Source organism: Lycium barbarum, chromosome 2 (assembly GCF_019175385.1).
Source record: "Lycium barbarum isolate Lr01 chromosome 2, ASM1917538v2, whole genome shotgun sequence".
NCBI lineage: Eukaryota > Viridiplantae > Streptophyta > Magnoliopsida > Solanales > Solanaceae > Lycium > Lycium barbarum.
Window position 1 is genome coordinate 122,407,980 of NC_083338.1, and position 144,179 is coordinate 122,552,158.

Genomic DNA, 144,179 nt, shown 5'->3' on the forward strand with positions numbered 1-144,179 from the left:
TCTCTCCTCTTCACATGCCCAAACCATCTCAGCCTCGCTTCCCACATCTTGTTCTCCACCGATGCCACTCTCACCTTGTCCTGGATATCTTCATTCCTAATTCTATCCCTCCTAGTGTGCTCACACATCCTGTCACGACCCAGCCCCGTGGGCCGCGACTGGTGCCCTATTTGGACACCCAAACAGGCTTACGTGCTAGATCAACATATCAAAGACTTAGTCAAACTTAACATTCGTCATTTTAAGAAAATACTGAAAACAAATATCATCGTAAGCGGTCGCCCGTACGAAAACATCATACCAAATCCAGTAAGCTGGCGGAATAGACATCGCCCAGATATTCACACACATACCAACAGATTGGGCCGTTTTGGCCATAATAGTAAACGGGGCCGCATTAGGACGCAAATCATAATCACAAACGAACAAACGTGACCCATGACCCACATATATGACTACAGGCCTCTACAAAACATAACAGAACATATGACTGGACAGGGCCCCGCCGTACCCAAATAGTCATACACATATATACAGAATGGGTGTAACAGAAGATATGTACCAAAATATGAGCTCCGAATCAAAAGGAGTAATCCAAGTGGCAGAATATGTATCCTATACTGGAGGATCACCAAAACGAACGTCCGTAACTGCGGGCATGAAACGCAGCCCCCGAGGAAAGGGGGTCAGTACGAAATATGTACTGAGTATGCAAAGCATGAAATACAAAAATCCGAATCATAACCGAAGTGAGGAATACAGAGTGTGGATACAGAATGGTTATATCAAAATCCGTACAGAAAGTATGTGTATATATCATGCAAATAAAAGATCATGCATAAGGCTCAGGAACGTGGCCGCCACTCCGACGCTGGCGCCACAACACATCATACTCCAGAAAGTTTCAAATGTCTGTACAATCTCCGAACATATCATATCATCAGAACATATCATATCATCCGAACACATCGTATGCCATATCACATCATAACGCCGTATATAAGCGGAACCCGGCCCTATGGCGAGGCCTCGGGAACCGTAACACATCATACTCCCGAATATAACATAGTGCGCACGATCACAAAACCGGCCCGGGATCCGGCGAACGACATCATAGTAGTAGGCACGAGCGGAGTAGTGCGGAAACCATAGGCATATACACAATTAAATTCCAAGACTCGACAAATAAATACATATATTTATATTGATATCAGAAAGCTCAAAGTAAGTGTCGAGTCTATCGGAATTAGTATACAAAAGATGCGAGCCTTTAATTTACAAAACTTTCGAAAAACACTTCATAGGTCATTTCCTGAAAATTTAGTATCATTCACATTAAGGAACTTTCAAATAACGTTATGGAGCGAATCAAACGGAGCCTTAAAATCATATGCACATCTCTAGAATTTACATATCCAAACTTAGGCCATATCAAATATTTTTTTCAAACCATATCCGGAAACGTACCGACTAATATTTCAAACATCATAAGTATGTGACAAGTCATATGGAATAGTTCGTGGAAATCAAAGACATAGGCCATCCTAGTGGCTCTAAGAGTAGAATATTTCTTTGGAGCATACATATATGTCATTCATTTATTTCATAAGGGTCATGCCGAAAAGGGAGAACGATAAGCTTTACATACCTCGATCGCTCACTACCAAATCTCGATCACTTGCCAAACAAATCCCGACTCAAGTCTCGGGCTCTCCAATATCTACAATAATATTATCAATTTCCAAAAATTAGCTACTAGTACTTAGAATTTTTAATTCTATTTAGTAGTTGTCTACCGAAATTTCGGCAGCACCTCCCCTGTAAATTCAACATCCCCGAGAATTAAACTCGGCCAAATTCATCAACAACCATACCAACAATACCAACAACCAAACCAATAACATCAAAAACCATTTAAAATGCATTTCAACACTAGTAACCTTCCTTTCAACATAATTCATCGACATTCAATTCAACTACGAATTTTTCAAGCCAATATCGACACATACACATTCATTACCAATTCAAGATCATTCAAAAGCATTTCCAACGCATTTCATACCATTTTACAAATTATACAAAAATCCACCAAGACTAGAATTCCTCCGAAATCTCCAACCTTTGACACAACATTCACAACACATTTTTTTTCATCTTCCCATTTCATCAACAACAACCACAATTTACACCTTAACATTCCATTTCCATAATTACATAAATTTACAATAAAATCGCAAAATTACCCATAACAACTTAACAACAATTTTCATGCCAACTTAAACTAGAATTCTTCCAATTGCATAAAAAAAAGCCATTACAACACAATTAACATAATAAATAAATTTTAATCATTTCTCTCCATCCACCCATTTTCGGCCACACACCCACATACTCATAACACAAGATTTTCATACTCTACATGTATTCCCACATACTACAACATATATATAAAATTCTCCCAAGCTAAAAAGAGTAGAATCTTACCTTTTCCAAATTCTTCACTTTGTAAAAAAAAGTACTCTTTTGCTTCCAAATTCGTATCACATGGAAGAAGACCTTGAGCTTAGTATTAATTCAACAAGGGGTGAATTTTTGGGCTAAAGATTTAAGCTCCAATTTTTTTATTTATTTTTTTTTCTCTCTCAATTGATTTCTTGAATGGTCAATTGTGTAAAGTTTCTTGGCCTTTCCCTTTTTTATTTACTTAGACTAATTTCCATATGGGCTTGGGCCAATTGAGTTGGTCGGCCACCCCTATAACTTTTAGGCCTTTGCCCCCCCCCCCCCCCCCCCTTTTTTTTTTTTTTGATCTTTCTAGCTCATTTCATTTAGGGGCTTATCTCGTAATTCCCGAAACTAATTTCCGAAATTTCAATTTTTGCCCTTAGCCTTCCTCGATATTTCCACATCAACATTTCATGGTCAACACACATATATTAAATAGAAATCAATTTATGGCCTTATTTCTTACAAGTCAAAATTATTTCAGATTTTTTCGAATATGCGAAATGCGGGATATAACACATCCATCGCAGCATTTGCATTTCCGCGACTTTCATCTTCTGAATGTGAGAGTTCTTGACTGTCCAACACTCCGACTCGTACAATAAAGCCGGTCTAACCACCACTTTGTAGAACTTTCCTTTAATTTTTGAAGGCACTTTCTTGTCACACAACACTCCGGAAGCGAGCCTCCATTTCATTTTTAGTATAATGGACAAATAAAAGTGGATGGTGTATTTCATAATACATTTATGTTATAAATTATCATTTCAATTTTCTATGTTATGATTGTTATAAATACTCCTTCTATTTTAAAAATAAGTGGTGCTTTTAGCTTGGGTAAACCCTTTAATAAAACTATTCATTTCTAGAAAGTAACATGTATTTTTACTAAGTTACTCTTAATAAATACTTTGGAAAATATGAGTAGCTCTTTAGTAGTTTCTTGGTTATGTAAACCTCCCTTTATTTAAATAAGGGTAAAATTGGAAGAACGTCATTAATGCGTTCTTGATTATGTGGAACAACACTTATTTTGAAACAAATTAAAAAGGTAAAAGCACCATTTTGAAATGAAGGGAGTACACTGTATTGGGGATGTCCATTTAAGTAATCCTATAGCTTTCTGAAGACGCTTGCAACAAGTAGACAGCTTGGGCGCAGCTCAAGTGAGCACCTTGCAAGTAGTTTCAGATAAATATACATGGATTCACTCAGAGTAACACTTGGTGGCCATGCAAAGCAAACATATGGCGCACATGCCACGAGGCACATAGCGCGCATGCGAAGCAAATACATGACGCACATTCTAATATATATATATATATATATATATATATATATATATATATATATATATATATATATATATATATATATATATATATATGGTTCCCTCTTTCTTTTCTCTACCTCTATAGATAGCTCATATTTCATCATTGTACGAAGTATATCAATCTGAAAAACAATTAAATACCTCCCCCCCTCCCCCCCCCCCCCCTCCCTTCCAGGTTCATTGACTATATCTCTTATTAGCTTGTACTTTTATTATCAGTATTTCACAGCAATAATGTTATATTTCATATTTTTGTGAAAAATAGATTAACCTTATATTCACATAAACTCTCTTGGATCTAACAAGAGAGCATGTTAAACGGTCGGACGTGCATTGCACGTATACACCGAGCCATGTAGTACATGTTTGTGTAGAATAATATCAATCGCACTATATATAATTGAATAAATATCATACATGAAAGAATAATGTGCAAGTTTCTATCAATGTGGTTCATCATACAACTACTTGTTTTGTCGTATCAAAATGATTGAATATCGTGTGAACCTACAAAGATGAACAATTAAAATTTAATTAGTTACATATTTTCTTTTTATATTTATTTTATGAGGTACAAACATGTGATTGAACTTATTGTACCCAGTACTTCCGTATAGATGATATTCCTTGTGCATGTTCATTATTCCTTGTGCATGTTCATTTTAGTCCTTTTAGTTGCTCGATCCGCATAATACCTTTATAATAAGACTCTAATATCACAAAAGCCAAGGAATGACTTGTCATCTTTCTTTTTTTTTTCTCCAAAAATTCACCTTTATTTTGAGTAAAATCTCCCCATATAGTAACAATTGTGTGATCATATATCTATAATTTAAAATCATAAATTGCACATGTATGCCGAGTCACGTCGTGTAAGATTTTATAAAGTAATATTAATATATTTTTTAAAAAAAGTAATTATAAATAAAAGAGTAAAGTATAAGTTTCTCTGAATGATCGAATTAGATCAATATATGGTGATTTTTTAGTCAAGGGTCAATATGATAATATATCGTCTGAACCTATGAATATGAATGGTCAAAGTTTAATAAAATACATGTGATCCTTTGCTAATTTTGATTTTATGAAGTACAAATGTGCAATGAAGCATATGTGACATAATACTTCATTATAGGTGATAATTCTGGTGTTCTTTTTATCTGTTTTATTTTCTCTTTCATGATCAGAATTGTTGTTAACGACATTAATATGGGAAAGTGTAACATAAAGTTGGTCAGGTTAGACAACATGTTGTGGTAGATACAATCCATGTATTGGAGAAGATTTTACTTTGTTGTCATTTGACTGAACTTGAGATGGTTAAATGGACAAAATAAAATCACTATAATTGTATATATCCTAGAAGCAAGCTACCTTCTTTGCCAATTTCAAATCAATAATAACAATGTCATTATTAAAATTAACAGTCTTGTTTGAAGCAGAAAACAATTGAAAATAATTTTAAGAACTTTTAGCATCTTGCGATGTTAGTAGCTATTATTACTTTAGATAGTATATTGAAATAATTATAATTAGTAAAAAGCAAAAGGCGAGGATTTTAATTCTTTAAAAGAATAGTTTAAATTCTGTTGAATTCTATTGAAGAATAGATACGCATATATACAACCTTCTAGATTAATAAGTTGGAGAACGAAACTTTTAAGGCATTGATATTTAAATGAAGTTCGACTACTTAGACCGTTATATTATGCATAAAAACATGCCTGGAATGAAATCGGTGGTGTTCTAAATAGGGATAAGGCATCAATATAACAATATCCCTGAATTATACCCGAAGTTTCAAGAACACATCTTTTCTTTTTGGGGGTTTTATTTTCCCTGAACTTTTTTAAAACAGAATAAACACCACTCTAAGCACTGACATGGCAAGGAGAGTGTATTTCACTCTCTTTGAGAGAGTGAGAAGCATAAATTATTATTTTTTTATTTTGAGCATTTTATATTATTTTTATTTTACTTTTTACTTTTTTTTTCTCTTTCTTGTTATTATTTTGGGGTAAAACAGAGGAACGACCGGCAGCGGCGGCGCCTTCTGTCCACCATGTTTAACTTCGCACACCCCTTAAGAAGCAATAAATTAAAATGATAATTTTACCCCTAATTATTATAAGTCATCTAAATGTTGGAAAACTAATTGGAGTACTTAATAATAAGGATAAAATAAGTATAAAATGACAAATTATCTCTCGATTTTTCAAACTAGACAAGTAAAAGTGGACATCTATTTTTAATATAGTGGACAAATAAAAGTGGACAGAGTAATTCATAACACATTATTTTAGCATTTCAATTTTCTATGTTATGATTGTTATAAATACTCCTTCTATTTTAAAATAAGTGGTGTTTTTAGCATGGGTACACTTTTTAATAAAACTACTCATTTCTAGAAAGTAAGATGTATTTTTACTAAATTACTCTTAATAAATACCCTAGAAAAATGAGTAGCTCTTTAGTAGTTTCTTGGTTATGTAAGCCTCCCATTATTTAAATAAGGGTAAAATTGGAAGAACGTCATTAATGCGTTCTTGATTATGTGGAACATTACTTATTTTGAAAAAAAAAAAAGGTAAAAGCACCACTTATTTTAAAATGAAGGGAGTACACTGTATTGTGGGTGTCCATTTAAGTACTCCTATAGCTTTCTGAAGAAGCTTGCAATCAAGTACGCAACTTCCGAGTAGCTCAAGTGGGCACCTTGCAAGTAGTTTATGATGAAAACACATGGATTCACGCAGATTAACACTTGGTGTCCATGTGAAGCAAACACATAGTGCACACGTCATGAGGCACATAGCGCGCATGAGAAAGGACATTTGGCAAGCATGCGAACCCAATACATGGCGCACATGCCATGAGGCACATAGCATGCATGCGAAGCAAACACATGGCGTGCACGTGAAAGGACACTTGGCAACCATGCGAAGCAAATACATGGTGCACATGCCACGAGGCACATGGCGCGCATGCGAAAGGGTCACTTGGAAGGCATGCAAGGGAGACATGTGTCACGCAGGGGTGGATGTACTAAGAGCCCAGGGTGTTCACCCGAACACCCTGGACAAAAAATTACAATGTATATCTAGGGTAAATTTTATGTGTTTATGTACATATATTAACTTTTGAACACCCTGAACATATATTACAGTGTATATTTAGGTTCAATTATTTTTTCGAACACCCTGAGTGAAAATCCAAAATCCGCCACTGGTGTCACGTGTCGCGCCTGGTTCCCCCTTTCTTTTCTCTACCTCTATATATACCTTAATTTAATTTCATCATTTTCCAAGCTTCATTGGCCCTTAATATAATTTCATCATTTTCCCAGTTTCATTAACTATATCTCTTGTTAGCTTCTACATTTATTATTAGCATTTCAAAACAAAGATGTTATACGTCATATTTTTGTGAAAAATAGACTAATTTACATTCACACTAACTCTCTTTGATCTTACAAGAGAGCAGATTAAGGGGTCGCACGTCCATTGCACTTGTACACCAAGTCATGTAGTACATGTTTGTGTAGAATAATATCAATATCACTATGAAGAATTGAATAAATTATCATACATTAAAGAATAATGTGCAAGTTCCTATCAATGTGGATCATCATACAACTACTTGTTTTGTCGTATAAAAAATGATTAAATATTGTCTGAACCTATAAAGATGAACAATTATAATATAATTAGTTAAATGTTTTTTTTATATTCATTTTATGAGGCACAAACATGTGATTGAACTTATAGTACTCAATACTTTCGTATAGATGATATTCCTAGTTTGACATAATACCTTTACAAATTAAGACTCTAATATCACGTGTATGCCGAGTCACGTAGTGTATAAATGACAAACTATCTCTCAATTTTTCAAACTAGACAAGTAAAAGTGGACATCTATTTTTAGTATAGTGGACAAATAAAAGTGGACAGAATAATTCATAACACATTTATGTTTGCATTTCATTTTCTATGTTATGATTTTTATAAATACTCCTCCTATTTTAAAGTAAGTGATGTCTTTAGTCTAGGTACACCCTTTCATAAAACTATTCATTTCTAGAAAGTAAGATGTATTTTTACTAAGTTACTCTTAATAAATGCCCTGGAAAAGATGTAACTCTTTAGTAGTTTCTTGGTTATGTAAGTGTCCCTTTATTTAAATAAGGGTAAAATTGGAAGAACATCATTGATGCGTTCTTGATTATGTGGAACATCACTTGTTTTGAAAAAATAAAAAGGTAAAAGTATCACTTATTTTGAAATGAAGGGAGTACATTGTATTGTGGGTGTCCATTTAAGTACTTGACGAGACCAATGTGCATAGGTATTTTCTGCTCGTACTCTGTCAAATTATAGTAAAGCTTAAGATATCGTCCCACAGAGATTGGAACCACCTAGGCTACAGATTTGTATTATTTTTGTTACTATTTGAGAGGATCAAATTGATGAAAAGAGAGTTGTTCAAAAGTATTGAAAATTATAATAATAAAATTGGAAATATTTTTGGATTTTTCTAATAAAAGATAAGAGGTTGGGATATTTTGAATTGGCAAGATAAAATTATTATAATAAAATCAAAAGTTTATTACTTATTTCTCCGTTTAAAGACTGATTGTTTATTTCTAATACAATCACTCCACATAACGACAATATGTTAATAGCACCACTCTCGCTTATACTATTAATTTATTGACAATTAATTAGTGACATTAAACAATAATTAATTAATAACACCTCTTTCGATTAGTGTAGTTAACCAATTAAAGTAATGACTTCAAACAAGAATTATCTTAGTTGAGGGCACCAAGTGAACAAAAGTATCTTTCGATTAGCTTTTGCTAAATCGGTAAACTTATTTGAGTCAATCCCTCCGTGAGAATTAGGACTGAAAGAATAAGACGAAGATCCCTTAAATCAATAAACTTATTTGAGTCAATCCCTCCGTGAGAATTAGGACTGAAAGAAATAAGATAAAGATCATTTAAATCAATAAACTTGTTTAAGTCGTTCTCTTCTCCCGAATAAGAAATAAAATAACAAGATAATGATTTTTGTAAAGAGATATAATTATATCCAATAATAGATATAATTAATATCAAATACCTTGGTGTATAAAGATGATAAAGAGAAAATCTCAACATAAGAAGATAATAAAATAAAGATATTTATTATAATAGCTTCATCAAGCTTCATCTAGTATCCCAACCAAGGAAACTTACTCCATTATGGAGTAGAAAACTAAATACAAATAAAGACTAAGAGAATATTTTTTTTTTTACTACAAGAAAGATCCAAGAGAGACACCAAGACTAGTTCTTGTGTCCTCTTCGCTCTTGGATGCAAATAAGATGAAAATATGGGTTCTCTTTTCTTCTACAAAACATATGCCTATTTATAGAAAAATTCCTAGAAGTCTTGGAGAGACATTGCAAGAGAAATTCAATATAATAACATTTCCTTGATGAGAAATTGGCATGGAAAATTATCATGCAATCTTGAGAAATTGGCATGGCAAATTATCATGCAATCTTGAGAAATTGGCATGGCAATTTATCATGAAATTTTGGTGAGAATTTGTCATAACTTTGTTTCTCTTGACTTTGTGTAGTCTTTGGTGAAGTTGTCACGGATGCATCCTCCTTTCTTGGCTTTTAGTTCTTGCTTCTTCTCTTTTTCCATGTGTTCTTTTCCTGCAAAATTTGTTAGAAAAGTGCGAGAATATGATATAAATTATTCATGTTTTATTTTTAAAATATTATATTTTTATATTGAAATTACATGAATAATTTATACCCATCAGTACTCCTATAGCTTTCTAAAGAAGCTTGCAATCAAGTACGCAGCTTGCGAGTAGCTCAAATGGGCACCTTGCAAGTAGTTTCACATGAAAATACATGGATTCACGCAGAGTAACACTTGGCGTCCATGTGAAGCAAACACATAGCACACACACTATGAGGCATATAGCACGCATGCGAAAGGACACTTGACGTCCATGTGAAGCAAACACACGGCACACACGCTATGAGGCACTTAGCGCGCATGCGAAAGGACACTTGGCTAGCATGCGAAGCAAATACATGGCGCACATGCCACGAGGCACATAGCGCGCATGCGAAAGGACACTTGGCAAGAATGTGAAGCAAATACATGGTGCACATGCCACGAGGCACATAGCATGCATGCGAAGCAAACACATGGCGTAAATGCCACGAAGCACATAGGGCGCACGTGAAAGGACACTTGGCAGCCATGCAAAGCAAATACATGGTGAACATGCCACGAGGCACATGGCACGCATGTGAAAGGGTCACTTTGAAGGCATGCAAGGGCGACATGTGTCACGTGTCGCACTGATTTCCCCTTTATTTTCTATACCTCTATATATATCTCATTCCAATTTCATCATTTTCCCAGCTTCATTGATTATATCTCTGGTTAGCTTGTACGTTTATTATTCGTATTTCACAACAATGATGTTATACTTCATATTTTTTGTGAAAAATAGACTAACATTCGCACAAACTCTCTTTGATCTTACAAGAGAGCAAGTTAAAAGGTCGCACGTGCATTGCACGTGTACACCGAGCCATGTAGTACATGTTTTGTAGAATAATATCAATATCACTATGAAGAATTGAATAAGTTATCATACACTAACGAATAATGTGCAAGTTCCTATCATCATACAGCTACTTGTTTTGGCGTATCAAAATGATTGAATATTGTCTGGACCTATAAAGATGAACAATTATGATATAATTAGTTAAATATTATTTTATATTCATTTTATGTGGCACAAACATGTGATTGAACTTATTGTACCCAATACTTCGATATAGATGATATTCCTGGTGCATGTTCAATTTAGTCCTTTTAGTTGCTCGATTGACATAATACCTTTATAAATTAAGACTCTAATATCACAAAAGCAGAGGATTGATTTATCATCTTTATAAATTAAGACTCTAAAAAAGTTTTGATTTTTGATAATTGAATATTAAAAAGTCAGAATATTGAAGACATTATTTAATATGACCTTTGATTTGCTTTCTTACAATTGATTGGAAATATTGGAAAAATAAATAATAAGAAGAAAATGAAATAGATTCAATTTTTTTTTAAAATTATGAAATTACATGTGGGCGCGTGTATTCCACTGCCTCTAAAGAATTTGGTTCTCTTTGCCACGTCAGCACTTAGGGTGGTGATTATTCTGATTTTAAAAAGTTTAGGAAGGTAATAGTACCCCCGAAAAGAAAAGGTGTGTACCTGAAACTTCGGGTATAGTTCGGGGCTATTGATGCCTTCTCTTATAAATATTCACCAAGCATGTAAATATGTAATCATGTCAGATTAGCCCACCAATTATATATTTAAATAAGGTTATAAACGACTATTGTCATGCGTTGTAACATTTAGAAAGAACCTATTTTATTTTTCGCTCACACCACAAGTCGAATCTTTGCATATATTACTGTAACACGAATTGTGTAATTAATCACTCTGCACCTAAATTGCGTTTAAAGGGTTTTGATCTCACCAGGATTTAATTATACTTAAAGATGGTCCCATTTCAGAACTTTCTACTTAACTCTTATTAATTGAAATTTATTTTAGGAAAAATTAATTAAGTTCTACATGAAAAAGTTATTATAATGTAGATTTAATAAAATGGTTCGTTAGATTAAGAAAAAGGAAAATAATGTCATTTTTTAACATGCATTTAGAAGGAAAAAGAAAGCAGGAAAATAATGTCATTTTTTAACATGCATTTAGAAGAAAAAAGAAAGCTTAAAGTAAGAACAATTTAATTTCATGACTTTTAGTAACTTCTTTTTGTGTTGGTTTAATTTGAAAGAATACAAAAGTATCTTGTAATACCAAGGCTTTAATTATTTATAGTTATTTAAGTTAACTTTACTGATTTCATCGTGCATCAATACTTTCGCATTAAATATTTTTGACATTAATTGAATACAGTAATATCTTTTGTGAAAATGTAAGTTAGCCAATATGAGTTCAATTCGAAGAAACAAATGAAATTATTTTAATACTTAAAAAGCTCAATTTGGATCATCGGAGACTTTAATCTCAAAAAATTGTAGTAAAATAGAAATTAGAAGAGCTTTCATTTGTTTGATTTTTTGTAAAAGTCTAATATATAAACTAAGAAAAATGTTCTCCTTTAACTTTCAGATACACTTTTGTAAGTCTTTCGAAATTATTAAACTGATGTTACAAAAACAAAGATGCAAGAGCAAAAAAAAATATCTACAAATTTAATTTTTAGCATCGGCCCGGGCCAAATGACACTAGTTTTTTTATATATATAATAATAAGGAACAATCAAATGGGTTTTGTCATCCTCACTTTACATTACAACTAGCCTTGCCAACTAAAAGCTGCCTCTTTCAAATTCGCCCTTGTATTTGTCCTTTATTGCTTCATCGACTTGAGGGGTACTATACATAAATCAAGGCACTTTCACGCCCTTTTGGGTAACCTGGCCCCTTTTGAATAACTTTTTGTAGGAGGGGATATGTACTATAACTTCTTCATACACCTCATTTTTACCCTTGCTATATTTCTTTATTACTTAGACTGTCATATCTATTTTGGTAAATTTGAAAAACTTTGAGGTCCTTTTAAAATGCTTAAAAAGTTGTAAACAAAATGTCACCAACTAATAGAAACACGTAACGAAAAGTAAAAAAAACTCTTTGTTCAATCTTTTTAATACTCTTGTACAATTTAAATTTTTAGAAAGTCTTTTATACATTTCAAACTTTCTTTTTAATAATTAATAAGAATCACATAATAAAAGATAAGAGGAGACAATAAAATAATTAGGGTAATTTCAAAAGTTTCTACCATGTTTATCATTATAGCATTTAGCTTCCTTATGGTTTGAAATGTTAAATATATTTACCTCACATGCAAGGCCAATGCAAACAAGTAACGAATAATAATTATATACAATATATACAAGAGAGAAAATGTGGAAGCGCAATCCAACTAGGAAAAGAAAGGAAGAAATAAAGACATTGAGCTGTATTTTAAAGAAATAGAGAAGGAAAAAGAAACATTGAAGTAAAATAATGACAAAACATTTGCCTTGGACCTTGGTTATATATTACTAAAAAATTTACATGAAATAAATTCAAATGCAGAGCTTTAAATCTTTCGTTTATTTTTCTTATCGAATTGATGTCATAAATAATTAAATTTTTACAAAAATAATTGAAACATTAATCAAAATATTGCAACATAGCAGCCTCTTTTACTTTATAAAAAGAAAAGATTTATTGCAATTAGAAACTATAAGTAAGGTTGAGGAAGGTAATTACGAAATATTATAAATTTATCACTTACAAGAATAGGAACAAGTAGGTAATTGTAGTATTTCAAACTACGTGGAAGGTAATTAGTGTTATCAAAGCAAACCAAAAAACCTCTTCCTATGCTATGTAATACATGTGTATATGCTTTCTTCTTCAGTGTCCGGTTAGATTCTAGAATCTGATCTATTCTCTCTCGAGCTTCTCTTTCAATAAATTGGCTGCTTTGGTTCCAGTTTTCCTTTCTGAGATGCTGTTAATTTTTATTCTGAATCTGGCAAAGAAAGTAACTGTGAATGCTTAACTGTTTCACAACAGCTTGACAAAGTTCATGAAGTTGTACATGCATGTTGTGAATATGACATTATTGTTCCATGGATTGGTTGCGACACACAACAAATCATGAAGATCTTGCATTGGAGGCTCAGAAAGAAAGTAAGTCAATACTGCTCTATGGTCTCTCTGTCCACTATTCTATAAATCGGCTGCAAGTTAAAGCTAAAGTTATGCAGTTGATTTGAAGTATTTAGGGGTCGTTTGGTTGAGGTTAGGAAATGAATTGTTCATGTACCATTTTAGTTGCTATGTCAGCACACCAAGTACAGTATTACCCGTTTCACATCTATTTCAATTGTAGTTTGCTGCTATTAGTCTAACTCAGAGTTATCAAGAAAACATAGATATAATGCATATTTTTTAGCATTAAACCAAATTGTAAATATTACTTTTAACAAAATCAAGAACTGCTTGGAGTAAGAATGTCGACAATCAAAGACATTGCATTGCATAGACTTCAAAATATTAGGGACATCCACTCACTGATTGAAGTATCAAGTATGTGATCGTGTACTAGATATGCACAAGTATTGCTCAAGAGAAAACAATTAATTTTTGTTACAACTACAAGCTAAAAGCGACAGATTTCTACACCATTCAAGAAATGTAGCATCTTGATATCTTTTCGAAGGTTGACAACCAACCTGGAAAATGAAGTGCTCTACATTTATAGATCTTTCGTTAGCTTTTGAGAAAGGTTTGTGAAGTATAATGTTTACTTCGTTCTCAAAGACGTTTCTAATAAAAATACTTATTTGTGTGAACCATGTAAGTATCATAAGCTTTCTGAGAAAGATTATTTTACTCAAGTGATTAAAAAACATATGTTGTAATCTCTGTGTTATAAGCTTACTTATTTAACAAAATAGAAAATACACGTTACTTATAAGTATTGTTAAATAAGGCAGGTTATAACCACATGTATTAATAAGCTTATAACCAAAATACATGTGGTTCTCAACTCCAGAGAGTAATATAATCTCTCTGTCTTATATGTGGTGTACATTACATCGTCTCTGCTTTTTTAGCAGCAAAAAATTCATTTTTCCTGTTTTTGTGCTGTGACAGCAAAATTATAGCAGCGATTGAGCAAAGGCTCTTACTAAAGAAAGTCCGGTAATTTTGGGAATTTAATATCGTCATCCACACACTAGCATGCAACATACGATTATGAATTAAGTATTTGTTACTCATATTCTTTTTGCTTTGTTTTGGTCAACAACGAAATTTTGTGTATTGTTCATTAGTGCTGAATATTGTAACTTTTAGTGTTTGCAGAGCTATTCCATTATTCTTTTTAACCTAGGAGAAGCCAAACTGCAAGAATGATACAGTGCAACCTGATTTGGCGGTCCATTCTTTTAATCTTTTAATATATATATAATACCACGAATGATAAAAGGAGTCATCGGCCTTTCCATTCGATTGCTCCATTATGATATGCAGTTCTTTTTCCGTTCTATTCTTTCATTTGGGATGGAATGCTACAAGTGTGAACGCCTTCTGGTATCTGTTTTCTTTTTTGGTAAATAACTTGTATCATTACCAATAGTACTGTCAACCGGTTGGAACCGGAACCGGTTATGGAACCGGTTAGAAAACCGGCCGGTTCCGGTTCCAAAACCGGAACCGCCTAACCGGTTCCGGTTTAACCGGTTCCGGTTTACCGGTTTTAAACCTCAAACCGGAACCGGTCCGGTTTGGAGTGATTAAAATCTATTTTTTTTTTGTTTTTTGTATTATATATATATATTATAGTATTTATTTGTATATTGTAGCTATATTTTCATATGTTATACAACTTTATAATTAAAGTTTAAATATTTACTGACTAACAGCCTAACAGCAAGTCACCAATACAGAATAGTGCTTTTCGTATACATATATATGTATAACTTACATATACTTATATATAAATATGTACTATATACTATATATACTTATATATATGTATAACTTAATATATATACTATACATACTTATATATATGTACTATATACTATATATACTTATATATATATGTATAACTTATTATATATACTATATATATGTATAACTTAATATATATACTAAATATATGTATAACTTAATATATATACTATATATATGTATAACTTAATATATATACTACTTAATATATATGTACTATATACTCTATATACTTATATATATGTATAACTTAATATATATACTAAATATATGTATAACTTAATATATATACTATATATATGTACTATATACTATATATAGGTATAGCTTAATATATATATATATATAGATATAACTTAATATATATACTATATATATGTATATATATGTACTATATACTAAATATATGCATAACTTAATATATATACTATATATATGTATAACTTACATATACTTATATATAAATATGTACTATATACTATATATACTTATATATATGTATAACTTAATATATATACTATACATACTTATATATATGTACTATATACTATATATACTTATATATATATGTATAACTTATTATATATACTATATATATGTATAACTTAATATATATACTAAATATATGTATAACTTAATATATATACTAAATATATGTATAACTTAATATATATACTATATATATGTATAACTTAATATATATACTACTTAATATATATGTACTATATACTCTATATACTTATATATATGTATAACTTAATATATATACTAAATATATGTATAACTTAATATATATACTATATATATGTACTATATACTATATATAGGTATAGCTTAATATATATATATATATAGATATAACTTAATATATATACTATATATATGTATATATATGTACTATATACTAAATATATGCATAACTTAATATATATACTATATATATGTATATATATGTACTATATACTATATATACTAAATATATGCATAACTTAATATATATACTATATATATGTATATATATGTACTATATACTATATATAGGTATAGCTTAATATATATATATATATATAGGTATAACTTAATATATATACTATATATACATATCTACTATATATACAATATATACTTAATATATATACTATATATACAATATATACTTAATATATATACTATATATATATATATATATAACTTAATATATATACTATATATATGTATAACTTAATATATATACTATATATACATATCTACTATATATACAATATATACTTAATATATATACTATATATACAATATATACTTAATATATATACTATATATATGTATAACTTAATATATATACTAAATATATGCATAACTTAATATATATATATATATATATATATATATATATATATATATATATATATAAGTATAACTTAATATATATACTATGTATACATATCTACTATATATACAATATATACTTAATATATATACTATTTTTTTTTTAATTTTAACCGGTTTAACCGGTTTAACCGGTTCCGGTTCCGGTTTAACCGGTTTAACCGGTTCCGGTTAAAAAAAATTTGGAACCGGACCGGTAAATTAATATCCGGTTAACCGGAACCGGTTAACCGGTATAACCGGTTCCGGTTCGGTTCCGGTTTAACCGGTTCCGGTTACCGGTTAAACCGGTTACAGTTTAACCGGTTGACACCTTTAATTACCAACAGTGAGAAGTTTCGGTTTGGCTTACCTCCAGTACTTCATCCCTCCATTTCCCCAAGTACAGCCTTAAAATTTCGCCACATGTCTCTTAAATAATCTAACGGATCAGATCTATTTGATTAACCAAAGATGTTTTAACCATGATAAAATATTCTCTCTCCTAATCTCTCCAATTGTTGCTTTTATCATTTCTTTCTCAGAAAAGAAGAAGATGAGTACTAATTTATGAGTTCTACCTTGTTGCAATTAAATTTAGTTGTTGTTGTTGGTTGTTTGATAATGGAAGAAAATCAATGGCGAAACAGAGAGGGAAAACGAAAATTTCATAGTTTTTTGTGGGATTTTCACCTCCAAATTACATGCTTTGGTTCATTTTCACACGACCCCAATTTGAAGGATTGACTTCCTTCTTTTTTTTTGGTCAATCGTTGTTGTTGATTTAACAGAAGACTTTTACTCTGTTTCTTGCACAATTAAGAAATAACACATCTTTCCTTTAAATCATTCAAAAAAAGAGAAGAACAAGATCCATAGGGTGCAACTGAAATATCAAATTTCAGAGAATGGAGTCAGTGATATGCACCTTTGATTTTTTTTTTAACTCTAGTTAGACAATCAGTTAAGGAAATTAAATATGGACCATTGATTGAAAAAGTGGACAGATGTTGCTCATTTAAAGGTGTACTGGATGAAATGGAGGAGATCCCCACTGGAGGGGAGCCGAGTCCGAGTCCAGTTTCAGCACAACAGAACTATCGTGTCATCCTAGACCTTTTCGTGCGCTAAGTATTCCCGACGGACATCTAGAGTACTAGTGGGACCCATTGTGCAGGAAGGAATCAATCATCGAAATTCGAGTCAGGGACCCAGTTAGACCGCCCCAGCGCTGGGTTGAGGGTTACAGTGGCCACGCTCCAGCGGCCATGTCCCCGCTGAAGCGCTGGTGTTGTGGTGGTATCAGACCGTTACAGCGGCTATGCGAGCGCTGAAGCGCTGCCGGCAGGTCAACCGCTGAAGCAGTGATGCACAGTTAAATTCACTATTTAAGAAATCATTTCGGGAATTGGTCTCATTTTCTCGCAACCCTAAATTCCAGCCGCCCCAGGTCTTTTGGAAGCCTAAAATCAGATTTGTTGGTCATGGTAATCCTTCTAACACCTTCTAATTTCTTCCTTCACATAGTAAATTACTCCTAAAAAAGTCTTCACCTAGAGTACCATGTAATGGGTATTGCAAATCCCTAGAGTTGGAGGAATGTTGGGTTAGCATTATCTTTCACATGTATTCCTAGTTACACGAGAAATCTCAGTAAACACAAAACAACAAATACTCTGCTACACTGATCAGCTCAAGACTCATAACTACAATGGATAAAAAGCCTTTTGGTTTCTTGTGCATTGCATAATAGCAATATACTTTGACTGAGAAAAATATTTCTGTTTTTTTTTAAAAAAATTTGAAGTTGTCTATTGCAGGCAATAATGTTTTTTATGTTTCTACCGTTAATAAATTCTCCATCTAAAAGCTGTTGAAACCATTGTATGTTCTTTAGTTCTTGATATTCTTTTTTTACAGGATTCTGGACAGCAACAGTTGCTTACCTTATATTAGACTTGTGCTTGAAAGAGTAATAGACAATGCTTAAAAAACCAGCTTGGGTTTAGCTTAAGATCAGACATAGATGATTTAATGACTTAGGAAGCCATTTGGACTTCTACGATATGAGTAGTTAGATCAGGTAAAGAGACTCCTCTTTTTGTTCTTATAAATTGTTGTTACTAGAATGTATAATGCTGTCGCTGAGAATTTTTTTGAGCAGAATTATCAATGTAAGAATTTTGAGAAGTGTGGGATGTGAGGAATAAAGCTTCTTAATTGAGGACCAGATGTTTTTGTGTATTCAATATGCCCTCATCAAAAAGTGTGGGCCCCAACTAAATCAAGCAATATTAAAAAAATGAATTTCATATTAAAAAAATAAACAATGTAAAAAAAAAGTGCATCTCATATTAAAAAATAAACAATATTTATGTAATTTCCAAAGTATCTCATTAAATCAATAATGATGGATTCATTGTCACATGCGTATCAATCCATTAGTGGGAGCAAATGAAATTATTGTACAACAACATACTTAAAATACTTATATATTAAAATAAGATAGAATTTAATTACTTTTTCATTTTTATCCTTACTGTAATAAATGTGAAAAGAGATTAATATCAAATGGAGATCAAATAATGAATAAGGTAAATTAGTCAAATTATAATTCTAATTCACGTTTCCTTAAAAAACCATGCAAAACACAACATGACAAGTAAAATGAACTAAACCGAGAATATTTATCAAAAATTAAAAAATAGCATTTCTTCGTTTAAATAGAAATTCAATTTCTACTTTGTTTCGTTTCAAACATGTAAAATTAATTTAATAATTTGAATTAGAATTATTCAAATCAAAATTTGACAAAAAATAATAAGTATTTTATACCTTTAAATTAATCGAATTAAAATTGAAAGTATCATGCTTAAATATTGCTATTGTTTTATCTCAAAGAGAGGAAAATAGTTTTCTTTTAAACAAGTCTTTTCTTTTAAAAAATATTAATAAATTTTCGTAGCAAACACGAATGTAATAAAGTTTTAGATACGGAGCACAAAACCCATGCTTCGTGTATATATATATATATATATATATTATCACTATCCAAATACAACTACATATACATAGATACACTATAATCTAAAGTGATGGCGCACGGGCATAGACCACTCATGCTTCGTCGTCCGTCCACTGGAAAAAAAAAGTGTGGGCCCCACCTAAACATCAACCAATATTAAAAAAAATGTGGGCCCCAACTAAATACCAACCAATATTAAAAAAATAAAAATAAAGTGGAACCGCCATCTCCAAACTCACGGAAAAAAGTGGACCCCATATTAACAAAATCAAGCAATATTAAAAAAAAACAATGTAAAAAAAAAAGTGCATCCTATATTAAAAAAATCAAACAATATTTATGTAATTTCTAAAGTATCTCATTAAATCAATAATGATGGATTAAAAAAGTGGACCTCATATTAACAAAATCAAGCAATATTAAAAAAATGAATCCCATACTAAAAAAACAAACAAGTAATTTCTAAAGTATCTCATTAAATCAATAATGATGGATTAAAAAAGTGGACCCCATATTAACAAAATCAAGCAATATTAAAAAATTGAATTCCATATTAAAAAAACAAACAATGTAAAAAAAAAAGTGCATCTCATATTAAAAAATCAAACAATATTTATGTAATTTCCAAAGTATCTAATTAAATCAATAATGATGGATTCATTGCCACATGCGTATCAATCCATTAGTGGGAGCAAATGAAATTATTGTACAGCAACATACTTAAAATACTTATATATTAAAATAAGATAGAATTAATTACTTTCATAAATGTGAAAAGAAATTAATGTCATAAAAGAAAAAATAATATTAAATAGAGATCAAATAATTAATAAGGTAAATTAGTGAAATTCTAATTCTAATTGACGTTTCCTTAAAAAACCGTGCAAAAGAAACATGACAAGTAAAATGAGTTAAACCAAAAATATTTACCAAAAATTAAAAAATAGTAGTTCTTCATTTAAATAGAAAATCAAACTTCTACTTTGTTTCATTTTAAACATGTAAAATTAATATAATAATTTGAATTAGAATTATCCAAATCAAAATTTGATAAAAAATAATAGGTATTGTTTAGGCCCAATCTACATACATTAACAATAGAATATTTTACACTTTTAAATTAATCGAATTAAAATTCAAAGTATCAATGTTTCCTTTTGAATAAGTCTATTAGTAAATTTTTGCCAATTTTGTATTCGTAGCAAACACTAATATAATAAAGTTTTGGATACGAAGTACAAACTACAATGTTATATTAATCGTGTTTTTAACAATATATATATTACTTTACTACTATATAGAAGAACCAGTTTATAAGCAAGATCGTCGTTCGTCCTTTGGTCCCACTTTTTTATTTAAGGGCAAAAAAATCCTTTGTGGTCCCACCCACTTTTTTATTTAAGGCCAAAAAAATGACATTTTATACTTTATATTACCAACTCTTTTAAAAAGTAGATAGAACTAATTTATTATATTTCTATTTTTCTACTATATAGAAGCATCGGTTTACCCATGCTTTGTCGTCAGTCACTCTTAAAAAAAAAAATGTTTCTATAAAAAAAGTGCTTCTATATAGTTAAAAAAAAATGGAACCCCACCAAACTCATTAAAAAAAAGATTGATCCCGCCCTCTCCAAACTCATAAAAAAAGTTAATCCCATATTAAAAAAAAGCAATGTCAAAAAAAAAAAATGCGTGCACCCCATATATTAAAAAATCAAACAATATTCATGTAATTCCCAAAGCATCCCCATCAAGTCAATAATAGTGGATTCATTGCTACATGCGTATTAACCCATTAGTGAGAGCAAATGAAATTATTGCACAGCAAAAAACATGGACTCCATATTATTGTTTTTCTTCAAAAGGTTTAGTAGGCAAATACATACAATTTTTTTTTTCTTATATTAGCCTGAGATCTAATCTAGATATATAATTGTTGTATTTGTTATTCCGCCATGTCATTTATTTGTTATGATTACTAAAATAAATATACTTAAAATATTTATATTTTAAAATAAGATAGAATTTAATTACTTTTTCATTTTTATTCTTACTCTAATAAATGTGAAAAGAGATTAATATCAAATGGAGATCAAATAATGAATAAGGTAAATTAGTCAAACTATAATTCTAATTCACGTTTCCTTAAAAAACCATGCAAAAGACAACATGACAAATAAAATAAACTAAACCGAGAATATTTACCAAAAATTAAAAAATAGCATTTCTTCGTTTAAATAGAAAATCAATTTCTACTTTGTTTCGTTTCAAACATGTAAAATTAATTTAATAATTTGAATTAGAATTATCCAAATCAAAATTTGATAAAAAATAATAAGTATTTTACATTAATCAAATTAAAATTGAAAGTATCAATTGATGCTTAAATATTGCTATTGTTTTATTTCAAAGAGAAGAAAATAGTTTTCTTTTAAACAAGTCTTCTCTTTTAAAAAATATTAATAAATTTTCGTAACAAACAAGAATATAATAACGTTTTAGATACGGAGCACAAAACTCATGCTTCGTGTGTATATATATAGAATCACTATCCAAATACAACTACATATACATAGATATACTATAATCTAAAGTGTTGGGTCTGTGCGCAGGGTATACACCATCCAGTTCTATATTAGAAACAGCAGTTGGGATACGAACATGAACGAACACTGCAATTACTTATTGTAACAAAAGCAGAGTGAACAGTACTTTATAATTGGACCCATCTGTTTAATGGATAACACGTGTATTGGTCTGCTTCACGTCTTCATCTGCTTTAGTGCTTATTTTTATTTGGAGTGCACCAACGAGAGTAGAATATTTGTTGACTTTGAAATTCATCCTTACCGCGTGGACCATATTTTGGGGACCAATTTACAATATTGAGAAGTTCTGTACATGTCATGAATTTTTATTTTATTTTTATCAATTTTCTTATATTTTATTATATATTATAGTACTTGGTTTGCCACCTATTCTCCGTATACTTGTATTTCACTTTTACGTTATGATATTTCTTTACTCTACACTCATTTTATTACTCTATTATAGAAAGTACATGAAATTATACTCTAAGCAGGGACTAACATGTGTACATTTTAGAAGTTTAACATTAATGCTACCTCTTATGTGTTTATTTTTAGGTTCGCATGTGTGCGCAGTGTCTTAATTGTTCTTTTATTTCCTTCATTTGGCATATACTCCCTCTGTCTCAATTTAAGTGTCTAAATTTGACTAGACACAGAGTATAAAAATAAAGATAAACTTGTGAATTAACTTGTGAATTTTGTGGTTCTAAATTAAAAATGTGTATAATATAAATTAAAAAAAAATCTTTGAATCTTGTGATTATAAACTTGACATGTAGGATATTTGAATTGTCAACGTATTAAATATAAAAAGAGGCAGACATAACTAAAATAAAATAAATTTTAACAACAATTGAGAAATTAAGGGGAAAAATAAGAGGAAAAGAAACAAAATATGGAGATTCACTAAGGATAATCGCGGTATCCTTTGCAAAATATACGAACCATAGAGACTAACTAAAGTGAGTAATCAAATTAATCATGTTGGGCCCCGTGCGCATACGCAAATAGAGATAGACTTTTGAATCTTGTGGTTCTAAATTAAAAATGTGTATAATATAATGAAATATCCTTTGAATCTTGTGATTATAAACTTGACATGTAGGATATTTAAATTGTCAACTTACTAAATATAAAAAGAGGCGGACATAACCAAAATAAGATAAATTTTAATAATAAATTGAGAAATTAAGGGAAAAAATAAGAGGAAAAGAAACAAAATATGGAGACTCACTAAGGAGAATCGCGGTATCCTTTGCAAAATCTACAAACAATAAAAACTAACTAAAGTGAGTAACCAAATCAATCACAACATATGGAGACTCGCTAAGGAGAATCGCGGTATCTTTTGCAAAATATACAAACCATAAAGTCTAACTAAAGTGAGTAACCAAATTAATCATGTTAGGCTTCGTGCATCGCACGGGCAAATAAAGATAGACTTTTGAATCTTGTGGTTCTAAATTAAAAATGTGTATAATATAATAAAATATCCTTTGAATCTTGTGATTATAAACTTGACATGTAGGATATTTGAATTGTCAATTTACTAAATATAAATAGAGGCAGACATAACCAAAATAAGATAAGTTTTAACAACAATTGAGAAATTAAGGGGAAAAATAAGAGGAAAAGAAACAAAATATGGAGACTCACTAAGGAGAAACCATAAAGACTAACTAAAGTGAGTAACTAAATTAACTATGCATTGCACGGGCATAGTTTGCTAGTACATAAATAAGAGTATCTCGAGGCGATAATAATATCCTCAAAGTAGACAACACATGGGCCAAAGTCATAGATAGACCCTCAAACTTGTCCATATTTTCCACTTGGACCCCTCAACCGAGCCGCGTACCATATGAACCCTTCAAGACAGCCTTTATTGTGCCACTTTGACCCGTCGGTCCAGCTTGTCATTTAAAGAATTATGCGTGTTGGCACGCGCCGCCTACGTGTATAATCCTCCCAATTAAATGTTGCCATGTCAATTAGAACGCCACATTCGCACAGGCCAACCCGGTTAAAACCCATTGAACCCATTAAATTGTTATACCCAAACATATCAGTACCTGATCATTTTCCCTCCGTCAAAGTCCATTTCTCTTCCAAATATTTTCACTTCCTAAATTCATCCTAATTCAAACCCTAAATTCATCTATTTTGACTGTAGAATTCGACACAGTGTTTAAACTTCCGCCCAATTCTAACGCATACGTTGTTCGTTATCCCCAAAATAAACCCTAAGTTCATCGTTTTCAGCTAGTTGATTTTGTGTGTTAGAGTCATCGTTTTCAGCTGGTTGATTTTGTGTGTTGGAGTCATAGTTTTTCTGTGGGTTTTGAAGGTTTTTCTGTGCATTTTGTTCATTCCATTTCTTTAAGAAGGTAATTTTTGCTTTAGCCTTTTATTATTGTCAAAATATTTAGTGGATGGTATTGTTGTTATTCCGTGCAAAATTAGGGTTTTTTAAAACGATTGACATTATTAAATAGTAGATATGTCAGATATTATTGAGGTCCATTTTCACCATGGTGGTAACTTTACAATTGGCCCTAACCCCATATATGTTGATGAGAAGGATGTTGTAATTGTTGATATTGATAAAGACCATTTCTCTTTATTCGAGCTACCGTTTTATACAAAAAAAAATTGGTTATAATTTAGTGGGTGGTTTCCTTTACTTTGACTTAATAAGTATAACTTTCGTCCAAGTGATGACTGATGGAGAATTGTTAAATATTGTGAGTGGTTTGAAAGTTGGTGATGTGTTACATTTTTATATTTCACATGTGTGTGAAAACCCTGAGGCAGTTTTAGCCAAGTATTTTTATGTGTTTTATGTCCTTTGCATGAAACTGTTATTTTGCATGAAACTGTTATTTTGATGGCTAGCCGATTTTGATTAGTAACAATTTGGCAGTTGTAGCCAAGTACTTCTATTAAATGTAACTATTTTTTTGATTAGTTAAATGGTAGTTGGATGGGGGTTGAATGAATTAATTGAATGGTTGAATGAAGAGTAATTGAATCGTTGAATGAATTAGTTGGAGTAATTGAATGGTTGAATGAAGAGTAATTGAATGGTTGAATTTATTAAATAGATGTGAATGAATTAACTACAGTGTTTGGTTGGTTGTATTATCCCTATATAAATTACCTCCATAGTCTTCCATTTTACTATCCAACAAGCTCACAAACGAATTCACTCATAGTCTCTCAAACAAAATACCACATACCCAGCATTACACTATTGCTTGGTTTGAGAAAACATTGACCAAATCCTATATACAAAACGATGATTTCGTAAGTCCTATTTTTTAGTTTTTGTTTACCATTGTTTTGTTATTGCTTTTAACACTACTTGTTTGTGTAGATTCTTCCAACTATGGATGTTCTTCCACAAGTTGACAAAGAAGCCGTTGTTTTATACGACAAAGGCGCTTTCAAAATGAAATACAAGATCGGTCGAAAGGCGCGCCTCAACAATGGATGGAAAGAGTTTGTTGATGCAAAAGGCCTAAGGGAAGGGGATGAGTTGCGTTTTCAAGTTTGTGATCTAGAGGATCGCCTCTACTTCATTGTTACTAAAGTGGAGGAGCCGGAGATCATAGATGTTGATTAGGTCGTCTCTTTCTATTTATGAAAAATGAAGTTTGGTTTGGTTTGATTTGTTTTGTTTTGTTTTCGTTTACTTAATGACGTATGGTTTTGATTTATGTTAGTATCCAAATATATATTCATTCGATTCATAAAAGTGTGGCCATATACAATTACACAAAATCACAAAATTTGGCCAACTTTGTGAGATTAACCTATATCATAATATACTCCCCAAAATAGTCCCTAAAACAGTCCCTTAAACTGTCCATAAAACTATCCCTAAAACATCAAAATGCACTGCAATTTAACCTACTATAATTACTAAAACAAAACATCATCGAGTACAATTCCAAAACTAGAACCAAATTGCAAACAACAACACTACACCAAACACCAACTTCTTCCTAGTTCGTCTTGCACGAGCCTTTTCTTCCTCAAAAGCTTTAACCCTCTTCAACAACCCATAAATGACTTTATTTGCTTGCTTGGGATGCCTTGGTTCGTACCAATTGAAGTAATTACATCCACCTCTAGCCTTCAAAGAATAAAAAGAAAAAGCTTTATGAATCAATTACGAGGAAGAATTAAGTAATGAAATAACCCATAACAAGTATACGCTTACCTCATTAATTGGGCACGAAAAAAATCTCCTTCCGGAATTATTTGGACTCCATGAAATTTTCAATTCGCAAATACGCCCGACAAAACTCGATTCTTGAAGTGTTATCCATTGTTGAAGCAAGAGTAAAAGCAAACAAGAGAGATAGATTAGAAAAAATTAATGAAACAACAATTAGTTTGACTTAAAATTAAAAAAAATTGGAGCAGCAATGGTGTTGGAGTATTTAGGGTTTAATATTATGAATTGGGGAAGAAGAGGATATATTTAAAAGTGGGTGGAGCAAATATTACCGTCGCTGGGTCCATTTGGCCGTTACTTTTTGTCCAGCTCGGCGTGTTAAGAGCTTCACGCGTGAAAAATTCGTCAACTGCACGCGTTGTGACAAGCTGGACCGACGGGTCAAAGTGGCACAATAAAGGTTGTCTTGAAGGGTTCATATGGTACGCGGCTCGGTTGAGGGGTCCAAGTGGAAAATATGGACAAGTTTGAGGGTCTATCTATGACTTTGGCCACAACACATGCTTAACAATAATAGCACATACATATGAGTATTTAGAGACGGCAATAATGCCCTCAAAGTAGAAAAATTCGACATAATATCCTCACTTTTTGCTCAACTTAAATACATGTTCAAACACAACTTCAATTTATAAATATATTTTTTATAATTAATTTCAAATACTATTTGCTTAAAAAATATCACAGTTTTTATGTCCAAACACCTCATAGCGACATGACCAATGCATAAACCAAGCAACTCCAAAAACAATTTCATATTAAATGTGTCTTTTAGAAAATATATTAGTACTGCATAATTATAACGTTTTCTTTTAAGAACCGTTTGGAAATGAGAATTATTCATTTTTTTTTGAAATAATTTTTCCTTTATTTCAAAATCAATATTTGGCTATAGAATTTCAAAATCCAATTTGAAGATGGATTCCAAATTGAAAAAGTGCTCCAGAACTATTTTGCAACTATATCTTCATAAATTTTAAATAAAGTGCTCTCTCCTTTGGATAAAATATAACCAAACACAACTCTACCTTTAACGCCAACTTCATAAATTTCAAATAAAGTAAAAAATATTTGTATAACCAAACACAATTCTATCTTCAACGCCAACTTCATAAGTTTCAAATAAAGTAAAAAATATTTGAAATCTATTGCCAGACGCGTACTTAATTGTTAACAGGTTGTAGTTTAGGGGACGTTTGGTATGTTGGACAAGCATAAATAATTCTGAGATAAAAATTTGGTATTGTCTTATCCCTCGTTTGGTTACTAATATTGGAATAAGTTATACTAGGATTAAAAATAGTATCGGGGTAAGTTAACCCTACTAGATGGTGGAATAATAGTACCAGGATTTATAATCACAGGATAATACAATGAAAATAATAAAAGTACCCTAAGGTCCCTCAAACTCCTTTTATGGGGCTACTCCTCCCTTAACTAAAGGTCTCAGGTTCGAACACTTATGTGGAAAAATCTTTGGCAGGAAGCGTTTCTCCAAGAAATGGGCCCTATCACTCAACTGGACTTTTAGAGGAGATCTCATATCTGGCTACTGGGTATTATGGATGCTGGGAATCTATAATTTGATCCTCATACTTGATACTTTTAGATTTCATTCTAGTCCTCTTATATATAAGCCATCACCTTAGGTTGTGATCCTTTGGTGTGGGGGGATTAGGTTTGACTCCAAACATGTCTATTAATGTAAAAAATTACATATGCTAGAGGGGAACATGGACTAAAACCTCTAACCAAAGGATATCTGCACATATATTTCCAAAAAAACAGTGGAAGGATTAAGCCTATGCCATATCCTTCCCTAATTAGTAATTATTTACTTTCAACTTAAAAAGATACTCCCACCGTTTCAATCTATGTGAACTCATTTGACTGGACACGACATTTAAGAAAGAGGGAAGACTTTTGAAACTTGTGGTTCAATATAAGTCATGGAGATATTATTTTTTTAAAGTCACGGAGATATTTTTTTAAACTTACCAGACCCGACCCACCAGAAAAAAAAATTACCATGTGGCTTTGTGTCTACTAAAGAAAATATAGGTAGATTTTTTTTTAATTAAAAAATAAATTAAATGATTTTTTAAAAAAATTCCGTTAGTGAAAATGGTATATTTACACTATTTTGTAACTGCAGGGGTATATTTGCACCATTTTTATAACAACAGGAGTATATATACACTACTTTTATAACGAAGGGCATATCTGCTCTAAATCGCAAAATTGAGAATATATTTGCACCTTTTCCTAATTTCAATATAACTTAGTCTCCAAACCAAACGAGCCTGAAAGAGTTAAAAATCTTCCCCTCGTGCGCCCCTCCCATCTTAGCTCTCGCTTTCTTTCAAGCTCACCAAATCAAGAAAAGCATATACTTTATATAAAGGAAAATTCCCAAATCCCCCCGCTTGTAACAAAAAAGAGAACAATATAAGAAAGAAAAGCAAAGAATCTAAGAAAATACCCAAATACCTAACTTATATACTTCTCCTGCTAACCCAGCTCCCAATTCTGTTCTTTTCAGCTAATTTAATATTTTCCAAAAAACAAAATCTGGGTTTCTTAGATCAGTACATTCTTGAAAATACCCAGTAATTATTTTTGTATTTATTGTCTTAAAAATCCGTTCTTGTCGGTTCTTGATTTAGCTCTATACTCTTCAAACATTTCCAGTAAATTTATTTGGGAAAATCTTTCTTGGATTAGATTTGTGAGTTGCAATATGGATGAAGATTATTGAGTAGTGTGTGACGTTTAATGGCTGCACCAAGGAGTATAGTTGTGGATACGGGTCGGTTAGTGACCCGAGATGAAGAAGAGAAGAACATTGATAAGAGGTTTAAGGAAGGCAAGTTTCCATTAACAAAATGGGAATTTGTAGCAGCTTTTAGTGTTGTTTTGGTGTTTTCAACAGGGCTGTTTTGCTTGTACTTGTCAATGCCAGCTACTGAGTATGGTAAACTTAAGTTGCCTCATACCATCTCTGATCTTCGGATTCTCAAGTAAGGTCACCTTTGAGATTTTTTTAGTAGTTTTATTATCATCTAGTAAGGTTTGTTGTATTAAATAACATGCACTGCATAATTTCTAAAAAGTATTGAATAGGGTGTATTAGAATAGGAATAGTACTAGTATCGTTATTCCCATGGTTTATTATGTATAAGAATAGTACTAAATAGGGTGTGTAGGCCATGGTTTACTATTTATAAATAGTATTGGTATAGTTTTTTTCTTTTTTCTTTTTTCTTTGTGTGTGTGTGTTTATATTCCCTCATTTTTGGCGTTTTTGTGATCTTCAGGTATTGTATTTGGAAATTGTGTGTTAAAGTTCATAGCATTGATTTTGTTTACTTATCAAATCAAGTAAGGAAGTTACTGGGTAGCTATACTGCAGTTCTGGGATAGATAAGCTTCTGTTTTTTTCTTAGATAGTATTCCCTTCGTTTCAATTTGTTTATCTTAGTTTGACTTGGCATGAAGTTTAAGAAATTAAAAAGACTTTTGAATCTTGTGGCCTTAAACTAAAGATGTGTGAAATATACTAAAATGTCCTTTGAATCTTGTGGTCTTAAATATGTCATGTTGGATGTCGGGTGTAAAGAGTTGCTAAATATAGAAAATGACATTCTTTTTTAAATAGACTAAAAAAGAAAGTAAGACAAATAAATTGAAACACATGGAGTATGTTTTTTGTGTTCAGGAGAAATTCTTTTCATAGTCAGGTTATTTGTTGTGCATATGCCTAGTGTGCTAGTTAGTGGCTCTTTTCATCGACTTTATTTCTTCTTCAAGGAATGGTATAGTCATTTGAAGGTCACGACAAAATTCAGTTAGTCTAAGATATAGATATTCTAACTCTTACAGTTGCATGACGCGTCTATGCATTTTTAGGCCTCAAATGTTCCTGAGGTTTGTCGGTTGTTCCTATTTGTATTAGGAAGTGGTTCTTGTGGATGTCACAAAATTTTCTACTTGTTTCTAGTAACCCCTTAACCAATACTCGTACCCTCTCAGTGATTACTGGATAGATTGTGACTTTTTCGTTCACATTAGATTCACCTCCCTTAGTACTCTTGTGAGCTTAGTAGATGTGTAATGTCCCCTTAATAAGTGATGATAGTAATTAACAGAGAAGAAAGTAGGGGGAACCAACAGATTAACCCTTTTTTCTGTTGAAGATGTTTGGGGTAGCATGTTATTCATTTTCTATGTTTTTTTGTGTTTGTCATTTGGTTCAAAATGAGAAAAGCCCTTATCTTTTATTTTCAAAAGCTTCACTTATCAGATATATTTGGAGAAAACTAGATCACTCTTTAATTTTCTAATGGAAATATCTGACACGAGAAATATGAGCAAGTAACATTAAGAAAGATAGACAGGCTGGATACATATTGACCCTAAAACTTTTGGTCTGGGAACGCCGAAAGTAGTAATTAGAATATTTGCCAGGTGTTTGTGCCAAGTACAATAAGTAGGCATCGCCAGTGGCGGAGCCAGGATTTTCACTAAGGGGTATCAAAATATAAAGAAGTAAGTTCACGAAGAAGCCAAGGAGTGTCAATATGTAGTATATATACATAAAAATAAAAAATTTACCTAGCTACACAGTGTAATTTTCCGTCGAAGGGGTGACACCCCTCAACTATATGTGACTCCGCCACTGGGCATCGCCCCCAGGGTTTTTGGTTGTTTGTGCCAAGTACAATAAGTAGGCATCGCCCCCAGGGTTTTGTTTTAGTGGTAAGAGCGAAGTGTTTGATGTGTGGTTTAGGTGTACGTCACGGGTTCAAACTCTTCCCGAGACAAAAGCCTAATATTTAAGTGGAGAAGGATAGAGGGGCGGCCCATTATCCACTGAGTTTTGAACCTTGTCCTACTGACCCTCAGGGATTTCTCAGTTATCAAAAGGAAAGGAAAGTACAGTAAGTACGCATATACTATTAGCAGTCTTTCTTACTGGTGGTTATGCGGCATCACCACCTGCTTGTATTATTGCTCAATGGTTGAAAAACTTTCATGTAATTTCTGGTAATGATGTTTTCTTTTCTTAATTTTTGTAAAATAATTTTTATTTGACACTGGATTTCTTGCTTTATGAGGTGTGTCCTTATTTTCTCAGCTGGTTGTACTGTGTTGATAAGTCAATATGTAATTACTCATTAGGTTTTTTTGTTTCTTTCAGGGATAATCTCGGAATGTATGCGGAAGTCTACCCTGCAAAATTTATTCTTGGTTACTGCTCAACATACATATTCATGCAGACATTTATGATTCCTGGGACAATTTTCATGTCCTTACTTGCTGGAGCACTTTTCGGCGTTTTCAAAGGGCTCGTCTTGGTTATTTTTAATGCAACAGCTGGTGCATCATCCTGCTATTTTCTGTCTAAATTGATCGGCAGGCCTATAGTTAACTGGATGTGGCCTGAAAAGTTGAGATTTTTCCAGGCAGAGGTCTGTAATCTTCTGAAAGTGATTGCTAGTAATGTGCTGCCTCTATATCTATTTTATTCATCATAGTTTTCTTTCTGGTGCACACTAATGTGAAACTTTGTGGTTCCAGATAGCCAAGCGTCGGGATAAGTTGCTCAACTACATGCTATTTTTGAGAATAACTCCAACTTTGCCAAATCTTTTCATCAATTTGGCATCACCTATTGTGGATATACCATTCTATATTTTCTTTTTTGCCACTGTGATTGGTCTCATCCCAGCTGCTTATATTACAGTAAAGGTAAGTCTTTCTTCCTTTTGTTTTTATTTTTTGCTTCCCCTCTTTCTCTGCTGCTTGCTTGTCTGTATTTTCTTGAATTTATGTGTGGGCATATCATTGTACCACCTAATTCCTCTGAGGCAGTTCAAAACAATATTGTATAACTAGTGGAGTCTGAAATATTATTCTCAATGCAGATGGTAAAGAAGTTCTAGAATAACCCGCATGGTTCATATTCAACATCGCAATTGTTATTCGTATGGTATAAAATAAGCCATGATTAATCTGTTGCTGGCAGGAGTTTTAGCTGCCACAGATAAGTTGTGACTTTTTGTGGGAGTGAAGGGGTGGGGTTATCAAGAATGTTCTTTATTTAGTTCCCGTAAAAGAAAAATATGGCGGACAAATAAACTGAGAAATATTGGGCATAATAATATGTCCAAATACTCTTCAATTAATACTTTGGTGATTGGTCTGCCTTGTGAAGCATGTACCTAAACCGTCTAAGAGATTAGTGTTAGTGTCTCACAAGTCACACCCACACTGAAGATCCCAACAATTTGCAGCCAGCTTAGCCTTGGGCAGGACTTGAGGCTAAGCTGGCGCATTTTGGTTGAGATCTCAAATAAGCCAATACCGCCTGTGATATCCAACCGATCATTCTTTTGTATAACTGCAACCTCATAAGTGCTACTTTCATTCTTCATATTGTCAGGCTGGCCTAACCCTTGGGGAACTGAAGTCAGTCAAAGATCTATATGATTTCAAGACCTTGTCTATGCTTTTCCTCATTGGCGCTCTCATCATTTTACCAACCATCTTGAAGAGGAAGCGCATATATGAATAGACTTCTCGAAAGGACTTTAAGATAATAATTATTATGACGTTACAGCAAATTGGCGTGGCAGGACTGAGGTACAGCCCTTCATGTTCCAGTACCTGAATCACCATGGAGAAGGCATTTTCAAGTGACCGACAGATTTGCTTGCCGCAATCACAAGGGCTGATAGGTGTTATATTACCGTGTTCTTTGCCCTTTTCGTACATTAACGGGATTACTTCCAAGTCATTGGTTGAAACCAAAGGTGATAGGTTATAATGTTTAATAATGCGAAAAGTAACTGACAGTATAGATTCTGATTATAAGACGATAATATTGTCATTGCATTTACCTCCATAGATGAATGGAGTGTTGTGAGCTCTACTAATGAATTGTTTTTTCGTTAAGTACATGTACAGAGTTTGGTCAAAAGCGCGAAGCTGGGAAATATAGTGAATGGTCAAGGAACTCATTGTACTCCTTTTGTGCTCTAAAAACTTGTGAAAGAATTTTCATTACCATTCTCAAAAAAATTGTGAAAGAATTTACTCAAGTGCTCATTGTATCGCTGTTTCTTCTATTTTCTGCAGAAAACATGTAAAACAACTTTAGACCAATGCTTGTTTAAGGCCGGTGTAATTTGTTTTACACATGATTCACGTTATATTTTTAAAAATTGGACGGGTTGCAATTAGAGAAGTAAATATTACACCAATCAAGTGCATTTTTTCACGTATAGAATGTGCGTGCCGTTCATCATCATTACATAGAGGTACATGAAAAGGAATTCTAACTTTTCCAAATTGAAGGACAGGTCCTCTAATTGGATAGAGGAACAATCACTACAATTTAAAGTGTAGTAGTTAATTAAAGTTGTATACAATATCTATATAACAATTTCCTTTAGCAAATCACAAGAATAAAAATAAAAAATTAGATTGACGAATTGGATTTAACATTCATGAGGCTATACAAATGGAAAACAATGTCCTATTGACCTTTGTCATTGTCACTTGCTCCAAGAGCATCTGCCAAGTTGAAGGTCAAATTGCCTCTCATTGTCCTGGCTGCTAGTCCTCCTGTATTTCCCTTCTTCATCATAGTTGCAAATTCCCCGTAGTCTATGCGTCCATCCTGCCAAACCAAAAAAAATTGTCACTTGATATATTTTCACGTGTTTGGTGTTTGGCCTATGAAAGAAAAAAGAACGACGTTCACACATGAGGAGTATGTCGAGACAAAACCAGCTAACATATCTAAAATCGCCCAGAAATAGGCAAAAAAGAATGACGTTCACACGTGTTTAGAGTTATGAAGACTCACATTGTCTATATCAATCTCTCTGATAATATCATCCAATTTAACATCACCTAAGCCAAACTCTTGGCAAGCTTGTTGAAGCTCATCAATGGTGATATAGCCACTACCGTCCTTGTCGAAGTAGGAAAATGCAGCAAGCAAATTCTCCTCCCTCTCCATCTTGTTCAAATGCAATGTTGCAGCGATGAATTCACCATAGTCGATAGTGCCATTGTTGTCAAAGTCAGCCTACACAACATTCTGGCCATGTCAGTTTGCCACTTGTGAGATTGGACTATAACCCTACTACCAGGTGGCCGAAGAGGCTATAATCCAACTGATTTTTTTTTTTCAGGAATAGGCGATCATATATTTAAATAGAGATAGAATAAAGAACAAGTACCGCGCTCATCAAGGCCTTGATTTCAGTCTCTGTTAAGTCAGATCCTACTCTTTTCAAACCATGTTTTAGTTCTTCATATGTGATTGTTCCGCTGTTATCTGTATCAATCATCTTGAATAATTGCTTTAGGCCACCTATTTCTTCCTCCGAAAGTCGTTCTGCTATGACCTGTTTATATAGTAATCCAAGTACAAAATCAATGTAAGCATGGGAGGTCTGAGGTAAATGTCTTGTATTATAGAGTCATTGACGCACAAAAGATAGTTTTTAGTTCTGTTGGCCCAAGAATCAGCTTTTCTCAAGTAAATTTCTTGCTGAATTGTACAGAAATAGGCAAATATACTTGATGGCACCAATTATTTTTTTTTTTTTTTAAATGGAACTTGATAGCACCAAGTTATTAAGTATGCCTTTGTGTATATTTCAGATCTCATGACCTTTTCAACAATATCAATATACACATCAAGTCCAAAAGTTCTCATGATTCTCTTTGTTTTTTAAGGTTATACTAGCTCACTATTAAACAAACATTTTCCATCCATCATGATATACGCCTAAGTTCAGATTCCCAAATAGTAAAGCACTTGATATACCCCAAATAGCAAATGAAAAAACTGCTTTTAGGTACTCGGTGAATGGCATTGTGCAACGATTCATAACCAAATTTTCCAGTCATTTCGCGATTGATCAGATTATAAAGTAGGGTAAGATGCTGCTCCTTTTACGAGTGAAATAATTTTGACAAAAGACACTACTCACAAACAACTTGCATATCTAAACATGTTTCAAAATTCCCATAAGAGGCCAAATTGAAACTGCATCATATCTTCATACCACTTATGTGAGTCATCTCATATACCAAACATCATAACAAAGATACAGCTAAAAAGCTAATTAAAAGAAAAGCAGGAAATCTAATAAAAGAGTACTCACTCGTAAAGCCATCTTTTTAAGTTTGTTCATATCATAGAACTGCTTTAAGCGTGACAAAACTGCAGAACCCAAGGGTCTGTCTGGAGCGACATTGTCGTCCACAATCCAAGGATGACCTGAAAAATGAACAAATTAACAAACAAGCCGAGGATGAAAAAGTTGAGTTTGCTACTTCCTTAAAAATCTTAACACACATAGAACTTGATGCGCAGTTAATCGCGCTCTAGGATCCCTGGTGAGCATCTTCTTTACCAAATCTTTTGCACTATCAGAAATCTGAGGCCAAGGTTCTGATTCGAAGTCTATCTTTCCTTTCAATATCTGTTTGAAGATGCCATTGTCCGTCTCTGTAAGTCAAAAATTGAGAAGAGAAAACCAAGTAAGAGAGAGAGGAGTAGAATATTAGTCTTTGATCTTCCTGTTAAAAAAGAAAAATACTATAAAATAATTAGAAGTACAACGTTTACCAGCCCAGAAAGGAGGAACCCCACATAATAAGATATAAAGGATGACTCCAGCACTCCAGACATCTATTTCAGGCCCATAGTATTTGTGCAACACTTCAGGAGCAACATAATAAGGACTTCCTACAACATCTGAGAAATACTGCCCTGCGACGCAAAATAGGAAGGAGGAAGATAGTTGGTTACATTGTTAATGCACATTCAAGTTGTCCAATCAACTAAAAATTGTGATCATAGAGCAATTAGGAATTATCATGCTCAAGTCGCGACTATGCTTACAAAAAAGTGCATAAGGAAAATGTATATTTAGTTTTATCTTGTGTCTGGATGAGAACTTTTATGTCCCTTCCGTTAACCCACTAAAGGAGTCCTTGAATTGCTGAGAAGGCAAGCATATTATGATGAAACAAATTATGAAGAGTTGCAGGAAGAAGTTCTTCACTTGGAGTTCCATTACATCATACAAAAGGGCAATGGTAGATTTCAGTCCTTTTATGAGACCAACAAAGTAGTAAAAGTTTCTGCCACAGCCAAAGTGAATTTAACAAGACAGATCACAAAGGAGCTCATTAAATTAAACCTTTAAGAAAACCAAAAATAAATGTAAAATTTAAGGAGAAAAATCAAGAACAACATATAAAAAGGTAGAGATGCTAGTTAATAACATTTCATTAATGTAATACACATTTTCTTCAATGGAACATAAAAAAAGGAAATTAACCAATGCAGAAAAAAGGTATCTTCAAAGGAAACTAAGACAGAGAAAGCTAAGCAATAATAAAAAGGTATATATAGGGTGATTTCAGTATGGATCCAATTTTCCCATGTTTGGTTTGTCAAAATTATTGGAAATCTAGGAAATCAAGATCCTTAAAAATGAGGAAAATGACTTCCCTATTGGAAATAGGGAAAACAAGTTCCACAAGTGACACTCTACATTGATTATGTCCTCCCGACCCTCCAACACACCTCATCTTCACTCCCACCCCTGTAGGCCCCATCTCCACCATCCCGCACCCCTACCCCCACCCCTACCTACCATAGTATTTGTCTAGAGTATATACAAATGCTTTTAGGATAATATTTTTTGCTTAAACACAAGAAAATAAGTAAGAAACCAACTATTTTCTTAGAAAACATTTTCCAAGAAAACATTTTTCATGAAAAACATTTTCCTTCATACCGAACACACCCATAATCCCAACATTGGAACCAGTCATTCCACAGAAAATGGATGGTTTGAAGAATGCCTGTAATTCCATCAACAAGAAGCAATCAAAATAATTAAAATCTAATCCTTAATACCACTGGAAACTAACCAAATGATGAAATAATACCAACCCCACCAACAAGATTACCATGTAAATTCTATCAAAGGAAAAAAGGACAATGATCCAAGAAACCAACCTGGTTTATAGAAAATAGACAAGCCAAAATCAGTAGCCTTAAGCTTAGCATCTTCATCAGAGCTATCAAAAAGGAAATTCTCAGGTTTGAGATCTCTATGCATTACACCAAGAGAATGACAAGCCTCAACAACTTTCACAATAGTTTTCATCAATTGTGCAGCTTTTTTCTCACTAAAATGACCCTTTTGTACAATCCTATCAAAAAGCTCACCCCCTTTACACACCTCCATAACAATATGGACAAACAAATTATCCTCATAAGTCCCTTTAATCCTCACAACATAAGGGTGTTCTGATAAATGATGCATTATTTGAATCTCTCTCCAAACATCCTCATAATCTTCCCTACAAAAAAGTTTCCTTTTTGGGATTGTTTTGCATGCATATTCAAGGCCTGTTGCATTTTCTGTGCATAAATAAGTTGTCCCAAATTGTCCTTGGCCTAGTTTCTTGCCAAGAGTATAGTGCTCACCTATTCTAGGAGTTTGGTAAGGAAGAACATTGTTAAATGACTTTGTAGATGATGAAACTATTGGGGGTTTCTTTTGTGTTGTGTTATTATCAGATTTTGGGATCTCCATTTGCTTTTCTTGGAATGTTTTCTATTGTCTATCTTTCTTTCTTTCTTTTTGTGAAGGAAAGGGGTATTTTTTTTGTTTGTTTGTTTGTTGATTTTGGAGACTGTGAGGAAAATTGTGTCAATTTCTGTTTCTTCTTGATCTTCGTTCATGGTTATCTGGCGGGGAATATGGTGTCTTTTGAGTTGACTTTGACTTGGGTTAGGATAGCTTTATTTTATTAGGTGGCAGTTGAGGTGGGGAGATGGAGGGAGTCACGTTCCATTATTATGTTAAGAGAAACGGTCCAACATCATCCCTTTTAAGGGTGTATGTGGGATGACGGAAAAGAAAATAATTTTTTGAAAAATAAGTGATTTTTTTACTTTTTTTCGTTTATTTGGTGTGTAAAGTTGAAAAATGTTATTTTAATAGTATTTGCATATGTTCAAAGAAAGATAATATAAGCTTTCTAAATTTGGAGTGCAACTTTTGATGGTGCGGGTTAAAATGGTGTGGGGTTAGGTGGCGCGTAGGGGTAAGGGATTGGGTAGGCAAGTAGGTGGCATGTGTGCCGGGCATGAATTGGGGATGCATTGGTATGTTTCTATTGATCAATCTTAAATTTCAAAGTCTTCATTTTCTCCTATTTTGAGGAAAATATTTTTCAAGGTATTTATCTGTTTGGAAAGCCACCTAGTAATTAGAATTGGTGTAATTATGCAGTATAGTAATTACGAAGGCCTGTTTGTTTGTCATAACGTAATTACAGTGTAATTACAAGCGTACTGTTTGGTTGCACAAGTGTAACTAACGCGGTTTGATTAAATTTTAAAAATAAAAATAAAAATTTAATATTTGACAAATATATACCTTTATAAATTATATGAAATTAGGTATTTAAGATACATATTATTTCTTAAGAATATATTAATTAATATTCATACTTGTAGCTAATATTATAAAAATAATTGATATATATTTCTCAAATTAATAAATTTCAAATTTAATTAATTATAAAAACTAAAAGCATACATTTTGTAAGAATCATGGACGACATGTTTGAGAAAAATATTAATTTTATAAATATAGTGTTATAACATTATTCAAATGTTTAAAAAAAAATACAATATATCAATTCTAATGGAAAAAAGAACAGCATGCAATGTGAAATTAATAATAAGTCAATACTACTAACATAAATAAATTGGAGCTGAAAATGTATTATATGTTCAAAACCTTTTTTTTGTTGGAACATAATACTCTTATGTCAAATTCCAACATAACATAAAATAAGTTCTAACATAACTTAAGTAACTATAATTCAAACGAAAAGAAAAACATAAATCTACAACCTCATTTCAACAACGAAATTCTACTTTAATGTCATCAGTCATTATATGCCAAGTTGTTAATGACTCTTATTTTTAATATAAGAGATGTAGTTTCAAAAACTAGAATAATAATGAAGTTACGCTAAGTAAAGAAAAATAAATAAGAAATAAAAAAATACGAGCAATTACATGAAATCACAAGAAGTAAAGGCTGAAACATGAGAAGAAAGAAAATGAAAGATAAATAATGTAACAAAAATATTTTAAAAATGAATTAAAATTAAAACAAAAAAGAAAGAAATTAAGAAGCAACCTTGTAATTACACCCAATACTCAACCCCCACCCCTTGAGAATTGAAGAGTGTAATTATTACCTCTCAATTACACCTAATTACACATGGCCCGACAAACATGTTAAACTGTGTAATTACACCAAATTCCAATTACATGGGTATCTTTCCAAACAGGCCCTTAGTACAACCAAACAAGAAAATATTTTCTTCAAAAACATTTTCCGTCATACCAAACACACCCTACGTTTGGATTTTGGATCAAAGTTTTCCCTTAAATATTAAATGATGCATTAATAGTCCTTTACATAATTAAAAGTGGGCATTTTTAGTCTTTATTAACTTTTTCCGTTAAAATATAACGGAAAACTCATATGCAGCTGACGTATCATGCTCCCAAATCTTAAAGGAAGCAACCATCTTCTGGCACAGGAAATTTTTTCCAGCTAAAAAAGGTTAAAAAGAGCAAGTTTTTGGTAGTGTAAAAACGACGACAACGTATTCATGACATAAGTGGAAAGATTTTTTGCTTAAATCATAAGTGGAAAGATATTCTCTGAATTTTGCTTCTATTAATCAACAATAGCACTAAGGACTTTCCATGAGTGCAAGTTTTCCCTTAACTATTAAATGCTTAATACATTGACAACTCTTTAAACTTGCCTGCAAATTTCATTTAGATTCTCTAACTACGGCTTATTTCAACTGAGCACTGAATACGTGATAAAATGTTTCTATTAGACACTTTTGATTCAAATTTTAAAAAAAGTTACGCATGTTCTCAAGTTTTGCGCGTGTTCTCAAGTGTCCATTATACTTTCTGTTTGATGAGAGGTGTTACGTATTAGAATTAATACCTATGATTTTATCAATTTAGCAGTATCAGGAATAGGAAGACAATTCTAGCTAGCTTCCAAGCTAAAATGTTTTATTTTATCAAGAAAAAATGGTTTATTTTCATTGTTCGCTACATTTTGGAGAGAAACTAACTTGATGATGAAATGAAAAAGTTGTGAATAGATTTTTACACGTTGATAAATCAACCTGTAAATCTTTTTCTGCATTTCTCATCTTTGGGAGCACGCAATATGAGTCAGACATGGTCTCCCTTGAGTCTGACGGAAGGAGTTGGCAATGACTAAATTAAAGGTGCCTGATTTTAACATATCGAAAGAACGATTTTGGGTGTTTCCTCCTTTAAATAATGTAATAAAAGTAATTTACTTAAAAAACTATTTATACAGTGGTAGGTATGGCGACATGGTCATGATTTTATAATTACTTATTCCCGTTTATTCTTTATTAAGATTAAGATGTTGGAATTCGAATATATATCTAATTATTAAGTTGTCTTTAATACTGAACAATTAATATTGTTTTCTCAACATCTAAACATGTACTTATAATTTATCTACATTTAAAAGCTAATAAATTTTAAAACTGTAAAAGTTATTATTGAATATTCTAGCATATTAGAGAAAATATTAATCTATATAATAATGTAAAATTATTTGTTTGATGTGTCACATATATAAGTCCTTGCGAAAAGAACAATTATTGAGTCGTTGTAGGTTCTTAGTAGTGAAGAACTCATGCGGTGTCGGTATAAGTTCTTGTGGTTATTTCAAGTCAGTGTGACTTAAGGGGAGTGTGGCAGTCGAGTGACTATTGACGTCAAAGCTTACAATGAAGTCTTAGATTGCAAGAATTTTGTAATCTGATCTCACTTTGTGTTTAGTGGAGTTCGGAGTTAAATCCTATTGGAATGGGTTGTGGTTTTTACACCAATGATACAGGTGTTTTTCCACGTAAAAATCTCATGTTTTTATTATTCTGCACTTTACTGTTTCTGTTTGTTAAGCTAAACATATGATACGATTTGAATTGAGGAAAAACACCAATTCAACACTAAAACGCGGAATTAAAGGATAACAAGAAATTGGGATGAGAATTGAAGAAAGGGGATGAGAAAAGAGGATAAAAGCTAGACCCTAATGAAAATGAACCTATGGACAAACCTAAGTATATGAAACCTAGGCCCTTCCAATTGGATTCAATCAATAGAACCTAAGCTATTTGAAATCAAGGCAAAGGAATTCAATTGAATCCAGAAATGAACTACCTTTCATGAATTTCAATGGAAATAAAGGTTCAAAACCAAACAATGGAATCCACCATCATAATAGCTAATTTAGCCCTAATTCTACCTAACAACCTGTAAACTCCATCATTCAACAACCACTCCTTAATCAAATGAAATACAAGCTATATATACAAGATAAGTAAAGAAGACTAATAGGCAATTACAATGCTACCCTTAATGGTAAGAGCCTTGTTTGGCTAGTCTTTTTAGTGCAGTCTTCAATTCAAGAATTGACCTTTAATGGCCAAACACGTCCCTCCTTGCGTAGATAGCCCTCTAATCAACCTTGCATGCATGACCTTCTTGCAAGCATAAACCTCCTTGCACAAAGTAGCCACTTGCACAAATAGCCCTCCAAGCTATCTTCCAAGTCTTGCGGGCAATGACCTCGAGCTCTAAATCTCCCAACCAAGCAATCTCCCAAACCTTGTAGGCCCTTTGAAACGCTCCAAATGTGGTGAATAAACTCCAATGAAGATCATAGACTCTAAGTTGAGCTCCACCACGAATCATAGGCTCTATAAATGCACTCGAGCCAATATATCAACATACATTAGAATCAGGTTCAAAATAAGTTGGGTTGGAAATTTTTTAAGCGATAACGAAAATCTGGTACGAGTGTATGACCCAATTACCCCATCCCCCTCGAGTTATTAAGGTGTACCTAACATACATATTTAATTTAAGATCACAAGATTCAAAAGTCCCCTTATTTTCTTGAAAGTGCCCAGTCAAACAAGACACTTAAAAAATTGATACGGAAGGAGTAAATCTTAAAAGTAATATTTAATAGTACTATTATAGTGAATTCATTTTTTGTACTTTAAATAATGCCTCACTCTAACGTGTGTGATCACTTTCTTGTCATGTTTTGTTGAAATGATTCAATCTCTCTATTCGTCCATATTCACAAGTCAAGATCTATCAAACTTTTATATCTTTCGTAATTTTGAAATAGAGTTTTATTAGTAATTTCTAAAGTTAAATGGAACAAATCATTATTTAGATTTTATAGTGTTCATTGTGTTAAATTTCAAAATGATAAACTTGAAAGAACATATAAATGAAAGATTAGTCAGATTAAAAATAATAATTTTTGTCCCATTTAAGGGTCAAATTTGCTTAAGTCTTATTTAGCAGGGACAATAATTTGCTTTTCAAAGATAAAGAAAAATGATGAGTGTTCAAAATAATCAAAGAAAAATGAAGTTGCGAACAAGATAAAAAAAAAAAAAAAAAAAAAAAACAGCTCCATTCATCTTTCCCTTTGAAAGGAAAATCCAGGCATGAAATGCATTATTTTCTTATGTAAAATAGCACTTGGTAGGAAGTAGTTGTAAACAAGAATTATGTGACAAACCAATTTATTCTAAGGCACTCTGAGCTTTCTTGATTCTTTGCTAATAGATATACTTCGTCACATTCTTTTTATTGGAATTTCACTTGCATTTCCTATTTATACATACTTATCCTTGACATGTCATGAGACCAATTGTTGTCTTATATTTGGATGAAAATGGATCACAATGGTAAAACAGAGGACACTTCAGGACAAATGTTATCCCCGAAGAGGTTAGTTTTATTGATTTTGAATACAAACTTTGAACCTGCTCATTGGCTTTTCATTGAATTTAAGGTATATACACTGGTATAAGTGAATTTTAACTTGTGATAGCAAATACTATTAGTTATTATTTTTACCAGGCTACATAGTGATAATTATCATGAAAATTAGCAATCCAATCATATATTTTTTTTTTAACCGTCAGTGCATAGAACTTAAAGTCTTTCGTTAATCTTATTTTGTCAGGTTGAGAGGAAAAGTTGCAGTTATAACAGGTGGTGCCAGAGGAATAGGAGCCGCCACAGCAAGAGTTTTCGCTGAAAATGGAGCTCATGTTGTCATTGCGGATATACTAGATGAACTAGGTGAAAGTCTAGCTGAATCTATTGGAGGTCGTTACGTGCATTGTGATGTTTCCAAAGAAGAAGAAGTGGAATCAGCTGTGCAACTTGCAGTGGAATGGAAAGGTAGATTAGACATCATATTCAACAATGCTGGAATTGCAGGCTTTGGAGGGAGCATTACCAACATTAAAATGGATCAAATGATGGCACTGCTTGCTATAAATCTTAATGGGGTTGTGCATGGGATCAAGCATGCTGCACGGACAATGATAGCAGGTAAGAAAAGACGGATTTAGTGCGGGTTCGATGGATCTTGTTGAACCCCCAGACTTCAGCTCGATATATATAGTATACTACATATACAAAAGAAACTAGAGATGATGGTCAAAAACAGGTACACCTGAATTATTACTTTTTCGCGAGTTTCACACCCGGATTCATATTAAGGGGTGCCAAAAAATATAGACACGTTATGATCAGGTTAGAACACGACACCTTAGGGACTTTTTGCAACCCCTTAACTGCTGCGCTGAGCCTTCAACTTGTGTCAAGGAATGTCAACACTGGTATGTAGGAAAGAATAGGAAGATAATATTTTTCTTAGATAATGCTCAAGTTGTATTAGGCTACTTAAGACCACTTGAGATGATTATAATCATCAATTACATCTCTATTTATACTACTCAAAAAACCAATTCAAAAGTCTTGCACAAATAACTAGATACATGGATCGCAATTCACTAGATACATGTATCACAAACTTTAAAAGATTTCTTGAAAAACTAAGAGATAATATTGAAAGACTAAATGATATTCTTGAAACAATAAAGAACTCCTAGAAAACATAAAAGTCAAGGATAGTATCCTTGTGAATGCATTAATTCCAACACTCCCCCTTAATGCATTTGCTTGACAACTCCAATGCGTTCTCGAAGATAGCAAAAATTTTCTCTAGGAAGTGCTTTGGTGAAGATGTCAGCAAGTTGTTCTCCTGTCTGGCAATAATGCAACTGAATTTCACCTTTCTCTTGTGCTTCTCGGATAAAATGGTACTTGATGGAAATATGCTTCGATCTTTCATGGTTGACCGGATTCTTGGCAATGACAATCGCTGATTTGTTATCGCAATACAAAACAATCCCTTCTTTTTGTTTTTCACCAATATCTTCAAGAATTCTCCTAAGCCAAATAGCTTGAGAAGTAGCCTTAGCTGCTGAGACATATTCTGCTTCGGCAGTGGATTGAGCAACAACACTTTGCTTTTTTGACAACCAAGAACAAATGCTTGAACCAAATAAGAAAGCATAACCAGAAGTACTCTTCATGTCATCTATACTTCCAGCACAATCACTATCAGAATAGCCAATTAAGTTCAAATCTCCATCAAATTTGTACATTATCCCATAATCCATTGTTCCTTGCAAGTAGTATAGAACACGCTTTGCAGCTCCAAAATGCACTTGGCTTGGTTCTTGCATGAATCTGGATAATAAACTGGCAGCAAACATAATGTCAGGTCTTGTTGAAGTAAGATATAGCAGGCTTCCAATCAAGCTCCTATAAATTAAAGTGAGCTATTAGCTTTCTTTGCTCCATCATCTTTTCTGAATTTATCATTTGCTGCTAATGGTATGGCCACAGACCTGCAATCCATCATTTTAAATTTTTGAAGAATACTTTTAGTATACTTCTTTTGAGAAATAAAAATTCCTTCTTTCAATTGAGAAACTTCAATGCCCAAGAAATAATGTAGCAACCCAAGATCACTCATTTCATAGGTTTGCATCATATCTTGCTTGAATTTCTGCATTATCTTCAGATCATTTCCTGTAAAAATCAGATCATCCACATAGAGGCAAACAATGACAATGCTGCCATGTTCTTGCTTCACATACAAAGTGGCTTCGCTTTTACTTCTCTGAAAATTATTTTTCAGAAAGTATGCATCAATTTCATTGTACCAGGCTCTTGGCGCTTGCTTCAACCCATAAAGAGCCTTTTTTTAGCCTGTACACCTTCTCTTCTCCCCCTTGAACAAAAAATCCTTGAGGTTGCTCAACATAAATTTCTTCATCAAGTTTTCCATTTAGAAATGCAGACTTAACATCAAGTTGAAAAATCTTCCATTTCTTTTGTGCAGCAACAACAATCAAGGTTCTAATTGTCTCAAGACGTGCAACTGGAGAGAAAGTTTCGTAGAAATCAATACCTGGCTTTTGAGTGAAACCTCTAGCAACCAACCTTGCTTTGTGCTTTTGAATTTCTCCTTCTTGATTGAGTTTGACTTTGTAAATCCATTTTAGACTTACAACTTCTCTTTCTTTGGGTACATCCACAAGCTCCCAAGTATTATTTTTCTCAATCATCCGAATTTCTTCTACCATGGCTGTCTTCCAAACATCATGCTTTATTGCCTCCTCATAATTTTCTGGCTCAATACAGGCAAAGTTGCATCTTTGATAGATGTCACTCAACATTCTTGTTCCTCTTGGAGGTGGTTCTTCATCTTCTGGATCTGAGATTTCTCCCCCTTGAGGGACATCTTCCTCTTCCTCATCCTCTTCTTGACTTGGCACATTTAAAGAAATGATAGAAGTATTTTCCACCTTTTTATCTTTCCAATTCCATGCTATTTTTTCATTAAAAATGACATCTCTACTAACAACAAGTTTGTTAGTTTTGACATCGAGAAGCCTATAGCCTTTTGTCACATCACTATAACCAAGAAATATACATTTTTGACTCTTTTCATCCAATTTTGTTCTTTTTTCAGCAGGTATATGAGCATAACAAATACACCCGAAAATTTTAAAATGACTTACAGAAGGTTTCATTCCACTCCAAGCTTCAACTGGTGTCTTATCCTTCAATGCCTTTGTCGGGCACCTATTGAGGATGTACACTGCTATATGTACTGCTTCTGCCCAAAAATATTTTGGCAGCCCTTTCTCATTCATCATCGTTCTCGCCATTTCAACAATGGTTCTGTTTCTCCTTTCAGATACACCATTTTGTTGAGGAGTGTACCCTGCTGTAAGTTGCTTCTCAATGTCTTCATTTTTGTAATATTGTTCAAATTCTCGACTTGTGTATTCACCTCCTCTGTCACTTTGGCTTCCTAGAGATGGAGTCTTCATTGGTCCACAAATGTCTGTATGGATTAGTTCCAAAAGTACACTTTCTCTCCAAGACTTCCCTTTTGGAAAAGACTTTCTATGTTGCTTTCCCATAATACAACTTTCACATGGATCCACCTCAGTATGTATCTCAGGAAGGCCTTGCACCATGTCTTTTTTGCTTCAGAAGCTTCAAACCATGAAAATTCAAGTGACAAACCTTTTGTGCCAAAGCCACGAATCATCTACAACTTCATTTTTGAATGCATTGTAATGAAGTTGTAAAGGAAAGTTTCTTTTTATCATCTTTACTTCAACAATGACTTGATTTGGCTCAATTTTATCATAAATTCTACAACAATTATCTCTAAACACAAGAGAATAACCATTTTCCATGGGCTGACCAACACTAAGCAAATTTTCTTCCAAGTCAGGAACATAAAGGACATCATGAATTTGCTTACCGCTCCCTTTTCTGTTGATCGAAATGGTACCTCTACCTTTTGCATCAACTAAGGCTCCATTCCCCATTCTCACTTTAGAAGTGATGCTGCGATTAATTGAGAGGAAAGCCTTTTCATTTCCAGCCATATGATTGGTACAACCGCTATCAATATACCATTCATTGCTTTTTGCTGAAGCATCAGATTGAGAAGCGTAGAAAAGGTTTTCTTCATTTTCTTCCTCTTTTCCTTCATAGAAATTTACTTGCTCCTGTTGCTTGTGCCTGCAGTCCTTCTCAATATGGCCAAACTTTTTACAAAATTTACATTGGGGCTTGCCTTTGTGCCAACATTTTTCTGCATTATGATTAGTCTTTTTGCAAATTTTACAAAAAAGACTAGTACTTTTCTTCAACCTTCTTAGTAGAGTTATCACGATCCTGCTTCTTTTTTGGATTGTACTTCTTTTTTTGTTGATTCTTTGAGAAATTTTGAGAATTCTCATTGGTTCTGGACTAGAAAGCCGTCTCTTTGGGTTGATTCTCACGAAAAAATCTTCGCTTCTCGTGTGCACGGAACGATCCAACTAGCTCTTTGATGGAAAGCTTATAAAGATCTTTCGTCTCCTCAGTGATAGCAACAATATACTCATACTTTTCTGTGACACTGATTAGAATCTTTTCCATAACTTGTTGGTCAGAAATTTCATCACCATGATTTCTCATTTCATTAACAATATTCATGACTCTTGTGCAATATTCATCGATTTTTTCAGATTCTATCATCTTCAAATTTTGAAACTCTCTTCTAACAGTTTGAAGATTGATAGTACGTACCTTTTCGTCACCAGACACCTCAGCTTCCAGAGACTCCCAAGCTTGCTTTGCAGTCTCACAAGTAGCAATTTTTGCAAAAAATGCTCTTGAGACTCCCATTTGAATTTTGCTCAAAGCCTTTGCATCTTCACGATGCTTAGCCTCAAGATTTTTCATCTCTGCTACTGAAAGTTCACCATCATCTTCTGGCTCTTCATAGCCATTTGCAACAATAGTCCAGAAACCTTCAGCTTTCAGATAAGTTCTCATTCTTATCTTCCAGTATTCAAAGTCATTTCCATCAAAAAATAGAGTAAGAACAACTGAAGAATCAGCACCATCATTTGTTTTAGATGCCATAATTTTTGCTTCTTCACCTAACCCCAGATTAAGAACGAAAACTGCTCTTGATACCAATTTGTAGGAAAGAATAGGAAGAGAATATTTTTCTTAGAGAATGCTCAAGTTGTATTAGGCTACTTAAGGCCACTTGAGATGATTATAATCATTAATTACATCTCTATTTATACTACTCAAAAAACCAATTCAAAAGTCTTGCACAAATAACTAGATACATGTATCACAAACTTTTAAAAGATTTCTTGAAAAACTAAGAGATACTATTGAAAGACTAAATGATATTCTTGAAACAATAAAGAACTCCTAGAAAACATAAAAGTCAAGGATAGTATCCTTGTGAATGCATTAATTCCAACATGGTATACATAACTATAAAACCAAAAAATTTCACCTATCTATATCTATACAATGTAATTTTCAGGCGAAGGGGTGTTGCTTGACACCCCTCAGGCAAGGGTAGCTCTGCTCCTGAGAACATATAAACCTAGTTGATAGTTCATGTAGGAAAAAGGAACAATTGATAATTGACTTAATCAGCTACGAGATGTGTTTTAATACATATATGGGGATAGTTCAGCTAGAAAAAGGGAACAACCGATAGTTGAGGTATGAAACTCGCGAAGAAGTGCTAGTTCAAACGTGTTTTTGACCATTAACTCAAGAAATTATGCTTGTATATATAGAGACTTGCTCTAAAACAACTAAATGTAAATCCTAAATTGTCCACTGCAGGCAAGCATGGAGGGACTATCATATGCTCATCAAGTTCGGCTGCTATCATGGGAGGACTGGCATCTCATTCCTACACAATGTCGAAAGAGGCAATCCTAGGACTTGCCAGGAGCACAGCTTGTGAGTTGGGGGTTCACGGTATTCGAGTTAACTGTATTTCTCCTCATGGTGTCCCTTCCGAGATGCTTGTGAGTGAATTTCAGAAGTTTCTTGGTAACACGGAGCTGAAGCCTGATGAAGTGAGTTCCATTGTGGGGAAAAGAGGGAGTCTTCTACGCGGGAGAGGTGGCAGATTGGAAGATGTAGCACAAGCTGTGTTGTTTCTAGCCAGTGATGAATCTGGTTTTATAACTGGGCACAACTTGGTTATTGATGGGGGTTACACTTCTGCTTGTAGCCAAATGAGTTATATATACAAAGATTGATGGTCCAGTTATCGAAGAAAGAACAAGGTAGTTTGTCTGCTGCTAAATTATAAATGAGCATTTGGTCAGCATACTCGTTTCAAGAAATTATACTGTATCAAACAAATAGATTGTTTCGATACTTTTGTTATAGATCTATAGAATAACATTCTAATTGATAAGTTTAATACTCTGGGATGGTGGTCCCTACAGCCTTACCTTGTAGTTCCAAATCATAGACAAAAGGAAAAGGCAATAACAATTATGGATGGGAAGAATGAAACGGTAGTCGCCCTTGAAGATCAATTACCCAACTCTGGAAGGACATGAGAGTAAAGTTATCACATGTTAAAACACATTTTACTTCCATTTATTTAAGCACACATCGCATCACCAAGTTTGCATTTGTGGAACAAACTTCCCTATACCTATGCATAATACAATGCTACATAATTTAGTTCCCAACAGACTGTTAAAGTATGGATCATGAGCCTGTACACATATCAAGGTAAATTGGTTTGGTGATGGAGTCACAAGAGTTGGCTTTCACATACGCTCTGTTCCATGTAAATGGAGTTTTTCGCTTGGTACGATTTGCAAGACCCCAGGTTGCTCTGCCAAAAAAAAAAAAAAAAAAAAAAGGTGACAACTTAGTTAGCTATAAAGCTATAATATATGCTGCTGAAATGTGTGCAACAAAAAGTTAAAAGCACATGAAACATACAAATACTAAAATGCACTTTGTTTGCTCATGCTATGGTCAGATTTATGCGAGATAACAAGCTTTACATTAGGACACAATAACACATTGATGGAATATTAACCATCATAGTCCATAGCGCCATACTGGACGACAATTTCTACCAACGCAAAGACATTCAGGAACACACAAATGAGCAATTGAATGAAATCTATATATTCTTGGATCGGAATCGAAAAGAAGAGGGCTCCAGCCTTTTAACTTAACTAATTTCTCTACACGTGCGCTACACGTGTATATCAGTAATGTAAATATGATATATTTAAGAACAATCAAACATCACGTCAAAATGTTTCTTTATAATGCAAATAAATAAGTGAAAAACATTTGTAAATTAAGGTACTTGCGGAAAAATCAAAGTCTAATCCTGAACAAGCACAAACTCATATAATGATCATGTATCATCCATTTTATAAAAAAAGAAAAGTAGCAACGAAAAAATATTGATATATATATATACATTTATGTAAGAGAGAAATAAATTTATTCCTCATGGTACAATTAAATACAAAGGAAATTATTAAATAATGTGCAACAATTCTAAATTCGAGGGCAACAAATTTTGAAAGTCTTAGAGAGGCTTAACGCATAGCCAATCCCTTAAACTTGGCAGAATATACCATTTAGACACTCAAACTAAGTCATGTTTCAATTGAACACCTCAATCTCTTATATAGTGTTTCAATTAAACACTTACGATTCAAAATTTTAGAAATTTTTGTGCTTGTGTTTTCATTCGTCTATTATGTAATTAAGTTAATCACATAAAATATGTCATCCCCTTAATTATACGCCTTAATCTCAAGTAGAAAATGTTTGGGGTTTTACGGCTTATTGAGGCAAATGCGATAATTAAAAGAGATGACATATTTTATGTGGTTAACATAATTACCTAATAGACGAATGAAAATGTACGCGATTTTTTCCAAAATTTGAACCGAAATGTCAAATTAAAACATTTTACGGCAAAGGCTCAAATATGCCCCTGAACTATACGAAATTGCACACATTTGCTCGTCGTTAAAAGGTTGGCGCAAAGATGCCCCTAACATTTTTTTTGGCTATATATGCCCTTGAGTTAACGGAAAATTTTGGAGGGCATATTTGTTCAGTTCGCATAGTATAGGGGCATATTTGAGCCTTTGAAATTCCTGAATATTACGACACAAATAGTCTCAGTTTTTTTTGTAGTGCACTTTATGCTAGCCAATAATTTATTGCAACTGCATTTTGAAACTCCACACTTATCGTACAACCCCTCACTTTTTTCTCTTATTCTTTCACTTGTTTATGAAATGTCGGAAGCTTCGAGTTCTTCAAATAGCTATGGAAGGGTTTGTGGATGTGGAGTTGTGGAAGGGTTTGTGGATGTGGAGTTGTGGAAGGGTTTGTGGACGTGGAGTTACTGCACTCCATCTCATTTATGAGCTTCAAATAATTCTACTAAATTTCGGTTATGCGTGAAATTCACGAAAGAGCCAAACCACATTGAATGTTATGTAAGAAACTGTATAAATGCTTAAGATGTGATACTCTTTCTATTATTATTATCAAAATTTTGAGCACCGCGGGAGACATTTTTTCATATGTCATAAGTCTAATATAAGTTATCTCCTTTTTTATGTTTATGTTTTATTGCAGTAATTGTTGCATCCATTATTGTGTAGATATTGGGACTGAGAAGACAAAAAATATCCAGAAAGAACAACAAATTGAAAAATAACAATGGTATTATCATTAGTAAAAAAAATCTTTTGAAAAGGGAAAATGATGCTCTTGTTGTGAAAACAGTCTTTAAAAGATGTTGGTAATTGCATCTGCTCTTTTAGTTGTATGATTTTGATGTAATACAATGGTGGATGGATTGTAATTACAAATGTTTTTTTTTATGTTTTGGAATGCAATGATATTTTGTGCCATAATATTCAGGAATTTCAAAGGCTCAAATATGCCCCTATACTATGCGAACTGAACAAATATACCCTCCAATATTTTCCGTTAACTCAAGGGCATATATAGCCAAAAAAAAAAATGTTAGGGACATCTTTGCACCAACCTTTTAACGACGGGCAAATGTGTGCAATTTCGTATAGTTCAGGGGCATATTTGAGCCTTCACCGAACATTTTATTAGGAGTTGAGGTGTTCAATTGGAACATGCTAATGAATCAAATGCAGTAGAATATACTAAAACTATTTTTAGTGAAAATCTGATTAAGACACACCCATCAACTAATCATGTGTCATTTTAAGATTGTTTAGGTTGAAACTTTTTGACATCCATTCCCGCAAAAGTCAGTATGCTCAGAGAGTGAAACTATGACTTCAATTGGAAGAAATCATAAACCAAAGATGAAATTTTGTTGCCCTGCCTTAGCGACAAGTGCTCCTCCATTTTTTAAATTATCCTAACAGTCTGAATCAATATGCAGTGGAGCAAGAGACCACAAGGAAGTTTAAATTTAACTTTAACAACCCTGTACTGCCTTTCTTTAAAATTAATGAAAGAGAGATTAAACTATAGTTTCTTTAACATATCTAGCTATAATTTCATGCTTTACACCAACTATATTAATTCCCCATATTTTCACTTTTACCCGTGCTTCTTCTTTTTTTTTAGTCCACTAAATTATACTGCATACAATATTTGTTTGATCTTATGAAAAATAGAAGATACCAGACCTGCAAGTAATTAACAATGGAATATAGAAAGTTTTATGCGCTAACTCAGATCTTTTCGCTTAAAATTTTCACTTTATCGAGAACTTTAGGGCTTTTAAAAGAAACTCGAAAGTTTGTGCTTACGCATATAATTCATCGCATAAGAGATTTACTCTAACATTCATGAAAATAATTTTTAATTATAAAGGATAAAAACTCATAAATGCATAAAAGATAGTAGAGTTAAGAAAGTAAAACCCTATTTTATTACCACTTTCTCCTTAATTCTATCCTTTGCATTTTCGTGGATCCCTTGTTTTCCTTTCGAATGTTGAACTGCGATGTTTAAGGCGAGGCAACTATTTTGTGTTCGTCACTAAATGGTAAGCCATTTTCTTCTAATCTGATGATTGTAAGGCGTAGGAATTCAACAAACATAATTCTTCCATGCCTGGATTATTGCGATTGATATGCGGCTTGTCATTTAATTAGAAGAGACATACTCTCTCTAAAGAAGAGTAATTATGACCTCCATTTGAGAAAAATCCCGTACTGTTACTTTGCTTTGTGTGCGAGTGATAATTCCTCTGGATTTATCCACACAAAATTCAATTAACAAAGATTTGTGGATGGAATTATTGCCATGCCTATTTATGAATCTAAGAGAATATATCTTGGCATGGGATTTGTTTTAAGGGTCTTTTTTTTTTGTTTTTTTTTTTTTTTTGCTAAACGCTGGCAACTCTTCATCAAGAGGAACTTTAGAAACAGCGGGTAATGAAGCATTTTCTTTTTGTAAGCGTTACTTTTTTTTTTAATAAGTAGGGTATTATAAGGGTATTTAGGTAATTTAACTTTTAAGTTAGGGAATTCATGCTTTTAATATAATATAAATATAGATAGATATAGATAATGATATTCAGTAAGCATGACGGATGAAATTCTATATGTACATAATGAAGACATAAGATAGATGGTGAGTATGAGAATATAATAATCATCAATATGGTCTCTGTAACTGTATTACTATGACAGGCAGATGAATGTCCTCCAAGCCAACAGTGACTATAATTCGAACAAGTCCATAATCATAGTCGGGCAAAAAGAAAATCTGGATATACATACTGGTCTCGAAAACCAGTTATGAGGTTTCTCAAAACCAAGTAAAAGAATGGAAGACCCGTAAAATCCTTCGCAACTCTCATTATGTAATCTTAAGAAATGCACGACCCATGTTTGAGATTCACCATTGCACTGCACTAAAACAGTAAAACCTAGAAGCCCATCAGATGGAACCCCCCCAACCCCCTTCCCAAACCCCAAACCGGAAGCAAGACCACAATCCTCACCTAGGCAGACACGACTTCAACAAAGGCTAATGGGTAAGAGTCAAAATTTTGCTATCATCACTGGAGTCGAATCTTATTTTGAAAACGGCAGCGTGTGCACTGAAATAATAGCTTAAATAATTACTCAAATCTTTATTTGACAATGGATGTTGAATAAAATCAACTACATGTAATAATGATCATGAAGGAACTGGCTAACCTCAAGTTATCCAAATACGCAGGCATAAAGCCTTCGCGAGGACATATAAGGGCCGGTATAACTTTGATTTTTTTTTTTTTTTTTTTTTGTAAGATCTAAAAAGATACAGAGAAGAGGGGGTCTAGGGCCTATATGTGAAACTCGCAAGTTCCTGAACTCATATCACATCACATTCCTTACAAAACAAATCCTTCAATTAGCGATGCTTTCAATTTCTATATATAGAAGGAAAAACAAACAAACATGTATCTTGTCATGGGAAAAAAGGATTAGTCAAACAGTAAAACTTACTTGAAAGCTCAGAAACCTGCTCAGGAGTCAGCTTGGCAGAGAACCCACTAGCTGCATGTTTGTAACTATAAATCAAAGCCTCCTTTGCAGCATCCTCACTTTTCACACAAAGATCAATAAATACTTCAATCTTACGTATATTGAATAATATATATGCATCAGTACAGTTAAAAAAGGGGATCTGGGAAAGAAGGAAAGGGGAGTGACAGCTCCCATCTGGAAAGTCAAAAGCTAATCAGCTCATCAGAGTCCCTTAACTAAGCAAGCATGATTAGTATTTACTTATATCCTATTCTCACTTAAAGTTTTGGCAAAGTTGAGCATTGATTTTAGTCTCTACAGGAAAAAATACCTCTATCTAGATACAGGAATGTTGATGGTACTAATATATTAGTTATCAACTCTGTCTCATACTGTACACGCTGATTTTTTTTTTTTTTGGCAACCTCTACAGGAAAAAATACCTGTACCTAGATACCGAAATTTTATAGTACTAGTATATTAGTTTTCAACAGGTATGATACTGTACATGCCAACTTTGAAATGTACTGTACAGCCTAACTTATCAAATTCAAAAGTTTACATTAGAGGGTCATTACTATACAGCGGCGGATCCAAAATTCAAAATCCATGAGTTCAATTTTTAAGGATTTTAGTATTGTACCCATTGCATTTGTAAAATTATGGGTTTAGAGCTATTATTTGTTACTACTTTAGTGAAGTTTCAAATTTAAATTTACGCTCCTGCATGATGCATCCGCCCCTGATACTATAACAGACACAACTATATGTGATTCGCCACTAGAATTCCAAATCCGCAAGTTAAAGCAAATATACATGCAGAATAGCTTAGCATTTCCTTTATCAATGTGGATGAACAAATCCAACGCTGGTTCAATAGTCAATAGAATAAGTTTTGATAATCCTTATTCAAAAATCTCAAATAAATATCACCAAATTGGATGAGAATTCAATATTCCAATTGACTCATGCAAATGTGCTCATTGATCTGCTACACGTTTCTATGCTAGTCGTGCAGCTATAGGATTAAAAGGGCAGCCCGGTGCACAAAGCATCCTGAGTTAACAGGGTCCGGGGATGCACCTTAACTATAGCTTCGCATTGACAATCTTAATCGAATGTGTAGGATAGGTGGGAGGTGGTGACACACAACAACCAATCCTGAAAGACCACTCTTTTCGTCTAAGGATGCCTAACCGCCGCACCAATCATTCGGGGGGAGGCGGGACACTGCGAGGTGGGTAGTCCGGGGAAAGGCCGCGCCCCAAGGGGTGTGACGTAGACAACCTAACCTAAGGCAAGCATTAGTGGCTGCTTCCACAGCTCAAACCCATGACCTATAGGTCACATGGTGTTACACCTCATAGTCTTGTACGAGAAATCTATTAGGCGTTAGTGTTTAAGTCTAGACGTGGAGCATCTATCTTATGGTTACGAAGGTTTCAGTTCATATAATAAGCTATGGAAGACTCTGGGACCAAGCAAATCAAGAAAAAATAAGTTTGTCGAAAATTTGAAATAGGATTTTGAGTCAACTTTGGAGGGGTATATCTCCATGTATACTAGGAGTTTTAAGGCATTTCAAAATCCTAAAATGAAGTTCGTCGAGTCTAGTTTCTAATACAACAAACCGCTCATCGATAGGACATCGGAGAAGAGAATTATAGACGTTACAAACTGAGCTGACAAAGCAGAAACAGAGCTGCTACAGTACCGCTACAGTAGTGCTACAGTACGCCAACCTAGCCACTATAAAAGGGGTTAAAACCCCATTTTTCATCAAAAAATTTCCAAAACCTTCCAGAAATTTCAGCCAACAAAAGGGGCTCTTATACCACCTAGAAGTGAGGATTTTGAGTGAAGTTTAAGCTACAGAATATCAATCGAGGTCCGGACAACGTGTAGTCGCAATTATAATTTCGTTTTGTGTTGGAGTGAGCTTGGAAACAAGTGGATATTGAAGATCTTGGTACTTTATAATACATAAGGTATGAATCCTTGAATCTTTTTCTTTATCAATACTGATTAAGGAATAATTGCAAGAATAAACGTTATAGTTTGTTATGTTGGTGTTGTTGGCTTATGGATTGAGGTTTGAAGAGGATTTTGGATGAAAATACATATATTTATCTTGTAGAATGTTGAGGATGTTGTTGTTGATGTTGTTGGTATTGATTGGGAGTTGTTTTGGTATTTGGAGGAAGTCGATGATATAGGGGAGATGCTGCCCAAATTTTCGTAACCCAAATTAGACTTCTATAAATTAGTGCTTATAAGTTGATGGAAATGTGATGAAAGTGTGATTAAGGATGTGTTTCTCGATATATAGGTTCGGGTGAAGGGCAAGCTTCGGCGTAAGGAATTCTTTAAGTGGTGGCTTGACGGATAAGGTATATAAGGTGTTCGTTTCCCCTTTTTCTTTGGCACGAATCCAATGAGAACATAGACATGAGCGTTTCATAACAAATCCACTCTATTCCCATGTTTTGTATTTCAAATCTTAATATCTTGTATCTTAACGATTCTTAAAGTGTTAGTTTATTTATCATCATCGATTACTCCTTTGGACTTAATACGAATTCCATAAGCTATTCGGAGGCTACCGACCTTATGTCACTCCGAAAGGCCAAGATCAGATCATTGAATTCTCATTCAAAAATCAGCCTCAGAACATGGCGCTTTCCTTCCGCGTCACGAAAGGAAAGCGGAGTCCTGCGCAGAAGGCCTCAGGACATTGCGCTTTCCGTCCGCATCGCGGAAGGAAAACGAAAGGTCTCAGAACATTGTGCTTTCCTTCTGCATCGCGGAAGGAAAGCGGAGTCCTGCACAGGTTTTTTTTTGCGGTCCAGACCAATAATGGTATATACATATGAATAAATGTATTGCACTATTTTACTACACCGTGCCGGGCTATAGTAGGCCGGGCATGGCGCGTAGATGCGCACAACACTGTAGTGGGCATGTTATGATATTGCCGCTGACGCAGGAGGCCCGGACGCGGGCTAATGATGATAACATCGAGCCTTAATGGCCGAGCATGATTTTACATATATAACACCGAGCCTTACGGCCGGGCATGGATACTATCTGTTACATACATATATATATATATATATATATATATATATATATATATATATATAAGCATACAAATTATTTTATCATGCATTGCATTTTGTGCTACTTCCAGATGTTCGGTTTTCTTTTGCCTATATTAATGTCACATTTTTATCTTAATTATGTTGTTTCCCTCCTGCCTTACATACTCAGTACTTTTATCCGTACTGACGTCTCATTGCCCGGGACGCTGCATTTCGTGCTGCAGGCTCTGACAGAATTATCGAGGAGCAACCATAGTAGGATTTTCCAGCTTCAGCGGTGTTAGCAAGTACCACTACTTCGGGCTTGCTATCCTTTGGGTACTTTTCTGTTAGTATAATATATGTTCATATGTATACTCTTAGAGGCTCATGGACATTGTGGGATATGTAAATATTATATATGGCCTTGTCGACCTTATTTTGGTTTCTTGATATTCTTCTGAAAGCCTTGTCGGCTTTATGATATACTTTATGTTGTAGGGACCTTGCCGGTCCGCATAGGTACATATGTGTTGAATTATCGAATATTCCTATATTGGCCCTTTTCCGCGAGCAAATGTTCATTGAGTTATGTTATGTGATGTCCAAGTAATGGTTAAGTCAGGTGACTCTTGGCCTACGGGTCGAAGCCTGTCATACTCCTCGTTGGGGGTGTGACACATGGATCCAACATTACTATTGCTCCAAAGATCCCCTTCATATCATGTATAAGCTTTTAAAGAAGTATATCATTTAAGGATCAAAATTCTTCTCTTTTCAAGTATTTATATTAAGCAACCAGCCTTAATCCCCCTAAACATCACAAGGACCAAAATTCTTATTTCTTTTCAACTCTTTCAAAACTAAGGTAAGCATCAGAAAAAGAAAAAAACAAACTACAAGTTTGTAATGGAAAGACAAGAATCGGCTAACTTAGCATTTTCTTTATCACGCATTTATGAACAAATACAAGTTTGGCTCAAAAGTTCACTAGACTAAGTTCCAATAAATTCTTGTTCGAAACAAACATTACAAAACCGGAGAGACATGTATGTCTGGATTTGGTTGGTGCCCAATTTGAAGTTATATGTATGGATTTCTGTCCAACTTCTAGAACTAGTGGGTGGTAAAAGACATGTAACTTGGAATTTTTGTGGCAGAAATTTCTCTTGGAAAAATAATTTATTTCAAAAGATTGCTATTGGCCAAAGTAGAGGCCATTTACACGTCCCCCATATTACTATATGTGTCATCCCACTTTTTTATAATATTAGACCAAGTGTATTACTCTTTCCTAGTGTCATCGTCACATGTCCTCCATTTATTCTTCCCTGGGAGGACTTCACCACCTCAAGACTCTTATAAATGGGAGATTTGTGTTTTCATCAGACATTTTCAATCATTACCTTATAATAGTCCAATTCCACTAGCTGGTATTATGTTATTTTAATTTTGTTGTTACCACTCCTCTAATAGGAATGGGAGATTTGTGAAACGATCCGTTTGGTTGTTATAGTCTTCTCGGTACTTCTGACCCTTCCTCGATCTTGTTTAGCTCACATTTGACCCGAGGGGACAGTTGACATGCTTCCCGAGGTCTTTGGATATGATTTGGGTGACTTTGTGGGAAGTTTGGGCTTAAAGCGAAAAAGAGTTGACTCAAAGTTAACTTTTGGATAAACGGATCTTTTTCGGGAATCCGTCGATTCCGAGAGGTCCGGATGGTCATTTAGAACTTGTGTATATTCAGTTCGGTTCCCAATGCACTCAGGTGCATTTTGGGACTTGGGTTGGGAAGTTGGTTTTGAGGTATCGGGGGTTGACTCAGTCAACGAGACCTCCGTTGGGAATTTCGAGGCCACGAATGCGTTGGTAGCGTGTTTGTACGTATGTCTGCATATATGGTATGTGAGCAGATGGCCTCGGGTCTCGGGTGATAGTCGGATTTCGGGTTGAAATTGTGAAACTTGGATATTCTAGTGTTTGGTGCCCGCTATGGCGGCACAAGGACTGCGACAGCGGTGGCCCTGCCGCTGTAGCGGCCATGTGAAATTTGGGCAGGACCGTCAAAGCTGTCACGAGACCGCAGAAGTGGTAATGTGAGCTTAGAAGCGGGTGGCGGGCAGTTAGATTCATTAAATGAGTGTTAAAAGCCCTAAGTCCTTCATTCAATACCACTCCAAAAATAAAGCTATTGGGAGCATTTCAAGGCAATTTTTGGGGGAAAATCATTGCGGTAAGTCCTTCCATCTTCATTGCTATTCTATGTTACATTATTCACCTTTGGAATCCATTAATCATGCTAGTTTCATTAAGAGCTTGAGAATTAAAAGAGGGTTAAATGGGTTCTTTATTCTAGGCTATTCAATCTTGATTTATTGATTGGATTAGCTTCATTAAGAATGGATTTGATGAGTAGAATCTATTATTGCATGATTCCTTCCTCTAGGCTAATTTATGAAATTAGAAGTTAGGGTTCATACCCAAATTTAGGGGTTTTGCCTAGAATCCGAATTTAAGTGATTTGTTAGTTCTTCTAGCTTATAATTGAAGGGAATTGATCATCTAGAATATTAATTTCATGTTGAGACCTATAGATTCCTAATTTTATCTTTTTAGTTCATAAACCCCATTCCATAGGTTGGGATTTAGGTCTTAAATAGAAGTAAGGATTGAATTTTGTTTCTTCTTGATTCTAATTTCATGATTCGGATATGATTAGATTTCCATTATCTCGAGGCTCAAAGGAAGGGAAAGGCTAAGGTTTGACTATTGGAGACTTTGTTGTTCGATTCTCCAGGTAAGTTACAGTTTACTTTATGGTGAGACTTCAATTAGCGAAGCGTATGTTTAGATGATATTGTTGAAGAATGCATGTAAACCTTCGGGTATGAAGTTGTGTTGGATATTGTCTTAGGTTGGGCCTTGTTGTGTGATTTGGGGGCTAGCCACCCCGTTCCGTTGTTGACATATCTTGTTCTATTTACTTATTGGCTCGTTGCCATGTTGAGACATCAGACGTTGGTGATTAGTGATATATCATGGCTATGATATTGTGCTACTTTACTTGATTGATATTGTGATGAGAATTGTGATTCCATTGTGCCTTATTGTATAGCCTTATTATTGACATTATTGTGTGCCATGTGTGGTACTGTTTGGGATTGAATAGGTTATTGATATTATCTTGTATCGTATTCATACTCATTTCCATGATACATTGATATTGCATGGTTATGGTACTGATGATGATAAGTGAGAGAGTGTATTCTCCGAGGTCTTGGCTAGAGAGCATGAAAGAGAAATGAGAGTCTGTGATCCCAAGTCATTTACCGAAGAGGAATGAGTGTACGTTGCCCGAGGTCTCTTGCTGGGAATGACTGAGTGCTCGATGCCTGAGGTTTCTTGTTGGGATCGAGAGAGTGCTCGTGCTCCGAGGTCAGTTCCGGAGCGAGAGGTACATCGATTTTGCGGGTCCCCCATGGGTTGTGCTACCGAGATGTGATGTTCTATTGTCGGAGTACATTTGTACGGATCGTACATACTTTATTACATTACACTGTACCTTTGGTTTCATGTGATAAGTTGTGATACGATTGTGATATATTGGTTATACTGAGACTTGGCACAGTTGGACTTAGATGCTATAACATAGGTGGTGACTTGTTGTGATATGATTGTGATGTACTGGTTCGGAATGATTATATTGAGACTTGGCATAGTTGGGTTTAGATGCTATAACATAGGTGATGACTTGTACCGAGGATATGGATTTGTGTTGACTTATACCTTGTTGGTTACGTGTTTATCCTGCTTTGTTGTCTTTATATACGTTAGCTAGTCTTAATCAGCCTATGATACCTACCAGTTGTTTGTACTGACCTGCACTTGTTGCATTCTTTTATGAATGCAGAGTACCAGATTGGATCTACTTCTACCCTTCATGGCTGATATCGAAGATTGTTGATTCGAGTCTCTTCAGGGTGACCATGAAGACGTTCGCTGCCCGAAAACTTTTTCTATTACTAAGTCTTGCTTTACATTCTAAGACAGGATTTAGAGACTATTATGTATTATTATTCCGACTTGTAGTAATTAGTTTAGATGCCTTTGTATGACCAGACCAGATATTGGGGTGGATTTCTTTTACTTCTGCACTTATTTATATTATATTGTGAGACTTACGTTATTTCACACTCTTCCGCTATTTTCTATTATTGTGAATGTTGAGTTAAGAGTTTGCCTACCGAGGTGGAAAAGGTAGGTTCCCACACTTTCAACATGGTTCTTGATTCTCTTGATTATTGGGTGACGACCCTACTTGATTTAGGACTCCGGTCCTTCTTGTTATTCAATTATGCTTTGATGTGATTGCATGATGTATGTGTTGGGCGAAATTAACCAAATGGTGAACTTTTTTGGATTTGCTTTGGAAAGCTTCTTGATATTTAAGATTTTAAATATTGATACCTTGAACTATTTTAATATTTGATATTTTATTTTCTTGAAAGGATTGTACCTTCATTTAGTTCTTGATGGTGATTTTTTCAAGCTTATTCCTAGAATTTATTTTTGTACTCCTTACATATATATTTTTATATTAAATGTTAGTTAAGTTTATGCACCACTAAACTTTATGCTTAGCGATAGTTTGTTACTATCGTAGGTGATGTTTCGAAAGAGACTTGAGGATGACCATTTTGAAGTAGACTCTTTGGATGTTTAGATGAAGATCACATTTGCATGAGCATGTTCCTTTTGTATACTTTTGGGGACTTGTACATGATCCATGTGATACACTTAGACATGCACTTTTGAATGAAATTTGAGTCATGATGCCAATATTTTTTAACTTGGTTTTGATGAATGACTTGACTATTTTGGGAGTGTCCATGCCAAGTCTTGTGATATTTTAAATTTAGTACTTGTGTTGAACTTGGGAACTTAACTAGTTTGTATTTGAGATTGGGAGTTGAATTTCATGCTTGGTATGAGCCTTGGATGTTGTAGCATGAAAAATTTCTCTACTATGTGTGTGATAAATTCTAAAGTGTTGATTTAACTCAAAATAGGTGTTGTCCATTTTTTATGATTGGACATTTCTATTTTTTTTAGGAGATTTCTTTTAGATCCTACTATGTTGAGATGTCGTATTTGGAAACTTGTTCATATGGGCTTATTTCCGCTACCACAGGATAAAGTCATAGTTTTAAATTTGTTTCTTCTACATTTTGTGGTTCGCTCGATTACAAATATATTTATTATTTTATTCTACTCGTGAACATGTTGTCAAATAAATTTTATCCTTAAATTTAGTTATTAGTCTATTTTGCAAAAATTTTGGGACGAATATTTAAATTAGTTAGTATGGATAAATTTCGATTAGTAGCATCCTCCCCAGGGGGTTGCTACATTCAATTGGAAAAAAATAATGGTGACCCAGTTGCTCGGTCTAAATATGCTCAGATTATTAGGAGTCTGATGCATTTAATGAATTTTACAAGGCCTGATATAGCCTATGTTGTGTGTAGACTGAGTCGATATACTCATTTTCCCAATGAAGAGCATTCATCTGCATTAATTAGACTGATGAAATATTTGAGAGGAACCATGAATGTGGTATCCTATATAGTGGATTTCCTTCTACTTTAGAAGGGTATTCTGATGCAAAGTAGATATGTGATTCAGATGAGACAGATCCACTAGTGGCTATATATGTCCATCCTTGGTATAACAACAACATACCTAGTGAAATCTCACAAAACGGGGTCTAGAGAGAGTATGGTATATATGTCCACCCTTGATGGTGGTGCAATATCGTGAAAATCAGCTAAGCAGACGATCATTGCTAGATCGAATATAGAGTCGGAGTTGGCTGGTTCTGAGGCTGAGGGCCTAAGGAACTTCTTAGCTAATATTCCTACAACAAAGAATTTGTTGGCCTCTTGTGTCTATGCATTGTATTATCAAGTGGCAATTGCTATTGCAAAGAATAAATCTTACAATAGTAATAGTAGACATAATTGTAAGAGTAGACATATGAAATTGAGACATGATGTCGTTAAGCAACTGCTGGAAGACTACATAATTTTCATTGATAATGAATTTGGCCGATTCTTCAAACCACAAAAGAGACGCGTTTAAGGCTTATATGATTGTCAATAAAGATGGTAATCGAACCTATGTGATTAGAGATCCCATGAAGTATATTCATATGGGTAATACAATTCGACATCAACACTGTAGACTTAAAGAGATTGCTTGAACTGTTATGAATTATGATGAGCAATAATTAACTCTTAACGAATTCATATTCCTTAAGGATGGTGTATTTAAAGCAGTATACACTATGAATTCACCTATATGAGAAGTGGAGTGGAGCAGCTCAGGCACGCGTATGGCCTATTGACGCAAAACCGCGTTGAACAACAAAATATGGGGGTCAAAACGTGATTGGTAAAATCTCCGACTTACAATAAGAATTATTGGTTCATAAAAATATTATATTTCACCAATAATTCAGTAAGTTAAATTTATCGGTCTAAGTTTGGTTCATAGTCCAAAAGACACCATTACCCATTGCATTTTGGTCATACAAGTCTTACCTTTTTTTACCCTTTAATTCCAAAAATCTTTTTTAAAATGTGGGGGGTTGTTGGAAACATCATTTATTTCAAAAGATTGTTATTGGCCAAAGTAGAGGCCATTTACACATGCCCCTATTACTATATGTGTCATCCCTCTTTTTATAATATTAGACCAAGTGTGTTACTCTTTCCTAATGTCATTGACACATGTCCTCCATTTATTATTCCTTAGGAAGACTACACCGCCTCAAGACTATGAGGGGTCGTTCGGTGTGTTGGACAAGCCTAAATAGTCCTAAAATAAAAAATTAGTATTGCCTTATCCCTTGTTTGGTTACTAATCTTGGGATAAGTTATACCAGAGTTTTGAATTAGTTATCCCTGCCAGATAGTGAAATAATAGTACCAGGATTAGTTATCCCTGAAATAACGAAAATGAAAATACCCCTGAGGTTCCTCAAGCCCTTTTTCTACTAAATAAGGTGGAAGGTATTTTTGTAAACTAAATAACTTCTTAGAACTTATGCAATGCGTGTTATTGTTAATACAACAAACCAAACAGTCAACGAGAAATAATACCAGGATAACTAAGCCTAGCATAACTAATCCCAACATAACTTGTCTTCAAACCAAATGACCCCTTATAAATTGGATTTGTGTCTTCATAAGACATCATCAATGACCTTATAATAGTCCAATTCCACTTGCTGTTTTTCTGTTATTTTAATTTTGTTGTTCTTGCTCCTCTTATAGAGAAGGCTTATGTAATCTTGGGAAAACATTTCACTTAGCTGAAATAGCTTGTTAGGACATTGCCCAGCACGCCAAGCAATGTACTAGCTTACCAATAAATAATAGTAGTACATTCGTTGTTATAATTTCCTTTGTTTCTCCATCAGTTTCTGCCACAGTGGAATTTCAAGTAAGGTTCAAAATTCTTTCCTTTTCAACTCTCAGTTCTCCCCACCTTAAAAGATGCCAAGAATTGAAGCATCGGAACAACAAAAATGCAATATTTCAATACAAGGAACAATAATGAGGAATGGGTCTGTGTCCAACAAAGTTGAACCAAATGAAATTACAAGAACGAAATCTCAATTGATAAAACAGAAGTCCAAACATGAAATTAGTAAGAATCACAATCAATACAACCTAACCCAACAACAACAACATATCCAGTAAAATTTCACAAGTTAGGTCTGGAGAGGGTAGAATTTGTGCAGACCTTACCCCTACCTTGAGAGGTAGATAAAAAGGTTGTTTTTACCCGTACCTTGGGAGGTAGGTAAAGAGGTTGTTTCCGATAAACCATCGACACAAGACAAGCAAATTCAAAGCAGTACAAAAGAACTAACGAAAGCGAATAACCTAAGGCAAAACACTATAAAAGCAGGATAGAGCAGTCTCAAAATAAAATGAGCAGTAACTACCACAAAATAATACAACCTAACCCACAAACCCAGATATTCAATTGATGAAAAATTACACAAGAAGGAGAAAAGAAATGAACCTGCCAAGAACAGAAGCTAAGGTCTTGATATGGTACTCCTCAGGTTCTTGATCTTCAGGTTTCTCAGTATGAACAATATACACTTTTGCTTCTTCAGAACCTCCCATTGATTTGGTTGCTGCAACTAAGCACAAAACCAAGAATATTGAACAAATAACTTGGGTTTTCTGCATCACTTTAACTAGGTATTTATAGAGAGTTTTTGATTTTTTCTTGGATATTCAGATCAGATAATAAAGAGGTTCTGATTTTTGGGATGCCTTTTATAATTCAAGTAACAACAAGTTTCAGAATCTTAGCAAACTGAGCCACTTGAAACTTTGACAGAAAAGAAAAACAAAAAAGGGAAAGAAAATGTACAGTGTATTAAATAGTTATGCTGACTATTCCTTCTTGGAATTTCCGAACTATGAATGTGTCTCTGTTCCTACAGCTGGAGGACTTTGCCACGCGTGGCAATGGTCGTTTGCATGGCTAGCTTACATATCCAGTTTTGGCATTTTGGCAAATGAGACAAGTTCTAGGGGTGGAATAGGAATTAGGAAATGGTGGGCAAAAGTATTTGTCACTGTCTGTTGCTTAATCGATGCACTAATTTAAATTTGAACCTTTTTATTATTTAACCATTCGACAATCATATTTATTGACTCAACTAATTCATGATTCCTCTAACTTTGGAATATAAAATGATAAAAATTCATTCATCCAACCAAATAAGTACTCAATTAAGGTTATGTCTTCGTGTTATCTCAATTAAGGTATCTTATTAACCTTTTCATAAAGATCTTACTTTTAAAATTAATTCATTTTATTTTACCTTGGTGAGTGCCTCAATTAACGTATCTAATTTGATTTCCATAAACCTATTACTTAAGAATTAATTCATCTTATTTTACCTTGATGAGTGCATGAAATGTGTTCTTTATGTGAATTTTATCACTTAAACTTGGTCAGTCAATATTGTACCCCATTATTATTTCAATTTCACTTTATTTGGGACAATCAGTTAGTACATCTTTTTTGTTCACTCTATTTTGATCAGTTAACTGATGGAGCATTTGCTCAAAAAGATGCTTGAAACAAAAATGCCGCATATCAGAAATAAAAACATCACATATCAAAAAGCCTATAGTTTACAAATATTTATTGGAAAAAAAAAAAAAAAAAAACTCTGCTTTCACGTCTCTCCAAAAGAAAAGAAAAAAAAAAGGGGGGGGGGGGGGGGGGGGGTCTTGTTAACAAGAAAAGAGTTGCTCTCTCTGTATAATCAATCATGAAGAATATAACTGAGCTAGTTCATTTGAGAAGGCCTTCTTAATGGCATCCCTCTTCAGCTTCAAAGCTGCAGTAACAAGGCCAGATTCTGGAGTCCATGCTTCTGCTAGCAACTTGATCTTCCCCGGGATCTCAAATTTTTCTAAACGAGCAGCCTTCGCTGCCTGTACAAGACAATTTCAATGAATTAAAGAACAAAAAGATTCACAAAATAATCATCACACTGCAGTCTAGACGACAAAGGATTTAACTCCGGAAATATGGAGTAGAAATGTTAAAACATGCCAAAAGCAGTTAATCCACAAATGTGAAGGTTACACTCTTAAGTAGATGCAGACAAATGGTTAAGTAGGAAAAGACATCTTTACTTGTGATAATTGATAAACAATGTTGCATCAGTTCATAATACATTGTGAGGACCAACGATTTGATTATAAGAATGTGTTACGATTTCTGTTCTTGTGAAGACTGCGATATTGATTAGTAGGTGCAATAACATATTTCAACATTGAACCATCCTATAATTTCTAATAATTACCGTTGAGACTATTGAGTAGCTAAATCATCTATGCTTAAATAAAGGGATGTAAAAGGAAAAAGAAGAGAAGAAAACAGAAAGAAGCTCGATAACTTTGCATGTATGAAAATACCTTCACTAAGGAAGCGTACACCTCCTGGATAGTTTCTTCCTTCTGACACAACTCTGGAAAATTGCCAAAGTTAATTTCGTTCTTCCTAGCCCAGTCTTCCACAGCAGCCTGAGCGGCCACCACTATAGCTACACAATAACTATGGAAAGGATCGGCATGCACCATTATATTGTCAACATACGGACTGACACTGAGAACAGCCTCAACCTGCACATGACATATCAACTCCCACATGAGTAAATTAAACCAAAAAAAAAAAAATTGTGGACAGTTGGGAAACCAGGAGAATGCGCATATATTTCATATGCTAGTATAAAGATACCATATAAAATACTAGATCGCACCTTCCCCAAGGAAACATATTCCCCGTGCTGAAGTTTAACAATGTCTTTTTTACGGTCAACTATCTCAAGGCAACCGTCTGCATGAAATTGCCCTATGTCACCTGTGTAGAACCAACTCATTCCTCTCTCGTCAACCTTAGGACAGCAGAAAAAACCATTGCAATATATAAATCGACAAGTCACACTAGTAACATAAATACTCATCAGAGCATACAATTTAAAAGCAATAAGTACCTTGTACGCTTCTTTCGTCTTCTCCTCATTTTTGAAATATCCAACGGTAACATTTGGTCCACCAATAACAATTTCACCTCGAGGCATTGGGGAATCACTTGTTAGATACCCACCCTCAGCCCAATCTATCAACTACAGATCAAAGTACTACAATTAATTAAGCGTATTATCTGGTGAAAGCTAAAAAGATTTATTCATAAGCTATTATAGAGCTGTTAAGAGTTTCTCGTGACTTAAACAACGAAAAAGGTTTGGAAAGAAAGAAGATCAAAATGCAACATGGGGGAAAAAGAACGGAGATTTGATGATCTTGTACTCCATCAACTTACAATGGAACCGTCTGAAACTTAAACCATATAAAGATAGGCACAGGAACAAGAGCATTACATAAAAGATAAAAAGCAAACCACAGCATTTAAAAAATAAATGTGAGAGATGTAAGTAATAAGATTACTACAATGCTTTCTAAAATTTTGAAATGCATAATTCTTGACCTGAAAATGGGTAATTCTCTCCTATTTGGACAGACGAATGAAGTAATGACTATAGTATTATACACGGGCATAGAGGAATGTGAAGCTTTGACTCTGCTTATTCTACTTTACCTTGATGTACGAGCAAGGGAGTGGAGGACCAACACGTCCAACAGAAGTATCATCATAATCACTAAATGTTCCACCAGCACAGGTCTCAGTAAGACCATAACCTTGGCCTATTGGAGCACTAAGGAAAATAAACCAAGTAAGATGAGTAGTCCGCAGAAAAAAGAAGATGCTAGCAAGAAGAGAAAATTGCTTCTTATAATGTTTAGCTGCATATTATTTGCCACTGTTGTTGTTGACAATAGTTTAGTCAGTGTTATCAAAAGCGCAAAAAAGCTCTAAGGTCAGCTGGGGCTTTAAGCGTAAATAAAGCGTGGGCTTTAATGAAAAAAAAGCGCAATGGTACAATAATACAAATATATATATCTGTTTAGTCCAAGATTAATAATAATAAGCATGAATAACAAATATATGGACAAAGAAATAGTAAAAATATTACGATAAAGTGAAATATCAATCATCTAGTGTCACCTCATCAGAGGCTCATTGGCAAGGAAAAGTATGTCTTAGAGCCTTGATGACGACACTAAAGCGCACATAAAGCGAGGCGAAGCGCTCAACATGTTTTGAGCCTCGCTTCAGGGCTTATGCGCACTTAAAGCGCGCTTTTGATAACACTGAGTTTAGTAAAACATCAATTTAACGCACAACATAAAATGTCTGTTTTGATGGAAGTCGATTCCTTGATTAAAGCATCACGCTTTTTATTAATTGCCATAGAATTTCATCATTCAAGTAATTTGCGATGCTAGTTATTAATTAGAATGGAGGTGAACACAAGAAAAGAAATGGCCACTCTAAAAGCCTAAAGGTTAGGTTTTCTCAGGATTCTCTTCCTACCATCCAGCAGACAGGTAAGGCAGATATATATTTTCAAGTTATCAGCTACTACATTTACATAATTAGAAACAGAAGATAGACAAACATGAACAATTGTTACATCCTAGTTTCTTAAAATTGGACAATTATAATATAACAGTAAGCGGCAGACAAAACCAAAGGGGCAGAACAAACCTCCGAGGGATATCAACAAGTGTTCTTTGGACACTTTACATCGAACAGTTAGTGACAACTATAACCTAAGGAGAGGAATTAAACTTTCAACGGAAAGATAGCAACGAAAGTTCCTATTTCCGCCACAAAAACTAGTGCCCACTTTTTAGTACGTTGTTTATACAAAGTTAATAAAAAGGTTCAAAGTGGTGAGATTTCCTGTATGCATTAGAATGTTGAAAGAGATATTATATGCAGCCAGATCAACCTGGAGACTATAAGAAACAGGCGGTGTTGAAGTTGAGAAGGTAACTCTCGCTGCCAATCTAATTGCAAGAAGTGATAAACTCATCACACAATGCGTATATCAAGATAACACCTTAGGCCATCAACTCAATGGCCTATGGATCATGCTAAGAGGTCAATTAGAACTTTATATATTAGTTTCATTTGATATCAAACTAGTGAATCCCTTAGATCCTTTATGTGGGGGCATAGTTTTGGAGTTACTCACCCAAGGCATATGTTGATAAATCTCTGAGTATCTCCAGAGAGAGGAGCTCCTCCTGACAGGATAAAACGGATACGGCCGCCCAGAATTGCTTGAACCTTCTTAAACACTAAGAGGTTCCAGAAATGTCTTTCTAAGCCCCAAGCTCCAAGCCAATTACCATTAATTGCAGACAGTCTACGAGAATATGCCAAATCAAACAGCTTTTTGGATAGTCCGCCTGCAGCATCTACCTGAGTTTTACCAATGTTAGTTTCACGTACTCACGTACCAACAACACTAATATGTATGCAGAAGCAACCAAAAGGACTAAGAAAATATATATTTTAAGTCCTCAGCTATACCTTTTTACGTACACCATCTCGAACCCGATCAAGAATTGCTGGGACAGCTGCCATCACAGTTGGCCTTAACATAGAGGCATCTCCTTTAGTTCCTTTCTTTATCTTATTTGATGTATCAGTAAGGGTCAGAGGAGAACCATATCCTATAGAACCACCAATCCCAGGTACTATGGTCTGCAGAAAAAATCAGATTTTTAATTTTATACAGACAAAGTGAAGACATGAACAAATCATATACCCAACATATTTGGCCAAACATGGCTACATTACCTCTGCTGCAATCTCGAGAATATGAGCAAGCGGCAGGTATGCTAAGTAAACATCCTTGCTTCCAAGACCGGGTACAATTTTCAGAACAGCAGAAGCTGTAGCGAGAACATTCCTGTGTGTCATCATCACACCCTGTGCACCAGATAAAATCTTAGTGATTTTGTTATGACTCTAATTTTTTCTTCCAAGAGCATTTCTTGACTCATCCAGGTCCACAAGGAAGAAAAAATGGAATATATCTAGGAAAATCTCATTTTGCTAGTACAAGGTGGTGAACATTTTAGCATTTCCTACACCTTTACCATGAAGATGTTTAATTAAAACAAGAGTAAAGAAATGACAGCTAAGGCTCACAAGCACTTTTCTAACCAAGTCAAAACTCAGAGTATTTCAGACGAATGAGAGTGTCAGAATTAACCTTGGGCAGACCAGTACTTCCACTGGTATACATGATCACTGCAATATCAGCTGCAAGAGGTAAATCTGGGTCAACAGGGTTTTCTCGGCCAAGTGTTTCCACCTCGGAAAATGTCTTCAATTCCCAGTTGTTCCCTGCAGCAACGACGGCACTTGATGGAATCTCATTGTCCATGCATATCACACGTTTGACGGTATCAAGTTGTCCACTAATGTCTACAAGTTTCTTTAGTTCCTTTTGCCCACAAATGACGGTAGTAACCTCTGTCTGGAGAAGAGAACTAGTTGACAATAAGCAATATGTAGCAGATAAAACACTAAAAGAGCAGAAATGAACATTTGAAAAGAGTACATGAAAACACAGAAATATCTAATGAGGAACATATATATATCAGATTAAAGTTTCCATAGCTTGTTTTCCAGCACAGCAATAATATCTATGAGTACATGAAACACAGAAATATCTAATGAGGAACACATATATATCAGATTAAGGTTTCCATAGCTTGTTTTCCAGCACAGCAATACAATCTTAAAGAACGGAATTTAAAACAAAAGTATCAAAATGTCAATCTCATAACTGACTTCGAGGTTCAAGTGAAAATGATTATCATTCTACCATAACTGATCCCTTTTCCCGAAGTTGTGCAGTCGATAATCTTGAAATTTGCCTGTTATTTCACGAGAAGATCTTCAATTTCTATCATAACTAGGAAGGGATATTTTTAGCATCACCTGTAAAACAACAACTACTACATCTCAATCTCAAACAAGTCGGGTCCGCCCATATGAATCATTGCGGACCATGTTTCTCCATTTAAATTCATCTTAGGCCAACATTATAAAAGCATTTGTTTTTCTTTACTAATTGAGACAGTTTCAATTACTACATTTGATCCACAATTGGGCACATAATGGTGGTGTCACTAGTACAAGCCTCCAAGTATAATCTCTTTCTTATGCACGAAACACTAAACCTGTTTTGTGTGCATGTTCTGATTGGTGAGTGAAAGAAAAAGAGAGAGACAGGAAGAGATAGAGCAAGAGAGGATTGACCTGATTTAGTGAGTAACACAGGGCCTCTTCACCAAGCGATGCATAAATAGTAACCACTGTCACATTGCGTCTGAAGCAACTCTGGTGTAGACAAATCGGCTCCATGTTATGTCATTGTCATGAAATTTTTTTTATGAGCATGATTTGGATATTACTAGAATCTTAGTCGTCTATAAACTAGTAAAAAAGAATATATCTCTTGGAGTATTATCTCGAATCTACAAATGACATATATAATGTCATGGTCATCAGTGCAAACATAGACTGCATATTCAGTTATGTACCTGTAATGAAATTAACCATTCTTCACATGTATCAGCAAAAATAGCCACACGTTCTTCTCTTCTGTGCCCAAGTGCTGCCAAACCAGAGGAAAAGTTGCACACAATCTCAAATGTCTGACCATAACTCAACCACTCATAATCACCCAAGTGAAGTTTCTCAAATGACCTTCCATCTGAAGATATTTCCATCTCTCTGGAAAGCAGTTTCCGAGTTCCTAGTAACTTCTTGTGATGGTACTTCTTGCATGAATACTCAAAAAGCTCTGCCAGGGTTGTGATTCCTTCCCATGCTGTTTCTACCGGTGCACTAAACCGACGGTTTCTGATAGCATAGCCAGGTTCACCACCAACATCAACAGGCAAGCCTCGCTTTTTCCGACTTCTTCTATTCTGGAGGAGAATAGCTACTACCAGAGGAACAAGAACACCAGCAACATAAGGCCCCATCTAATTTACCCTGACAAAAGCAAACAATACACTGCCTCAGACTGGTTGCAGATATTGGTAAATGTTTTCGAGAGTGATAAAACCAAGAACATTGAACATTGAACATTAGATTAAAATGATTACAAAAATATGCAACATAACTTAAAAATATTTAGCCCCTAAAATTGTAAGTGAATTATATGTATCATCTAAAGAGACAGGAATGCAATAAAACGGTTATCAAGAGTAAATACACTTTTCCTCCTTTTCCATGCTTATCTTCTAAAGGGAAATCGTCAGAAGATGTGAATTTGGTAGCCCGCAAGAAAAAATTAAGAAAAAGAAAAAGAAAATCTTTTTAGACTCTTTAACAGATACTCCACAACATATAACCATCATATAAACAGATGTGCATAAATTGAGACAAAACCTACCTAATGGTTGAGATGTGGTAATTTGCTAAGCCTAATTTGTTTTTCTTTATTCCTAAAAATGGTTAACGACAATTTAGAAAAAGTTAAGCTACAGTTCCTAGAGGGTATCGAGTTCGAAACAGTCCAATTTTACAAGGAAAAAAAAAATTCATGAAAACTCAACAACTGAAACTGTGATAGCAAGCAAGCTCAAACAATGTAACCAATGACTTCATAGTTTCTGCTTCAAGAAAAATTGAATAAATGCATGTGGGGTTAATAAAAATCAAATATTTAGCCATGGAATTAGCAAAATATGTAACAGAACACTATCACATAACACCTTAATATTCACAACCAAAACAAATAACAGAAAAATGCCAACCATTAGTTCACATTGATAATAATTGAAAAGAAAGAGATGTGGGGTTGGGTGGGGGCAGCCACCATTACTCAATTTACTGCTGGATACATCCATCCTTAAAATCAACAGTCTAAGCTAGACTAAGCCTTAATTTCAAGATTAAGAAAGAAAGAAACAGCAAAACTGAGAACCCATTTTCAGAAAAATGACAAAAGTATGAGTGGAAAAAAGAAAAAAAGAGAACATACCTTGAAGAATCCCACAAATTCAGATGAACCCCACTAGATAGAAAATACTAAAAATGGAAAAATGGTGATGGTGGGGTCTTAATATAGTGTAGTAAAAAGAAGATAATTTGGTTTTAAGGTTTGGTTGGCGGAGGGATCGAGAGAGCGTTAGAAGTTGGAGTTTCAGCCTCGTTTAGTTCAGCTACTGTAAAGCTGCCATTTCATGTTTCTTTGTGTCAGAACTATTTCTGATTTGGATCATACACGTGGGGTAGGGGTTGTTTTGGGTGATGGAGATTGCACACACCCTTGCTCATCTTTCTTTAACCTTGTTTGGATGCTCTTTCTTTTTTCAGCCGATCGCTCGCATTCGTATTGGAGACCAATTAAATTTAAATTCGTGTCGAAATTTTTTACATTAAGGGTAAAGCACTCCCTAACATTATTTGGATGCTTGTTATGTGTAGTTTCATAAAAATTGTATAGTATTGTAAGTATTATTTTGATAAATACCACATTTGGATAGTAGTATATTTTTCATTGTCATATAAGTAACACATTAGCAATTTAAAGAAAAAACTACTAAAAAAAATTATTGTTACATAGTGATAAATTTAATGATACAATATAATTAAATTTAAGTAACAATAAAAACAAATATCGTATTTAAACTAACAACGCAAACACAATACAATAGATAACAACCATCCAAACAAGCTGTAATTAGAGATCTTGAAGTATTAAGGGGTTTTGACGTCACATTTACAAATTAAAGATTTTGTTCAAAATTGAACCGATTTATATCAGGGTATACTATGTTCTAAAACTAATTTTACATTCTTTGTAAGTTGAAGTTTGTCAGATACAATACCTATTAGTGGGAAGATGAAACTGCGAGTGATGATAAGTGGGTCCACTGTAATGCCGTGTACGATCTCTTACTAGTTTGTAATTCGTTTGAGGTTGATGGAATGATTAGATTGTGTTAACGGATGTATAATGTGATATGGAACTAAGTGGAAGTGTAAAAATTGTTTCTGTTACTGCTAATTTACTAGAATAATAAGTAGACGAGTTGTAGCATGAGTCTACTTTATTTGAAATTTAAATTTTAAATAAAGATTAAGTCGTTAAGTTTTTTTAGGCTTCTGAAATTTATTTTGCAGATTTTATATAGATTTTTTGTTGTTAAATTGGCTATTTAAAGCCTTTCATGCTTAATAACAACATTGAGAGATAATTTTCAATCAATACGTTTAATCTTTATGTTGCACCATCTTTTTAAAAATCCAACAACGGTAACAAGAGCCCCATTAGTGTTACAGGATCTGTGAGTTCATGTACTACAACAACAACAACAACAACATACCCAGTGTATCCCACGGCGTGGGGTCTGGGGAGAGTAGAGTGTGCGCAGACCTTACTCCCACCTTAGGTAGGGAGGCTATTTCCGGAAGACTCTCGGCTCAAGAAAAATCATAAGAAAGGTTAGATACGGACAAACAAATCAAAGCAATTATGAAAATGAAAACAATGAAAGTAAATAAGCCATTATAAACCAACAGATACTCGCAGAAATCAAGAGACAAGAAACTATAGAGCAATATAACTACTCGTAAGAAAGGATAAACACGACTACCTACTAGCCTTCTACCCTAATATGAGTCCTCCATACCCTCCTATCTAAGGTCATGTCCTCGATAAGCAGGAAATGTGTCATGTCCTGTCTAATCACTTCCCCCCAATACTTCTTCGACCTACCTCTACCTCTTCTGAAACCGTCGCTAGCCAGCCTCTCGCACCTCCGCACTGGGGCATTTGCATCTCTCCGCATCACATGTCCAAACCATCTCAGTCTCGCTTCCCGCATCTTGTCTTCCACTAAGGCTACTCCAACCTTGTCTCGGATGACTTCATTCCTAATCCTATCGCTCCTATTGTGCCCACACATCCATCGTAGCATTCTCATTTCCGCCACTTTCATCTTCTGAACATGAGATGTAAAGAACTATTTTTAATCTATGAGTTCATGTAAAGAACTATTTTTAATCAATGCCTATTTTCAATCAATTTTTAACCTATGCTTATTTTCAACACGCAGGGCTATATTCAACCAATATCAATTTTTAACCTATTTTCAAGCATGGCAAGCAACAGTCTCTCTTTAAATGCCCTAAAAACTTTCACTAATGAAAACTACTAGAATTAGTCAGTGAAATGAAATGGTATTTTGCAACTTGTGTTTTTATGGGATGTTCTGATGGAAGGAAACTCCTTACCACAACATTTTACAAATCATATAATTGTCCAAATTAAAGCACTTTCAAAAGAGCTTTTAAACAAAACAAGGTCATTGAGGACTCTTTTTGTGCACAAAACCAGTAGAAGTAGTGGAGAAGGAGCCACATTAAAAAATTGTGCAAGTTCAAAAGCAGTCAAAAGAATTCAACATCAACCGCCAAGAAGAAGAATATCAATCGCCAAAGCAAAAATTGAGGAGGAGCAATTTTTTAAAATTGCAGCAACTGAGGCAAAGGATGAGTGTTGAAAATTGCTTCTGTTGGTGATGATTTACTAGAATAATGAGTAAACTAGTTATAGGATGAGTCTACGTTATTTGAATTTAAATTTTAAGCAAAAATTAGGTTGTTGAGTTTTTTTAGGCTTTTGAAATTATTCTGCAAATTTTCTATTGTTAAATTGGCTATTCGCCCCTATACGCTTAATAAAAACATTGAGACAATTTTCTATCAATACTTTTAACCTTTTTGTTGCACCACCTTTTAAAAAACCAACAAAAATACTCAAAACCAACAAAACAAAATGCACCAGGGTCGACTTGGACTTGTGCGTAGCACAACCATATTTCGCCTGTTTCAAAATACCTGTTTCGAACAAGTTCAGGGGTCTAGATGAAACTCCACGGAGTAAAAATTCCGGGATGACAAATCAGGACAAGTACAAGGGTCTCCCAAGCTATTCCACCTTCTTATTTAGAAAAGTTATTTCCTTTAAAAAAAAACTTGATTTTTCAGCTCCAGTTTAAATTATCAGTTTCAAATCTGCTATCTTCTTATGGTTTCAATTATCTACTTACAACCTCAATTATCAGCTTATATCAGTTTTTTTTCTTTATGTGATTTTCATGTTTACTTGTGAAATGTATTTCCTTATTATTACGTTCATACTCTAAAAAGTCTAGCTTTGCCTTTTTAGGAGATAATTTATGTGACTTATTGGCACGTGTTTTATCGGTGATACTTAGCTCGAGATGCCCTGCTTCCATTTTCTCGAATGTAAATACTGGTCACTACGGTACAGGTGCGACCATGTAGGTTTAGACTCCAATTCAATTTATATATCTTGTTCGGTGGGAGTTTTTTTTTTTTTTTTTTTTGTGAATTATCTGTTAGGCATTGCCTAATAGTTTTTATTAATAAAACAAGAAATAAATGAGTCGATAACTTAGCATTCAATCAAGTGCATTATTTAACTTCTTCTTTTAAAAAAAAATGAGAGGCACATGGAGTTCATGCTTTATTATGTTACTTTGGAGAATTCAATATCTGAGACTTTATGTAGTCAATACTTTTAGAGGCTCATGATTTAGCGCAGTGAGGGTTAAGTTAATTTTAAAAATGTTATGAGTTTGTTTGTCCATTAAGTTACTTAGCCATGTTATCTTAGATGGCTTAGCCATTAAGCATATATTTTCCTCTATAAATAGTGGCCATATGTAGAGAATTGGATGAGCAATAAAATCATATATCTCTCTATATATTTCTTCCGTGTATTTACTTTATAGTTTTTATTTTATAACACGTTATCAGCACGAGACTCTGTTATCTCGAGCAAATACTTTAAAAGCCTCGAAGGTATTGATTTTTTTTCCCTTTACTAATGGCAAATCTTTCTAAACGTGAATTTGTAGCCTTAGATATATCCGGCAATAGCTATATGTCTTGGATTCTTGATGCCAAGATTCACCTTAATGCGATGGGTCTGGCAGACACCATCAAAGATAAAAATGAGGCATCAAACCAAGACCGTGCCAAGGCAATGATATTCCTCCGCCATCATCTTGATGAGAATTTGAAAATGGAATATCTCACGGTTAAAGATCCTCTTACGCTGTGGAATGATCTGAGAGATAGATATGATCACCTGAAGATGGTCATACTTCCACAAGCACGTTTTGATTGGCTTCATTTAAGGCTACAAGATTTTAAATCTGTTAAGGCATATAATTCTGCAATGTTTAAAATTATTTCTCAGTTGAAGTTATGTGGTGAAAATATCACTGATCATGATATGCTGGAGAAAACATTCTCCACTTTTCCTGCCTCTAGTATGCTCCTGCAGCAGTAATACCGAGAGATAAAGTTCAAGAAATATTCTGATCTAGTCTCACATCTTCTAGTGGCTAAACAACATAATGAATTATTAATTAAAAATCATGAAAGCCGACCCACTGGTACTGCCCCATTCCCTTAAGTGAATGAGGCAAATTTTCGCCATTCTAGGCGTGGAAGAGGTCGTGGCCTCAGTCGTGGTCATGGTCGTGGTCGAGGAAGGAATTTTAATCATGATTCTTGTCTTGCACCAAATAATACCCTTCACCACCAGCAGTGTAAAAGGAAGGATGAAAATCATAAAGCTGTGCAAAAGAAAAATTCAGAAAATAAATGCTTCCGATGTGGAGGAAAAGGGCACTGGTCACGTACCTGTCGTACGCCAAAGCACCTAGTTGAGCTGTATCAAGCCTCCCTCAAAAAGGCAGAAAAGGATGCCGAAGCAAATTTTATTTCTGAAGATAATGTTGAGCCCATGCATTTAGATGTGGCAGATTTCTTTGAACTCCCTGAAGGGAAAATAGATCATTTGGTCGGTGATGGATCTGTAATAACTTAGATATTTCATACATGTCGTTTGTATTAGCTAATGTGGTTATGTTTCCATAGTTATGTAAATAAAGTGTGTGTAATGCTTTGTTTAATAGTAATATATGTAATAAAGTGTGTGTAATACTTTGTCTAATCATAATATCTACTTCGATGTTTATTTTGTCTATTCTTTCGTTTTGAAAAATATATGGAAAATCCTCAAATATTATTTGGATCAATGACCAATCATGAAGATATTTGTGTGATTGATAGTGGAACAACGCATGCCATATTCAAAGATGAGAAATATTTTTCTCACTTGCGTAGAAAAAGGGGGAATATTAATACAATTTCTGGCAATTCGAAATTAATTGAAGGCTCCGGAAGAGCTACTATATTTCTACCTAAGGGGACGGAACTTGTTATAGAAGATGCATTATTCTCTTCTAGATCCCCAAGAAACTTGTTGAGTTTCAAAGATATCCGTCGTAATGGGTATCACGTCGAGACATTAAATGAAACAAATGATGAATATCTTATTATTACAAAGAATGTCTCCGGCCAGAAATATGTTTTGGAGAAATTACCAACTTTGTCTTCTGGCCTGTACTATGCAGAAATTAGTACAATTGAAGCGCACTCAATCGTAAACCAGAAGTTTAATGATTCAGGAACTTTTGTGCTTTGGCATGACCGAATGGGTCATCCTGGATCAATAATGATCAGACGAATTATTGAAAATTCAAAAGGCCATCCACTTAAGGACCTGAAGATTCTTGAAAGTAGTGAATTTTCATGTGTCGCTTGTCATCAGGGCAAATTGATAACCAGGCCACATCACCAATGAAAGTTGACGTTGAATCCCCTATTTTTCTAGAGCGTATACATGGGGATATATGTGGACCTATTCACCCATCTTGTGGGTCATTCAGATATTTTATGGTTCTAATAGATGCGTCTTCGAGATGGTCTCATGTGTGCCCCATAACGTCTCGCAACCTGGCGTTTGCGAAATGATTGGCACAAGTAATACGCTTAAGGGCACAGTTCCCAGATTATCCTATAAAGGCTATACGTCTTGATAATGCTGGAGAATTTACATCCCAAGCTTTTGATGATTATTGTTTATCAGTTGGGATAAAGGTTGAACATCCTGTAGCACATGTTCATACCCAAAATGGCCTTGCTGAATCATTTATTAAGCATTTGCAATTGATAGCAAGACCATTACTTATGAAAACACGGTTGCCTACAACCGTCTGGGGTCATGCTATCTTACATGCAGCATCTCTTATTCGTCTCAGACCGACTCATTATAATAAATACTCCTCGTCACAATTAGTTTTGGTCATGAACCAAATATTGCTCATCTCTGAATCTTTGGTTGTGATGTATATGTGCCTGTAGCACCACCACAGCACACTAAGATGGACCCCCAAAGAAGGTTAGGAATATATATTGGGTTTGAATCACCCTCCATTATTCGCTATCTTGAGCCATTGACGAGAGATTTATTCACTGCCCGATTTGCAGATTGTCGATTTGATGAAACAAATTTTCTACAATTAGGGGGAGAGAGAAAAGAAATCAAAAGAGAAATTGCGTGGAGAGTTCCATCACCATCTCATTTTGATCCACATGCCCCTATATGTGAGCAGGAGATCCAGAAGATCATCCACTTGCAGAAAATAGCAAATCAAATGTCAGACGGATTTACTGATTTGAAAAGAATAACTAAGTCGCATATCCCTGCAGAGAATGTGCCTATTCGAATTGATGTTCCAAAGGGACAAACTACTAGTGTCATAGCCTCTGAATCTCATCCACGCCTAAAGCGTGGTAGGCCATTGGGCTCCAAGGATAAAAATCCTAGAAAAAGAAATACAAACAATGATCAGAATGACACTATGAAAGGATCTCATGAAGAGATTCAAGATATGATTAATCCTAATATTCCTGAAGAAATCAGCAAACCCGAGACTCCAGTGAGTAAAGAACTATCATTAAGTTTTACTGGTGATGAGGGCAACTTGAATCGTTCGAAAATTGTGGTGAATAGTGTTTTTGCATATAATGTTGCACTAAATATTATGAAAGGCAGTGAGGATCAGGAACCTCAATCTGTCGAAGAATGTCGACGAAGATATGATTGGCCAAAATGGCAAGAAGCAATTCAATCAGAATTGAATTCACTTGCTAAACGTGAGGTTTTTGGACCTGTAGTCCAAACGCCTAATGGTGTAAAACCAGATGGCCACAAATGGGTCTTTGTACGGAAAAGAAATGAGAGAAATGAAATTGTGCGATACAAAGCACGCCTTGTTGCACAAGGATTCTCTCAAAGACCCGGCGTCGACTATAAAGAAACGTATTCACCAGTTATGAATGCTATAACATTTCGATACCTCATCGGTTTAACTGTCTATGAAACCCTTGAAATACATCTGATTGATGTGGTTACAGCTTACCTTTATGGCTCACTTGATAATGAAATTTATATGAAAATTCCTGAAGGATATAAAATGTCTGAAGCATTTGGTTTAAAGTCTCGGGAAATGTATTCAATCAGATTACAAAGATCATTATATGGTTTAAAACAATCAGGGCGCATGTGGCATAATCGCCTAAGTGAGTACTTGATAAATGAAGGATATATAAATGATGCCATTTGTCCATGTGTTTTTATTAAGAAAACAAAATCAGGGTTCATTATACTTGTTGTTTATGTTGATGACATAAATCTCATTGGAACTCCAGAAGATCTCCAAAAGGAGATTGAATATTTGAAGGAAGAATTTGAGATGAAAGATCTCGGAAAGACAAAACTCTGTCTTGGTCTGCAAATTGAACATTTCGCAAAAGGGGTCTTTATCTATCAATCTGCCTATACTGAGAAAGTTTTAAAACGGTTTTACATGGACAATGTGCATCCTTTAAGTACTCCTATGGTTGTTCACTCACTTGAAGTAAGCAAAGATCCGTTTCGACCTCAGGAAGAAAACGAAGAGCTACTTGGTCCTGAAGTACCATATCTTAGTGCAATAGATGCACTTATGTATCTTGTTAATGCTACAAGACCTGACATAGCATTTTCTGTTAATTTGCTAGCAAGATATAGCTTTTCTCCTACACAGAGGCATTGGAACGGGATTAAGCATATATTGCGATATCTGAAAGGAACTAGCGATATGGGTCTGTTTTATGCTAACAATAGTAGTACAGATCTAGTTGGTTATGCCGATGCAAGTTATTTATCTGATCCACATAAAGCTCGATCTCAAACGGGCTATCTGTTTACATGCGGAGGTACTGCTATATCATGGAGATCGACAAAGCAGTCCATTGTTGCTACTTCTTCAAATCATACTGAGATAATCGCTATTCATGAAGCAAGTAGAGAATATGTGTGGTTGAGATCAGTGATACATTTCATCGGAGAAAGATGTGGCTTGAAGTGTGATACAAAAATACCCACAGTATTATATGAAGATAATGCTGCATGCATAGCTCAATTAAAAGGAGGTTTCATAAAAGGAGATAGAACGAAGCACATTTCACCAAAGTTATTTTTCACACATGATCTCCAGAAGAATGGTGATATTGATGTGCAACAAATCCGTTCAAGTGACAATCCTGCACCAAATATTTGCCAACTTCAACTCTTGAGAAGATGATATTCAAGATTGGAATGCGAAGGCTCCGACATCTGAATCTTGGTCTTCGTCAGGGGGAGTGAAATACGCGTTGTACTCTTTTTTCCTTAACCAAGTTTTGTCCCATTGGGTTTTCTTGGTAAGGTTTTTAATGAGGCAGCTCCCAAAGCGTATTACTAGATATGTGTACTCTTTTTTCTTCATTGAGGCTTTTTCCCACAGGGTTTTTCCTAATAAGGTTTTAACGTGGCACATCATCTAATTAATGGACATCCAAGGGGCAGTGTTATGAGTTTGTTTGTCCATTAAGATTACTTAGCCATGTTATCTTAAATAGCTTAGCCATTCCATTAAGTTACTTAGCCATGTTATCTTAGATGACTTAGCCATTAAGCATATATTTTCCTCTATAAATAGTGGTCATATGTAGAGAATTGGATGAGCAATAAAATCATATATCTCTCTATATATTTCTTCCGTGTATTTACTTTATAGTTTTTATTTTATAACAAAAAATATAATTTTATCATTCTATTATAATTGAGATGTTTCAATTGAGTTGATTATGTTTCCCCTGTTAGAAATCTTACGGAAAATACTCGATCACGAACATTGTTAACAATCTCATATCTTAGGCGTGCTAATTAAGACACTATCCTTAAGGATGTTTCACCTGGTATAGGTGTATCCCCAGTATTCAACAAGCTCTTCTAGTGCAAAATTGGGAACCAGAATCTAACAAAGATTTATTTTATTATAAAACCCAGCACACTATAATATGATAGAAAGATTTGTATTGATCTCTCTCACTCAAAGGAAGAACAACTTGTGTTCATTTATAGATGAGAAAAATAAACAACTTATAAGGTGGATTCATGCTCCAACAGTCCAGAAATTGATGACCAAAATGAGGAATAATGAAGAGAATAAAGGGTAGTTATATTTAGCCAAAATATTGGAAGAATTGAATTAGAAATAATGGTTAATAAATGGCTATTCAAGGAGTAAATGTCCGGCAACTAATTCATTTAACAATAAGAACATTAAAGAAGAATCAATTACAATTGTAATCGCAAGACATAGTATTCTTTTTGAGAAATTAATAATTAATTTTTCAACAGGCCCTTCCAAATTTAGATCGCTTAATTAGATTATCTATTTGTCAGCTAGATACATACAAGGTTTTTGCTTGAGATAATTAGTATTGATTGCATTCACGTCCTGTCCAAATTTTAGTGCGTGATAAGAGACCAATGAAGTCCTAAAATTGAAAGTTTTGGCATTATTTCCTTATTTTTTTGCCAAAGGCTAGACGGTTAATTACAAGTGAGCTTTCAAGAACTTATTGATCATTAGACAACTCTCCCAGTTGATTGTTGGTTTGACCTTCAAATCCCTTATCCAATCTGTATAATTTGCTTTCTTGGACACTTAAAACATCATCTTGCCCTGTAAATTAAAAATGTTGCTTCAGTTAGTGCATGAAAACTGAAGTTAGCATTTTCAATATCAATAAACTAGCCATCAATTAAAATTTTAGAAATAAGCAAGGCTTGTGCAGTAACATGCTTTTATCAAAGGCACTGGCATATAGTTGGTCATTCTGTTATTAAGTTTTGTCATGATGTTTTTGCTTCCCATAGAATTCCTTCACCTCTTAATAATACTTTGCTCTGCCTAATTCCTAAATTTAAGAATGCTAACCTTCTTAAAAACTTTAGGCCGATAGGGTTGTGTAATACTCTTTATAAGGTTATCACCAAAATTATTGCAAATCGCCTCAAACCTTTTCTGGATAATCTAATTGGACCCCACCAAACCAGCTTTTTAAAAGGACGTCGTGCCAGCGACAACGGCATTACTGTACAGGAGCTCTTACAACACACTAATAGAAGCAAGCATAGTATAGGCAACTTACTTCTAAAAATAGACCTCGAAAAGGCCTTTGATAGGCTTGAATGGTCCTTTGTTTATCGTACATTAAATTTTTTAACTTCCCTCCTAACATCACTAAACTTATCATGCATTGCATCAGCTCTAGTAATATTGCAATCCTCGTTAATGGTACTAGAACCAACTATTTTTCTCCATCAAGAGGGATTCGTCAAGGAGACCCTATGTCTCCATATATTTTTATTCTTTGCATGGAATTATTAGCTAAGTATATCTCATACCAGGTAGACATCCTTAATTGAGAACCTATTTGTAACGGACCCCGATTCTCCCATTTATTCTTCGCCGATGATCTCACCCTAGTAGCTAAGGCTAACACAAAATCCATTCATACTATTTATCATGTTTTACAATCTTTCTGCCAGCTTTCAGGACAAAAGATAAATCCCACTAAATTCAAGGCACTGTTCTCACCTACTTGTAACAACAATGTGCGCCGCCTTGTGCATCAATTATTTCGCATAACTAGCACGGATACTTTTGGTCGATATCTGGGCTTTCCCATACTTGGCACCCCCCTAAGCCCTCTGATTTTCAGTTCATACTGGATAATATGAGAATCAAACTCTCAAGCTGGAAACTTCATCATCTCACCCCTACTGGACGCCTAACCCTAGTAAAATCTACTCTTAATGCGATCCCAGCTTATGCGATGCAATATTTTTCCCTCCCAAAATCAGTTTGTAAACATATGGACAGAATTCAACGCGATTTTTTGTGGGGCACTACTTATCTTAAAAAAAAAAATGCATTACATCAAATGGAACACGGTTACTCTTCCCAAAACTCAAGGAGGCCTTAGCCTTTGTAAAGCTTCTCAGAAGAATTTATCGTTATTAGCTAGCTTGGGTTGGAGGCTTTACACCAAAAAAAAATGACCTCTGGCCAGAACACTTATTGCTAAGTATGGCATGCACTCTACAAATTCCCCTTCCTCCTTTATTTGGCGTAACATCTTAAAAGGCAGTAAAATTTGCTCTTTAGCTGTGGCTTGGTCTCCAGGTAATGGCAATACTCTTAGCGTTTGGGATCATAGTTGGATTCCATCCTTCCCTCCTCTTCGTTCTATTGTTTCAGGCCCATTAACGCAAAATGAGCAACATCTTACTCTAGCCAATTTCTGGGATGGGTCCAACTGGAACTGGAATGCACTTTCCTTTAATATTCCTTCACACATACAACATATCGCGTCGACCATTAAATTACGCATAGGGAGCCCAGATACTCCCTATTGGTCTGGTGAAGCAAATGGATTGTTTTTAACCAAATCAGTCTTGAAATTAATTACCCAGCCCACTCTGCCACCCTATCCCTATAATTGTATCTGGTTTCTCCCAACCTTACCAAAAATAAAATTCTTTCTATGGATCATATCCCATAATAGACTACCCACTAAATCGTATCTCCACCACATAGGTGTGACTACTTCAGCTTTCTGCCCTTCCTGTCCTTCAGTCAATGAAACCATTACTCATACTTTAATTGACTGCAGAATTGCTAGAAAGATTTGGTTAGACTTAGGTCCTAATTTGAGCAACATCCAGACTGACCCTTCTAACTGGTTGCAAACTCTTCACAATCTTAATATACCCTTGCACCATCACGATCTAACCTGGACTGAGTTTTATCCCTTTGTCCTTTGGCACATTTGGCTTAATAGAAACCACACTGCCTTCTCCCACACCTCCTCTAAACTCCATATCCATCAAATTATTATGCGAGTTACTGAGTATAAATACTCCACCGCTACAGCTAATCCTCACCCTGAAACAACAATGGTGAATATCAAATGGCATCCACCGCCCCATGACTACTTGAAACTCAATATTGATGGTGCTTATTCATCAAAAACTCATAATTAAGGGGAGCATTGGTGGTATTTTTCGTGATCACGATGGCAAGTGGGTCCTGGGGTACTATCAAGCCATTTATTGCTTCAACCATACGATGGCTGAACTCATTGCACTATTACAGGGTTTACAATTAGCTTGTGACAAGAACTATACTCCTGTGGAAGTGGAAACAGACTCAGTGGAAGTACTCCATTTACTACATAAACCGCAAACTATCTTTGCTGACATCTTAACTGCTTGCAGGTTGCTTTTGAGGAGGTTGGGGACTCCAATAGTGCGACATAGTTTCAGGCAAGGTAACAAAGTAGCAGATGGACTGTCCAAGCAGGGTTTAAAGTATGGAAAGTATGATCAACCATCTATTTTGCTAACATCTCCTACAAGCGTCACCAACTTTTTGGAAGCTGACAAGCAAGGAGTGACGACTACCAAAGTAGTATCTATATCAGCGTGTCATAATCTAGCTAGTTTAGGCAATCTAAGTGTATTAGCTATCAACGATAGCACGTCTGTTGCTCATCCACCTTATGTAATTACTTAGTATTAATAAAATATCCTTTCAACCAATATATATATATTGAACGAGTTCATTAATTTGGTCATAGCATATTTTATCCTGTACTTTCACAAATATGTTCAGAAGAAAAAGTAAAACTATAAATTTCAAAATCTAAAAAAAAAAAAAAAAAAAAAAAAAAAAAAAAAAACCCCACTAGGATTTTTATTTTATTTTAAAAAAAAAAGACTTTTGAAGATATAAAATAGTATAGTGGGCGAAAGTGTAAGATTTCATATATTTAACTGAAAATTTACATACAAAGGACAACCCATAAACTAAACCGACAAATTTAATAACTTACCTCTTGTTGATCAGATATTTTATGTATATATCTTTTTAGAAATTGTCTAATATTATCTAATGGTACCCATGCTATAAAAAAGTTTAATGGTGCATTTGGTTAAAAACTTAATTTTTTAGTAGTGCACCCATATTAGAAATTCTGAATTCCTCTTTTCTACAAATTTCAGCAGCAGACTAAATGACGCAAAATATTAAAATACAAATTTACCTGACAAACGAGAAGCCTGTTCGGGAGTCAATGAAGCTGAAAATCCTTCTACTGCATATCGATAAGTATACACTATTGCCTCTGTTGCTGCCTCCTCACTAAAAGTTTGAGGGGAAGAGAGAATTAAAAAAAATTAATAGATAAGACAATTTATACCCTAAAAAGATTGGGAGATACACATTAAAACAAAGATCGGGGTTGATTGGTACGATGAACAAGCGTATATAGTCCTGGGATAAAAATTTAATACTGTCTTATCCCCTGTTTGGTTACTAATCTTAATATAAGTTGTACAAGTAATAGGATTAGAAAGATGGAGGAATAGTACCAAGATTACTTATCCCCGAATAAAACAATGAAAATGACAAAAATACCCTTGAGGTCCCTCAAACTCTTTTTCTACTAAATAAGGTGGAAGGATTTGTGTAAACAAACAACTTTTTCGTAGAAACTATGCAATGTATATTATTTTAAATATAACAAACTAAACAGTCAATAAAAAAGAATATCAGAATAACTAATCTCTGTATAACTAACTCCAGCATAACTTGTCTTCGAACCAAACCACCCCTTAAAGTATAAACATTTGAGTGCTAAAGATGACATTAAAATAAGGAAAATAGGGATATGAACCTTCCTAATACTGAGGCTAAGATTTTGACATAATCAGAATTCTTAGTATACACAATGTAAATCTTTTTGTCTTTTGGAGCTAGTTCGTCAATGCTTGCTATAATAACCGAAAAATGAGAAATTAAAACTAGAAATAAGAAAGTTGTTGATGACAAGTGTTTGCCTCGAGCCATTTCTTTATTTAAATGGATGAGGAAAAGATGGAGGGATGGAGTGATATAATGTTTGTTGGGAGTTTAAGAACTTTGGTTTATTCAGTGATGAAGATGGTGCTAAAAGCAAATGCAGCTTGTGTATAAATTTTGTCGAAAGAAGTTTAAAATACTAATTTAGCACTATGAGCATTAATTGAGTAGGAGTAACTTAAAAGAAGTTTTAGCACTATGAGCATTAATTGAATAGGAGTAACTTAAAAGAAGTTTCATTTTGACTTGAATTTGTAGGTTAAATGTAATTAGTATACAACGGAAATTAAAGAAGTGTGGGTAACTGATTTAATTTAATTTTTGCAGTTTCAGTTTGATCACTTTGTAGGTTAAAAGTAATTACCAAGAGAAAATAGTTTTAAAGGATTTTCCTTTCTCTTTTTGGCAATTCCATATTACTAAGAGTAATTTTTTGTTTCAACCTTTTGTTATTTTCGCATGGTATAGATAACTCTTGTGGTGTAAAGCACTTAGAACTATGGTTCAAAGTGGAAATTAATTTGTGTTATGCAATTACTTCCAGTTGCAATATGATATCCTACATATTTCTTGAAAATTTGAAAGCAAATTATGTTTGCTAATTTTTGTACAAGCATTTAAAACTGCAGAGGCAATAAGATAACGAGTAAAGCACACTTTACACTTTTAACATTTTGGGTTTGAGAAATAATGCCCCGCCATATTTTGAATAGGACAATAAACCCTCTTAGTCTTAAATTAATAGCTATAAATAAGTTGGATTTTTTGCATATATTTTTAAATTTATTTATATGTGACAATAAACCCACTTTATCTTTTTTCGGGGTTAAACTGTTTTTTCTTTGACAAAATATTCCCTAAACATCTTGTTATAATTATAACTATAAAACATTGCGAATTATCAATCTACAAAATGTTTTGGGGAAAGGGTAGAAAAAAACTTGTGTGTCTACAATTATCCACTTGTTATAAAATAATAAAGCTACAAGAAGAATATTGCAGGGAAAGAGAGAAGAGAGGAGAATACTTTATTTCTCTTATTAGGGATTCTATACAATGAAGAGAACATCTCTATTTATTGGAGAAAGTTAACTTTGTGCCAAAGTCACAAACCCTAAAGTTTCTCCTAAAGATAGACATCCATAATTAAATAATATTTATAACACTCCCCCTTGGATGTCTATTTGGTAGATAATGTGCCTCGTTAAAACCTTACTAGAAAAAACTCAATGGGAAAAAATCTAGTGAAGGAAAAAGAGTACACATTTCTAGTAATACGCTATTTGGTTGCCTCATTAAAAACCTTATCAGGAAAACCCAATTGGGACAAAACCTTGGCTAAGGGAAAAAGATTACAACGCGTATTAACTCCCCCTGATGAGTACATCACTCCAAAACTTGAATCTTCGCATTCCAATCTTGTGCACCATCTTCTTGAAAGTTGTAATTTGTAGAGACTTGGTGAATAAATCAGTCATATTATCGCTAGAACAAATCTCTTGCACGTTGATATCACCATTCTTCTGGAGGTTGTGTGTGAAGAACAACTTTTGTGAAACAAGCTTTGTGCTTTTATGAATCCTCTCTTTAGTTGGGCTATGTATGTTGCTGCATCTTCAGTGTTTGAATAGAGTTGTATTGTTGAAATCACTCCAAGTGCATTCCTGACTTGCTTTATGAACAGATGTTATCTTTATATGATTTGACTATCATGTAGAACGACATTGTATGACTATAATCCCTCACAGTCATAGCAAAATATATAAATGCATCAATTGCATAAAGATATGGCACTTCAGGACCCAAAAATTCTACAAGTTTCTCATTTCAACTTCTTTCAGCAGATAATCTATTTCTTTTGAAAACTCTTCAAGGGTTTCAATAATTCTCAAGTAATCAACTTGCACCAACAATATGACAGATTTTGATTTCCACAATGACGTAAGGATAAATAGAGTCATTTGTGCCCTTAGTCAGTAAATATTCATTAAGCTGATAAAATCGTGTTCACCTTGCTTAATTTAATTTATATAAGAATTATGAACAAATTTCTGCAACTTGTATATGCTTCAGGCATTTAAAATTCTTCAGGAATTTTCATATAATTTTGTCAAGTAATTCATATAGGATGTGAAAACATCTATTTCTATTTAAATGATATGACATTTTCTGGTGTCTAGATAACAGGTCAAATAAGCTTTATGCTTACCAAGATGCGTCATTTCATTTAATAATAATTTCTACGTCAGCATGCTTTAATAGACGTAGAATTTAGACCCTCACAATCTTTTACAATATTGCGCTATATTGTACCAAAGATATCTTCGACGATATATCATTTGTATCGGTTCTCAATGTGACATAACTTATTGAGATCTCATCACTTCCATTATTTTTAGGTACCTAAACCTCTCATGAGGTTTCATGAAGTATTATGTCGTAGGCTCTTCAAGAGCACATTGCCTCTTTATAATGATCATTGACCATTTGCTCCTCTTTCTTTTCAATGATTATTGCGTTTGGAACCGATTAGTCTATCACGCTTCATGCATGCTGTAGACTATGTCATTCAGGGACATGAATTTAATAGGAGCATTTTGCAGCTGAAATTAGAAATTAATTTTGGGTCAGCAAATGCTTCTAGCATTTGAGTTGAATTATCCTTTTAATGAGGATCACAATGATAATTCATAACATATTCTTCAGCTGCTTATTCTCTCCCCCCTTATGTTAGAAAAACTAACATATATCCCATATTCTTTGAGGGAATCCATCTTCGCACATCATGGTAGATTAATTAATCATATACCATACATAAAAACTATTAGATGGTTGTTGACACCCAATTTTGTCTCGCCTCTTCTCCAAAATATCTATTTGCGCTTCTAGTATTTTGTCAACTTTAAAAATAATTATTTATACTTTATTATAATTATTAGCTTTTATTAATACCTTCATTATTCTATTGCAGTCACTAGCTGTTATTATTTTGGTTACTTATCCTTATCATTATTATTACTATTATTTTTATTATTATTATTACCAGTATTATTATACTTCGCAGTGTAACCATTTCAGCATTTTTACCGCATTATGCACACGCATCACATTTATTTTCGCACAACTAAATAATAGAATTTATTTATTGTTGACTTTCAAAAAATATTATTGCACGGTTATTACGACGTCATATAATTTTATTGTCTGAGCACTAATAATTACATGTTTTATATTAGGTAATATTTTAGCACACGTTAGTATATAGTTAATTAAAATAGGTCTTGTATTTAAATTTAGCAGCGCAAATCATTTCTTTCATTCAGCTAAATTTTTAGCCCAAACTCGAATCCAATCAACCCAGATGTTTTTCGGACCAGTCCATTGGCGCCTAAATAATGAGCAACCCAAAATATTAATTCAGTCCATATTTAAGCCCTAAAACCATTTGGGCTACAAGCCCAATTCGTTGAAAACCAGCCCAATTCAATACCCAGCCTACCCACTACGACCCGCCCCGGCCCATCTCGTTTTCTTAATGAAACGAGTAAGGTTCTTTCCCTCACTCCGCCGCACCTCCCCCCCACTCCTCTCTCTCTCTCTCTCTCTTCTTCTTCTTCAACAAAAATCGCAAAATCACAGTTGCCTTTCACCCTTCACAGGCAATGTGTGGCCAAATATGGGAAAGAATTTAATGTTCGTACCCCCCCGTCAGTCGTCAACCTTTGAAGGTTCATCTTCTTCCTCCCTTTTCTGTGTCGATCTGAAACATTTTTTAATGGACTTCGTCCATTTGTGAAGTAAAAACCTTTATTTATCAGTTCTTTTTTTTATTTTCGGGTACCGACTTTAATGAATATTGTCTTCTTCCTCTGGGTGTTCTGATCGAAGACAGTATTCTAACGGGTTGATTTGAAAAGATCCCGCCCAAATTTTTCGTTTTAGAACCCAAAGCAAACCCTAGAAACCCCCTATAAGTAATCGTCTCTGGGTTCATTTTTGGGCAAGTTTTTCGGATCGGAAAATCCCCCTAAAAAATTAAGAAGTCTTTTTTTGGGAGCCGAGAAACCCCCTTAAAAATTGAAAACAAGTTTTTTTTCTTTTCAGCCGCAAAATCCCCTCTAAACAAAGCATAAGTTTAAGCCACCTGAAAATTCCCTAGAAAGATTAGTTTATTTTAGCAGTGGTAGCATTGTTTGATATCAAGAAAAATCTAAATCATTTCTTTGTTTTCGCACTTGATTCTGTTTGGGTTCGAGGAAATACTAACTCGGTGAGTTCGAAGTGTTTCGAGGTATATCGGAGGTTCGAGCCCCATTTCGCTCGCTGCACCCGAAGAAGGTCAGTGAACTCTCCCCATTTTATTTATTTTCAGTATTTTACGTGTTTAGTCTAATTTGTATTTGCGTGTTAGCTAACATCTGTGTTGGTGTTCATTTAGTTGAGTTTAGTCTTAGTTCGTGTAGCATCGCATCAATTGATCATATAGTTAGTTTAAGAATCATACCTGTTAGACTCGTTCATTCATTAATTTGTCCTATGTGTTAGAAGATAGCCATGTTAATCGCTAGTTCAGGATATATTACGTGTGTTAATTGCTATCTTTATTCAGTCGTGCTTAGTAGTTTTTAAGCATGTTCACATATGTTACTTGGTAGGTTTTAAGCTCTGTTTAAGTTCCTTTGTATGGTTTAGTTGGTAGTTTAGCATCTAATAATTTTAGGGCAGTCCCTAGCATGCTTTGGTTCGGATTTCATCCCTGTTTAGGTAGTACTGTTCTGTTAGGCTGAGATTCATGCTTTAAGGATTCATGTGATCTAGATATGTGACAGTTGTATGTATTACTACATTAGTTGCTTCATACATGGTTAGCTTGGGGCAAATGTTCGGTTAAATGGATAATAAGCTTACTAAAGGTTAACATAAGGTTCTGTTCCTTATTTGAATCTGATGTATTATAAAAGAGGCTGGTAAGAATTTGTTTTTATTTTGGACCTATATTAGCATCATGTTAGGGGGCTGCCATGTGCTTGATAGTTTAAAGTATATGAATTGAGTTTGCCTTTACTAGCTTTGTTTCAAATTTCTTGTTGTCTGAATATCATTCATCTTGCATATTACCTTTGATTTAAGGTCTAGTATGCTCACTGTTTGGATTAAGTAAACAACATTTTCCCATTGGTTGGATCTGTGCATTAGCCGAGTGAAATCATAATCATATCTCGTACACTGTTTAAGATTGATCTGAAGCATGTTCCTCTAGTCCATGGTTGACCAATATACTAGTACGAGTATCTCCAAACCTGTGATATGTGATATTTCTCCACTTTAAAAATGGTAATTCTTGTTGAAGTTGGTTCTTAAGATAAAAGAATGGTCCAGGATTAGTCTTTGAGCTTGTTGTCATGTCTGTTGTCAAATGTACTCATATTTTCGTGTTAATGCCATATTTTTATATTGTTTGAAACTTAGTAGTACCTATACTGGTTTCTAGTTGTCTTTACTGTGTATTGGTGGTATAGTATGGCTACTTAGGTTCAAAACGGGACTTATATGTGTATATAAGAGTTGAGTTAAAAGGCACTGGTTTGGGTGTTCGTAAGGGTCAATTCTTTTCATATAAAGTTTTTTGCCTATTCACTATCATTCTAGACAGTTAGTTCAACTATTAAATATTGATAAATTTGGAAAACTGATCTAAACTGAAATCTGTTTCATTCCGTTAGTATGCTATAGGAAATTTCACGAGTTGTTTGTGGTGATTCTGTGCCTACTTTAAAATCTGATGTGTTGGATGTCGTTGATTCGAGTATGAGAAAATGTTTGGATGTAGATGTACTATACGCATATCTGTATTACACCTGTAGGTTGATATTAGGAGAACATGTCGTGTCCTGTCTCCCTTGATGATCAGTTTTCTCTTATCAGCATTTGTTCATTTTTAGTGTGCATGAACTGCTCTATGGCTGTACCTGAACCTCCCTTCTTATACTCTGTCTCTCTAACTCTTATATGTCGGAAACTACTTTTGAAAACTAAGAAATAAGTGATATTGACCTTCTATACATCCTTATGAGTGTGTATATACAAGGTATACTTAAAATATACATAGAATATACACAATCTGCTAGCTTGTTTGAGTTTACATTTCACGTGTTTAATATAATTCATTGATCGCATACTAATCCTTTTCTTTCATTTTTTGCATGAACCTCGCATACGAGTCCAAGGGACTCGTCTCCCTCCGCATTCGGTGTTGGGCCAACATAATATTCTCTCTGCCCAGCCCTCTGTCCACAGCAAAATAGCAAAACAGAAACTTTCTGGGCCAAAGCCCATATAGCAGCAACAGATTGCAGTGGCCTTAAAATGGGCCGATCCATTTGATCTTCTTTCCCCTCTACTTTAATTTGTTATATATTTTGATTAGCTTTGTATGACTAACACTTTATTTTATTTTCTCTTAGCTTAGATGAATTATAAGAGAATTTAGTGGGGTTTAGTTTTAGTAATGGGTAGTTAATTTAAGGAAAACTAATAATTAGTTCCATAAGTTTCATTTTCTTCTTTTTATATTAAAGTTATTTATAGTATCTATAATATTTACTTTTAGAATAATTGATTTTCAATAGCGTAAATTCATATTTTTGAGTTAAAGGAATCATATTTTATTGTTATTATCTTGGGAATTTTAAAACGCCACTAACACGCAAATAGGAACTAAAGAATATTTTGTAAACATTTTTTAAGGGTTATCCAAATTATGCCTATTTTTTAGCCGAATGTAGTTAATAAAACATAATCTTGTTTATACTTGTGAAACGCAAAGTCAATTAATACCTCGTCGTTTAGTTTGTTTCAAATATTTAAAACACTGTACAAACCCGCATTTTCTTCTACTTATATGCAAATTATCATATTTCGTAAATCTTATTTTGAATAGCATTATTCTACTTCCATTTAAAGCATTAGCAACATTTATAACTTTATTTCAAATAGCACTCTAAAATCTCCTTTTATGCAAATTATTAGTCTCATTTTAAATAGCATTATTATTTGAAGCCTTTTATAAGTCTTATTATAAATAGCATTTAAAATCTTCTTTTATACAAATTATTATATTTTTTACAAGTCTTATTTTAAAATAGCATTACTATTCTCATTCAAAGTTTTAACAACATTTATAAGTCTCATTTTTAAAAGCGTCTCCTTTATGCAAATTACTATATTTTTTCTACAAGTTAGTTCAAATAGCATTATTATATTTCCTTTGAAACCTTAGTAATAGGTACAAGCTATTTTCTTAAAATTTAAATACTATATTTAACCTTAATTAATTAACTTAAGTTTGGTCGGTAAATCGTAGTTAACGGATCCTAGAGGATGCCTAACCCCTTCCCTTTAGAATAATTAGAACCCTTATCTAGAATTAAAATTAAGCAGACCATTAACGGGGTTTAGTTAGCTTTACCTTAGTTAAATAATTAGGTGCCCTAATTCACCTTAAAATCAATTAGGTGTCGACTCCTTAAAATAAAGCAAAAAATAGGAATCACTAATATGTTGTACTCTATTTAACCCGATTAAAATGGGGTATAACAATGGTAATATTTGGTTCCTAATCCTGACCCAATTGTGAGGGGATAATTTAATATTATTCATTGGTCTGAAGCATACAAGTAGTGTTGTATACCATATATCATATCTCAGACCAGCACATAAAGCTTTGTTCTCATAAATAATGGTTTAGCTATTTATCGGAGGTATTCAACGCCAAACCAGCTTGAATATAAACCAACATTAACAAGATGAATTATCTTGATTACATACTCTGAAAATTGTGCTCTCAACTCAATTATTTTGAGCAAGTAACTTTGCATATGTCAAACTGCAGGGTGACAATAAACACACATGTGACTGTCTTATCGATGCATCTATTTGAGACATCATATAATAGGTGAACGGGCCCATATTCACCTTTTATAAATTTTCAGAATTTAGGGAACTCAATCCCAACTTTAGCCAGTATAATCAACTTATCATGAGAACAAGCAACAACAATAAATTATTGAAGAATCTTCTAGTTCTTCAATATATGTCAAATACTCAATATGCACATCATATTTGAATCGGGATGATCAAATCGCTCATGCCGACTAATAAAATTATTTATACTAGTAAACTTCAAGTTTACCATGTCATGTGTTATTTGTTTTAGTAAACTTCTGGTTTACTATGACATGAATTTTATATCAATATAAACTTCTGGTTTATTGTTCATGTGATTCATCATGCTTATATTTGTAGTACAAATCGGGCAACCTTTCATAAATATATTTCTTACCCGTAGTAACTTGAAGATATTCAATCTTCCAATCCTTTGTAGTATTGATCATTTTTATCAGTAAACTTCGGGTTTACTACAACTTGTATTTCGATCATAACAACTTTTTTTATATTGCGATACAAGAAGAATGACATACTAATAGATAAACTCTTCAGGAGCTTTCAATATGCTTTCCATAATCATATATTGTTTGGACACTGCTGGGTCATGATTCTTGTGCACAAATAATTAAGCTCTTCTGGAGACCTTGGTCACTAATTTTGCACTACCAAATATTGCTTAGACACTGCTAGTGTCACGAAAGAGAATTGGATGATCTTTCTGATGTCATGTAAGAATACAGTAAACAAATTTACTTTTAAAGATAATAAATTCATAAATAACTAACAATAAACATTATGCTCTAAACTTCAGTATTTCAAACATTTCCTTCAGGGAAATTCGCTATTAACATCTAAATATTTTATATCTTAGCGGTGACCACATAAATTACATCCTTGATCAAGAAAAATATATGAATTTATTATTTCCTTCAGGAAAATCAATAACAACTAACCAATGCTATATCAATGTGGTTATAATATAAAATATTCTACAAAATCCCTTGGAATGATACGTTATAAAGGTATCCAAGATAATTTGACGTACGACAGGTACGTGCAGCAATAACCTTCATACCACAAAATAATATTTATATCCTTTATTATTTTATTTCTTTAGGAGGTGTGTTGTGATATTTCTTCATTCACTTTGGGAAATGAAATCTAGTCATTTAGATGAGCCTTATACCTAATTTTCAATAGCTACAAACTGAAACTTTGATAAATTTGAACAATGAAGAGTTACCAAAGAAAATATTCAAGTTAAAAAATATTAGGATAATAGCGTAAAGAAACAAGACTGACATAGTTTCAATACAATGATCTATATACACTTTATTAATTGATCATAATCCCATAATATAGATATAACAATATCGATTGATCACTATCTATCAATAAGTTACTGGAATATTTGCAAAAACTTTACAGCACACATAATTTTAGTAACCAGCCATACAGAAGGAGAATTGGCAAACAATCAAGCCTTATAACTAGTTGGCATGCTTGGATTTTGTCCTTTTTTTTTGTCTTGGACAGAGAGCCAAGTATTAAAAGAACATGACAAGTAAATAACATATTAGCCAAGTAACTATGTAAAGTTTGTGATTTATCTATGATTGGTAAAGTCATCAGGTAAAATATTTTAAAGAAGTCATCCGGTAACTAGTACAATAATATATTAATCATAAAATTGTCATCCTTATTTGAACGTGAGAAAATAATGAGCATAACATAAAGCAGATCTCACATACGAAAATGTGTAGCTGCGTTACGCGAATAACTGTAGAGGAAACTTACCTTGTCCTGGATAAAAAAATAAATTAATTAACTCTTAAAGAAGATATATTTGGCTAAAATAGATAATCTCAATTGACAGAAGAAGAATCTCAGAGTTCTACTAATTCGAAAGTAAATTTCAGTCTTACTACTTCGGGAGTAAATTTCAGATTTACTACTTCAAGAGTAAATTTCGAATTTTACTACTTTAAGATTCGTTTAAAGTTTTACTACTTCAGGAGTAAAATATAGAATATTCAGAATATTATTTTGTCTCTTCAAGAGGTGAGTCGTGATATTTTCATAGCAAAAAACACGTATGTATTTACAATCTTTACCAAATATCATCACATTCACTTCAGGGAATGGATCTGTGTTTATAACATTTATCAAAAGATCTCATTCTTCAAGAATGGAACATAATCATCTGAATGTGCCTTAACCATATAAAATTATGATCGCTTATAACCTCTTTTAAAATATTGCTACTTCAGAAGCAAACCGAAGTATAAATACAGAGAATTTTTTTTTAACATATCTTCCTTTATAATCACGATAAGCTTATGAAAGCACCTATGAAAGTATTTACCACTGCGAGTGGTCAAATATTTCTTGCATATTCTACAAGAGTACTTCCGGTACTTCTTTTAATATAATATACAAAGTATGATATACATGTATTTAGATGATACCAGGTAATGGATTAATAACGAAAGAAATTTATCCAATCAAATAGTCCAAAAGGGTATTAATCCAAGGCATTACTTACCTTAACTCATCTGGAGCAATATGATAATAGGATTTGATTGATAACAAATCTCGTTGATGGCCGCATATATGTTGTTGCTATAACCCTTGTACTTGTCACGTCCCAAAATACCCGCTAGACGTGATTGACACCCAGCAAACACCACCCGCCAGGCGAACCATATATCATATTCTTAATCATTTACAAAAGCACTAAAAGAAAATAAGTGCAGGTCCAGCAACGTTATTAATGATAAAAATGCGAAATAGTTGTCAACCAAATCCATAATCGATTTATGAAAACCAACCAACGCTAAGATAAAAAGAATCTCTAGCCCACATCCCACGCTTAGACCATGGAGCATCTAACAGAGTTACATGAGTTTGAGTGTAGGGCATGTAAACTCAAAATAAAAGAAATAACTAGAAATTAACTAGATAAAGCTGAAATGGCTGCCTCCACGAACAATGCAGCGGCTCACCTCAGTAACAGAATCCACTCACGAAGTCTTCAATTATCAACCTCGTTCTCAACGACAGTATCTGCATGGACATGCAGGTAAGGAGTGAGTTATACATAAATATAACCCAATAAGATCCTCGACCCGCCACTTCAAATACCCCTGGAACAAGTGTTAGAAAATACAAACACACAACAAGCACAAAAATATTATGCATATGAATATATCATTATATAATAGCAACCAAGGTCCAAACCACTGTTTATCAAATATATTATATATCTCAACACAATTTACACTACGAACCGTCATAAGTGGCAGTTAAAGAATTAGTCAACACTATGAATCCACGACAACATACACAATGTGCCAAATATGTCAAGAAGCATACACAATGCTAAGGGAAGCTTACACAATGCCCCAATATCATCAAGAAGCATACACAATGCTAAGGGAAGCATACACAATGCCCCAATATAATCAAGAAGCATACACAATGCTAAGGGAAGCATACATAATGCCCCAATATAATCAAGAAGCATACACAATGCTAAGGGAAGCATACACAATGCCCCACTATCATGGCTCACAGCTATATCACATCACAAAATAATTTATAAAGAGAGTTTTGGATTATTTGAAAATAAAGTATATGCGGTTGGCCTTAAGGATCACCGATTCTGCCAAGCACACGCTCTCCCCAACACATGGACCAGGCAGACAAAACATATTTTTAAAACGGGTTTTGAAAAGCACTTACCCAAAGCTTGAAGTCTCACTTACCTCAAATTCACAATTCAAGCACACTTCCCAATAAATCGAAATTGCGTTCTCGAGTCTCCATATTGCCTCAAACTACATAAAATCGGATTTAGAATGGTCAAAACCCTTAGGGTAAACCACTTCTATATTTTTAGAGGCTTAAACGGTTAAAGTCAAATTTTAAAGGACGAAAACGTCTTCTGGTCAATGTGTTCAAAACCCGACAAGACTTATGTTTTCGGAAAAGCCTTAACGAGAGGATTCCAACGGTATATAGGAGTCTAAAATCCGACGCTATTTGCAGCATAGCAAGTCTCTTAGCTACCACCACAACCTATTGCCATAATCTTATCGGTAATACGCTTGCACCCCACAACTTATCCTTCTTTCAATATCTCACACAACACTGCTAACGGTAAAAGAAACCTCTAAAAGCAGTCACTCACTATAAATTTAAGTCATGAATTTTTCTTGTTCGAAGAGAAAAGGAAACTTTACCTGCTCCAAGCTATATTTTGGTCCAACCCAACCTTATCAGGGCTTATCACACTTGTTTTCTTAATAAAATAGCATTGTCTTCTCGAGCTCAAACAACTCAACTAGAGACGATATCGATATCCTAATAAAGCCTTAAAAAACATGATTTGCAAACCATACTTCCACTTAAGAAACCTTGTTCGAGCTTAATTATCGCACTTGTCTTTACAATAGATATTGAACCTTCTTCGCAAGTCAAATTTTAATCTAGCTCCATTTTTTTTTTGGACTGAATCATGGCTATCATTACGAACATATGATCTAAGCATGGACACGTGAAACACGAGATATGAACAACAGACAATCACAGAGGTAAAGCAAGTTCACATGCACCAACCTGATTCGATCCGAATCCCACAAGAAACAATATACCTAAGATTTTTCCTGCCGTTCAACTGAATCTCATGACTTATTTCGTATTGAGAACTTTCAAATTACTCCTTTTCATAAGCTTCAAATCACAATCTTGCTCATCACTATAAGACTTTTGTCTACTCTATGCTCTCCGAAATCGTTCCCGCATTCAATGCAACCTTCTTCAAGGCTTGCTAATCAAAGTCTAGACCCAACTGCTCTGATTTAGACTATTCAATCAACCAGATAGAGTAAGACTCCAGCATTCGTATAAAACCTAAAGCGACAAGATTTGCATAATGAGTTAGTAAACTAATATCATACACGAACTCGGTCAAAAGCAACTGATCATTAATCACTTATTAGGTAATATCCATCTGACTAGTGTTAAGACTGGCACCCAAGGATGGCACAATCCAAGTGCCACAACCACGATCCTATGGCGAAACATATCCGCCAATCTTACATACGGTAGAGCTGAAACACCTCCCAGCACTCCTACATAATGCTCTCACGTACAACAATGTTAGAAATACATCCTTATGCTTCTACATATCTCTCACATGTACAGTGGTGTTGGAACACATCCATACACTCCTACATAACACTTTCACATATAGCGATGCTGGAACACATCCACATACTCCTACATAAACGTCCCATGCACTGTTACTCTTGTCACACATGACAATATTGACATCTCATGCCATTGCACTATCTCTGACACATAACACCATATAAGCTAGTATGATATATAAAAAAATAGTTCAGCTTAAATCAGGTACACAATCTCGCTAAGTCAATCAATATCACCCAAGCTACGATCACGATTTTCTGAATGAACATATAGACCAGCTACAAAGTCTACATTGATATATTTTTACCTTCTATCAGAGACAACCATGCATTGGAAATTTCGAGTCTCTAACACTCGTATTTAATATATTAACGATTTAAACATAAGAACAACATTTATGTACCCCAAATAACTTTTGTCAATTTTAACTCTCTTCCTGCGGCCCCAATGCATATTTGTGAATCTAAAAAGTAATAAATATAATAAACGTTGTATCTTTTAGAGTACAAATCTCTTTAAGTCAACCACCCTAGGTGTACACACATTCAACTCTTTAATTAGAATGTTCCTTTTGTTTTCCACTATCAAGTAGCCTCGTCTTTAGAGACTATCACTAATCCCCAATAAGGTCAAGACTCTCGTATCAATCAACTGTGCATGTTCAAACAAAAACAACTGTAGCATAACACATGATAGAGCCTTAGTGTGTGTATTAAACTCAACCTTCCATCCTTTTACTAGACACCACAAGGATCATAACGCCATGATGTAAAAATTAAACTTCACACTTTTAACCTCAGTTGTTTAATCAATATTATCCCGACATCTTTTTCAACCACAGCATATGCTTCTATCGACTGAGAAGATATTCGTATATGTTATTAATGAACATAACAAATAGAGAGCTAAGGAACGTTTTTGAATACCCCAATCCTCTAGTGCATGACAATCACTAATGCATTCTCTATCCAAAAGATGTCACCAGAAATTTACACTAACCAAAATAAGTCTTGGTACATGTCTTCAGATTATCCAACACTTTCTCCTACTACTCAGCGTATCCTGATCACAAGTCTATCTTAGAATAGCATATAACACCCTGTAACTGAAGCCACGTATCACGTAATTTAGGAACAAACAAAAAGATACTTGCCCATCATATGATAAAAATTAAGTCATTTTTCTCTTAGTGATAAAAATCTGCATAGATTCAATGTTCTCCACAACAGATAGAAATTAAGCACCTCCGGGCTCTATACTTGGTATAGTGACCTCTCAATGACGAAATCTTGTAACTTATAATTTACTTCCTTTGACTTTGCAGTCATTCTATAATTAAAAATAAAAATATACCAGATTAATGACAGCATATCAATACCCAAGTTTTAGTCGACCTCCACATTATTTGGTATAATTAGTAGGTTCACTGACAGAATAGTCACAAACTTATTACCAACTCATATTCAAAAACTTATTAACTACTCACACTAACCCACTAGTTAGTTATTCAACTCAGGTGCCTCGAGTTAAAGTTAAATACGACCTATATTATCGACGAGGTTGCTTTGTCTATGGACATACCAATTGAATCCTTTAAACTCATTACAAACTCAATATTAGGCTCTATCGAAATGGAAAATGGAACGGTCTTTTTATGGCAATCAAGCTTAAGGCAAGATGAAGTTATTCAATCTGAATCAAAGATAACATCAAGGTCAATAACGCCATGTTTTTTTTCCCAGCACATAAACGTATCATAACTCTGAACTGTGTCCACACATGTTCGATAGACCGGCCAATAATAGTATACTCCACCGCGAAATCACAAATGGTACATCTAAGTATCAACTTCTCTCTTTATCCTCATCTATACTATCATCTCATTAACGTGTTTCTCATCTTCCTCAAGCTTGTGCTTTATAGAAAACAATGTATATTAACAAAACTGTGTGAACCGGTTATCTGTGGCAATCATGTCATTTCTTATTTACTCCAACTTATTTTATGGTTCATTTATTTTCTTGGTGCGTGATAGTCTTTAATATTCCACGTCTTTCCCTTCAACAACTAATCAAGCCACTATACACTGAGTTTCATGCTAAACATCTTACTATCTTGTTTCAATAATTCTTATCTTAAGTCTTATTCTCGCTCACAATCTGGAATTCACCCAGGGACCTACTCCACGAACAAGTTGTGCATCTCATAGGGCCATTATCATGCTCATACTTAATACACTTAAGATATGTAATATTACGCCACAGTCACACTTATGACATCACCATCACGACGTTACTAATAATAGTGAATCGCTTTAAGAGGCATTAAGCTTAGAGCCATTTAAGCACTTTCCTCAAAATATCTTTCACCATAAAGCCCAACAACTTAGGCATGGGTATGCAATTACACTTCTTACTTTCCCGCTACCCTCTTTCTCTTTACCGATAAGACTCATAATATAAAGTTATACCAACAACCCCAGATTTGGATGGTCGCTCTTACACAATTTTTTTTTATATCATTTGACCACTTTTTTTTTTTTGATGACTAGGGAACCGGCAGTCGCTACCCTTTCATTCAACGATTTCTTAACGTTCAAAATTTTCACTAACTCCCGAACATTCAAAAAAATATTTGGCAGAATTTTCTTTGTAAATAAAACTATCCCAAAGTGTACATCGGTCCAATCTCAACTACAATCAACACACACGACATTCCATGTACTCAGTATTACTCTCAGTTGCACATATGACGTTAAAAAAAAACTTTTGAATCAACTGTGACATCTAGCAGGGGAGGATATGCATGTCCTAGCCGTTTGCGGAATAAATATTACAACAATTAGACTAGATTCAACTCAACGCACGAATAAGGAATGAAAGAAGAGGAACCATCCTAGATGTTCAGTAGCCTCAAGGTCATAAGTATGGGCGCCTACATACCCATGAACAAGACTCTACTAAACACTGCTCCATGGACCCGGGACTTAAATCCTAAGCTCTGATACCAACTTTGTCACATCCCAAAATACCCGCTAGACATGATTGGCACCCAGCAAACACCACCCGCCAGACGAATCATATATCATACTCTTAATCATTTACAAAAGCACTAAATGAAAATAAATGCAGGTCCAACAACGTTATTAATGATAAAAATGCGAAATAGTCGCCAACCAAATTCATAATCGATTTATGAAAACCAACCAACGCTAAGATAAAAAGAATCTCTAGCCCACATCCCACGCTTAGATCATGGAGCATCTAACAGAGTTACATGAGTTTGAGTGTCGGGCATGTAAACCCAAAATAAAAGAAATAGCTAGAAATAAACTAGATAAAGCTGAAATGGCTGCCTCCACGAACAATGCAGTGGCTCACCTCAGCAACAGAATCGACTCACGAAGTCTTCAATTACCAACCTCGTTCTCAACGGCAGTATCTGCATGGACATGCAGGTAATGAGTGAGCTATACATAAATATAACCCAATAAGATCCTCGACCCGCCACTTCAAATACCCATGGAACAAGTGTTAGAAAATACAAACACACAACAAGCACAAAAATATTATGCACATGAATATATCATTATATAATAGCAATCAAGGTCCAAACCACTGTTTATCAAATATATTATATATCTGAACACAATTTACACTACGAACCATCATAAGTGGCAGGTAAAGAATTAGTCAACACTATGAATCCACGTCAACATACACAATGTGCCAAATATGTCAGGAAGCATACACAATGCTAAGGGAAGCATACACAATGCCCCTATATCATCAAGAAGCATACACAATGCTAAGGGAAGCATACACAATGCCCCAATATCATGGCTCACAGCTATATCACATAACAAAATAATTTATAAAGAGAGTTTTGGATTATTTGAAAATAAAGTATATGCGGTTGGCCTTAAGGATCACCGATTCTGCCAAGCACACGCTCTCCCCAACACATGGACCAGGCAGACAAAACATATTTTTAAAACGGGTTTTGAAAAGCACTTACCCAAAGCTTGAAGTCTCACTTACCTCAAATTCACAATTCAAGCACACTTCCCAATAAATCGAAACTGCGTTCTCGAGTCTCCAGATTGCCTCAAACTACACAAAAACGGATTTAGAATGGTCAAAACCCTTAGGGTAAACCACTTCTATATTTTTAGAGGCTCAAACGGTTAAAGTCAAATTTTAAAGGACGAAAACGCCCTCTGGTCAATGTGTTCAAAACTCGACAAGACTTATGTTTTCGGAAAGGCTTTAACGAGAGGATTCCAACGGTATATAGGAGTCTAAAATCCGACGCTATTTGCCCTTTCAAATCAATGATTTTGGTTGAAGAACCCTAGAGCTAAACTTTCTCAATTCCTCAAAATATCCCCATGTTTTCTCCACAAAAATTCACCCATAATTACTTAATAAACTTAAATAAAAGATTAGAAGCATTACCTTGATGATTAGGGTTGAAAATCCCTATTTTTCTCTTTTCTTTTGCTCTCTTTTTCTCCCTCCCTTTTCTTTTCTTTCTCTGCGTATTTTTCGGCTGCTTCTGCCTTTTCTGCTTCTGTTACATAGGCTTCCTTTTCTTTTTAAATCATTCTTCTCTTTTCTTTCAAATTTGGGCAGCCCTTCCTTTTTAATTTTTTTTCCTTTTCCTTTTTGAGCTTGGCCCACTAAATTCCTTCTTTTCTATTTTCTTTTTAATTCCTTTTTAAAAATTACCAAACAAACCCTTATTTTAAAAAAATGAGTTATTACAGTACTGGGTCATCCTTATGGGAAACACTCGGCAACTTTATAACATTATTAAATTTCTCAATTGATTAGAGTCTCGTGCTGATAACGTGTTATAAAATAATAAAGCTACAAGAAGAATATTGCAGGGAAAGAGAGAAGAGAGGAGAATACTTTATTTCTCTTATTAGGGATTCTATACAATGAAGAGAACATCTCTATTTATAAGAGAAAGTTAACTTGGTGTCAAAGTCACAAACCCTAAAGTTTCTCCTAAAGATAGACATTCATAATTAAATAATATTTATAACACCACTTTTTTTTCCTCCCAAGTATCCACTTTACAGACAAAGAAGTAGACGTGGAAAATAATTACTGAACCGATTATAGAACTGATTTTCGTCTATCTTCTAATGCTATGAACAGATTTTCTTTGGATTAGACTAGAGAGGCTGTTGAACCCCAAAATATTTTGCTTATTTTAATTTAATTTGTTTGGTGCCGTATAAGTCCTTATAATGGAAATCGATTTTCTCTTTTAATGTAATGTTCAGTATTACTTTTTGATAGTTAATGTCTTCATATGCTCTATATATAGCTGAAATTTTGATAAAAGCAACATATTTATTAATTCAAAAAAGGGCCAAATGTCCTTAACGTCTATGACTTGTCTTATATGCCCTTTGTTAACATATTAGCTGACAAAAGCTTTCAATGTTATCTAATGTCTTAAAAATACTCCTAAACGATTTACGAATTCAAATATTCTTCCCACACTAATTGTGGAAGCCATGTCGAGTTTGCATTTGTTTCCCCCTTTTCTAGTATTAATTTTCCCTTTTCTAGTATTACTAGATGTTGATGCCCATGCGAATAGGTCTAATATGAGCTAACGACAAACATAATATTAGTATGACAACATTTTCGTTCGAAGAAGTATGTACAGGAAATTATTTGGTTTCATTTCATCTCAAAGTTTTTATTCCGTTGAAATCTTTACATTCTACTGGTCCTAACCAAACCTTTAGTATAATTTAATAAAGTAACATAACTTATTATTTTTTTAATTATGAGAACATTCATTTCTTAAGTTGTAAAGCACTAAGAATCTAACATTCTATCTGCTTTTTACTATCGCTTAATGCTATAAATTTATTAGGTTTGCAAAGATATATATATTTGCTTCTTAGATTGAATTGTATTTTATACAACAACCGTGAGTCATTATACATTATTCTCCTAAAGATCAATCATTTCTTATTTACTATTCACAAATAAAAATTAGAAAGTTCAGCGTATAATTCAAATGCGTAATTTATCTCGACATATAGCAGAAAAGTTGTTAGCATGATACAATATTTGCTTATGTTCTTCTTTCATAATTACAATGATATATTGTTAATAAGTACTTTTATCATTTATATCAATTTAGTGAAAATATTATCGTGTAGTCTCACATCATAAATGTATTTTCTTTAAAATTTAATTTAAATTCTACTAAAGTTTATGTTATATAGTTACACATCAAATTAATTTTTTAACCCATATATTTTTATTTTATTTCAAAATTTGTTCTTATTAATGTTAATTGGTTATATAATTTCTCAAATTGCAATTATTTTATTCATTATTTTGTCAGCTTTTTAAATAAAAATTCGCTTGAATCTTTTTACTTATATTACTAATAAGTTTTATATTCAAAACACGATTAATATAACATTGTAGTTTGTACTCCGTATCCAAAAATTTATTATATTAATGTTTGCTACGAATATAAGTTTGCAAAAATTTATTAATAATTTTTAAAAGAGAAGACTTGTTTAAAAGGAAACTATCTTCCCCTCTTTGAGACAAAACAATAGCAATATTTAAACATCAGTTGATAACTTGAATTTTAATTCGATTAATTTATAGGTGTAAAATATTCTATTGTTAATGTATGTAGATTGGACCTAAACAATACTTATTATTTTTTATCAAATTTTGATTTGGATAATTCTAAAATTAAATCAAACTTACATTAGTTCAAATTATTAAATTAATTTTACATGTTTAAAATGAAACAAAGTAGAAATTTGATTTTATATTTAAACGAAGAACTACTATTTTTTAATTTTTGGTGAATACTCTTGGTTTACTCTAATTTCAAGTACTCTATCCAGCTCATTTTACTTGTTGTGTTGTCTTTTGCACGTTTTTTTAAAGAAACGTCAATTAGAATTATAATTTGATTAATTTATCTTATTTATTATTTGATCTCCATTTAATATTATTTTTTATTTTACGACATTAATCTCTTTTCACATTTATTAGAGTAAGAATAAAAATGAAAAACTAATTAAATTCTATCTTATTTTAAAATATAAATATTTTAAGTATATTTATTTTAGTAAACATAACAAATAAATGACATAGCGGAATAGCAAATACAACAGTTAAATATCTAAATTAGATCTCAAGCTAATATAAGAAAAGAAAGGAAATTGTATAGTTTGACTACTTAACCTTTTGAAGAAAAGCAATAATATGGGGGTCCACGTTTTTTGTTGTACAGTGATTTCATTTGTTCCCACTAATGGGTTGATACGCATGTGGCAATAAATCTATCATTATTGACTTAATGGGGATATTTGGGAATTACAAGGATATTGTCTGATTTTTTAATATGGAGTCCACGTTTTTTGCTGCACAATTGTGGATCCCCACCTTAATTTTTTTTTTTTTTTTTACATGAGTAGGAGGTTAACGACGATCCCATGCCCAAATCCACTCTTCTATAATAGTTGAAATTTTCAAGTGTAATTAACTTCTATTGACATATATGTTCTCTTTGTCAAATTTTGTAGTGCAACGCATAATTGAAGTGAAATAATAGAAGTTAAATACCAATCAGATAGATGTTTGTTTCTCTTATACTACCTTTTGTTTCACATATTTGAAAAAGAAAACAAATCGCGTAGAATCATACTCTTCTGTGTGTATTACTATGTGTTGCTTTATTTATTTTATATTTAGCTATTTTGTTGTCTTATTTTTCTTGAAATCTTGCATCGATTACATTTCTTTTGAGCTGAGGGTCTATCGGAAACAACCGCTCTACCCAAAAAGGTAGAGATAAGGTCTGCGTACATCCTACCCTCCCCAGAACCCACTTGTGAGATTACACTAGGTATGTTGTTGTTGGTGGTGGATTTGAAAATGAAGACAAACTTGTCATTTAACCAACTTTCCTTGTTTAAATGAGTTTGAGGTTGTTACTAAAAAGAGCCAAAATCCGGGTCACATAATACAAATGATCATCGTATTGTTAGGTTGTTATAGTTCACAGAATGCGGTTTGTGTCAAATCGTTGTACTTATAAAATCTAAATCAAGTTCTAGAAGATAAGTGTCCTAGAAACCCTACTTTAACATCAAGAGCTAAGCAAAAGAAAAAGTAGACTAGAAAAAATAAGTGGACACCTCAATTTTGGGAAAATAAAAATGGAGGGGAAAGAAGTGAAAGTATTTGTGGTAATATCATTATTAATGCTTATCATTTTTGTAGAAGGATCCATGGCAGTTGAAGATTATGGTAGCTGCCTCGTTGACTGCATCAAAGACAAAGTTCTTGATTGTATTTTCAACCCTGCGACTTGTATTCCTACTTGTGCTGCAAAATGTGCCATACAAGTTCCTTCTCCAACATCAGCTGCTGCAAATTATGCTTGTAACACTGGATGCACCTTGAGCCAATGCAAGAACTTCATGATCCTTAACGGTTTGTACCTCTCTATACGTATTCAGTCAAACCTCTCTATAACAACGTTATTTGTCTGAATATATTTTGGTTGCTATAGCGAAATGTTATTATAGAGAACATTTAATATAGCATAACATGAAAAATCGGTTCCAGAAAAGAACTTGGGAAGTTATAGTGAAATGTCAGTGAGTGGATGTAAAGAAGTCTTGACTTTATATACAAGATGATAATGTCCTTAATTAACTTACTATCCATTACTTAATTTTTAATATTTCAGATGGAAAGAAGCTTGGAGGATGCATGGCTAGTTGCAGCGACGAGAATTGTGCCAAGCACAAGACAGTAGCTGATTGAAGAACTTGTAACTATGTAATATAGCTTAATAATAAATGTTCGCCTCTATTTGTTCTAAGTGGTGTGATCAAATGTTGAATATATGAAAAATTTATATTTCAGTTTATTAATTTCTAGCAGTGTCGCTTCAACGTTAATTTGTAGTTGTGTTATTATAGAAGTAATTCTTTTACTGAACTTGTTGCTTCTTATTCTTCAGAATTTTGGATATGAAGTCGGGACCAAAGTCTAATTTCATAATCAAAGTTTGAAAAACTGAAGTTCTAATTCAAGTCTGCATTTGAACTTCATTCAAACTAGAGTCTAAAGTTAGGCTCTGCAAAACTCAACTTTAAGCCTATCTGAATTTGGAAACTCCGCATCCACATGTCTGAAGTTGATTTTAAGGCGGTTAAACTTTAAAAACTTTATAAATTTTGGTTATTCTTTAAATAAAGGTCCTAAAAACGGTATATGTGCACTTCACCCATTACAATATGTGAGACTTATCTGCCAAATTTGAAGGATAGAACTATTTGTCCACTTTTACCAATGAAAGGTTCTTGCACCTAACATCTTTGCAAACTGTCACCAAAAAATATTTAAAAAGATTATAAGTAGAAGAAAAAGAATAGGACAGCACATTGATAAGATGTTCTGCAAATGCGCAGAAAACGTCGTCATGACTTGACATTACACAGCCCAGTAGAGCAAAAATTATTGGGGCATTAGCAATTTGATATACAATTCAGTTACTGATTCCAAAACTGAGATACTAGTCAACTACTCAACCTATTTTAACTTAGCACAAATGAACAAGATCATGCGGTAAATTACATCAGCTACCAAATGCCAATGTCCCAAACTGTGGAATCCTTCTTTTCATAATAAGCATGATGAAATTTCAGACAAGTGCTTCAGTAAAAATCATTTAGATTTCTTTTGATCCGAAACTCTTGCTCCTGCAATCTTGACAACAGGATGATCCTTTGGTTGGATAAGTTTCAAAGCTGGATGAACCCTCAGATCACCCATTAACAACTTTTGGTTAACATCCAACTCACTCAAGTCGACCTCAATGTAGGGAGGGATGACATCCGCTGGGCATAGAAACTTTACCGTTCTCTTGATGATGTTCAAATATGACCCTACCAAATTGGTTAACCGATGATTACTAAAAAATAAAATTAAATAAAGAATAGCGAAATTGCAAGCAAATAGGGAATGGATATGGCTCAGATGTTATCCGTGATTCCTTTCATCATTTTATCATTCAGCAAGGATACTCTCTGAAATTGACCATCAATTCTAAGAGAAACCCTAATTATGTAGCTCACCATCTCATTATAATCAGATTGCATATATTAGCTTGAAAGATCAGACGCCCTAGGTCCCATAAACAAATATGGACTCATGTTCTAAAGCAATATTGAGAGAGAGAGAGAGAGAGTGTGTGTGTGTGTGTGTGAGAGAGAGAGAGAGAAGAGAGAGAAACAAAGGTATAATTTGGGCTATCACTATTTGAAATTAAAAAGATGCCTAGTTAAGATTAAGTATAGTCTATACGCTTTAGCCCTCTTTTACTTCCTCCAATCTCTGTAATTATTATTTTTTTTGGCTTCAGATGGGAGAAAAGCAAGTTACAAGTCTTTAGGATTTAGTCGTATATCTGAAGTTCTAATGACTTAAGCATGTTATTACAGCTGATCTACACAGTATACTCTCCAATACAACCTCCACTAAGTGACTGTAAACGTTCTTTTGAGAAAAGTATTGAGTTGTATGCCCATCTAACAAATTTATGTTCCATCAATTCCATTAAGAGAATATTGCTATTTACATGCAAACTCTATTTGATTTTTTTTTTTTTTTTTTGGGAGAAGGTAAGGTATTTTATAAATGATCAGCAGTAAGAAAGTGCTGTCAAAATCTGTACATGTGCAGCAAAAAAGAAACTCAGGAAAACTTCTAAACCTGTAGTGATTCTACCACATCTAGAATAGATTCAGCCGCATCGTTTGTTCCAATTTACACCAAAAACAAAATAAAGCTATACATTTAGATTTTATCTTCTGAATTTTGTTTTGCATGTCTTGGAAACATCTTTTATTTCTCTTAATCCAACCAGTTCACCAAATAGCAGCTGGTAAAGTGTTCCATTTTGATTGTCTTGTAAGTACTAACAGTTAAGATTCTAGAACACTTTAACCCAAACTCTTCCTCTTAAGAATTGATTGTGTTTCTTCTCAACCATCATGGAAATTACAGTCGATGACTAGAGGATAACATAAAATATGTTACCATTCTCAAAAAAAGAAGATGACAGAAAATGGCTGCAAGGCCTTTTTCAGAGAGGAAGAGGTGACTGAACCATAAATGATAATGTAATGGGATGCTCTAACTTTTATCAATTCTATCCGGGAGGAAGATTTGAGAAAGAGCTTCACCACTCCAATTACCTTAATCCTTAACGAAATGTACAACTGAATGAAGAGATTACAAGCCGATCAGTTTGGTAGGATGTTACTATAAAGGATTTCAAAATCACTCGCTGAAAGACTAAAGAGGGAAATCATCAAATTGATTTTAGGGACAACAGATAAATGCCTGGATCATCAACTACGGCATGGAGAACCTGGAGGGGTCTAAGCAAACTTGACATGGTGAAAGCCTAAGACATAAGATCGTGCTAACTGGACTTCCTCCTGAATAGTAAAATGATAGGACCTGATCAAAAATGGTTTCAACAGATGACACATCCCGTCTCTATAGCCAGGCTGTCAGTGCTTGTTAATGGCACACCAGTGGGGTTTTCTTGCCTCCTCTCACCAAGGCTCAGACAAATAGCAGGAAATCCCCTAACATGTTTTACCTATGTTGGGATTTGAACCCTGGTCTCCCATGGTTCATTCCAATTTCATCGACCTCTAGACCACACCCTTGGGTGCTCTACCTTCTAGACCACACCCTTGGGTGCTCTACCTTTAGAAACTTCTAAATGTCAATCATAACCATAAAATATTTGCATTGACGAATTCAAGAAAACTAGTCGTTATGCCTCTGAATAAAGAACTGATGCAAGTGTAACATATGATAAGCTAGTTTCAATACATCCCCGCATAAACCAGCATAGTAAAGAAATTAAAGACTTCACAAATATAAACATCTTAGCAAGTACAAAGAGGAAAAAGCAGATGTATCTACTACTCACCTTTCTTCAAACCGGGGGACACATCCTCTCCTATAAATACAAGAGGAACTTCAACCTTTAATAATGCACTTGGTGGAGCTCTTATAAAGGTAACATTAAGAGGTGCATCTGAACCAGATTCCAGATGAACCTGAAACATTGAAATAGATAAATCAGCACATTGTACTGCTAAAACCCATCTAAAGCTCTGTTTGTCTCTAACAGCTTCATAAAAGGTCTTTCTTTTGAAACCGAGTTAGCAGTTAAGGGTCTTTCTTTTGAACCGAGTTAAGCAGTTCCCTGAGTTTCAACCCCAGCTAAACACACATACCTCAGCAGGCTGATCAATATATCTCACTGTGGACTTTTTTCCATCATTCAGTTTAGAATGTCACAAAACTAGTGTCAAGAATGTCCACTAATTATCATCGAACCCTAAATGTGAATATTATACTTCCAAATAGGAAGTTTTGGAAGCTATTTCACAAGAACTTTGATGCTTTCACACTTGTGTCTGCTTACTTATGGGACAATACAACAGCACTACAAAAGCTAACATCAAGTCCTATATTTACGTTTTAACCATCAAATCCACCAAATCTTCTTAGCACCTAGCTTTTTCCAAGCATACATCTACTCAAAAAGCTCCACTTTTCCCCCTTTAAGTGTGTGAAACTATGTTTAAATCCAAGGGTGCAGCCTAGCAGTCAATGAAATGAGTGAAAATCCAAGAAAGCCAGGTCCAAATCTAGAGACAAAAAATACACTAAGTGATTCTTCTTATATGATGCCTAAACCTTAGTGGTCAGAGTTACTAGGTACCTGGCCATCTAACTCAGATTCTACAAATATCAGACAGAAATGTGTGAATTCATAACCAATGACCTAAAACTAGTATAGTATAACATTGCAGCCAACTCCAAAGCTAAACTTAATCAGATAAGAAGCATTATTGACGAATCCAAAGGTTAGGGGACTGATAAACTGTCACTTGCTGCTTACTCGCAATTAAAGTAAAAGGCAAGAAGCTACAATCAAAAAAGAAAGCATACAGGAAGGAGAATTTTGATGAATCTTTTCCCCGAGTTGGGAAAACTTTATCTTCCTGACCCACATATATTTTTCATTCAATTCACATACTAACAAAGACAGCCAATACCTTGGTAGGCAACAAACTTGTCTGTATTCATAACAGTAGGGGAGGATCCGTGAGACCACGCTCTACCACCTAATAGCCCTCTACCCTAATTCGTGTCCTCCACAACATCCTATCTATTGAATTTTGCGATGACCTCTTTACTTCTGTTAATTCTTGTCCGAATTTATTTGAAATGCCTTTCCGTGAGTAGAGAGTCTATCAAAAACAACCTCTCTTCCCAAGGTACGGGTAAGGTCTGCGTACACTCTAACCTCCCCAGACCCCACTCGTGGGATTATACTGGGTATGCTGTTGTTGTTAATATAAAAAATGTTCCAAGACATAAGCTTTTCTAACAGCATGGAAGCATTAATACCCACACCTATACCTAAGCATAGGGGTCGTTCGGTCGGAGGTATTAGAGAAAATAATACTGGTATTAGCTTTTGGTATTATTTAATCACTTGTTTGGTAGTGTATTCAACCTACGTATAACAAATATAGGTATTAGTTATATACACCCTATTTAGAGGTATTTAGAAATTACGCAATGCATGTTATTTAATACAACAAACCAAACCGTCAATAGAAGATAATGCTAGCATAACTAATCCCAGCATTACTAATACACCCTATTCAGTCCTCCCTCCGTTTCAATTTGTTTGTGTTACTTTCCTTTTTAGTCCTTTTGAAAGAAAAATGTTTCTTTACTTTTTTGCCAACTATTTAATTCCAGCTTTCCACATGACACGTTTAAGACCACAAGATTAAAGGTCATTTTGGTACATTCTACACATCTTTAGTTTAAGAACACAAGATTCAAATGTCTACTTCACTTTCTTAAACTTCGTGCCAACTTCGTGCCAAGTCAAAACCAGACAAACAAATTGAAAATGAGGGAGTACTATTCTTATACACCCTACTAAACGGCCCGTAATAGATAAAAGCTTTCAACAAACTACAAACTGCTTACTCCTATATCTAGATCAATTCAAAGTAACAAAATCTAACAGAGGCAAAAAATTACCTTTCTTGGGAGAACCCGAACTTTCTCAATAACGTCATTAGATTCAAAATCGGGTCTAACTTCAAGATCAAACAACCTAGACAAGAAATGAGACCTGCCAAGATGAGTAACAAGTTTCCTAATCTGATTAGTCTTTACAGATATCAGCCTTTTATTACCACCATGTTGTCCATCCTCTTGTTCAAACACAATACTAGGTACCCTTCCAGCTTTCCTCTCTTTAGCAGAGATGTTCTTGCCCGAAGCGACACGAACAACTGCGTGAATAGTTTCATCGTATTTGGGGTCGGGTTTAGGGTAGTGTTGTTGTTGTTGTTCTAGGTCTGGTGGAAGAATGGCGGCGGCGGCGGTGTTGCTGAAGAAACGGAAATGGTGGAGGTATTGAATGCGTCGGATCAACATTTTTGAGTTGGAGAGAGTGGGCAGAGGGGGGCTTAACGAGGGTTTTGATTTTGAGTTGCTCTTAGTTAGTTAGGGTGTGTTTGGTAAGGATGAAATATTATGTTTTCCAATTTTTCCTTTTTGGGCAGGTCAAATTGTTTTGGAAGAGATTAAAAATCCCTTACAAATGAGGAAAAGAAGATATTCACCCCTCAACTCCCACTACCCCGCCCCATAAAGTTTTTGCTAAGGACCCGATTGGCCATGAGAATTAGTCGCTTTTTTTCGGAATTTTTTTCACTTTTTTTGAAAATTAGTGCTTAGCATCGAAAATTTTAAATACAACTTTGAAGTTGTATTTCAAGAAAATATTTTCCTTCGTACCAAACACACCCTTAATGTTGGCACTGTGGGCTGTACAATTTTTACACAGGTAAAGAAAACGTAGGGAAAGGGAAAATTTCCCTTATTTATTCTTTCTAATTTTCTGTTTCTATTTGTTTTCTTTTGATTGATTCACCGATCTGGGGTTCTATTAGTAAATATCCTCTCTGATTAGTCTAAGGTTAGGGACTAGGAGCGTTAATGGTTTCCTGAAAATCGTTGAATCAACTAAACCAAATATTTATATAACGGATTATTTTATTTTTGTTATAAAACTTTAGGTTTCCAAGTAAATTTGGTACTGAATAATTATGAGACTTTTATTTCCTTAAAACAAACTTAAAAAAATATTACAACGCAATCGAATAAATTTATATAGATACAATATATTATATATTATTAAGTTAACAACAACGAAATTAAATTGATCCGGTAATTTTCAGTAGCGAGCTATTATGGTATTACTTTTTTCCTCATTTTTTTCAATTCTTTTATATTTTTTTGTGATTTTTCTCTAAAAATTTTAGTGATGGTACCCATTATTTTTAGAATTTTATGTCTTTTGAACTACAAATTTTCAGTTAGCAACTTGGTAATCGTTCTAAATTAGAATAGTATTATTTTGATTTGGAACAACGCAATTTGCATTGTTGGTGGCATGTAAATCAAATACTCTCTTGAGCATCGCATATATAACCTCTCGTAGAAATACCTAACGAATATATAATAATCTTAATCTATACTTTATTTGTACTATATTAAAACTCGGTATGAATTTCGAGGGGCTAGCATGGATTGGCTATCTATGCATTAGAGAGAGGGCCTTAAAATGCTAGCCTGAGTCGCTGGCTAAGATGGATTAACTTTAAAAATTTCTTTTTTAATCTAGAATCCACAGAGCATACCCAAATTACAATATAATCAACCAAGTCATCTGATGAAAAAAGATCAAGTCATCTCAAAGAACCCCACCTATAGAAAGGTATTGATCCACACCAGATATACAATAGGGATAACAAAATCGAGTGTCTTTCATTCACAGTACGTTGCTTAGATTAGTTCATACAAAGTGCATAAACCTAGTGTTTCACACTAGTGTTGTTCTGTTTTGTCTGCTTTTTGGAGAATACGCTCTCCAGTGCTTCTTGATCCAGTTGATTGGTTACTGTTGCTACACAAGTCTTGCTAAATCTGACATATAATGTCTGGCCAAGACACGTTTGGTAATCCAACCAAATGCTTGAGAAAACGCTTTAAAACTCTTTTCTTGTTTTTCTGTCTTTTCCATGTCTGTTCAATGGATGGTTGAAAATGAAGGAAAATAGTTTATTCACTTTTTTCACGTTGTTCGCAGCTTTCCACTTCTATCCATAGATTTTCTTTCTGCTTTTGTGAGTTGATGAGCTAATTCTAACAGTGGACAAACAGAGGAAAGGACCGATTTCATGGTGTTGAATTATGATAAGCACATCAATCTATCTAGAACGGTAGAAAAGAGTATCACAGTGGACTTCTTATTTTCAGATATACAGGACTGGGACATTTTTTCTAGCTTTGGCTTCGCCAATTTCCAGCACCTACTACCACTCCATGATTAAGAGAGCAAGTTGACCTCTGATACTCTGGAAAGAAAATGAAGGGAATGGAATGGGACGAAATGAAAGTGGAGAATTTCCCATTTCTTTGTTTAGTTCAACAAAAGAAAAGTAGGAAGGAAACCAAAGAGAGACAACCTCATCTTGGTCCACTGCTTTCACACCTTTTGCGATTACTTCAAAATAAAGTCACGTGCCCAGCTTAAACACTTCTTGGACTTCACAAATTAGCACATCCACAATTTGAGCACAGAAGTGTAAAAGGATGACAGCTCAGTGCCTGAAACATCTCACGTTCATGCAAGGTCCAGGAAAAGGCCGCACCAAGGGGGTGTGATGTATGCAACTTACCCTGATGCAAGCATCTGGTCCAAACCTGTGACCAATAGATCACAGAGACAACTTTACCGTTGCTCCAAGACTATGCTTCATTTGAGAACAAAAGTGTAGACGAAAAAAACTTACAAACAGGTTAGCAATTTATAGGACGAATAATTATCAAGTGCCATTTTCCCAAAAGAGTTCTGTCGGAAAAGGGGAGATCTAAGTGGACTTTTACCCAGCATACGTAAAGATGTCAATATGATCGTTAACAATATCAGACGATAATAGGAAAACTGTAGACTAGAATGTTCACATAAATCCTATATTGACACAAATTCACTGAACCACGCCAGTGCTTAAGGTTGAATGGCAGCAGCTTCTCCCGTTGATTTGAGAGTGAATTGCAAGGCACAAAGCAGTGTGAAAAATTGATAGAAAACCACAAAGTAATCAAATTTTGCATAAATGACTGGCAAAATTTTCATTCTCAATAATGCCGATATGAAGCACTCAAAATATCTACAAGATCAAACTAAAACCATCTAGTTTCCAAACAAATATGTCAAAACTGCCAAAACACCAATCACAATTATGATATTGAGAAAATAGTTCGTTGGGAGAGGCTTATCTGCGCTTCCTCCCAAACCTTCATATTCTGCTCGAATCTTTTGTTTCATAGCATCCGAGAGCTCTCTCTGCAATTCAAATAGGCAAGACAGGTTGAATTTATTTCTCTCCTTTCATTAGACTACCAAATTTTACGTTTGAGTGCAAAAATTTGGTAATAGCTTGATCTTGGATTATTAAAAGAAACGGCAGAACTAAAGACGATAAGTTGTATTTAATCCTGCAGCAACCAGAACAAGTAAAATTTAAACATGTATGCATCTCCCCAGGAATTAAAATGCAAGTGTGATAGTTTGACTAATTAACGGACAGAAAAAGTAATAAGCAATTTAAAATTTACCTTTCCGCTTGAGTATTTTGCTGCCACAAATTTCTCTGGCTGACCTTCTGTAGAATTATTGTCTATTGAGAAACCCTGTCCAAGAAGTTCGATACATATTATTGTCTGTCTCCATAAATTTGCTAAAATTAGTCAAAGAGGAGACAAATTATCTATTCCCTGAAACAGGAGTTAGATAGTAGCCTTGTCCCCTTATCAGCGTGGAGGGAAAAACAGACTATTTGAGGGAGGTGGAGTGAAGCAAACATTTATTCATCATGGAATTGATCAACAAAAAGCTAAAGCTCAGGGGGCATATCTGAATTTCATGGAGTGGGTGAATGTACACAGGAAAGAAACGAATTTTACATGGAAATGGAAGTGGCTTGAGTGATTAATGAAAAAAATAGTACAGAATCAAAAGTTGCCATACTTTACAGTCATATGAATGAATGTTCACAGAGACATATTAGATTGCTTTGACTACCTTAATTATCGCGGAGATACTATCCTATCAGTATAAATGCTTGAAAATAGAACTAGAGTACAAGTGCAAGCGCTGAAGGTACTAATGCAAGCCAGACAGATAATAGAGTATTTTTTTTTTACATACAATCAGGTAATTGTAACTTAGATTTGTTAAGCTTCAGGGCATTTCATAGGTTTCTCCGACCAAGTTCATATTTTGCAGAGGAAGAAAAGAACTCTTGGGTGTTAAGCATGCTATAATCAAGCTGCATTTTGACTCAATTTTAAGAATTTACTAAAATATATCTTGAGAGTTACTTAGCCATATTGTAAAGCTCAAAACCTAGATTTTAATGTTTCATATGGTTTGTCAGTTGGAAACCCCTACAGATACATGTGTTAAAAATATTGAAGGTGTACAATGTTACCAGAAGGCTAGCAGCTAGTGCTGCACAACCATCAAAATGATATCTCTGAAAATCAGTGCCCAGGCGTTTAGGCAGAAATGAGTGGTAGTCAAAAATTAGTCTAAGAAGTTTTAGGCAAAATTAGGTGCTCCATCAGTAGCGTCAGGTGCTGTTCCGCATTTCTAAATTTCTAAGTTGCTGTTTCGTTACTTACACAAAGCGAAATTCAAGCAGAGCTTACAGACATAACTTTTTGGCAAGGAAATGAAGTGCAAAGAAAGGAGTTCTTGAACAGAAGTCAGCTTTGAAGTTTTTCTTGCTTCTCCCCATTTTCTAGGTGCTTAGGTATAATTACGGAAATATACTTGGTTTTTTGAGTTTTATTATAATCTAATTTCATTATTCTAAAATTATAATGGAATCTGACATTCTTCTTTCTTATCTTTAATGGATACCAAGTTAGTTATTCAATCTTGTACTTGATTCAGCTAATTGATTGGCGACCAACTGGATTTATTTCAAAACTTTAGATTGAGCTGAGAAAAAGGAATCTAGGTCTGACTAGGATTGAATACCATAAGGACAAAGCGCCTAATAGGTGAATTGATTTGTGAAGGAGCATACCTACTCTGCCTTATGCAATCACAAACTGGGCTTGTTATAATGGATTCTCTTTATTATTTTTCTACTGTCCTAGGTTAGTAACTCAACCCTCTAAAGTAAGCTTTAAAGGAAGCATTTGATTGACTGAAGCATTAGGAGATATCTAGTCCTAGGCCTATATACTCGAGGAAATCCCATACTTTTTACGTCAGTTGTTAGATTAATCCTTGGTAAGTTAGTATTTTAGTCAAAGCAAGATTGCTGATTCCAATCGTGGTATTTGACAAGTGATTGGTGCAAATTCTTTGTGGAACGGTAATTACATTCATTCTATATTACTAGTCAGGACATTGTACTTACAAGTATGCTGGAGAGCAAAAGTAGACGGGTAGAAGGCAACAAGGAGCTCATAAAATCACAAGAACGTCTATATTTAGATTTCACACAATTAGTGATCAGCTAAAGAAATGGTGAAAATTGTGCATCGAGCTACTTCATAAAATTTTTAGATGAGTGCAACAAGACTCCATTAGAAAATCACAGTGAGAGTTGGCTTACTGCTTATATTACTACTATATAGAAACGTGCAGCAGTAAAAACTGGATCGTCGTCCGTTCCCAAAAAAAAAAAAAAAAAGTGGAACCCATTATCTCCACCCATATTAATAAAATAAAGCAATATAAAATAAAATAAAAGTGGGCCCTATATTAAAAAACAAATAATGTCAAAAAAAAAAATGTGCACCCCATATTAAAAAATCAAACAATATTCATGTAATTTCCAAAGTATCCCATTAAGTCAATAATGATGGATTCATTGCCACATGCGTATCAACCCATTAATCGGAGCAAATAAAATTATTGTACAGCAAAAAACATGGACCCCATATTATTGCTTTTAAAATATTTATATTTTAAAATAAAATAGAATTTAATTACTTTTTCATTTTTATTCTTACTCTAATAAATGTGAAAAGAGATTAATGTCGTAAAAGAAAAAATAATATCAAATGGAGATCAAATAATGAATAAGGTAAATTAGTCAAATTATAATTCTAATTGACGTTTCCTTAAAAAACCATGCAAAAGACAACATGATAAGTAAAATGAGCTAAACCGAGAATATTTACCAAAAATTAAAAAATAGTAGTTCTTCGTTTAAATAGAAAATCAAATTTTTACTTTGTTTCGTTTTAAACATGTAAAATTAATTTAACAATTTGAATTAGAATTATCGAAATCAAAATTTGATAAAAAATAATCAGTATTTTACACCTTTAAATTAATCGAGTTAAAATTGAAAGTATCAACTGATGCTTAAATATTACTATTGTTTTATCTTAAAGAGAGGAAAATAGTTTCCTTTTAAACAAGTCTTCTCATTTAAAAAGTATTAATAAATTTTTGCAGACTTTGTATTCGTAGCAAACACTAATATAATAAATTTTTGGATACGGAGCACAAACTGCAATGTTATATTAATCGTGTTTATCAAATTTCTACTTTGTTTCGTTTTAAATATGTAAAATTAATTTAACAGTTTGAATTAGAATTAGCCAAATCAAATTTGATAAAAAATAATAAGTATTTTACACCTTTAAATTAATCAAATTAAAATTGAAAGTATCAACTGATGCTTAAATATTGCTATTGTTTTATCTCAAAGAGAGAAAAATAATTTCCTTTTGAACAAGTCTTCTCTTTTAAAAAGTATTAATAAATTTTTGCAGACTTTGTATTCGTAGCAAAAAAACAAACAATGTCAAAAAAAAAGTGCATCCCATATTAAAAAATCAAACAATATTCATGTAATTTCCAAAGTATCACATTAAATCAATAATGATGGATTCATTGCCACATGCGTATCAACCCATTAGTGGGAGCAAATGAAATTATTGTACAGCAAAAAACATGGACCTCATATTATTGCTTTTCTTCAAAATTTTAAGTAGCTAAACCATACGATTTTCTTTTTTTTTATATTAGCCTGAGATGTAATCTAGATATTGAACTGTTGTATTTGCTATTCCTCCATGTCATTTATTTGTTACGTTTACTAAAATAAATATACTTAAAATATTTATATTTTAAAATAAGAAAGAATTTAATTATTTTTTCATTTTTATTCTTACTCTAATAAATGTGAAAAGAGATTAATGTCGTAAAAGAAAAAATAATATCAAATGAAGATCAAATAATCAAATAATGAATAAGGTAAATTAGTCAACTTTTAATTTTAATTGACGTTTCCTTAAAAAACCATGCAAAAGACAACATGACAAGCAAAATGAGCTAAACTGAGAATATTTACCAAAAATCAAAAAATAGTATTTCTTCGGTTAAATAGAAAATCAAATTTCTACTTTATTTCGTTTTAAACATGTAAAATTAATTTAATAATTTGAATTAGAATTATCCAAATCAAAATTTGATAAAAAATAATAAGTATTTTACACCTTCAAATTAATCGAATTAAAATTTAAAGTATCAATTGATGCTTAAATATTGCTATTGTTTTATCTCAATGAGGGGAAAATAGTTTCCTTTTAAACAAGTCTTATCTTTTAAAAAGTATTAATAAATTTTTGCCGACTTTGTATTCACAGCAAACACTAATGTAATAAAGTTTTAGATACGGAGCACAAACTAAAATGTTATATTAATCGTGTTTTGAGCATAGTATATATATATATATATATTATCACTATCCAAACACAACTACATACACATAGATACACTATAATACAAAGTGTTGGGCCCGTGCGCAGCACGGGCATATGCCGTCTAGTAGAAATAGAGATGCAAAAAGTATAATCTATTAACAGATGAAATAATTCTGCTGACAAACCTCAGGAGGATCAAATTTAGCTCCAAGGTTGCTCAGTTTGGCATGGGCTTCCGCGTAATCTTTGAAAAATACATCTTGATTTACAGCATACTTCTCTGCATATTCCTGCAAGCTTGTAAGTTGTTAGAGAAGCAAAATTAGTTTGTACTGACAGAATTCTTGAAGTAAGTGCTTTCTTTTCCACCTTAAATGAAGAATCTTCAAAAAGAACCGCATCTGTTGGCAAAACTAGCAGATCTTCATCTCGTCTCTCTTTAATGTCCTAACATCATTTCAAATTGAGAATAATAAGCAACAATTCATCTTGTTTCATCAGACTTCAGTGCCTATGAGTCTATCAATTTTCATCATATGGCACCTTAAAGTAGGAATTGTCAAATTTCAACCACTGGACAGTCCATGATTGTCCTCCGGGGTTTCCTGGTCCATCTTTCTGCAATGCAGACAAATCAGCTCAAAAAATCGGATTTGTTAATATGCAAGAAACATAAGTGGATCATTGCACAGAGGCTAGCAGCAGATATCTGGTTTTTATAAAGATTTGTATAAGAAATAAAAGCACCATTGTACAGACCGTAGAGGAAAATCAGGACATGAGAACTAATATTAATTGACTGAACAATAGAGATGTGAAATGCAAAAGACTAACCTTATTGTATTAAAAAATATCTCTCCAATTACCCAGCCCTCAGTAGATCCTATTTCCATATGAAGGGCTAAGTGAGAATATTATTCAAACTAACAGTGTTCTGATAACAATCCAAATGTTTCATTTAGTTTTATGAGGAAGGTGTACATATAATGATTCATAGACAACCACAACTTAATTATGTCCATGTCTGCACACATTAATAAGAAGACCCTTTTTTTTTGTCAGAATGGTATCATACAAAGAAGCATTTTGAGTTTGCAGCATGCTTTTTAATGTACATGATCCTCAATCGGTCAGTCTTCAATCTACATTACCATTATAGCTGGAAAAAAGGAGAAAAAAAAAAAAGTCGGAACGGAAATTTGAAAAACGCCTCAAAAGCACAACAATTTACATCAATGATAATATCAATTAGTGTGAGGAAATGGATACCGTGTATTTCGTTTCTGGCTTGCCCCAACCACTACGCTCTGGTCTGGATCTCCCGAACGTGTGTGCCCCAGAAAGTGCGACAATTTCCTAGAAAGCAAAAGCTCATTAGTGAAAAGCAAATTTCCACGAAAGCAAAAGCTCACTAGTGAGAAGCATACATCAAGCAAAGAAATAGATCATTGATGAGATGAATTAGAACTTTGACAAGTGTTACCTTATCGTTTAGTCCCATTCTGTAGAAGACATCTCGCAAATGAGAAGAAGGGGAAGGGGGACCAGCATCTAATCAATAAAATTAAGTCAGTCATATATAATAAAGCAATGAGGATAATTTTTGCAAATAGGAGACTGTCAGATAAAATGCAGAAGGCTAGACTCTTCGATAAGAAGGATTAGAAAAAGGGAGTCATACTAGACCATCTAAGACATACAACATACTACAAATGAGTATACAGGAATCTGCTTCAAGCGGAAGCTGAATAATCAGACCACAGCAATTCTAGAACACCGTATAGGCCTTTATTTCTTTCTAAAAAAAGAGATGGTTAGGTAAATGGCTATATAAGATACTAAAGAAAAACAACACGATAAAAGATAAAGATGCCTGTTTGACACAAAAGAAACAGAAGAGGATCAATACCGAGTGGAATCTGGTCCTTAAGTAAACATCGTCTAAATACCTATATTTAACAATTTCAAAATGAAAAGTATAAGTTCTTTTCAACAGACAGAATAATTTCCCAATGTGACAGACTATGTTATACCCTAAGGGGTCGTTTGGTTGGGAAACAAGTTATCCCAAGATTAGTTATTCCACCCTCCCACAGGGATAAAATAACACTACAATCCCAGGATTAGTTATACCACGATTTTATCCCAACCAAACGTAGGATAAACTCATCTCAAATTTAATGTCGGGATTATTTATCCCTTATCCCTTGTACCAAACAATCCCTAAGGGAAGAATGCCATTTTAGATGGACAACTAAATGTTATTGTTAAGAGACTCGGGTCTAACTCAGCCCGAAAGCTAACTCATGAGGTGAGGCCAAGACCATATAAGGAGGAAAACAACCCCCACACTAATGTGAGACTCTAACCATCTCCCCTCCCCCGCCGACCGAACATCTGGAGCGTAGACAATATAGCATGGATTCCAACACTCAATACACCAAGAATAGGAACGGGTCTGGCTCTGATATCATGTAAAGAAATGGACCTTAGGTCTTACTCAACCCTAAAAGCTACCTCACGAGGTGAGGATTGCCAAAAACAATATATGGAGGCAAACAACTCCATCCCACCCCAATGTGGAATTCTAACCACTTTTGTCCCATGTTAGGATGCTAATCCAAGATCATAAGAATTGGATGACATAAAATTTCTTGGACCGCAAGATTGGAGGCAGAGCAGCCATATAGTATGATGATTAACGGTATTGTAAATTTATGTTACTTCTCTAATTATACGATAAAGATTATCTTCTTCATCCAACATGGTGATCTCTCTTATTTTCCATTATATAACAGATGTACAATCTTCTTTTAATATCCAGGATTGGATGAACTTCAGATAAAAGAAAAAGTTCTATGCGGTCTCTTACCAAACTTTACACCTAGTGCAAACCAATTGAACTTCACTAATCACCATGTTTCAAAGAGGATAAGGTAAAGATAGCTCTAAATGAAGTTGTTGGCTCTGCAGGAGTCTATTAAATACTAAACACTGGGACAAATTTCCTGACTAAAACACTGGGATAAAATTCATTCAAGATAATATTGATCAGTAGTTTCCATGCATCATAAGCTAAGCTGCTGGGAAAAAATAATGATATACCAAAGAAAAATAGATGACAGCTAAGAATCTCTCACCAGGAAGCCTTCCCTCTTCAGGGCATCCCTCGGGTGCAGGAACATCTACTCTCCCATATTTCATGGGAATTTTTGGGCCTCCAGCCTCCTATAAGTTCGAAAAAGTAGAAAAAGTAAGCGAGTGAATTAACTTTCAGGCTAACACAAAAACCAGAAGTAATGACCTCAATGGCAGTTGCACTGGCCAACTGAAATAAGTCTGCATATGTCACACCAGCATACTTGTCCTTGATTGGCTGGAGAAGTTTCAGTGCATTTACAAGTCCTGAATTGCAAGCTTGTCAGCCAAAATTAGATAGTGAGCAAACAAAAAGTAACAACAAAATGAATATTTACCAGCATTTGCTCCATGTTTTAGTTCAACGTCAAATCTTAAGCTTGCATTAGCTCCACCTCTTTGTGGCCAGTCCTCGATATTCTTGTTATAAGTTCCAGCATCATGCCAGCCCAAGCGAACCTGGAATCATTTTAAAGCATAAAAAACATGCACCTAAAATAGGTGAGAGGGAAGAGCATATAGGTTCAATCCTCGTTACTCCTCGCCTCAGCTAGCAAAAAAGTGATGAGAGCATGTAAGAAAAACTAGAGTTAATGATCAAAAACACAGCTAAACTATTACTTTTTCGCGAGTTGCACACTCTAACTATTAGTTGTTACCTTTTACTACCTGAACTATCACCATCTATATATTAAAACAAACCTCGAAATTGATTAGGCTAACTATCAGTTGTTCTTTTTTACTACCTGAACTATCACCATGTATGTATTAAAACACACCTCAAAGCTGATTAGGCGAACTATCAGTTGTTCCCTTTTCCTAATGGAAAACACACCTAGGTGCACTTTAATACATAGATGGTGGGAGTTCAAGTAGCAAAAAGTCGCTAAAAAAATGATACTTGAGGTGTGTTTTTAACCATTATCTCAAAAAAATTACCAAAATGGGATGACAGAAGGTGGTGTTCAAGAGCTCTTTGATGTCCTCTCTTGCACTTTTCAACTGAGCAGGATCAGAAGCGGCGGCGCATTTCAATGTAGTGAATCTTCTTCTTGCACTAGATGATGATGTTTCAACCAACGATCGCTTCTACAACAAGTAAAACAAATTGCTTTCATCAAAACGAGAATCTAGTAAAATAGGATTGATCAAATTCTAGTGAGTGATCATTTATCAAAGAATAATTGTGGTGAACAACGGAGAGCAATTTACTTACATACTTATTACTGCCTCCGTCCCATTTTATACGAGCGTGTTTGATCGGGCATGAAGTTAAATAAAGAAACATTTTAAAAGTTATGGTTTAAAACCAATTATAGAAAATTTGTGTGGCTAGATTTTCTTGTTTCATTAAGGGTAAAAAGATAAATTTAACGTTGACAAATGTGGCATGGACTGACTAAAAAGTAAGTATAGTTGACATTCATATTGAAGAAATTAATGAAAGGATAAGAGCATACGAACCCGGTAGTGAAATATGTGGGGAAGGAGAGGAGATGATCGGAGGCATTTAGGGGAGAATGAAAGGGAAAGTCTGGCCGTAGTGGAGGCTGACGTGGCGGAGGGAAGGAGAGGAGAGGCTCCGGCGCCGGTGAGGGAAAGAGAATTAGTTGCCATATTTGGGTGAGACTTCCTTTCTGCCTCCTTGTGTTTTGGATATAGTGAATCAGAGTGTGTGTGGGGAAAGAGAGAGATAGAGAGTGTGGTTTCTATCAGTTCTCATTTAAATGGTGCCACTTATAAGAAGTTGATGAAAAGGACAAATTTACCTAAAATAAATATTTGGAACCACTGATTAATTTAGATTCGTATTATATAAAATTATTTTCTTCATTACCAAAATTCGAATTTTAAAGCTCTGGTTATATAAGTGAAAAGGTTCGTTTCATCTTACCGCATCTCGCGATAGTAATAGTTAGCGTTACTTACATATGTTCACCCATATATGTTTGTCTCTCTATTTCATAAAGATAACGGTAAGATCTGTGTACATGCAATTCTCCTCAGATTTGCGTATAGAATTATGATGGGTATGTTGTTCTTCTTGTAATTCGTGCTAAAATAATTTTCAGGAATTTATCACGTTTGGCACATTATTATTCATGTGCAATATTTTAGTCATATCATAGATAAGACAAATAAAAAACTTATCCACATGTTCTCCTAGAGATGGTTGTTGATTGTGTACTTTTTCTGTTTGGGTGTCTACATGCTTGAGTTGTTGAATTTGCATAGGGTGGCTCAAGTTTTAGTCAAGGAGTCAAAAGAAGATTTGAGGAGTTCAAAGATAAAATAATTTTGTTGTCTTGATTCGGTTGTTGATTGTGTAGTGTGTGTTAGTTCTCTGTTTTTATGTGTCTCTTTGCTTTCTCAAGGGTCACAGAATGGGTATGAAAAATTTACATCCGAAGAAATTCTCTCGAAGGCCGGCATGTACTGAGATTGCGTATAAATATAACTTTCATTTTTTTCGAATTAGAATATTATTCAACTATCACTATTTTTCTCAGAATATACTTATCACTATAAATATTTTCTTATTAAGTGCCTGTGAATTATTGAAATATCATATTGTCTAACTTTTTACAGTCAAAGATGAATATTCATTAATTTGTGCAATTAATTTTTGTGGCAACTCGTTTGCTAGTCTGACGTTCTGTTGTGCACTTTGATGGATTTTTCAACAAATAGAATGGAGCAGTTGGTAGTACTTGATTGGAAGATTTGCTTAAAACTTAAAAGTTTGCAAGTGAAACAAGCAGGAAAAAATGTGTAATATGTTATTACACCATTTTGATTATGTCGGAATATTTTAAACTATAAATAAAATTTTGTAGTCATTTAAATTTTATTGGATTTAAATCAGTATATTAATTTGGACTATATTAAATTTAAGAAAATAGTTCAAATAACATTTTTTTGCACGGATTGCCCTTCTTTTGGGGTGGTCTTTAAATTTTGCCCCTCATATTTGTGATCTTTAAATTTTGCCCTTCGCTTGGATACCTGAGGTTCTGGTTTCGAACCCCCGCTCAGACATAAAATAAAAAAATAATTTCGCAAGACAGGGCTGGGGGGAGTGTATGCCGGATCCAGCATAAAGTCCTTAAGGAAAAACTAAAGTTATGCCGGAGGGGGCATAACTTTTCCTCAAGGCATAGTTTAGTTATGTCTTATGGCGCAAAACTTTTCCTTAAGGAACTATGCCTTATGGGGCAAACTTTTAATTAAGGCATAACCAAAAGTATGCCCCATAAGACAGAACTTTTTCTTAAGGTATAGACTTTGCCTTATAAGGCAAACTTTTAGTTATGCCTTAAGGAAAAATTCCGTCTTATGTGGCATACTATAAAAGTTTGCCCATTAAAAGTATGCCCCCACCGGCATAAACTTGTGAAGGAATTACCAAAGTTATGCCGGACCCGGCATACTTATGCCAAGTCTGCCCATAAGGCATAAGTATGTCGGGTCCGACATAAGTTTGGTAATTCCTTAACAAGTTTATGCCGGTGGGGGCATACTTTTAATGGGCAAACTTTTATGCCGGACCCAGCATAAACTTGTGAAGGAATTACCAAAGTTATGCCAGACCCGGCATACTTATGCCAAGTCTGCCCATAAGGCATAAGTATGCCGGGTCCGGCATAACTTTGGTAATTCCTTCACAAGTGTATGCCGGTGGGGGCATAGCGAAATTTAAACTCTGTCTTGCGCATTTTTTTTTTAATTTTGACTGTGTGGGGGTTCGAACCTGGAACCCATGGGGTTTAGCCGAAGGGCAAAATTTAAAGATTTCAAATATGAGGGGCAAAATTTAAATACTACCCCAAAAGAAAGGCAATTCTGCGAATTGCCATTCAAATAATGTGGCTAATATGATTGGATTAATCATCTAATCTTAACGATATTGGGCTAGTCCATTTGATTGGGCTCCAAATGATGAGTCCACTTTAATAACCCAAGGTCCAAGCCCATCTTGAAATGCAAGCCCGCGCCACGTGTCAAATGAGGTGGCAATCCAAGTCAAATTAATGGGCCAATGAAATCATGCCAAGTATATGGATGATATGCTCTAATCAATCAAATGACAAGGCTACACCTTCCCTAAAAACTATAAATAGGGGTCCTCATAACTCATAAAAAGGGGAGGAATTAAGAACAAGAAGCAAGAATAGAGCTCGTGGATCAAAGTCTACATATTTCTCTACAAGCTACAAGTTCAAGCATCCAAGCAATCAAGTTCAAGCTCAAGTTCAAGTTCAAGATTAAGAACGAAGACAAATATCAAGGCGTTCAAGATCAAGTTACTTGTTTGTGGCAAATACCAAATCCAAATTCAAATACGAAGATTCAAGATCAAGCTGCTGAAGCTCTTGAATCTAAATCAAATTCAAGTTTCAACATAGTTTGCATTATTGTTGGAGAATAAGAGGATTATATAGAGATTGTAACACTCAACATACTTGAAATCAAACACTACATTTTGTTACTCAATTTTCCTGTCTTAATTATTTATTTTTCTAAAGACTCGGAAATTTGTTGGTTACAAATTTTGGCACGCCCAGTGGGACCTCCTCTACCTCTCATCTCTTCACATTAATCATCAAATCGCAAGAACACTGAAATGGCATCCAAGAAGATCAACTCCAAGTCTACTACTGTTAAGGGTACTGATTCCAAGTTTTCCTCTGAGGTGGAAAACATATTGGAAACTACAATGGGAAGTTTGGGACCTGTCACTAGGAACAAAGCAAACTTACTAGGACAACAAGCATCTCAAGTGTCGTCTGCATCAGTTCCTGTCTTTGAACTTCAATCCTCAAAGGGGGCAAGAGTCTTTCCAGATGGATTGGAAGAAGGAGAGAATATCGCTGAGATCGTTGAAAAGACGTTGGTTCATCTTAGCCCACTCCAAACTAAGAATCTCATCATCCAAGATGAAGATGATGCCTTGATCACCAGATATGCCCCAATCACTCCACAAAATCTTTTCCTTTCGAATTTCATTTTGAGGGAAAATCCATGTTTTGCTCCATCATCTACAACAACCATCCAAGCAATGATGACTAACACCTCAACTGTTGAAGAACAACTTGCGAGCTTGACGAAGGCGATTGGTGACTTGACGAAATATGTGCAAGACCAAGATAATCAAATTATCAAGTTGACAGACAGATTTGATAGCGTGATGGAGGGGGATTCGAGTCATGCACCTGGGAAGCATCCTATGGCACAAGAAAAAGAAGATTTGTTTATAAAACAAGTGCATGTTGCTGAAGAACTACAAGTATCCTCTGAAGGATTAATCCCAATTCATCGACTGAAGGACTTCATTATGGGAACCATTAAAGACAAGTATGATGTCGCTGCCAGGTCTTCGGTTACATACGCCAAGCTATACACTTCAAGGATCGATGGGTTAAAGATGCCTGCAGGTTATCAACCTCCAAAATTTCAACAATTTGATGGTAAAGGAAATCCAAAGCAATATGTTGCTCACTTCGTGGAAACTTGCAATAATGCTGGAACTTATGGGGATTATCTTGTTAAGCAGTTTGTGCGCTCTTTGTAAGGAAATGCGTTTGACTGGTATACGGATCTCGATGCTGGTTCCATTGATAGCTGGGAGCAACTTGAACATGAATTTTTCAATCGCTTCTATAGCACGAGCTATTGTAAGCATGGTTGAACTTACAAATATGCGTCAATGGAAGGATGAACCCGTCATTGATTTCATCAGTCGATGGAGAAATGCGAGCCTCAATTGTAAAGACAGACTTAGTGAGTCCTCTGCTATTGAAATGTGTATCCAAGGAATGCACTGGGGACTTCTTTATATCCTACAAGGAATCAAGCCCACGTCTTTTGAAGAATTGGCTACACGTGCTCATGATATGGAATTAAGCATGTCCTCAAACGGAAATCAAGGGCCACCAGTTTATGAGCCTCTTAAAGGGAAAGACAAACTAGAAGTAAAGAGAGGGGGTAGGTTTGTGCCAAATTCTGAAAGAAAAGAGTCGATGAATGTTAATTCTGCACCCATTAAAGGTCACCACAAAGCTAAGCAAGAAGCAAAGTGTGAAGACTACATCTTTCCAAAATAATGTTGGCAAAAAGTTAACTTTGAAGGAAATGCAAGAAAAAGAGTATCCATTCCTAGACTCAGATGTTCCAGCAATATTTGAAGAACTTCTTGCATTGAAGCTTATTGAGTTACCCGAAATGAAGAGGCCATATGAAGCTGGGAGGACTAATGATCCAAATTACTGTAAGCATCATCGGTTGATGGGTCACCCTATTGAAAAGTGTTTCATCTTCAAAGAAAAGGTCATGGATTTGGCCCGCGAAGGTAAGATATTGCTTGAAGATGAGAAGGAAAGTTCAAATCAAGTCTCAGTCACATTTGGCTCGCTGGATCCCATAGTTCTTTGTAACTTTGCTGAAGTACGTGAATGTGGAGATATTCTGACCGCGTCACCACCAAAGATGATTAAATTTAGTGACTTCGATCCCATCAATGTCAACATGCCATTTTGCCTTCCTATAATGCATGATGTAATAGTGAAGGAGAAATCTTTTTAAGAAAGTCAATCTCATATTGATCAAACTGATGATGATGATGGATGGACTTTAGTGACTCGGCAAAGAAGCTGCAAAACGAGCTCACGAAGAGAGCCAAGTAAGCAAGTTACAAGAGGAAAGATGATGAAAAGACCCAACAAGCAAAGGGTAGAGAATAATGTGAAGAAATCAACAAACGAAAAGGCTTACTATCAAAGGCCACGTTGTCCGATAACATTAGAGGAATTCTTGCCAAGCTGGTTTCGCATGAAAATTTCTCACTATGATACTAAGGCCTCATGTTGCAATATTGACGAATAAGAGATGAAAAAGGAAGATGTGGTATTGTCGTCATTTCCATTATGTGAAAACCTCATCGAGACTCACTCTGAAGAAGTGGACACTTGTGATGCAAAAATCACATTCACTAATGATGATCTTTTGTTAGGCAAAACATTGCATAATCGTCCTTTATATATGGTTGGTTTTGTGTGTGGGCATAAAGTTAACAGAATTATGATTGATGATGGGTCTGGAGTCAACATTCTCCCAATTCGCATTGTGAAAGAGCTTGGAATCTCGATAGATGAACTGTCTGAAAGTCGTCTGATGATTCAGGGATTTAATCCAGGGGGGCAAATAGCCATAAGCGCTGTCAAGCTGGAAATAAATATGGGAGGTATGTGTTCAAACGCATGGATGCACGTGATTGACGCAAAGACCTCATATAATATTTTGTTAGAAAGGCCATGGATACACGAAAATAAAGTAGTTTCATCCACCTACCATCAGTGCTTTAAATACTTTAAAGATGGGGTCCAAAAGAAGATAGTTGTTGATGATGAGCCTTTTGCTGAGACAGAAGCACACTTTGCAGATGCGAAATTCTACTTGAAGAACCGTGTCTCAAAGGAGGTTAAAGTTGATAACGCGATGCCAATAAAAAAGGTTGGTACTGCAAAGAAGGCTGATCCAGCAGCTGGAAAGGTGAAGGTTATAGTTGAAAAGAATCAAGCGCTTAATAACATGAGCAAGGTACCAAGATAAACATGGAATCTTCAAGCAAGAAAGATACTTCTTTTCTTCACTATGTTCCAAAGGCGAAGAAGGGTGAAGGCCACTCTTCTGAGTTGCAGGGTAATGTGTTAAGTGGGTTGACCTTTCCTATGAAGCAAATTGATGCAATCAAATCATCTTCAAAAAATGGTGAAAGGATTTGTCAAATCATCCAATTCACACGAATCACTTACAGAAAAGCGCACAGATGAGGGTTTTGACCCAAACGCCTACAAGTTATTGGTGAAAGCTGGATACAATCCCAATGAGCCTTCTAAATTAGGGAAGCTCTCGCCAGAAGCTGTTGGAAAGGGAAATCATGGACTAAACCCTACTCAGAGGATGATGATAAAGAAAGGGTATGCTGTCAAACAATCACGTGAAAGTTTGGGTTACAAATAACCTTCACCAATCCGCATCTCTATAAGAAGGGCAAGCAACAACTACATTACCACTAAAGAAGAGTCGACATCGTCTAAGCAAAGGCTTTCTGTGTTTGATTGGCTTACCAATCCAACTACAAGGATTTCAGTGTTTGATAGATTGAGGCCATTGAAGAAGAAACACAAGCGCCAAGGGAATAATAAAATGATAGAAACGCCTGTTTATGCTCAAAAGCAAAACATTTTCGAGGATTGCCCAAGTTCGATTCCTGCTAGAATGAGGCAAGAAACAAAACTTGTAGTCTCATGCGGGGAGGTCCTCAAAGCAAAAACGCATACCATAATCCATACCAAAGAGCGTGATGAAGACGAGGAAATGTAGGATCATCATATCACATCGCAATCTGGGACGAACAAAGCACTACGCTTTATCCAAGAGTTGAGGAAAAGTTTGTTGATATTCATGCATGTCATCATATATCTTTCAATGATGGTGATCCCCGAGAAGATGAAGACGCTAAAGATGCACCGCCTGAGTTTGAGGAAGGGGTAAAGACGACTGTTGATGCATTAAAGGAAGTTAATCTTGGAACTGGTGAAGACCCAAGGCCCACATATGTAAGTGCCTCACTGAATATTGATGAAGAAAACAAATATGTTGAGCTACTTATGGAGTTCAAAGATGTTTTCACTTGGAGTTACAAGGAGATGCCAGGATTAGATCCTAAAGTTGCAGTTCATCGTCTCGCCATAAAACGAGGTACTGGTCCTGTTAAGAAAGCTCAACGTCGTTTTATATATGAACTAGTTCCCTTGATTGAAACTGAAGTGAACAAACTCATTGAAGCGGGTTTCCTTCGTGAAGTTAAGTATCCCACATGGATTTCGAGCATCATACCTGTAAGAAAGAAGAATGGCCAAATCCGAGTTTGTGTTGACTTTAGGGATCTTAACAATGCATACCCTAAGGATGAATTTCCTCTTCCAATCCCTGAGCTTATGATTGATGCCACGACTGGATATGAGGCAATGTCTTTCATGGATGGTTCGTCTGGGTACAATCAGATTCGCATGGCACCAAAGGATGAAGAACTTACTGCCTTCCGCACTCCTAAAGGTATATATTGCTACAAGGTGATGCCTTTTGGTTTAAAGAATGCCGGTGCTACTTATCAACGTGCCATGCAGAACATCTTTGATGACATGCTACATAAAAACGCCGAGTGTTATGTTGATGACTTGGTGGTGAAATCAAGGGAGAGAAATGACCACTTGAAAGATTTGAGATTGGTGTTCGAACGACTTCGACAATACCAGCTCAAAATGAATCCTTTGAAGTGCGCCTTTGGAGTTTCTTCTGGAAAGTTCCTCGGCTTTATCGTCCGACAGCGAGGGATCGAAATTGATCAAGCTAAGGTCGATGCTATTCTGAAGATGCCCGAACCTAAAGATATCTATGAGTTAAAAAGTCTGCAAGGAAAGTTGGCATACCTTAGGAGGTTCATCTCAAATCTGGCTGGGAGATGTCAGCCATTCAGTCGTCTTATGAAGAAAGATATTCCTTTTGAATGGGACCAAGCCTGTGTGAATGCTTTCGAGAGCATCAAATCTTATTTGATGAAGCCTCTAGTACTTGTAGCTCCCGTAAATGGAAAACCATTGATATTATATATTGCGGCACATGAAAGGTCAGCAGGAGCACTTCTAGCCCAAGAAAACGATGAAAAGAAAGAAAATGCACTTTATTACTTGAGTAGAATGATGACACCGAACGAGATAAATTATTCACCTATAGAGAAGTTATGTCTAGCACTTGTATTCTCAATTAAAAAGATGAAGCATTACTTCCTAGCTCATGTGGTGCGACTCGTCTTGAAAGCAAATCCTATCAAGTTTGTCATGTCCAAACCTGTCCTAAGTGATCGTTTAACAAGGTGGTACCTCCAATTTCAGCAATTTGAAATTGTGTATATTTCTCAAAAGGCAGTAAAAGGACAAGTGCTAGCCGATTTTTTGGCCAACCATCCAATTCCAGATGATTGGGAGTTATCCGATGATCTACCTGATGAAGATGCAATGCTTATGGAAATTCAACCTCCTTGGAAAATATACTTTGATGGTGCTGCACATTGTGAAGGAGCTGGTGCTGGAATAGTGTTTGTCCCTTCCTTAGGGGAGGTCTTGCCATACTTCTTCACTCTAACACAACACTGCTCCAATAATGTTGCTGAATATCAAGCACTCATACTTGGGCTCGAAATGGCTGTTAACATGAAACAATTACAGCTACAAAATTTGGGAGATTCCAAGTTGGTGATCAATCAAGTTTTGGGTAGTTATGAGGTCAAGAAGCTAGAGTTGCTGCCATATCGCAATTATCCTCAGAAATTGATAGGTTGGCTAGGAGAAGTGACTATTCAACATGTTCCTAGAAAGGAAAATAAAAAGGCTGATGCATTAGCAGCTCTAGCTTCCGCATTAGTATCACCTAATCAAATGCAAGTCGTCGTTTGTCAGAGATGGGTAGTACTACCACCAAATGAATGTAAAGAAGAAGTTGAGCATGCCATCACCACTTTAGAGGTTGAAATTGAAGATTGGCGACAACCAATAATTGATTACTTGTGTTATAGGATATTGCCAGAAAATCTTCGAAGGAAGATAGAAATCCAACAGCGAGCCCCTCGTTTCCTTTACTATAAGAATACACTCTACAGAAGATCATTCGATGGAGTACTCTTACGTTGTTTGGGGGCAGATGAGTCCGTTCAAGCCATGCAGGAAGCACATTCTGGAGTACGTGGGGCGCATCAATCTGGGACAAAACTTCATTTTCATATAAAAAGAATGGGGTATTATTGGCAAACTATGGTGAAAGACTGCTTGGATTATGCTCGAAGGTGTAAAGCTTTTCAATTCCATGCTAATTTCATACATCAACCACCAGAAGTATTGCACCCTACCGTGGCTTCATGGCCATTTGAAGCTTGGGGTTTGGATGTTGTTGGGCCATTGCCAAAGTCTTCTGGCGGGCATTTATACATTTTGGCTGCAACTGATTACTTCTCAAAATGGGCAGAAGTTGTTTCTCTTAAAGAAGTAAAGAGGGAGAATGTGGAAAACTTCATCCGAGTCAATATTATCTATCGTTTCGGCATTCCTCGATATATATTGACAGATAATAGCAAGCCATTCGATAACAAGTTGATGACTAAGGTCTGTGACCTTTTTGGCTTCAAGCAACGTAATTCTTCTATGTATTATGCCGCTGCCAATGGCCTCGCTGAAGCATTTAACAAGACACTCTGCAACTTGTTGAAAAAAGTCGTCTCCAAATCTAAGAGAGATCGGCATGAAAGAATGGAAGATGCTCTTTGGGCATACAGGACCACCTATCGCACACCAACGCAAGCGATTCCTTATTCGCTTGTTTATGGAGTTGAAGCAGTCCTTCCACTTGAGCGTCAAATCCCATCATTGCGGCTTGCTATTCAAGAAGGACTCACCGATGAAGAAAATGCTAGATTGCGCCTTGAAGAATTGGAAGCTCTCGATGAAAAGAGGCTAGAAGCTCAACAAAGCTTGGAATGCTATCAAGCCCGTCTATCTCGATCTTTCAATAAGAGGGTTCGTCTTAGATGCTTCCAAGTGGGTGACTAAGTCCTCGTTGTAAGGAGGCCAATTATTACTTCTTGTCGATCTGGAAGCAAGTTTTCTGTTAAATGGGATGGGCCATATGTTGTGCAAGAAGTATACTCAAGTGGCGCTTATAAGCTTGTTGACTCAAAAGGCTAGCGGATTAAGCCCATCAATGGGAAATTCATGAAGAGATATTATCCTTAAAGACAAGAAATACGCTCCTTAAGGCACGAGCATAAACTGCATGTAACTCCTGGCCCGCAAGAGTATAACCTGTGCACGGCCCCCAAAAAAAATGTCCGCTTGGTTGAAAATTTCGAAAGAGGCAGCCTAGGCAAAAGTTAGGACTTAAAAAAAAAAAACTCACTTTTTCTGAACTACGGTATGACTTGATCCTCTTCGCCGAGGTACGTAGGCGCTTAGAATATTATTCTAAGTTCAGTCACATGAAAAAAAAAAATAGTATGGCATTATGTGAACGTCACATCCATTCTATCAAGTAAGACACCATTAAAAAAAAAAAAACTTGCGTAGATTAATCAAACGGGAATTATGCCTCTATCCTCGGCATGGATATAACATTTGTAAGTTGAGTTTGGGAAGACCAAGTAGTGGACGAGTTGAAAACACCGAACTCAAGTTATACAAAGCGCACAAAACTAAGGAGTCGAGTAAGGCAGAATCCGAGCTAACTTTAAAGAACGATCTGTAAAGCTCTTGGCCGTGATTTTATAAAGATTGTAGTTTTGGGAGTTACCTTTTCAATGGTACAAAGCCCTCGTGATTTTGAAGTTCCTACACCAAGATATCATTTTTCTTTTGGTGAGGCCGCGCAAGTCCGGATCTGCCAGCGTGCTTATATCTACGGCAGACTCCTAGGATTTATCTGGGACGATTCAGAAGGCTTCAAACTTCGAATTTTTAATATGTCTTAGATTTAGAATTCTATGGGGAATTTTACAGCTCGTGATTTCGTCATTCCTACATCGAGATATGAATTTTTTGGTGAGGCTGCGCGAATCTGAACCTGCCAGCGTGCCGATATCTAAGGCAGAATTCTAGGAATTATCTGGGACGATTCAGAAGGTATCCAACTTTGAATTTTGGATATGTCTTAGATTTATAAGTCTAGTCTCCGGGGAATTTTACGGCTTGTGATTTCACCATTCCTACATCGAGATATGAATTTTTTGGTGAGGCTGCCCGAATCTGAACCTGCCAGCATCCGATATCTAAGGCAGAATTCTAGGAATTATCTGGGACGATTCAGAAGGTATCCAACTTTGAATTTTGGATATGTCTTATATTTAGAAGTCTAGTTTCCGGGGAATTTTACAGCTCGTGATTTCATCATTCCCACATCGAGATATGAATTTTTTGGCACAAAGACGCAAAGCTGATGAACAACGTTATTGTAAGAGGAAATGAGTGTGTGGCTTCTAAATTCAAATCTTGTCACCCTTGGGAACTTCGAGATATGGAAATACTGTTTAAGAGAAATTTGATGGTATCAGTGTGTCACTATGGATATATCATTCTTGATATAGTAAACAAATAAATAAATAAAACAACCACAGAACGTATCAAGGAGAGTGCGCAGTCTAAAACAAAATAGAAGAAGTCTTTATTTCTGATAATAACACCCACTAATCAATCAAAGGCAAGAAAAAGAGAGAGAGCAATTGAAATACATTCTATAGACTAATCTAAACACAACTTGTAATTGATTAAGTCTTGGCGCACAGCTTCCAGGCGCCCCTTCTTCTGCTCTAAGTCAATTGAGTCGTTCACATTCGACAAGTCTACATCATGGCACGCGTCGAATTCCTTTCCAGCAGTCAAGGCCCTCAATTTAGCTTCTTCGACTTCCTTCTCAGTGGCTTCTAGGAGGAGTTCTAACTTCTTCTCCTTTGCGCGTAGCTTTTCTAACTTCTCTCGCACCTCATCTAGAGATTGACGGATAGACGAAGCTCTTTCGACCTTCTCGTGTTCTTCAAACGTGGCATTTGAAAGATGCTCTCCAGCTGCTATAAATATTTCTTTTCTGGCAGCTTCCACGTCCTTATCATGTAGGTCTGACCATGCCTGGTCGTACGAAGCTGCAAGCTCAAAAAACGACTTCAATAAATTCATCAAAGGGGAAACATCCATATCCTTGAGAATCACTTGGATTTCTTCTTCAAGAGAGGAATCCCTGTCTACATCACTTTCGGAAAGCTTATCTCGAATCACAACCCAAAGATTAGAAATAAACATCTTTCTATAGTTCAGGACAACCTTCTTTCCGTCAAATACGGATACTGCAGCTGTTGTACGTTTATGCAAGTCGGAACTCAACTTTTCTTTCACTTTATCACGAAAAATAGAAGTTGTCCCCTGTTCTGCCTTTGCTATGGAAGAGGATTTTATTAGGTCCGGACCAGAAACAGACTCACCGCTCTCCGTTGACTTTCCCTGTCGTAATGCTCCAACACTATTTGGCTGAAGGAAAAAAAAAAAAAAGAGGACAAATAGTTAGTAAAAATCATTATGGCATGTGTGACAAACTGAAGGCCTTAAGTCATACCTTTCAAATAAGAGTTCCTCGAAGGACTATCAACGCTGTGAGGAATCTTGACCACTGCCAAATTGATATCTTCCAATTTTTCTAAACGTGACCTCACTTTCCTCCAACAACGATCTTCATAACTGTTATCACTCTCGCCTCGAGACGATCTCTTGTTAGAAGCTTGAGCAGCCTTACTCAGCATAAATGAGCTTCTGCCACCTTAGTGGCCTTGATCATCCAAACATTCTGTTGGAGCTTTTATGAGTAACTGAGACCCCTTGCCTTTGCATTTCTCGGTCAATATGACCTCCGGAAGAGAAGAATCATCAGTCTTTGGGGCTGCAATGGTGCATCCTTGATGTGTACCCTCTAAAAGCGCGTTAGAGATTGGCCCAGCTGCATCCACCAAATATTGGAAATAGTCATCAAGAAAATTTCCATGTGTTTTCGACCACCAAATCCTGTAATCATCGACAAAGAGTTTCTTCACATTAGGTGTGACAGGAGGGAAAGTGGCACAGGACATAGACCTGGATAACACACAAATCCGCCAAAATTGGAGTCCATCAACTAATGAGGAACTGCGATAATCATTGGCCAAAGCACCTGGGATTTTTTGATAAAATCCAAATTGACGACTGAACCGATGTGGACTATATAGCTCGATAATGACAAAGTTCCCATCCCTTAAGGAGAGATATCCAAAGCGGACGCTCATAAAATAATTTAGCTCCAGCTCTTGTGCATCATTATTATCAACGTAGTTGTAAGGCTCAGAATTATTTAACATAGTTGAAGTCCAAGCTACATTATCTCCTTGATGGATACGCTTCCTCGCATCCTTTTTTTTGAAGTACCGTGCGGGGACCTCTCCCGAATATGCCACCATCAATGGATTAGACGGTCTACTTACAAGCGCAAAATGAGTCTTGAAATAATAAGTAAGCCAACCATAAATATAATGGAGTGGAAAATGGACTTTGATAAGATCAAGTTGCGACGAACGTGAAATATTATTAAGATTGCTGTAAATACTTGCTAAAACCGGCACTGCAAAGCTAATCTTTCATTTGGCTGCCATCATAGTCGCAATCTTAAAAGTCCCTGGACGAATAAAGTCACCCTCTATGGAAGGAAGCACGAAAGCACACAACCAACATGACAAAAATGTTGCAAGATATGTTTCATCTCTCTTTACAGGCCTCACCCCAAGTTTATGAAATACAACTTCTTCTTCTCTTGACCATTGGGACGCCTCAGGTATAGCTCAGTAGGGTTGTGTGTTGATTTAAAACGAGCAGATTTCTTCTCCCTCCTTGGCAGAGCAGGTTGGTACTTTAGAGCTCTTTTGTACCAAAATTGTATCCACTTGCTCAAAGAGACCCTCGGGTTATCGCTTCTGCCCTCTTGAAGATAATGAAAAGCGGTGAACAAGTACTCGCAAACTCGTGAAATATCTCTCTGATTTTTCGTTTCAACTCCTGTGAGTTCCTTAGCTTTAGGGATAACCTCCTCATAGAAATGACCTCCAATCAGCAAACCTCCAAGGGTATGTAAGTCCCACAAAGAAATAGATAGTTCCTCGACGGATGTAATGAGTGTATTCGTCTTGGGGCACCAAGCCTCACAAAATGCTTGCAATATATTTGAATTCCGATCATACGTGAAAAGCGAGGCATAAATGGCATCATAGTTATCTGCTGCACTTAAGACTTCTTGACTTCTATTGAGTGTATCCTCGGCCCACTCCCAATATCCTGGAATGTGACAATATTCACCTTCGAACACTACCGTCTCTCCCCAGCGTACTTCTCCTCGGACTATGCGACGACCCAAGCTTGGAAGGGCGCTTGCAATATTTGCATTGCGGTGGTTGGGTGCCTGAAGAGACCACATCTGGGAAGTTCGAGTCGAAGTAGATTTGCATTCTAAAGTCCAGTTTGACATATGAAGCGAGTTCCTAATGAGTGGCCACGAACTTGCATACCATCCAGTTAAGGGAGTATGAACCACTAATTTCGTTTGCACTGCTGCACCACCATCATTACTCTCAATAATAAGATACTTAAGTTTGAATGAGGGGGAAGTGTAGCCTCTAAAATTCACTATCTTGTTGAGTTGCAAGGGCAAAAGAAGTCATCATCATCCAACTCAAAGACAAGGAAATGGATAATAGAGATCATCACAGATAAAATCTTGGCCAAAATCTTAAAGCGCTGATAAAAAGAGATTCATCCTGTACTACGCCTTAAGACTGGTCTCTTTTAAGGATCACACTGATCATGCATTTGTTAAAAAATATATAGAAGAGATAGGGTGCGAGTCATATAAATATCGCGTAAAGCCGAGATAAGCTTTCAATATGAAATCGATCTTTCAAAGGGTTATCATTGAGCTATTTAAATTTATGGCTCTGCATAAATGATAAATATGGCACAAGAAAAGGGAGACAAGCTACTGGAAATAAAATAGACGCCAATTTTCTCTTTTGTTGATCAAAAAAAAAAAGCTACATTGAAGAGTTCAAATACAAGGCTACATAGTTATTTGTGTTGACATGACTCCCAAGATATACGAGGCCGTATCATTTTTTTTCCCTCTGGTTGCTATAAAAAGAATTTACAGAAGCCTAAATCAAGAAAAAAAAAATATGGTTCATGCTGTGCTCAAAGTACTATCTCAAAAGGGAAAGAAATCATTTATGATAAACATGAAGAAGTGTCTGGTACTTGCTCAAAGTGCCATATAGAAAGCAAAATGATTAGCATGAAGAAAAATGGATGCTGGAAACTAAGTTTTAC

The 144,179-nt window shown here is 34.6% G+C and overlaps 10 protein-coding genes across 16 annotated transcripts; 4 read left to right on the plus strand and 6 right to left on the minus strand.

Moving 5' to 3' along the window:
• Window positions 1-29,024: 29,024 nt before the first annotated feature.
• Window positions 29,025-33,797, plus strand: LOC132626995 (uncharacterized membrane protein At4g09580-like). Its single transcript, XM_060342036.1, has 4 exons — window positions 29,025-29,714; window positions 31,895-32,165; window positions 32,275-32,445; window positions 33,140-33,797. Exons 1-4 carry the CDS (start codon window positions 29,470-29,472, stop codon window positions 33,269-33,271), a joined length of 819 nt encoding a protein of 272 aa, XP_060198019.1. The 5' UTR covers window positions 29,025-29,469; the 3' UTR covers window positions 33,272-33,797.
• Window positions 33,798-33,950: 153 nt separating this feature from the next.
• Window positions 33,951-38,588, minus strand: LOC132626994 (calcium-dependent protein kinase 11-like). The gene is made up of 7 exons (XM_060342035.1): window positions 37,751-38,588; window positions 36,347-36,490; window positions 36,074-36,226; window positions 35,880-35,995; window positions 34,947-35,114; window positions 34,568-34,792; window positions 33,951-34,378 (listed from the first exon to the last, which is right to left on the minus strand). The coding sequence occupies exons 1-7, from the start codon at window positions 38,331-38,333 to the stop codon at window positions 34,235-34,237; spliced, it is 1,533 nt and encodes a 510-aa protein (XP_060198018.1). The 5' UTR covers window positions 38,334-38,588; the 3' UTR covers window positions 33,951-34,234.
• Window positions 38,589-43,106: 4,518 nt separating this feature from the next.
• LOC132626996 (short-chain dehydrogenase reductase ATA1) lies at window positions 43,107-50,048 on the plus strand. The gene is made up of 3 exons (XM_060342037.1): window positions 43,107-43,648; window positions 43,887-44,260; window positions 49,451-50,048. The coding sequence occupies exons 1-3, from the start codon at window positions 43,587-43,589 to the stop codon at window positions 49,873-49,875; spliced, it is 861 nt and encodes a 286-aa protein (XP_060198020.1). The 5' UTR covers window positions 43,107-43,586; the 3' UTR covers window positions 49,876-50,048.
• A 144-nt stretch (window positions 50,049-50,192) lies between these two features.
• On the minus strand, window positions 50,193-66,724 carry LOC132626997 (subtilisin-like protease SBT3.5). Of its 4 annotated transcripts, none has more exons than XM_060342038.1 (3): window positions 66,312-66,692; window positions 55,114-55,211; window positions 50,193-50,468 (listed from the first exon to the last, which is right to left on the minus strand). In XM_060342038.1, the coding sequence occupies exons 1-3, from the start codon at window positions 66,482-66,484 to the stop codon at window positions 50,401-50,403; spliced, it is 339 nt and encodes a 112-aa protein (XP_060198021.1). In that variant the 5' UTR covers window positions 66,485-66,692; the 3' UTR covers window positions 50,193-50,400. The 4 variants fall into 4 exon arrangements, with proteins under 4 accessions (XP_060198021.1, XP_060198022.1, XP_060198023.1 ...); XM_060342040.1 differs by lacking the exon at window positions 50,193-50,468 and adding an exon at window positions 51,631-54,722 and having other exon boundaries at window positions 66,312-66,698; XM_060342041.1 differs by lacking the exon at window positions 50,193-50,468 and adding an exon at window positions 54,885-54,997 and having other exon boundaries at window positions 66,312-66,697.
• A 682-nt stretch (window positions 66,725-67,406) lies between these two features.
• LOC132626998 (long chain acyl-CoA synthetase 9, chloroplastic) lies at window positions 67,407-75,023 on the minus strand. 3 transcript variants are annotated; one of them, XM_060342042.1, is made up of 12 exons: window positions 74,743-75,023; window positions 73,292-73,748; window positions 73,008-73,088; window positions 71,953-72,219; window positions 71,535-71,666; window positions 71,265-71,438; window positions 70,924-71,153; window positions 69,420-69,537; window positions 68,815-68,946; window positions 68,581-68,715; window positions 68,237-68,443; window positions 67,407-67,750 (listed from the first exon to the last, which is right to left on the minus strand). In XM_060342042.1, exons 2-12 carry the CDS (start codon window positions 73,736-73,738, stop codon window positions 67,583-67,585), a joined length of 2,091 nt encoding a protein of 696 aa, XP_060198025.1. In that variant the 5' UTR covers window positions 73,739-73,748; window positions 74,743-75,023; the 3' UTR covers window positions 67,407-67,582. The 3 variants fall into 3 exon arrangements, with proteins under 3 accessions (XP_060198025.1, XP_060198026.1, XP_060198027.1); XM_060342043.1 differs by lacking the exon at window positions 74,743-75,023 and adding an exon at window positions 74,578-74,685; XM_060342044.1 differs by lacking the exon at window positions 74,743-75,023 and adding an exon at window positions 73,972-74,286.
• A 9,275-nt stretch (window positions 75,024-84,298) lies between these two features.
• On the minus strand, window positions 84,299-89,008 carry LOC132621783 (subtilisin-like protease SBT3.9). The gene is made up of 3 exons (XM_060336191.1): window positions 88,767-89,008; window positions 88,134-88,231; window positions 84,299-84,706 (listed from the first exon to the last, which is right to left on the minus strand). The coding sequence occupies exons 1-3, from the start codon at window positions 88,937-88,939 to the stop codon at window positions 84,600-84,602; spliced, it is 378 nt and encodes a 125-aa protein (XP_060192174.1). The 5' UTR covers window positions 88,940-89,008; the 3' UTR covers window positions 84,299-84,599.
• Window positions 89,009-110,260: 21,252 nt separating this feature from the next.
• LOC132621787 (uncharacterized) lies at window positions 110,261-111,148 on the plus strand. The gene is made up of 2 exons (XM_060336207.1): window positions 110,261-110,613; window positions 110,873-111,148. Exons 1-2 carry the CDS (start codon window positions 110,337-110,339, stop codon window positions 110,947-110,949), a joined length of 354 nt encoding a protein of 117 aa, XP_060192190.1. The 5' UTR covers window positions 110,261-110,336; the 3' UTR covers window positions 110,950-111,148.
• Window positions 111,149-111,546: 398 nt separating this feature from the next.
• LOC132627001 (uncharacterized) lies at window positions 111,547-116,792 on the minus strand. The gene is made up of 3 exons (XM_060342047.1): window positions 116,284-116,792; window positions 114,140-114,269; window positions 111,547-112,076 (listed from the first exon to the last, which is right to left on the minus strand). The coding sequence occupies exons 1-3, from the start codon at window positions 116,683-116,685 to the stop codon at window positions 111,856-111,858; spliced, it is 753 nt and encodes a 250-aa protein (XP_060198030.1). The 5' UTR covers window positions 116,686-116,792; the 3' UTR covers window positions 111,547-111,855.
• Window positions 116,793-119,401: 2,609 nt separating this feature from the next.
• LOC132627000 (probable L-ascorbate peroxidase 6, chloroplastic/mitochondrial) lies at window positions 119,402-128,907 on the minus strand. Of its 2 annotated transcripts, none has more exons than XM_060342045.1 (12): window positions 128,656-128,907; window positions 128,131-128,280; window positions 127,530-127,650; window positions 127,358-127,458; window positions 127,194-127,281; window positions 125,537-125,604; window positions 125,323-125,409; window positions 124,597-124,671; window positions 124,423-124,500; window positions 124,239-124,343; window positions 119,935-120,009; window positions 119,402-119,662 (listed from the first exon to the last, which is right to left on the minus strand). In XM_060342045.1, the coding sequence occupies exons 1-12, from the start codon at window positions 128,806-128,808 to the stop codon at window positions 119,510-119,512; spliced, it is 1,254 nt and encodes a 417-aa protein (XP_060198028.1). In that variant the 5' UTR covers window positions 128,809-128,907; the 3' UTR covers window positions 119,402-119,509. The 2 variants fall into 2 exon arrangements, with proteins under 2 accessions (XP_060198028.1, XP_060198029.1); XM_060342046.1 differs by lacking the exon at window positions 119,402-119,662 and adding an exon at window positions 119,669-119,814.
• A 5,894-nt stretch (window positions 128,908-134,801) lies between these two features.
• On the plus strand, window positions 134,802-138,851 carry LOC132628835 (uncharacterized). The gene is made up of 4 exons (XM_060344599.1): window positions 134,802-134,889; window positions 135,005-135,167; window positions 135,333-135,473; window positions 135,560-138,851. The coding sequence occupies exons 1-4, from the start codon at window positions 134,802-134,804 to the stop codon at window positions 138,849-138,851; spliced, it is 3,684 nt and encodes a 1,227-aa protein (XP_060200582.1).
• Window positions 138,852-144,179: the final 5,328 nt, after the last annotated feature.

Bases quoted from the DNA above. Each gene is read 5' to 3' on its own strand.
- LOC132626995 (XM_060342036.1), top strand. From the start codon at position 29,470: ATGGCTGCACCAAGGAGTATAGTTGTGGATACGGGTCGGTTAGTGACC. The intron at 32,166-32,274 runs GTCTGTAATCTT...TTGTGGTTCCAG, and splicing joins TGAGATTTTTCCAGGCAGAG to ATAGCCAAGCGTCGGGATAA. The intron at 32,446-33,139 runs GTAAGTCTTTCT...TCATATTGTCAG, and splicing joins CTGCTTATATTACAGTAAAG to GCTGGCCTAACCCTTGGGGA.
- LOC132626994 (XM_060342035.1), bottom strand. From the start codon at position 38,333: ATGGAGATCCCAAAATCTGATAATAACACAACACAAAAGAAACCCCCA. The intron at 35,115-35,879 runs GTGAGTACTCTT...CTATATAAACAG, and splicing joins TTAAAAAGATGGCTTTACGA to GTCATAGCAGAACGACTTTC. The intron at 34,379-34,567 runs GTGAGTCTTCAT...TTGGTTTGGCAG, and splicing joins GAGAGATTGATATAGACAAT to GATGGACGCATAGACTACGG.
- LOC132626996 (XM_060342037.1), top strand. From the start codon at position 43,587: ATGAAAATGGATCACAATGGTAAAACAGAGGACACTTCAGGACAAATG. The intron at 43,649-43,886 runs GTTAGTTTTATT...TTATTTTGTCAG, and splicing joins CAAATGTTATCCCCGAAGAG to GTTGAGAGGAAAAGTTGCAG. The intron at 44,261-49,450 runs GTAAGAAAAGAC...TGTCCACTGCAG, and splicing joins TGCACGGACAATGATAGCAG to GCAAGCATGGAGGGACTATC.
- LOC132626997 (XM_060342038.1), bottom strand. From the start codon at position 66,484: ATGCAGAAAACCCAAGTTATTTGTTCAATATTCTTGGTTTTGTGCTTA. The intron at 55,212-66,311 runs GTTCATTTCTTT...TTGTGTGAAAAG, and splicing joins TTAGCTTCTGTTCTTGGCAG to TGAGGATGCTGCAAAGGAGG. The intron at 50,469-55,113 runs GTAAGTTTTACT...TTTTTTTGGCAG, and splicing joins GCAGGTTTCTGAGCTTTCAA to AGCAACCTGGGGTCTTGCAA.
- LOC132626998 (XM_060342042.1), bottom strand. From the start codon at position 73,738: ATGGGGCCTTATGTTGCTGGTGTTCTTGTTCCTCTGGTAGTAGCTATT. The intron at 71,439-71,534 runs GTAATGTAGCCA...TTTTTTCTGCAG, and splicing joins TTCTCGAGATTGCAGCAGAG to ACCATAGTACCTGGGATTGG. The intron at 69,538-70,923 runs GTGAGTAACTCC...TATTTTCCTTAG, and splicing joins TTTATCAACATATGCCTTGG to TGCTCCAATAGGCCAAGGTT.
- LOC132621783 (XM_060336191.1), bottom strand. From the start codon at position 88,939: ATGGCTCGAGGCAAACACTTGTCATCAACAACTTTCTTATTTCTAGTT. The intron at 88,232-88,766 runs GTTCATATCCCT...TCAAACTTTTAG, and splicing joins TTAGCCTCAGTATTAGGAAG to TGAGGAGGCAGCAACAGAGG. The intron at 84,707-88,133 runs GTAAATTTGTAT...TTTAATTTACAG, and splicing joins ACAGGCTTCTCGTTTGTCAG to GGCAAGATGATGTTTTAAGT.
- LOC132621787 (XM_060336207.1), top strand. From the start codon at position 110,337: ATGGAGGGGAAAGAAGTGAAAGTATTTGTGGTAATATCATTATTAATG. The intron at 110,614-110,872 runs GTTTGTACCTCT...TTAATATTTCAG, and splicing joins GAACTTCATGATCCTTAACG to ATGGAAAGAAGCTTGGAGGA.
- LOC132627001 (XM_060342047.1), bottom strand. From the start codon at position 116,685: ATGTTGATCCGACGCATTCAATACCTCCACCATTTCCGTTTCTTCAGC. The intron at 114,270-116,283 runs GTAATTTTTTGC...TCAATGTTTCAG, and splicing joins TTCGGGTTCTCCCAAGAAAG to GTTCATCTGGAATCTGGTTC. The intron at 112,077-114,139 runs GTGAGTAGTAGA...CCAATTTGGTAG, and splicing joins GTCCCCCGGTTTGAAGAAAG to GGTCATATTTGAACATCATC.
- LOC132627000 (XM_060342045.1), bottom strand. From the start codon at position 128,808: ATGGCAACTAATTCTCTTTCCCTCACCGGCGCCGGAGCCTCTCCTCTC. The intron at 125,605-127,193 runs GTGAGAGATTCT...TTTATTGATTAG, and splicing joins TGAAGAGGGAAGGCTTCCTG to ATGCTGGTCCCCCTTCCCCT. The intron at 119,663-119,934 runs GTAAATTTTAAA...TTTGAATTGCAG, and splicing joins CAAAATACTCAAGCGGAAAG to AGAGAGCTCTCGGATGCTAT.
- LOC132628835 (XM_060344599.1), top strand. From the start codon at position 134,802: ATGGAATCTTCAAGCAAGAAAGATACTTCTTTTCTTCACTATGTTCCA. The intron at 134,890-135,004 runs GTAATGTGTTAA...AATCACTTACAG, and splicing joins CCACTCTTCTGAGTTGCAGG to AAAAGCGCACAGATGAGGGT. The intron at 135,168-135,332 runs GTATGCTGTCAA...TCCAACTACAAG, and splicing joins AGGATGATGATAAAGAAAGG to GATTTCAGTGTTTGATAGAT.